Source organism: Suncus etruscus, chromosome 8 (assembly GCF_024139225.1).
Source record: "Suncus etruscus isolate mSunEtr1 chromosome 8, mSunEtr1.pri.cur, whole genome shotgun sequence".
NCBI classification, from domain to species: domain Eukaryota; kingdom Metazoa; phylum Chordata; class Mammalia; order Eulipotyphla; family Soricidae; genus Suncus; species Suncus etruscus.
In genome coordinates this window covers 24,072,560-24,174,219 of record NC_064855.1, presented here as the reverse complement: position 1 = coordinate 24,174,219, position 101,660 = coordinate 24,072,560, and the positions used below count along the sequence as shown (strand labels likewise).

Genomic DNA, 101,660 nt, shown 5'->3' with positions numbered 1-101,660 from the left:
TTGGTATGCAGAAAAGGACGGTGGTTCGAATCCTGGCATCCCATATGGTCCCCTGAGCCTGCCAGGAGGGATTTTTGAGCGTGGAGCCAGGAGTGACCCCCAAACCAAAAAATATATATATAAGTATATATAAATATAATACATATAAATATAATATAATAAATAAAATAAAAATAAAAAATATATAAATAAAATATATAATAAAAATAAATATAAATAAAATAATAAGAAAAGAAAGACATAGCCGGGGAGGGTGGCAGCGCGCGGGCCCACCAGCAGGTGGCGCGCGCCTCCCTCCTGGCGGCTTTGCCCGCTCGCTCCCGAGCGCGCCCCCGCCCGCCCGCAGCCGCCGCGTCACGTGACGGGCCACCGCGACCCTCGGGAGGCAGCCGGGCGGGCCTTAGCCCCGCTGAGTCGCTGCGGGGTGGCCGCGGCCCCGAAGGGCCGGGTCCGCTCGGCTCCGCGCTCGGAGCGTGTTGCATGAGCCGCGGCGTGCAGGGCGGGGCGGCGTGCGTGCGGGAGGGAGTGAGGGCGGACGAGGTCGCCCAGCACGCCCGCAGAGCGAGCGGCCCGGGCCGGCGAGCCGGGGTGGTCCGTCCCGCGGCGGCCGGCTCCGGCCTCTGGCGGCGGTGGGGAGGGCAGGGGGGAAGAGACCGGCCGGGCCCCGAGCGCCGCGAGATCTCGCGCCGTCTCGCGAGAGTTCAAGTTGCGGGAACATGGCGGCGTCGAATCTGTTAAAGGTAAGCCCGAGCCTCCGCCGAGCTTCAGTGGGGCGGCCGAGCCTCGCCCCGTCGCCCGCGGCCCCTTCGCTGTCGCGGCCTTGAACTCCTGGACTCTGCGGGCTCCTGGGGTCGCCCGGGGCGCCTCTTCCTCCCGCAGATCGCCGTTGCGGGCCCGGCCCGGCGAAGGAAGCTAGCTCGGCTGCCAGGCTGCCCCGCTGCTGCCCGGCCTAGTAGGACTCTAGCACGGGGTGAATGGGGCGGCCCTGCCCGGCCTCATCGCCAACCCCTGGGGGTGTCTCGGCTGCTTCTCTAGGAAGCCCCCACTCTCCACCTCCGGCCTGGTTGTCTCCCAGGTATCCCTGCTGCCTCAGTTTCCCCTTCTCGTTCTGGGCCCCATGCAAATGCCAAGCCAGGCTCAGGGCATTGCACACCCGACCTGGCCTGGGCTTGCATTGCATTGCATTTGCATTGAATTCTTCACCCCGTCGCGCATCTGTGGGTCTTCCTTGGATCTTAGGGGTGCTAAGGAACAGCCCTCCCCCCAAGCGGTCCCTCCTAGGGCGCTTTACCCAGTGGGGGTGCGGATTCCCGGCAGCCAGTAAGTGTCACCTCACTCCCAAAGTTTGGGGCGGATGAGGAAGGCCTAGCTCCGCTCCCCTGTGCTCCCCGGTGCTCCCCAGTATGTTTACAGGCATGCCGCACCTTTGCCTCCCAGCGGACAGTGATTGCTGAGACGGGGCCGGGACCTAAACACCAGGTGTCAATTTATTTTTGGGGGGAGTGGGGAAACCACACCTGGCAGTGCTCACTCAGGCCTTGATCACTTCTGATCCAGTGGGGCTGGAGGGATCATATATTTGGCTATGCCTCTCTTCCAGTGCCCGCGTTCGCTCCCCCAAACCTCTGCTCGAGCCCCAACAGTTAGTTTGTCTGGTTCCTGGGCGCATTTTGTCCTTTGCTTTTTTAGAAAGAGGCCAGGGGGCTTAGAACTAGACTGAATTTTCTGTCCCTGAGGCGCCTTGTGGCTTTGGGGCACCTATCTACCTTCATTTCTCTGTCGGGCTTTCTTCACCTGTGAAGTGGCATGATCAAGGTCAGGTTATCGATTTCTATAACCTGTTAAAGTGTGTAAAAAGTTTAAAACAGGTAATGGATTGATTAGTTAGTGCCCAATACTTAAAATTACTACTTCCTTAGTACTACAAAACTTTCTTTTTTTTTTTTTGTTTTTTGGGGCCACATCTGTCTGTTAACAGGCTCTGCACTCAGGAATCATAACTGGGGGGTTCAGGGGACCATATGGAATGCTGGGGAGCAAACCCTGTACGTCCTGTGCAAGGCAAGTGCCCTCCCAGCTGTTCTATTGCTCTGGCCCCAGCACTACAAAATTTTCGAGCAACTATATATATCTCTATGACCCCTGTCATTTTTATTTATTTATTTATTTATTTTTTTGGTCTTATTTTGTTTTGGAGCCACCCTTTCGATGCTCAGGAGTTACTCTTGGCTTGATGTTCAGAAATGACCACACTCACTACACTCCTGGTAGTGTAGTGTTCTGGGCACCATATGTGATACGGGATATCTGGGATCTAAAGTAGTTCTGCTGTGGGCAAGTCAAGCGCCCTCTGGGCCTACTGTCTGGGTCCCCTTATCTTTTGCTTGCTTTCTTCTTTAGGACTTGGCAAAACGTTTCCTTCTTTTGTTTCAATCTCTCTTTCACTCTTCATTATTATGTTTCAATCTTTTTCCAGTAGGTTTGGTTATTTCGTTTCAATCTCTTTCCTTTTTCTTTAACAATTAAGAAAGTTAGTGTCACTTTGGTCTTAACACTTACTCTGTTTGGGCCTCAGACCTTTCTTTGCCCTTTCATTTTTCACTCTGTTCCCGTGGCCTCAGCTGGCCTTTCTTGCTGCCTTTTACATTTCTTCATCTTCCGTTAGCCTGCCGGGATATGACGCTCCTGCTCTGCCACCCCCAACGTCCCATATTGAATCTGTCATTTGCTAGTGACCTACTTGTCAACAGGGGAAGTTTGGAGATTCTCTCTCTCTCTCTCTCTCTCTCTCTCTCTCTCTCTCTCTCTCTCTCTCATTGTTGATCTGTGAGTACTTCTGCTTCCCCTTTGGTCTTAGAACAGCTCTTCCAATCCTGTCTCTATCATTTTTTTTTTTTACATTGGTCTCCCTCCTCTCCAATATGATTATTTCTCAGGATTAATCTTGAGCTCTTTTTAATTTTTTGTGGGGGGAACTACACCTGGCAGTGCTCAGGGATCACTTCTGAGTGGGGCTGGAGGGACCATATACGATGCTGGGGATTGAACCCATGTTAGTTGCATGCATGGCAAGTACCTTACCCATTGTACTATCTCCCTCCCCCCCCCCCCCTTTTGTGTCTTGGTCATGTTTTTAGATGGGGCAGACTTTAATGGTTCTACTAGCTCTCTCTCAGCTCATCTGCACTCCAGACCAGAACATGGCTCTGACCATATTATTTTTCCCTGTTCAGACACTTGTTTAGATTCTTTGGTATCATTCAGTCTTTGTCTCTTTCTGTCTCTCTTTGTCTCTGTATCTCTCTCTCTCTCTCTTTCTCTCTCTCTCTCTCTCTCTCTCACACACACACACACACACACACACACACACACACACACACACACACACACACACACACACACAAATAATATACCAGATTGTCTTTAAGACTCCTCTGTTTGCTGTTTCTTCTGTCAGAAATGTCCTCCTCTCTCAATATTCACCTAGAAGAGTCCTCGACCCAAATGCCTCCTTTCCTCAGTGTGTCATTCTAAGTCATTGTTGGCCCTCATAGAAGTGGATCTAGACCAGCTTCTCCCTGAACGGTGCCCTATGCCTTCCTTACAGCACAGGTTACTGTACTGCCTAAGGCAGGGATTACTCATCTGTTGAATTTTCAAGTTGTTTTGGAAAACTACACGGGGGGGGGGGGGGGGGGGGGGAGGGTTGTACTCAAAGGACACCAGTATCATTTGGAGTGGTAGGGCATTGAACCAAGGGCTTCACAGATGCAGGGCATGTGCTCTACACTTAAGCTGAACTCTTGACCCCTATTTTCTTATTTTCTTTGCCTTTTTGTTTTTTATGCCAGACCCAGTGGAGCTCAGGGTTTGTCCTTGTCTCTGTGCTCAAGAGGGTCCCTTGGCTGTGCTTGAGGGTCCTTTGTGATGCCAGGGACTTGAACAGGGCTTGGCGCAGGATACAGGGCAAGTGCCTCAATCCCTATCTACCTCCTTGGCCCCCTTAGATGCAAAGTTAAACATAAATGAGGGTCTTATTTTAAAATCTTTATATAAAAAAAAACCTTACTTTGTTGTGCTGGAAATTCTGCTTTTTTTAAAAATAACAAAAGCGCAAAGATTAATCCCCTTCCTTTCCCATCCCTTTCGTTTTTTGCTGCTGTTGTGATGGGGTTCACGTGTGCTTGCCTATGGTGCTTACACTGGCACTCACTCCCTGGGGATCTCGATTGGTGGTTGTGCCCATGGGGGTCACACACATTTGTAATGGTGCCCACACGTGTGCTTGCCAGACCTTTTATGCACTCTGACCAGTGCTTATGTACCCTCTTCCAGTGGGAACAGTCAAGGAAAGTGTCTGGGTTTTATTTAGCACCATATGTTGAGCCCCTTTACTGTTTACCAGCACCCCTCCTCCTTTTACGCCTGGTAAATACCACTTAGCTGTCAGAATTTTATTGTCAATCGTAGTTCTGTTTTGTTTGCTTATCTTCAACATTTAAGTGAAATCATACAATTTTTTGTTTGTGTTGCTTTGGGGTCATATCCAGCTGTGCTCAAGGCTTACTCCTGACTGTGCTCAGGGGTCATTCCTATCAGACTTAGGGAAATATAAGCAGAGATGAAGCAGGTTCAGCCACTTGCAAGGCAAGCACTCTACCTGCTGTATTATCTCTTTGAAACCATGTTTTTTTCCCCTTCATTTTGTTATTGAACACTTGCCCATGCCAGGCGATCCATGTTGTCCAAAATGACACACTTTCATCTTTTTTTGTTTTAATAGGTATTGATGAATAATAAGATGAGGGCAGTAAGAAAGCACTAGACGTGCGGCTGGTGGGTACTGAAGGGCAGGAATTTTGTATTCGATGGGATCATCAAGAACTGGTTGTGTTACAGAAAGCCAGCTGGCCTGGCAGTGGTGCTGACCGCCAGCTTTGTGGTTTGTCCTCTCTTGAATTTAAGCCCTCCGGTTCCGACCCCAAACACTGGCGAGACGGGTCTAAATTCGGAGGGCGCTCTGCAGAATAATCAGACACCCACTTAGAGAAAGAAAAGACTTGTAAAGATTCCTCACGTTTCCCTCACTTCCACTCCGCAGACCTCCACTCCAAGCAGCCAGCTTTGAAGCTCCAGAAACGAAAAGTGCCACTCCTCTACCGTCCTAGCCTTTTATAGAGATGGAGAAACGTCACACCTATGAGGTGGGATCATCCGGTTTCACTACCAATCAGAGGGATTGCATTCAGAGAATGACATCCAATGAAACCATTTGGATGTTGATTGACAGAGAGACAGCCAAATCCTGTAATCCCACTGTGCACTCTCTGTTGTGGCGCACAGGTGTTTGCTTGCCTCCCTGCTCTTAGAGGGGCCACAGAGTGTGGTTGTGATGCTCACTAGAGCTGCCTCATTGCTCCTTCACATGTTCTCCAGGAGTCGCACTTCCTGTCTGTGTCACATCTTTGTAGCTGTAGTGATTGGGGTCACACCCGTTTATGGTGTTCACACACCTGACTGCACTGCTCAGCAGCACAGACAGCAGAACTGCTAGGCTTGTGTCCATACGTGGGACATCAGGGATGTGGGCTCATGATCAGACCCTTGCAGGTAGGTGTAGTTCCTATTGGTCCTAAACAAAACTTCCCCCGAATTTGTTTTATTTGGGGGCTATATCGGTGGTGTTCAGGGCTTACTCCTGGCATTGTGCTCAGGGATCACTCTTGGCACTATTCAGGGATCTAGATGGGGTGCTGGGGTGCGAACCTGGCTTGGCTCTGTATAAGGCAGGCATCTAACCCACTGTACTGTCTGTGACACCCCTAATATTTCTCTCAGCTATGTTATGCTACAGTTTCTTGATGACATTTCAGCCAGATTCCACAGCTCTGGCCCTGATGCCTACAAACCCTGTGGCTTATCAAAGCAAGTCTCCTGACATGTCAAACCTTGGTTCTGCTTCTGCACGATGGAACACTGTGGGAAGTGTTGCTTCATAGGTTGGTTTGGGAAGACGTCTTTGGGAGGTGCCATTGATTCTGAGACCTGGATGACCTGCCTTCTAGGAAAGAGCTTGAGGCACACTGGGGAGTGTGGCATCATTGAGAAACACCCATAAAAGGTGCTGTGGCTGACGGGAGAACTGCCAGTACTCCAAGTCCCCTGTAGCTCTGTGGTTCTTCTGGTTAATGGCCATCAGAATTGGTTTTAAAAATCACACTACTGGGAGCACGATGACTCATTGGCAGTCGGGGCACCCACACGTTCAGAGAGCTCCACCTCCTAATTTATCCAAAACTTGACAAATACACAAGCTGGGCTCTTTTGCTGAAATTACTAGAAGACCCCCTTGGACATGTTCTGTGACCCATAGGCCCAGGTACTCACTGGTGGAAAAGTTCGAGTCTTATAACAGCTGACACAGATCTGGCCAGTCTGGGATGGGCGATGCCGCTGGCCATCTTGGCTGGCCTTTGACTTGTCCTTCCACACTTGTCTTGAACTTGAGTCATTGTGAGGAAGGTGTAGCAAGAAGAGATTCTGTTCTTGCAGCAGGAACTCTGTTGGCTTTTTAAAAATGTGGCACAAGCAGTCGGGCATTTGCCTTGCATACACTGACCTAGGATGGACCACAGTTCGATCCCCCAGTGTCTCAGATGGTCCCCCAAGCCAGGAGCGATTTCTGAGTGCATTGCCAGGAGTAACCCCTGAGCATCACTGGGTGTGGCCCAAAAATCAAAAAGAAGAAAAATGTATTTGCGGCCTTCTGGGATATGGCAAGTGGGGGAGGTGGTTCACAGGCTGGGGACTCCTGGCTGCAGCACCTGTTTTGTGCACCCTGTACTGGATGATGAGCTCAAGTGCTAAGGTGTGGCTCCAAAGCTAGACTACACTCCAGTGCTGTTCCTGTGTGATAGGGTATGTTGTGTTCCAGATGTAATATAGGGATTTCTGGATATTCTTAGGGCAAATACAGGAGAAAATTTGTTGTCCAAGAAAAGGTCATTTGAAATAAATTAATTGGGGACAGAGCTGTAGTATGGCAAGTAAGGTGCTTGCCTTCCATGCATCTGACCCAGGTTAGATCCCTGGCATCCCATGTGGCCCCCTGTGGACTCCTTCTAGGAGTAATTACTAAGCTCGGAGCCAGGAAGAAGGCCTGAGCACAGCTGGGTGCAACCCAAAGCCCAAATAAATTAAAAAAATTAATTTTATAATATTTTTGTTTACTTTATGTGCACACTTAATTCTATTTTATAAAATATACCAGATTTTTTATTTATTTATTTTTGAACCCGATTTTTTATTTGCTCACAATCTGTTGTTTTGTGAGGTCACACCCATTGGTGCTCAGGGCTTATTGCTGGGTCTGTGTACCACTCAATATGAGGTGCTGCATATTGAACCCAGGCCTGCTGCTTGAAAATGTGCTTTTTAATTTCGGTGAGACATGTGCAGTCTGCTTATCATCAGAGGTACACTTCAAGACCCTCTGCACAGGCTTGAAAACAAAGTACAATTTCTCGAAAAACTTATTTCCTGTAAATATGTATATTTCTAGTACAATACAATTTACATGCTTAATAGACATGGTGACTGATTATATTGAATGCTATCTTTTGGTTGGCACACCACCTGGTGACGCTAAGGAGTTATTCTTGGTCATACACTCTGAAATCGCTCCAGGGGCCAGAGAGACAGCATGGAGATAAGGTGTTTGCCTTGCAATCAGAAGGTCCGTGGTTCGAATTCCGGCATCTTATATGGTCCCCTGAGCCTGCCAGGAGCAATTTCTGAGCATAGAAATCGCTCCTGACTTAGGCACCATATGGGTCTGTCCTGGGCAGCCATGTGCAAGGCAAACGCCCTACCTCTGTGCTATCGCTCCGGCCCCATGAATGCCATCTTTTTAAATAAAGCTTCCCCCGTTGAGATTGTGTTGACGGCTCTCAGGCTTTGGCTGTGGTGCCCGCACATTTGGTGTGCTTGTGGGGTTGCATGTAGGTGGCAATCTGATGCTCTGTAGTGCTCCCTGGGGCTTGCATTCCAGTGGTGGTGCACTCCTGGCTGGCTCTAGAATAGGTACATTTTTGACAGTTTTTTTTTTTTTCATTTTTGTTTAAGTCAGTTGTTTGTTTGTTTGCTGTTTTTTGTTGTTGTTATCTTTGGGCCAAACACCTGACAGTGCTTAGGGCTTACTCCTGTCTCTGTACTCAGGGCTTACTTCTAGTGGGACTCAGGGATATGCTGTGCTGGGGATTCAGCTAGGGTTGACGGTGTTCAAGTTCCAATACCTTACCCCATGCACCACTCTCTGACTCTTTATAAGAGCTGCCCCAGCAGTGCCTGAGCCCAGTGCCATCACTGTAATACTCTGCTACACTCCAATATCCTGCTCCATTACTCTATGCTTAGAGGCTACCAAGACTGAGTCTAGTGATGCTTGGAGAGCCCTGCCATGCGGGGCAAGGAACCAGGCCCTGTATATGCTTCTCTACTATTTAAGCTACTTCCCAGCCCTAGTAAATAAGTTTTTATCTTATTTAAAACAGAGGAAGGGGGCCGGAGCGAATGCACAACAGTCGGGCATTTGCCTTGTATGCAGCCAACCCCAGATGGACTCTGGTTCGATTCCTGGCATTCCATATGATCCCTAAGTCTGCCAGGAATGACTTCTGAGTGCAGAGCCAGGAGTAACCCCTGAGCACCACCAGGCGACCACCCCCATCCCCCCCTGCAATAAATAAAACAGGAAGGGAGAGAGAATATAGGATAATTGGAAGAAATGCCAAGGCTAAAACAGGAACATTTGCTTTTATCAGGCAGTGCATTCAAAACTGAACTCTCATTGCTAAACCATCCAGCTCCCAAGCTTCCCTTTCCAGGCATTTCTTCTGTGGTCAGTGACAGTCATTCTTTGGGTCAGAAATCTCAGCACTGTTTGTTCTATTACCCAGCAGGCATGATAAATGTGTTTAGATACTCCCTGCCCAGCCCTCAGAGGAAAAAGAGGGGAAAAAACGTGTTATTTGATAGTTTGTTTTTTTTGTTTTTTTTCATTTTTTCCTTTCTTGCCACTCCCAGGATGCTCAGACCATTCCTGGAGCTGTGCTTGATAGCCTCTCCCCACCATGTCAGGACTGTACGATGCCACTTCGCTTATGATGGTAAATACTAATGCTGGGAGGAACAGTACAGCTATGAGAAACTTCTCGGCATCCTCAGTTCCTTTCGGCCTTCTATCTCTCACAAGATCCTGTCATCGTTGGTCTAGAACGCAGTAGTAGTTCTCCTTGTTAATGGTATCCTAAGAACAACTGACAGTGTTTGTTAGCCACTGTTGGGAACATTTTGCGATTCTCTTTTTTTTTATTTTTAATTTTTTTTTGTTTTTTTGGGCCACACCCAGTGGTGCTCAGGGGTTACTCCTGGCTGTCTGCTCAGAAATAGCTCCTGGCAGGCCCGGGGGACCATATGGGACACTGGGATTCGAACCAACCACCTTTGGTCCTGGATCGGCTGCTTGCAAGGCAAATGCCTCTGTGCTATCTCTCTGGGCCACATTTTGCGATTCTCATTATGCTGGTAACAATTCTGTCAGGAAGCTAGTTTGTCAGACCTCTTACAAAGATGAAACTGAAGCCTGGTGAGTTTAAGTAATTTATCAAGGTCACAGGATTGCCAAGTAGCCATGGCATAATCCTCTTCTCTCAGTTGTCTTCAACGTGGGGACGTAGTTCACAGCCGATTGCTTGCCTGGCTTGTGAGGCTCACAGAACATCAGTAGGGAAAATAAAAGTCATCTTTGTGAGCATCTCACCTCTATTCCTTTGTGCAAGGTCTCTCACTTACTGCTCCTAGGGACAGTTGCAGCGGTTTCTCCAGAGCTACAACCCTCAGGAATTTGTAGCTGGTCTTGTTGGAATAACATATTGTCATATGATTTGGTGGTCATGTACTTGCCTATCCTATCGTGTATGAGGCAGAGTTTGGTACCCACAACCACCGAGTACACTCACCAGCTCTGTCATTGTGATCTGTGACATGTGACCCCTGCACACCACAGTCAGGTTCATAATTACTGCCACAGGTGTGCCGGCCCTGGGCACTACCAGCAAGAGGGAAAAGATACACCTGTATACATATAGTCTAATCATGTCATTGGTCAGTACCCCTTCGTTCAAAGAATTACTTTTTCTTTGGGGGAGGGAGGTGATGCTCAGGGGTTACCCTGGCAGGCTCGAGAGACCATATAAAGTGCCAGAGATTGAACCCAGTTTGGCTCTGTGCAAGGTAAGTGCCTTCCCTTCTGTACTATCACTCCAGCCCTGAATTATTTAACTTAATCTAATAAATGTATTGGACTAGGAAGTTAATGCAGTGGACGAGAGTGTATGCTTTTTATGCTAGAGCTGTGGGTTGGATCCCCAGTTCCACATGGTTCCTTTCGCACCACCAAGAGTCACCCGAAGACTGATTGAGTAGCCCCCCCCCCCAAACACATCTGGGCATAATCCTAAAACAAAAACTGTTGATTTATTTAGGAGGGCTGTTCCCCCGTGGTGCTCAGGGTGCCATTCCTAGTAATACTTGAACAACTGAACCAGCAGTTCATCCAAGGAAGGATTCGGTGCTGTTCGGTCTTGCAATGTTCAGAATCCCCAGGGCCACCCTGCAAATCTCTGGATGCAGGGTTGGGAGGAGGTGAAACCCAATTCAGCTGTGTGTGGGGCATGGGCCTAACTATTGGACCATATGCCCCCAATTGAAAAAAAAAAAAAACAAACCACCATACAGATTTGACTATTAAATACTTGTAACACTAAAAACTCAAGATTGAAACGAACGATTTAGAAAGTAAACTTTAGGGCCAAGGATGTAATTCACTAGTGGAGCATTTTCTTGCACGTGTGAGGTCCTGGGTTCAATCCCTGACATATTATGTGTAGTGTATTTGTGTAAATGTATCACGAATATGCCACAAATGATCAGTCTTACTACTGATGAATATTTAGGCTGTTTCTAGTTCTAGTTAGGGGAAGGGGTTGAGCCATACCTGGCAGTGCTCAGAGACTATTCCTGTCTCTGTGATCCAGGGTTCACACCAGGTCTCCTGCATGGAAAGCCTGTCTGTGCTCAGTCAGCCCTTTGAGCTATCTCTCTGACCTTCTTATTAGGGGGTCATAAAATCCTGTACTTTTTTTTGTGGTGTTGAGATAAAGCTAGGTCTCAGTCATGCCATGCAATGCTCTTTACCACAGAGCCCACGCTGGCTTGGATGCTGTACTGTCTTACATATATGTGTGACTTTGAGTAGGTAGAAGCGTATTTTCCCTCACATGGGTCTGTTGGTTGTGTAGCCTGGTTAGCTTTCATAATTACTGGTAAATCATTTCCTAAGCTTATTTTTATCCATTTATACTCAACCAACATGAGTATTGGATTTCTCTAAGTTCTTCAAACACTTGGCCTTTGTCATTCTTTTCTTTCTTTTTTTTTTCTTTTGGTATTTGGGTCACACCCGGCAGCGCTCAGGGGTTCCTCCTGGCTCTATGCTCAGAAATCGCTCCTGGCAGGCTCGGGGGACCATATGGGATGCCGGGATTAGAACCACCGTCCTTCTGCATCAAAGGCAATCGCCTTACCTCCAATCTATCTCTCCGGCCCCCTTTGTCATTCTTTTCTACTGGTATTGTATGACTTTTCATTGTGCTTTATTACTTTTTGAGTTTTTTGTGGTTTTTTTTTTTGGGGGGGGGAGGGGTCCTACTCTATAATGCTCAGTGCTTAGTTATTCTTGGTTCTCAGAGTAATTCTGAGTAAGAGCTAGGTGTAACTCCTGAGCATGGCCAGGGAATTTGCTCAGGAATCATCCTGGCAGTTTTTTGGTGAATGCTGGGGGTTGAACCTGAGTCAGCTTCATGCAAGGCAAGTGCCCTACCCACTGTACTTAATCTCTTCAGCACCCTGCTGAGTAGTTTTTTGTTTGGAAGTTACAGAGTGTGAATTTGAGGCTTGTGTGTGGGTTCTTTCAAGTTTTCTTGAGGTGTTCCTGCATTTGGTTGTGGTATTTAAGTCACCTCCTGTGACGGCTGTGTGTATGCTGCCTAGAATGTAAGCAGCAATCAGTGCCCTGCTTGGCCTCCCTGCATATGGCAGATCTTTCTGAGGATTCTACCTGGCCATTCCTTACTCACCTCTCACAGGGTTGGTTTTTTCACTCACCTGTGGCATTGAGAGGCTTGAGAACCCTCCACACATCTCCAGAACCTCCCCTGCTGCAGCTTTCTGCTTCCCCCTCCTCCTGAAATCTCTGCCTCCTTGTCTTTGGTCTCCCCCAACTCTGAGTACCTGTTTTGTGAATTCGATTGAAACTGCCAGACTTTGGGGTTGTACTGAAACCTGGACCTGTCTCTAAGTAGCACGTGTAGGGTTCCACCCAGTTGTTTCCTCTTGCAGGAACCACTGACCTATGCTGCACTTAGTTGGGGAAGGGTCTTGTTCCTGGTCTTGAGTCCTAGTTAGAAGCACAGGTCAGTCTGTCTGTCTTGTCACCCATCTTCACTGGGAGTGTGAGAGAAAAAGGGAGTCTTTGTCATCACTCCTTCTAAAGCACTTGGCCCCCGTTCTCTTTCCTTCCACTTGTGAACATCACAGCCTTCATAAATCCATCTCTATTTTTTAGTGTCAGCACCCATGCAGCTGAATATTGCAGAAAAAAGGGACATATTCATGGTATTTTTTGCCTTAAATTCTGACTGTGGAGTATAAGTGAGCCAGTCACTCTGCCTCCATTGTGAGTAATTTTTGCTCTCATTGTATTGTCTATTGTCACAGGTGCCACCAGGGCTCCCCTGGTTGTGCTCAGGGCTCGTTGGTGCTGGGGACCAAACTCGGCTTCCCATACAAGGCTCATGCTGCCCGCTCCAGCCACATCCTTGGCTCTGTGGTTTATTCCTCTCTCCACCAAGTCTCTTCACACCTAGCTGTTGGGATTCCAGACTGACTTCTACTTTCTTTTGGTGGGGGGTACACCCAGTTATGCTCAGGACTTATTCCTGGTTTTGTACTTAGGTATCATTCCTGGCAGTGTTCGGGGGACCATATGTGATGCCAGGAAAAGAACCCAGGTCTGCCATGTGCAAGGCAGATTTCCTGCTAGCTGTCCTATAACTCCAGACACACCTTGTCTTTTTTATTGTTTCTATTTATTAATTTTTTGGAGGAGCATACTTGGTGATGCTCAGGACTTACTCCTGACTTTGTACTTAGGGATCACTTCTGATGGTCCTTGGGGGACCATATGGGTGCCAGAAACCAACTCCAGTTCAGCCGTGTGCAAGGCAGCGCCCTGCATGCTGCACTATCTCTCTGGCCTTTCATTGATTTTCTTCTGTTTGTTTGCCTCCCTTAGAGACATGGAGGCAATTTCTCCCCAAGTGTATCTCCAAGGCCAGTTCTCCATTGGCTTCCCTGTGGCTTGCTGGCCTGCTTGGGTAAAGTCCCTGCTAGGGACTTAGGGGTGGTAGGTTTGGGCTGTGATAGTTGTTAATTCTCTTGTGAAAAAGAGCAAGTGAGGGGCCGGAGCAGTGGTATGGAGTGGTAAGGCGACTGCCTTGCCAGTGCTAGCCCAGGACTGACCACAGTTTGATCCCCTGGTGTCCCATATGGTCCCCCAAGCCAGGAGCGATTTCTAAGCCTATAGCCAGGAGTAACCCCTGAGTGTCACTGGGTGTGGCCCAAAAAAACAATAACAACAAAAAGAGCAAGTGGATGAGGTAATCCAAGATTACTCGCAATTATTGGATTTGGTTTCTTGCTTTTATGAGTAATAATTTAAAAATTAGAGAGGAGACCTTGCAGCAAGCAATAGAGTTGAATTAGCCTTCATTTAGTCAAAAGATTTATTCTTAAATCAAGGTTCATGATTGGATGGTGCCTCCATTTATTAATAATTATGATAAAATTATTAATAAGGCATTCTTTATGGTAGATAGCAAGTTTGGAACCCTGCTGCTGTTATGATTTAATGATTCTCACTCCAGGTTACAGAGAGTAGGTCACTTAACTGTTTGAACATCACTTTTGAATCAATCATATAAGTTTAATGGAAAGTGGTCAATTATTAAATTCCTCCTTTAATTGAGTTTTGGGGGCAGTACTTCTGTAGTTAACCTTGAATATTTCATCACACAGAAAAACCAAAAAATATATCCTGTTATTTGGTCATAAATTTCAGAGCCTAACGAGTATTTAAGTTACTTTTAAAAACCTGTTTAATTTGCTTTCTTTTGATATTTTTAACTGCAGGATTTATATGTTTAATTCTATAAGTGGTCAAAATCTTAGAGGAGGCCGGAGATATAGCATGAAGGTAAGGCATTTGCCTTGCGTGCAGAAGGTCGGTGGTTCGAATCCTGGCAGCCCATATGGTCCCCCGGGCCTGCTAGGAGCGATTTCTGAGCATAGAGCCAGGAGGAACCTCTGAGCGCTGCCGGGTGTGACCCAAAAACAAAACAAACAAACAAAAAAATCTTTTATAGAAATTAATTGTATTGGGAGGTTAGGTAGTTTTGAAAATCTGTATGTATGTATGTATATATATATATTTTTGTTTGTTTGTTTTTTGGCCACACCCAGCGGTGCTCAGGGGTTACTCCTGGCTGTCTGCTCAGAAATAGCTCCTGGCAGGCACGGGGGACCATATGGGACACCGGGATTCGACCAACCACCTTAGGTCCTGTATTGGCTGATTGCAAGGCAAACACCGCTGTGCTATCTCTCTGGGCCTTTATGTATATATTTTAAAAATCTACCACACTTGGTGACTAGATGCAGGTCTCATTGGACTGTTTAGAAACTGCTTCTACTGGTTTCTAACTTATAGGGACCTTACTTTATACAAGCAAGCATCATTCTCCATAATGGGCATTAGTGAAGACATAATTATGAGTTTTATGGGGGTTGATATTTAGAAGATTAGCTTTTGCTGAATATGCTCATCTGAATTAATGTGAAATTACTAATCTTGAAAAGTATTAGTACTGGGCTAGAGTGATAGAATAACAGGTGGGGTTTTGCCTTGCATACAGCCGACCAGGTTCATTTCATTTGGTCCCCTGCAGCAGCCAGGAGTGATTTCTGAGCCTCAGAGCTAGGCGTAACCTTTGAGTGCTGCCAGGTGTGGCCAAATAACAAACAACAAAATAACAGAAAAAAAGTAATAGTACTAATGACAACACATTATGAAGTTTCTTCTTTCTCTCTTTCACATTGTAATAAGTTGGTGATAAGTTGTTGCTCTCTCCCATATTAAAGCACCTTTGCTTTTCTGATATATAAACCATGCATACATGGTATCATTCTTCTGAAATGTTATTTCTTTAATGGGCTGATACTGGATGATTTTTGAGGGCCAGAGCGATAGCATAGTGGTAGGACATTTGCCTTGCACATAAATTGCCAGCCGACCCTGGATAGACCTGGGTTTGATCCTTGGCATCCCATATGGTCCCCCGAGCCTGCCAAGAGCGATTTCTGAGTTCAGCGCCAGGAGTAACCCATGAGCAATACCAGGTATGGCCCATAAAAGCCATATATATATATATGTATATATACATATACATATATATATGTATATATACATATACATATATATATGTATATATACATATATATATATATATATGATATTTTGCATCTACGTTCTGTTGTTAGAGTGCCTAGATAGTCTATGTATCCTGGGATTCCTAGGCAAACCAGACTTCTGTCAGCAGACATGCCACAGATCTGGCAGAGACCAGAGCCAAGGCCACACCTTACCTTTAGGTAAGACCAGTCTTCATGAGGCATTTTGTACAGTTAACTTTCTCTTCTATGTTTTTCACCCTATAATTTCTCTATAGCTGATTAACTTGTAGCTTTATGGAAAATGAATCTTTTAAATTTCACCATGTATTTCTCTATCTCTTAAAATAAGAAAATAATGATGGATGCTTTTAATTTAACTTCAGTAAAGTTTAAACTATTTTTTTTTTTTTTTAGAATAAAGGTTCCCTTCAATTTGAAGACAAATGGGATTTCATGCGTCCAATTGTTTTGAAGCTTTTACGCCAGGAATCTGTTACTAAACAGCAGTGGTTTGATCTGTTTTCGTAAGTAATCCATTAACTTTGACTTCGCTAACACAAAGAAAAGTTTATTGGTGCATGCCTTTCTCTGTTATAAATTTTCTTGGTTCAACATTACTTGTAATGCTATAGTTTTCAGGAACATGGTTTTATACCTTTATATTGCAATATGCCCCACTGTGCCCACCCAAAAAGTCTTTGGAGCATGACTCTGCAGAGGATGCAGATGTAAGCCTCCACAGTCTTGGGCCTGAGTCCTACACATTAGACATTTGCAGGCTTGTGCTGAGAGTGAAACAGCTCAACAGCAATGTCAGGTGTTAGCTTTGAGTTTATCCAGGCAGTTGAGTTTTGTGAATTGGGATTCCTAACAGCCAGCAACCAACCTTTCTTCAGCAGCAGCAAAACCAAGACCAGTCTTGTTCCAAGCAGAAACAAGAATTTTTCTATCATTCCCTCACTCCTCCACTCCCACCCCCCATTCGAAAAAAGACTTACTTATTTCTAAGGTGGGACTGAAAAGAGTAGAATTAGGGACTGGAGAGATAGCATGGAGGTAAGGCATTTGCCTTTCATGCAGAAGGTCGATGGTTCGAATCTAGGCATCCCATATGGTCCCCTGAGCATTTCTGAGCGATTTCTGAGCATAGAGCCAGGAGTAACCCCTGAGCGCTGCCAGGTGTGACCCAAAAACAAACAAAAAAGAAAAGAGTAGAATTAGGGAGGTATACATAGAGGCTTTTTAAGAGCAGTGTCAAAATACTGAAATTAACAATTCTTAGGTATGTTAGATAGAATATGTTCTTCAAAATGCCTGTAAAAATTGCCCAGGACTCATGCATATTGTTATATGGTGGTGAGCAGCAGTGTTTTGAATAAGAAATAGGGATATTTTTCTCTAATGCAAAACATCACAGTTACCTGGAGTTTGAGAAAAGGGAACTGAGATTTAGATCAGGTGTCATAACAGATCCAGCTATGTTAAGCACAAGTTAAGTTTGATTTTTGGAGATTCTAGAGAAGGACTTAACCCCCTTACTCTTTGCCACACTGTCTCCCATGTTGGCATGTCCCCTTATTGGCATAGGCTCTTAATATTAATTTATGGACATTTTTTCTAGTTGTGATTTGAGGATGGGTGGTAGGGATACTAAAGGTGGTCATTGTTGACTTTTATAATTAATTTATGAGGGGCCAGAGAGATAGCACAGTGGTAGGGTGTTTTTGCTTTGCATGTGCCCGACCCAGGAGGGACCTGATTTGATTCTAGGCTTCCCATATGGTCCCCCAGTCTGCCAGGGGTGATTTCTGAGTATAGAGCCAGGAGTGACCCCTGGAGTGCCATTTAGTGTGGCCCAAAAACCAATTAATCAATAAACGCCCTACCACTGCTCTGTTGCTTCGGCCCAATTTATGAACTTTTTAAAGAAAGGAGACAATAACATTGGTAATTGAAATAGAAGTGTTGAAAATAGAAGTCATTAAGAGGATTTAAATGACTATTTCTTTTTGTGAAAGGTTTGTGAGGGTTTATACCCGGTGGTGCTCAGGTTTCTCCCAGTTGTGGTCAAACCCAGACTTGCTGCATGCAAAGCATGAGCTTAAGTGGTTTATTTATGTTCTGTTAAATAATTAAAATAATTCCCACCTGTCCTTACAGAAGATTCTAGTATAGTTAACTTTAGGGAATGGGATGCTTATATCATTTAAAACACTTTATGTAGTAATGAACAGTAATTGAAGGAGAAACAATGAAAAGAAAATTAAATTACAAACATAAATGGGTGAGGCTTCTTACAAAGAATGCTGGGTTCTTAAAATGGATTCAAACAGGTTTAGCTTAGTCTAGCATGGTTTTGGGAAGTCTCTGATACAGAACTCACGGTAGGTATGTATTTGTACATGTTTCAGTGTTAATGTGTATTGCTTCATTCTTACAGGGATGTACATGCAGTCTGTCTCTGGGATGATAAAGGCCCAGCAAAAATTCATCAAGCTTTAAAAGAAGATATTCTAGAGTTTATTAAGCAAGCACAGGCAGTAAGTACCACACTATTTTATTTTATTTTATTTTATTTTATTTTTTTGGCTTTTTGGCCCACACCCGTTACACTCAGAGGTTAATGGGACACTGGGGGATCGAACCACGTTCTGTCCTAGGTTAGTGCATGCAAAGCAAATGCCCTATCGTTTGCACCACCCCTCTGGCCCCAAGTACCTCATCTTTATACTAAGTTTAAGAATTTACTCGGGGGCCGGGCGGTGGCGCTGGAGGTAAGGTGCCTGCCTTGCCTGCGCTAGCCTAGGACGGACTGCGGTTCGATCCCCCGGTGTCCCATATGGTCCCCCAAGAAGCCAGGAGCAACTTCTGAGCGCATAGCCAGGAGTAACCCCTGAGCGGCACAGGGTGTGGCCCAAAAACCAAAAAAAAAAAAAAAAAAAAAAAGAATTTACTCGGGACCGGAGCAGGACTGTTCGATCCCCCGGCATACCATATGGTCCCCCAAGCCAGTAGCGATTTCTGAGTGCATAGCCAGGAGTAACCCCTGAGCGTCACCGGGTGTGGGCCCCCCTCCCAAAATAAGAACGTACTCAGATGGGGCCGGAGTGATAGCCCAGTAGGTAGGGTATTTGCCTTGCATACAGCCAGTTTGGGTTCAATTTCTATTCCATGTGGGCCCCTGAGCCCTGCAAGGAGAAATTACTGAGTGCAGAGTCAGGAGTAATTCCTGAGTGCCATGGGTGTAATCAAAAAACAAAAACAAGTTGGAAATGAGAATTCTAAAGTTTTTTTTTTACCTAAGTTGCCTACTTAAGTATAACTTTGTTATACTAATAACTGCTTAGCAATTAAAAAAATTGGGGGGGGGGGCCACATCCAGCAGTGCTCAGGGATTACTCCTGGCTCTGTTTAGAAATTACTCCTGGGGGCCCGGAGAGATAGCTCAGCGGCGTTTGCCTTGCAAGCAGCCGATCAAGGACCAAAGGTGGTTGGTTCAAATCCCGGTGTCCCATATGGTCCCCCGTGCCTTCCAGGAGCTATTTCTGAGCAGACAGCCAGGAGTAACCCCTGAGCACCGCCGGGTGTGACCCAAAAACCAAAAATAAATAAATAAATAAATAAATAAATAAATAAATAAATAAAATAAAATAAACTGTAAAAAAAAAAAAAAAGAAAAGAAATTACTCCTGGGGGCCAGAATGATAGCACAATGGTAGGTTGTTTGCTTTGCACGTAGCCAAGCTGGGATGGGCCTGGGTTCGATTCTTGGCATCCCATATGGTCCCCTGAGCCTGCCAGAAGTGATTCCCAGAACCAGGAGTAACCCCTGAGCACTGCTGGGTGTGGCCCAAAAACAAAAACCAAGACAAAATAAAATAAAGGAAATTACTCTTGGTAGACTTGGGGGACCATATGGGATGCTGGGGATCAAACATGAGTTTGGCTACGTGCAAGACAAATGCCCTACCCCACTGTGCTTTCACTCCAGTTCCCAAATTTAAAACTAAAAATTGCTTTTCTATGTATGAATTAAAAGAAGACATTGAACTTGATGATCTGATTGATACATATTTAATTCTGCTTGTAATCACTGCCACATGAAGTAAGAGTAGAATCATATTGCATCTTATGAAATGAAATGTTTTGTTAACATTAATTCTTCCATCATGATTAATGATTTCAAAAATTGAGCTTTACGGGAAGTTTTTTTTTGTTTTTGTTTTTGTTTTTTGTTTTTTGTTTTTGGGCCACACCCGGCGGTGCTCAGGGGTTACTCCTGGCTGTCTGCTCAGAAATAGCTCCTGGCAGGCATGGGGGACCATATGGGACACTGGGATTCGAACCAACCACCTTTGGTCTGGATCGGCTGCTTGCAAGGCAAACACCGCTGGGCTATCTCTACGGGCCCCGGAAGTTATTTTTAATGTTAATGACTCTTACTTTCAGGCAAGTTTGCCAAATCTTATTACCCCAGTAACAGTCTGTTAGGGCTCTGTAGAGACTGTATGATCCAAGAGATCTAGAACCACATACCTGGGGTTTGCTGCTCACCTTCATCTAGGTCTTCATATCTCCTATGACTGCTTCTTTTTGTTTTGTTTTGGGGCCAGACCCAGCCATGTCCAGGGATTATTCCTTGTTCTGCTTTCAGAAATTGTTCCTGATAGGCTCGGGGGACCATATGGGATGCCGGGATTTGAACTACCATCTGTCCTGGGTGGGCTGCGTGCAAGGCAAATGCCCTACCATTGTGTTCTCACTCCTGCCCCTCTATGATTGCTATTTATTTATTTATTTGTTTGTTTGTTTATTTATTTGTTTATTTATTTTGATTTTTGGGCCACATCCAGTGATGCTCAGGGATTACTCCTGGCTATGTGCTCAGAAATCACTCTTGGCTCAGGGGACCATCTGGGATGCTGGGAGATCAAACCGTGATCTGTCTTAGGTTAACACATCCTACCGCTTGTGCCACTGCTCCGGCCCTATGATTGCTTTTTTTAAGGAAACACTAGGCTTTGGTATAACAGTGGAATCTATAAACCCTCTTTTGGTCTTGACATGAAATTCCCTCAGTGCACATTTGCTGCATTCTGTTGGCCAAAGCAAGTCACAGGCCAGCCCAAATTCCAGGATGAAAAACTAGACTCCACTGTCATAAAAATATGAGGTATTTACATGTCAGAAAATTCTCTTCAAGTTGCTCAATGGCCTTTAATATTCATGAAGTTGTACAGCCATGTAGAACAACAATTCTAGAACATTTTCATTACTCAAGAAAAAAATTGTGAGGCTGGAGAGATAGCACAGCAGTAGGGCATTTGCCTTGCACGTGGCAGACCCAGGACAGACCTGTGTTTGATTCCCAGCATCCCATAAGGTCCCTTGAGTGCTGCTGGATGCAGCCCAAAAACAAAACAAAACAAAACAAAAATTGCTACCCTTATGTAGCTCTCCTAACACCATCTTCCAAACCTTGGCATTCACTAATCTGCAAGATCCTGTGAATTTGTTTATCTTAGACATTTCCTATACATGGCTATGTGGCCTTGTGTTTCTTGGAGGGTGACAGAAGGCAAACTTGGTGCTCAGGAATCATTCCTTGGAGGGGTTCAAGAGACTATACTGGGTCTTGGAGATTAAACCCAGGTTGGCTGTATGCAAGCCAAGCTCCCTTCTTACTACTGTACAATTCTCCATCTTCTTAGGACTCTTATTTAGGATATTTTTTTTTTATTATTTGGGGGGCCTGGTCACAATAGAGAGGTGCTTGCCTTTCATGCAACCAACCGAGTTCAATCCCCAGTATCTCCTATTGTCCCCTGAGCCCACCAGACATGGATCCGGAGCACTGCCTGGAATGACCTCAGCAGAGTCAGGAGTAAACCCTGAACACCAATGGGTATAGCCTCAAAATAAACAAACAAAAAGCAAAATGATGATAAATTCAAAATATAGGTATTCTTTGAAAACTACCCTAAGTAGGGTCAGGGAGATAATACAAGGGGGTAAACACTTGCCTGTGGCCAATTCTAATTCAGTCCTCAGCACCACATATAGTCCCTTGAGCATGGAGCCTGGAGTAAGCCTGACTTGCTTGCTTACTTATACACCACTGATGTGACCACCTCCCCCCCCCCCCCCCGAATAATAATAAAATCGTCCTAACTAAAAGAGTCATAAGAGGATGGAGAGGGCATACAGCAAAAAGGGTGCTTGCTTGCCTGCAGCCAACCTGAATTTAATCTCCAAGACCCAGTATAGTCCCCTGAGCCCCTCCAAGGAGTGATCCCTGAGCACCCTTTAAAAAAATGCTTTCATTTAACTTGATTGTAGTCTATTTGTATAATACGTATTTTAGATTAATGGTGCAAATATTATTTAAATCGTTATTATTTGTTAAAATATCTGGAATTTTTTTTGGGGGGGTCACACCGGCAGTGCTCTGGGGTTACTCCTGGCTCTATACCCAGAAATTGCTCCTGGCAGGCTCGGGGGGACTATATGGGATGCTGAGAGTTGAACCACAGTTCTTGTGCATGCAAGGCAAACATCCTACCTCCATGCTATCTCTTCGGCCCTACATCTGTGATTTTTAAAATGTTGTTTGATTTTTTTTTTTTCAGCGAGTACTGAGCCATCAGGATGATACAGCTTTGCTGAAAGCATATATTGTTGAGTGGCGAAAATTCTTTACACAATGTGATATTTTACCGAAGCCTTTTTGTCAACTAGAGATTACCTTAATGGGTAAACAGGGCAGCAATAAAAAATCAAATGTAGAAGACAGTATTGTTCGAAAGGTAAGTCAGTTCTTCCCTGTATATTGGACAAAAGGAGGGTTATTTGAAGACTTTATTTTTTTTATTATTTTATTTTTTTTGGTTTTTGGGTCACACCCGGCAGCACTCAGGGTTTACTCCTGGCTCTACACTCAGAAATTGCTCCTTTCAGGCACAGGGGACCATATGGGATGCCGGGATTCGAACCACTGTCCCTCTGCATGAAAGGCAAATGCCTTACCTCCATGCTGTCTCTCCGGCCCCTATTTGAAAACTTTTGCAAGTAATTTACTCTTAGTGGGCTTTTTATATTTTAAATATTTAAACACATTTTCTCCACTCGACTGAATTTTGTTTTGTTTATTTGTTTTGGCCACATCCAGCAGTGCTCAAGGCTTGATCTGCACTGAGATCACACTTGAAAGTATTTAGGGATGACAGGAGGTGTCTTGATTGGAAGTTAAGCTAGCTTCATGTACGGAAAATACCTTAACTCTGTTATCTCCCAACCCCTCTGGCTTTTTTTTTTTTTTTTTTGGTTTTTGGGCCACACCCGGCGTTGCTCTGGGGTAACTCCTGGCTGTCTGCTCAGAAATAGCTCCTGGCAGGCACGGGGGACCATATGGGACACCGGGATTTGAACCAACCACCTTTGGTTCTGGATCGGCTGCTTGCAAGGCAAACACCACTGTGCTATCTCTCTGGGCCCCCCCTCTGGCTTTTTTTTTTAGCTGTTTGACTTAATGGAAGGCAGGCAGTTTACTGCACATGCGTTGCCTGAACCCGAAACCTTTTGAATCTCTGGTAACCACTGGGCTACTTCTCCAGCCCCAAATATTGTATTAACAGCATAAGTTCTGGGTTGACAGTTGTTGGGAGTCAAGTTTCTGTATTGGCACTTATTAGCTATTTAAGTGTGAAAAATTCAGTATTTGTTGTTGTAGTTGTTTTGTTTTTGTTTTCGGGTTATACCTGGTGGTTCTGTGCTCAGAAGTCACTCCTGGCAGGCTTGGGGGACCATATGGGATGCCAGGATTTGAACCAGGGTCGTCCTGCTGTGCCCCCAGAAAAAGTCAGTTTTTGTTTTTGTTTTTTTCATTTTTGGGCCACACTCAGTGACACTCAGGGGATACTCCTGGCTATGTGCTTAGAAATCCCCCCTGGCTTGGGGGACTATGTGGGATGCCTGGGGATTGAAACACGAATCCAATCGCAGTCTATCCTAGGTTAGCATATGCAAGGCAAATGCCTTACCACTTGTGCCAGTGCTCCAGCCCCCCAAAGTCAGTTGTTTTTTTGTTTTGTTTTGTTTTGTTTTTTTGTTTTTGGGTCACACCTGGCAGTGCTCAGGGGTCACTCCTGGCTCCACGCTCAGAAATCGCTCCTGGCAGGCTTGGGGGACCATATGGGATGCTGGGATTTGAACCACCGACCTTCAGTATGAAAGGCAAATGCCTTACCTCCATGCTAGCTCTCCGGCCTCCCAAAGTCAGTTTTTACTGTGTTCCAGAGTACCTGTATCTAGGATGAGAAGATTAAATGACTTTTATGCAGATAATTCTAAGAGTGATGCTAGTATACGACCATGTGACTGTTGTTAGGATCTGCTGCTGCTTGTATTTCCTTTATCTGATAGTTATCTGGGGTGCTACACACTCACACATGTGTATATATCATTTCCATCATTTAGATGGAACTTACAGGACCAGGGAGATTGTAAAGGGGATAAAGCACATGCTGTGCTTACGTCTCTACCCACTTCAATCCGCAGCACCAAATAGCCCCTCTGAGCACTGCTGACTGTAGCCCTGGACACTCCTGTGCACCCTGGGGTGGACCTGGCGATCCCTAGCTCCACATGGTGTGAGCAGCCCCTCATTCTTGCAGCCTTCACTTACCTGGTAGACTGATGGGTTCAGAGTTGCTCGAGTTGGCTCTGGGTTCTCACTGCCACATTGGGGGTGTGCTCCTTCCCACAATGAATGATCTATTTATTTTTGTATATTTTTATTAAATCATAATAAATTTTAATACTTTGAATACATTTTTGGTCATTTACTTTTGTATATTTTAAACAAAGTTTGTTTGATTATTTTTTGAGTCTTGAAGTAGGATTTTGGATCTGTTAGACCAGACATTTATGTGAGCATTCTGATTATACTACTATTTCTGAAGTTTACCTTTGGAAAGAACATTTTCCATTTATAGTTTTTTTTTTTTTTTGGTTTTTGGGCCACACCTGGCAGTACTCAGGGGTCACTCCTGGCTGCCTGCTCAGAAATAGCTCCTGGCAGGCACCGGGGACCATATGGGACCCCGGGTTTCGAACCAACCACCTTAGGTCCTGGATCGGCTGCTTACAAGGTAAACACCGCTGGGCTATCTCTCCGGGCCCCCATTTATAGTTTTTACAGTAATTCCTTGAAAGTTGTACTATTGTTTTTTCTACATTCATAAATGGGAAAACAAGTAGTAAATAATAGTCAAAATTCAAATCCAGTTATGTTCACTTCGAAACCTAAGTTCTTTATTATTTTCACTGTGTGTCATTTACAAACTTGTTATTTACAAACTTTAAATTCACTGTTTTCTAAGTGAATGCAAACCACAAATTTGGGTTGTTTTTTTTTTTTCATTATTTGTATTTAAGAAATTTGGGGGGGTCAAAATTGGGTAAAGTGGTTACCTTACAGGTGGTTGACATAGATTTGATCCTGCACTACATATATATGGTCTTCCAAGCACTGCCAGGAGTGCTCCCAGAGCACGAATCAGGACTCAGCCTTGAGTGACCCAAACAAAAATTTCATTGTGTGTATGGTACTTGATGTAGTCTTTAATCATTCAAATGATTACATATTTTGTCCTTTTTTTCTCCCAGCTCATGCTTGATACATGGAATGAATCAATCTTCTCAAATATTAAAAACAGACTCCAAGATAGTGCAATGAAGCTCGTACATGCTGAAAGATTGGGGGAAGCTTTTGATTCTCAGTTGGTCATTGGCGTGAGAGAGTCCTATGGTATGTTCAGAATTTTAATGATTTATTTTTTTGTAAAATTTTCAAGATGGGGGGCCGGAGAGATAGAATGGAAGTAAAGCGTTTGCTTTGCATGCAGAAGGTCAGTGGTTCAAATCCCAGCATCCCATCTGGTCCCCCGAGCCTGCCAGGAGCGATTTCTGAGCATAGAGTCAGGAGTAACCCCTGAGTGCTGCCAAGTGTGACCCAAAATCCAAAAAAAAAAAAAAAAAAAAAAAATTCAAGATGGGCTGAAGAGACAGCACAGCAGTAGGATGGACTGTGATTTGAATCCCGGCATCCCACATGGGGAACTATATGGGGGAGGCCAAAGATTGAACCTGGCTCAGCCTCTTACCAGGCAAATGCCCTCCCGGCCGTCCTATTGCAGTGGTCCTATCAGCATTATGCTTATTGGCACCGTCACATGTAGTTTGAGAACCAGCTGCCTTTACAAGTCAGTTTTTTTTTTCAAATTAGTTTTTGTTTGGGGACCACACCTGATTGTTCAAGGATCATTCCTGGTGGAGTGCTATGGACCATATGTGGTGTCAAAGATTTGACTGGGTGGACCTCAGGCAAGGCAAGTGCTCTGCCCACTTTGCTATCTCTAGCACCCTTTTAATTACGTTTTAAGGGGCTGGAAAGATAGGACAGCCTTTAGACCCTTGCCTTGAAGGTGACCAACCCTGCTTGCCTGGGGTCACTGGACTACAGGGCTGACTCCTGATTGCAGAGCCAGGAATAGCCCCCTGAGCACTGTGGATGTTGTCCAAGATCCTCTCCTCCAACTAGAATAATTGAGCTTTAAGTAAACTTGTCAAAATTCTTCTGCTCTGGAGAGAAACTGGGGCACATGCATGAGGGAGCTTTGGGGTTGATTCCTGGTACTGCATTGTCTCTCCAGTGCTACCAGAATAACCCCTGATCACTGCATTGTGTGACCCAAAACAAAATGCGAATTCACACATGTTCCCATTTGTTTTCACCATCTCATTATTGAGCTAAATTAGAGAAATGTAGATTTAAATCTGTATGTCATATGACAAATCTTTTTGTTTTTTGTTTTGGAGGTCACACTCAGTAGTTCTCAAGATCATTCCTCAAGATTATATAGGGTGATGGGGATCAAACCCATACAAAGCAGGTAGCCTACTGTACTTCCACTGCAGCTCCCCACATACAATAATTTTTCTTTTTTTTAATTTTTTTTTTTTGTTTTGCTTTGTTTTGGGGCCACACCTGGCATGCTCAGGGGTTACTCCTGGCTATCTGCTCAGAGGTAGCTCCTGGCAGGCACGGGGGACCATATGGGACACTGGGATTCAAACCAACCACCTTAGGTCTTGGATCGGCTGCTTGCAAGGCAAACGCCGCTGTGCTATCTCTCCAGGCCCATAAAATGATTATTACTTAAATGTTTACAAAGCAAGTTAATTCTATGTATACATTTGTTTCTCCTTCTTTTTTGATTTTGGACCATGATATTCTTGTTTGTTCTTGGAATCAGATACACTTTCCTTTCAGTAGAATGAACATTATTTCTCTCTTTCTGTCTTCTGGCCCATCCTCATTCCTCATAGAGGCTCTCCTCAGATCATGTGGGTCATCTTACTTAGTTCTTCATAATTCCTATAACAATACTCTATTTAATTAATTGAATTGTTGAAATTAACATTTCTTGGAGTTGGGGACACACACCTGACTAGATGCTCGGGGGTGATTCCTGGCTGTGCTGACAGCAGTATATGGCTCCAGTGATCAACCCCAGGCCTCCTACATGCATAGCTTGTGTTCAGCATATTGAGCTTCTCTCTAGCCCTCCAACTGCATTTCTGCCGACCTTAGGATGCTCAGGCCAAAGTGACTATCCATAGGGATTTCTATGTTGATGACCCTCTTCATCCCTGAAATGCATCAATTTTATTTCAGCTGCTACCAATTTACACCTTTCTAAATTCCGATTTTGCCCCATTTTTTAGTGAAGCCAGATAATATTTTTTGAAAGAAATTTGCTTTAGAAAGATGTGATGAGAAAGAGAGAAACATGGGGCCTGATAGAACTTAAATTCTGCATATTTGTATATTAATATGAAATTCAAATTTTAGGGCTGGAGAGATAGCATGAAGGTAAGGCATTTGCCTTGCATGCAGAATGTCAGTGGTTCAAATCCCGGCATCCCATATGGTCCCCTGAGCCTGCCAAGACCGATTCTGAGCATAGAGCCAGGAGTAACCCCTGAGTGCTGCCGGGTGTGTCCCAAAAACCAAAAAAAAAAAAAAAAAAAAAGAAATTTAGATTTTAGAGGCTGAGCAAAGGATAGAAAGGATAGTGGGTAGAGCATTTGCCTTGCAGCTGCTCGACTAGGTTTGATCCCTGGCATCCTATATGGTTCCCCGAGCCTGCTAGGAGTAATTTCTGAATGCAGAGCTTGGAGTAACACCTCATAGCTGCCAAGCATGAACCCATATTTCTCCAATTTAATATATATAATTATTATATTTAAACTAATATATTGATAACATAACTATATTATTTATTACAATATTTAATATATTGTTACATATTACACACACACATATATATATATATTTAAGACTAACTTCTAAAAGCTAAAATTCAAGAGACAACATGGTATGGACAAAGCCTAAATTCTTTTTTTTTTTGGTTTTCTGGGCCACACCCGGCAGTGCTCAGGGTTACACCTGGCTGTCTGCTCAGAAATAGCTCCTGGCAGGCATGGGGGACCATATGGGACACCAGGATTCAAACCAACCACCTTTGGTCCTGGATCGGCTGCTTGCAAGGCAAACGCTGCTGTGCTATCTCTCCGGGCCCAAATTCTTTTTTTTTTTTTTTTTTTTTTTTTTTTTTGTGTGTGTGTGTGTGTATGGGTGGTTTGGGCCATACCTGGCAGTGCTCAGGGATTATTCCTGGGTCTATACTTCAGAATCACTCCTGGTTGGTGCTCAGGTACCTAAAGAATGCCTGGGATTAAACTTGGGTTGGCCATGTTCAAGGCAGATGCCCTACTGGCTGTGTTTATCGCTCTGGCTGTTAAATTCTGATTCTTGACTTTTGAAACAAAGTTAATTTTCCCAAGGGTAGCTGAGGAAGCCTGGTGGGGCCCCCTGTGATTCTCAGCCAACCAGACCAGGAATTCAAGAGGGACCCAAGGATGCTGTCTATGTTCAGGGTATGAGACTGCTAGGGCTATAGTGATGATGTTCAAGGGACCACATGGTACCCTGGTACCGTCTTCCCCTGAAACATCCTTTTCATCAGTCTTTCTAATGTTTATTGCTCTCTTCTTACTAAAGTTTTTGGGGAAGGAGTCAAACATGACAGTCGGTAATTCCTGGCTCTGCACTCAGGAATTAATCCTGGCAGTGCAAGTGTGGCTGGCTATATGGGATGATGGAGATCAGCCCTTCCTGCTGTACCTGACTCATGAGTTTTACAGTCACCTTCTGCTGCCATCTTTTAGTCACATGCTTGCTACAACTATAGTTCTCAGCAGTGCTGTGATAGAACCTACAGCCGAACTACAGCAGAACCCTCCATCTGACCCACAGCCACAGCCCCTGAAATGGCTGTTTTGTTGGCTTTATCTTACCCGGTTAGTGATATACTGTGCTGAATCAGGTGACTGAGCCTGAGACTGCAGGTTTCCCACAACCACTAATTTATCAGTAAGCATATGATTTGGAAGCAGATTCCTCAGGTAATCTCATCACTTGGCATTATGTTTTTGTACTTCTGAACATTTACTTGTTTTCTATCTGTATAAATCCTACTTTATTCCTTAGGATTCAGTTAGATCCCATCTTCCATTCCCTAGTCACAAATACCCTGTGTGTTAGTTTGGGAAAAAGCCCTGCTATAGAACCACCTTCATACAAGCTTGGGGGACGGTAGGCATTTCCCATCTTGGAGGTTTGTCTGCATCTCACCCTAAGAAGTGCATTCTCGACTCTGTCTCTCTCATATTTCTCTCAATCTATTTTACTTTCCTTTTCTTCTGTAAATCATTCCTTTAGATTCTTTGAGGTAAAAACTAAGTTATTCAGTATTGGTGTTTTTTTTTGAGGGGAGGGTCACACCTGGCAGCACTCAGGGGTTACTCCTGCCTCTGTGCTTAGAAATTGCTCCTGGCAGGCACGGGGGACCAAGTTATTTAAGTATTATCCTATTAAAACAAAAACAATCTTGGGCCGGAGCAGTGCTACAAGTGGTAAGACGTCTGCCTTGCCCGAGCTAGCCTAGGACGGACCGTGGTTTGATCCCCTGACATCCCATATGTTCTCCCAAGCCAGGAGTAATTTCTGAGTAACCCCTGAGTGTCACCAGGTGTGCCTCCCCCCCCCCCCCCCCAAGGAAACCAAAACAGTCTGGGTCCAGAACAATGGCACAGTGGGTCGGGTATTTGCCTTGCACACGGCCAACCTAGTTTTGATCCCAGCATGCCGTATGTTCTCCTGAGCTCTGCCAGGAGTAATTCCTGAGTGCAGAGCCAGGAGTAACCACTGAGCATCTGCCAGTGTGGTCCCAAAACCAAAACCAAAATTTAATTAAAAATAAAAGTTTATGTTATCATTGGTCAGTTTGCTGCTTTGTTTTACAACCATTAGTTTTTCTGGTGGAGGAATCTGTCTAATATGATTTTTTATTCTCTTGAACTCTTGTTTATTCCTGTACCTATAATGGCCCTTGTCTGTTTATTTAGTTTTTGTAATAATACTGAGCTGAATCATTAGAGTGGAATTTTATTTTCTGTTTTTCAGTGAACCTTTGTTCTAATCCTGAGGATAAGCTTCAAATTTACCGGGACAATTTTGAGAAGGCATACTTGGATTCAACGGAGAGGTTTTATAGAACACAGGCGCCTTCCTATTTACAACAGAATGGCGTTCAGAATTACATGAAATATGTAAGTCAGAACTTCGACTGTGTGATGAGTTGAGCTTACTTTTAATACCCTTAAAGTGATTGCTATTTTACTTCTGGACAGGCAGATGCCAAATTAAAAGAAGAAGAAAAACGAGCACTCCGTTATTTAGAAACCAGACGAGAATGTAACTCTGTTGAAGCAGTAAGTAACTTATAACTGTATGCTGTGTGAAGTGCAGGGCTCAAGGGAAACAATCGCATGACACAGTTACAGTTACTCACCTCTCTGAAGGGTCAGACCTCGTCACTGACCCCATGTGGTGCAGTGCTCCTTCCAGGGGCCCCAGCACAGTTTTAAAGGAAACTTGTATGCAATAAAATCTATCCTCCCTAGTCTTAGACTTATTCTCAGTCTACTGTTTTAATTTTTTTTTTTTTTTTTAGCTATTTTTTATGTGCTTTTTCAGTGGTGCTCGGGGCTTACTTCTGGGACTCCACTCAGGAATCACTCCTGGTCTTGCTCAGGGGACCATCTGGGATGCTGGGGATTGAATTCAAGTTGGCCTCTTGCAAGGCTGATACTATCATTCCGGCCCCTATACTTACTTAACATTTTTAACTAATCTTCTTTTAGGATGATTTATACATATCTACAGTTTAGCCACTTTAGTGACTTTTTAATACAACAACAGCCACTTTAGTGACTTTTTTTTTTTTTTTTTTTTTTGGTTTTTGGGTCACACCCGGCATTGCTCAGGGGTTACTCCTGGCTCCATGCTAGAAATTGCTCCTGGCAGGCACGGGGGACCATATGGGACGCTGGGATTCAAACCGATGACCTCCTGCATGAAAGGCAAACGCCTTACCTCCATGCTATATCTCCAGCCCCCTTTAGTGACTTTTTAATACAACAACGTATCCCCTGAAGATAAAGTTGATTCTCATTTTTTAAGTTAATTACGTTCTGTAAAGTAGCTGCAGAACAGTGAATTAGTCCCAGACCACGATTCTTGGACTACATGTGTTCATACATAGTCATGGTATGAAATATTAGTTAAGAGAAGATATGTATATATCCAACTTTATAAGTTGCCTTATTGACATTGTATAAAAGCACTTTAGAGGGTGCAGAGATGTGGCTCAGTGGTAGAATATGTGTCTTGCAGGTTTTGGTGAGGCTTAGGCTTGATTCCTGGCACTGCAGACTCACAGCAAAATCAGAGGTAGGAGCCCTGTTGCATATCCATGCTGAGTATGTTCTTTAATCTGGAAAATTTGCCTAGAGAGCAAAGTAAGGATCACACCTGAGAGCGATATTTTCTCAATGTTCTTTTAGTCTTTGGAGACTAGGAACTAGATGTTTATTTACATTTAGAGATGCCATACCCACATTCCCTTTCACCAAACATCTTTTAATCGCTAGTGGTTTATTATATTGTTTCATTAAAAAATTTTTCAGGGGGACCGAAGAGATAGCATGGAGGTAAGGCATTTGCCTTTCATGCAGAAGGTCGGTGGTTCGAATCCCGGCATCCCATATGGTCCCCCGAGCCTGCCACGAGTGATTTCTGAGCATGGAGCACTGCCAGGTGTGACTCAAAAACCAAAAAAGGGACCAGAGTGAGCCATAACATTTACCTATACACAGCTGACCTGGGTTCAATCTCCAGCATCCCATGTAGTCCCCCAAGCCTTCAAGGAGTGATTTCTGAGTGCAGAGCCAGGAGTAACCCCTGAGCACCACTGGGTGTGGCTCAGAAAAAAACAAAAAATTCTGTTCTCTGGCTTCATCTTGAGTAATAGTTTTGTTTATTCTTTGTTTAGAAATCAGTTTGAGGGGCTGGAGAGAGAGCATGGAGGTAAAGCATTTGCCTTGAGTGCAGAAAGATGGTGATTCGAACCCCAGCATTCCATATGGTCCCCTGAGCCTGCCAGGAGTGATTTCTGAGCGTAGAGTCAGGAGGAGCCCCTGAGCGATGCCGGGTGTGACCCTAAAACCAAAATAAAAACTAAAAACAAACAAAATAAGAAATAAGATTGAGTTAGAATTCTTTTCCCTCTAGTTTTCTGTGTTTGTTTGCTTTTTATATATATTTCCCCTTTATTGTTTAAATGATTTTGATATTATTCAGGTAAGAGGGCTGAGTTATTGATTATATTTAGAAGTTCTCTAGAGAAATGTACAACAACCAGGCTTTAACTTCCTTCAAAAAGGCAGGGAAGGGGCCGGAGAGATAGCATGGAGGTAAAGCATTTGCCTTTCATGCAGAAGGTCATCAGTTCACATTCCGGCATCCCATATGGTCTCCTGTGCCTGCCAGGAGCGATTTCTGAGCGTGGAGTCAGGAGTGACCCCTGAGCACTGCCGGGTGTGACCCAGAAACCAGAAAAAACAAAAGTCAGGGAAGACTACTGAATGTGTTTTAGTGAGTTTATTATGCTCATAATTAGCTCTCAGGAAGACTAGTGATACAGATATTAACTATAGTGAGGGAAGAGCTAGAAATGAGGAAAAAAAAATACTGCAATGATTTAAGCCAGGTATTTAGACTTTCTAATGGGAGTATAGCAGTGGGAAGGTGAAGGACCAGGGCAGAGCAGAAAGTTTCCCATAGGATAGCACAGTGTTAAGGGACCGGTGGATTAGATCAGGGAGAATGTCAGGGATGTGACTGAGGTTTGGACTTGAGTGACTTGTGCTTCTCCAGGGTCTAAAGAAGTCGTAATAATGGAGGGAAATAGTAGCTTGAGGGAAGTTTGAGTTGATTGATAAGCCAGCAGTATCTGGTGAACATGCTGTGATTTTCTTTGTTTGTTTTTTTGTTTTTTTTGTTTTTGTTTTTGTTTTTGGGTCACACCAGGCAGCGCTCAGGGGCCACTAGTCCTCAGAAATTGCCCCTGGCAGGCACAGGGGACCATATGGGATGCCGGGATTCGAACCACCGTCCTTCTGGACGCAAGGGAAACATCTTACCTCCATGCTATCTCTCCGGTCTTATGCTGTGATTTTCTTTTTTTTTTTTTCTTTTTGGTTTTTGGGCCACACCCGGTAACGCTCAGGGGTTACTCCTGGCTATGCGCTCAGAAGTTGCTCCTGGCTTGGGGGACCATATGGGACACCGGGGGATCGAACCGCGGTCCGTCCAAGGATAGCGCAGGCAAGGCAGGCACCTTACCTTTAGCGCCACCGCCCGGCCCTATGCTGTGATTTTCTAAGAATTATTCTGTTCATCTATTTTAGTATGTATAGCTTAGTTATATCATAGCCATATTAAACTTATGGAACTTCAACTAGAAAGCTAATTCATGAGAACGAGAACAGTCTAGATGAATAAAGACAAATGACAGTTCATATAGAACTGTTAATATATCTCCTCTACTTTTGTAGGGGTGGATTGTGGGCTGCACTTCAGGACTTACTCCTGTGTTCACAGAGATCACTCTGTGGTGCTTAGGGGACCCTTTAATGGTTTTGGGGCTAAATCAGTGTTGTCAGTGTAAGGCAAGTGCCTTAACTCCTGTACCATCTCTCTGGCCTCCCTTTCAGCTTTAAAGTGAGCATATACACTAGGAATAAAACTTTTAGACATATATTTTTGCTTAGCAATCCACAAGCTGAATTATTCTAGAGTTTAAAGATCAAAAGAGACCCTAAACCACGCTTCCAAAGTACTTTACGGGGGAAATGTAAGAAACAGGTCTGTTCATGGCGAGTGTTTCCCTTTTAATTTTTTTATTTAAACTGTTTTGATTGTAGTATAGTATTCCCTGAGAAAAATACACAGAAACCTCAAGTATATAGTAATGAAAAAATGAACATATGTGAAATAGCCAACTATTCAACATCCTCCCCTTAAATTATTATTGCCCTCTATTTCTTCAAGTTTTTCCTAACTTTTGGATCTGGGGCCATACCTAGAAGCTCAGGGCTTGCTTCTATCTCTGTAGTGAGGGATCATTCCTGGCAGTGCTGTGGGAGTTGGGGGAAGGTATATGTGACTCCTGGGATCAAACTAGGGTCTCCTGCATGTAAGGCAAGCACTTTAACCCCTAGGCTCATTTTTTGGTCTCACTTTCCTAACTTGGAACAATAGAAAAATTTTTTTTGTGGTTTTTGGGTCACACCCGGCAGTGCTCGGGTTACTCCTGGCTCTATGCTCAGAAATCGCTCCTGGCAGGCTCGGGGGACCATATAGGTTGTCGGGATTCAAACCACCATCCTTCTGCATGAAAGATAAACACCTTACCTCCATGCTATCTCTCCTGCCTGCCGAGGTTTGGAGAATCTTATAGGGTGCCGGCAATTGAACCTGGGTTGGCTACTGTGCCAGGCAAACACCACTCACTGTGCTATCGCTCTATTCCCTAAACTTAGATTTTATTTTCAAAAAGAATTGATTTATACTGCTAACTAAGTCCTGGGTTCTAAGTTATTTTCTCTATGTTGTTGTGGAGCCTTTCTTGATGGTGATTATTTGGGGGATCTCGTGATTCTCAGGCTCAACCCAGGGCCCTGCACTTGCAATTTCTGTTCTACCACTTGGTCCATAGCCTATCTCCCTGGGTCTAATTCAGTGTCAGCCGTGTCTGAACAGTGTTACTGGAGTGGGAGGACAAAGTCACTTATCATACTAAGGGTTATTTAAAACAGACTTACTGTCGGAGCTTTTTAGAGGAATTTTCAACCGTCAGCACATGCTCTGTCTTTATGTTTCATTCATATTAGTTTTAATCTATACTTACATTATGTTTTCTTATTAATGGAGCAATTTAAAATTAGGGAAGAGATAATCGGATTTGAGGCACTTGCTTCACATGCATGCAGCCAGCCAGTTCTGGTTCTATCTCTTGCACTGCATTAGTCCTCGAGCATCCCTGAATGTGGCCCAGCACGTGCCTTTTCCCTCCAAGCAGGGAGAATGTGTTTTATTTGGATCATTTTAAATGAGGCTTTATAATAATGGACACCAGGATTTAAAATGAGCACATACGGGGCTGGAGAGATAGCACAGCGTTAGGGCATTTGCCTTGCAAGCGCTGACCCAGGACCAAGGTGGTTTGAATCTCGGCATCCCATATGGTCCTCCATGCCTGCCAGGAGTGATTTCTGAGCAGAGAGCCAGGTGTAACCCCTGAGCGCCGCATGGTGTGGCCCCAAACTCAAAATAAATAAAATAAAATGAGCACATATAATTTTGACACTTGTATTTTTATAAAAATGAGAAAATTATTATATTTTTAAAATCATTTCTTCTGAACTTCATTGAAGTGAGCCTGTTTTGAGTACCTGAGTGTCTGTGGCCTGTTTTTGTTGGTTTTGTGCCAAGACTGGAGACAGCTCTTCCTGATGTTGCTGGGCTTAGGTGACTTTAGGTTTTCCAAATCACTAATCAGGGAGGTGCAAATCAAAACAACAATGAGGTATCATCTCACAGCACAGAGAATGGCACACATCATAAAGAACAAGAGTAAGTAGTGCTGGAGAGGATGTGGGGAGAAAGGGACACTCGTTCACTGCTGGTGGGAATGCTGTCTAGTCCAGCGTTTCTGGAAAACAATGTATGGATATTCCTCAAAAAAAATTTTTTTTTTGTTTTTGGGCCACACCTAGTGACTTTCAGGGGTTACTTCTGGCTATGTGCTCAGAAATCATTGCTCCTGGCTTGGGGGACCATATGGGATGCTGGGGATCGAACCCAGGTCCGTCCGGGGTCAGCAGCATGCAAGGCAAACACCCTCCCACTACGCTATCGCGCCAGTCCTTAGAATTCTTGAAATTGAGCTTCCATATGATCCAGCAATACCACTCCTAGGAATATACTACCTTAGGAACTCAAAACTATCATGCAAAAAATGCCTTCTGCATTCCTAGGTTCATTGCAACAGAATCTGGAAACAACTCATGTGCCCGAGAACAGAAAAGTAGCAAAAGAAATTTGATTTCTTTATTTCTCTTATTGTGGTAAATCTGCACAATGGAATACAATGCAGCAGTTAGGAAAAAATGAAGTAATGAAGTTTGCTTATACATGGATGGGTACAGAGATTTATGATGAGTGAAATGAGTCGGGGTGACGGATAAACACAAAATAGTCTCACTCATCTGCGGGATAGAAGGATAAAAAAAAATAGGATGGTAATAACCGGAGACAATAGAGATGAGGGCCAGGAACCAGTCTATAGCAGGAAGTTTGCCACAGACAGTGGAGCCGTCCGATTAGAAGAGAGAAGGGAGCCGGCCCGAGCTGCAGCAACATTAACTAGACGCCGCCTACGCCGCTGCCCACGCCGTCGCCGCAGGCGGGCAACCTGGTTGGTGTTCGCCAAGATGACGGGCCACCCAAACTGGCCAGTCCGGCTCGATGAACTCCCAGAAGGCGCTGTGAAACCTCCAGCCAACAAGTACCCCATCTTCTTCTTTGGCACCCATGAAACCGCATTTCTAGGTCCCAAAAGACCATTTCCCAAAGGAGGAATACAAAGACAAATTTGGAAAGTCCAACAAGTGGAACGGATTTGGGTCTGGAGAGATAGCATAGAGGTGGGGCATTTTGCCTTGCATGCAGGACGATGGTTTGAATCCCAGTATCCCATACGGTCCCCCGAGCCTGCCAGGAGCGATTTCTGAGCTTAGAGCCAGGAGGAACCCCTGGGCGCTGCCTGGTGTGACCCAAAAACAAAACAAAAACCAAGTGGAACGGATTTAACGGAGGATCATGGGAAATAGAAAATAACCCGGGAGTGAAGTTTACCGGGTATCGAGCAGTTGAGCAACAAAGCTCTTCAAGAGACCGAGGGTGAAGGTGGACATGCTGCCGATGCAAGCAGTGAAGAGCAAGGTGACAGGGCGGACAGCCAAGGCCAGAGAAAGAACGAAAAGGGGGAAAAGGGCCCACGTGTCCAAGAAATCCTCTATAAACAATTCCTCAAATTTCTGGGAGATGAGGATGACACGGACTGCAAAGAGGAGGGGAACAAGGCCAGCTCCGAGGGTGGCGATGCCGGCAACGACCCACAAAACACCACTTATGACGCACAGAAGAGCAGCGAAGGGACCGAACTATTGGAATAGCTGCTGGATCCTCAGAAACCGCAGGAAGGTCAACGCCCTGGTTGGTTGTCTGATATTCTTGGATATGAACCAACGCAGTCCTTGTTGTCTGGAACCGAAGCCCCGGTTGTATACACATTCTTCACATTCCTTTCTATTGTGTTTTCGAGAAAAAGATATTTTAGCCCTTCTGGAGGTTCTTGACTTAATTTCATGTTGTTTGGTTGCAATGAAGTTGCTCTTAATAACTAAGGGTTGTCAAGATTTTCACACAGACTTCCTCATCTAGGATCCTTTCGATTGAAGCAGTTAATTCTGTTTCTTCATTCTCCAGCCTTTTCTCCGGGGCCGCCAAACACTCAGTTCAGTAGAAATTGGCATTTGTTTACTGACTTCTCAGCGTCACATTGAAGAGATGGCCCCTCAGCACCTAGGAACCAGACCCTAGACCCCTAGTGTCGGCACATGGAAGGCGGAATGAAAATGGCTCTTCAGTTTTGAAGCCATCGAAAGTTGAATCATTGTAAAATATCTATCTATTCAATATTAGGAACAGCTAGGTGACAGCTTATCCTCCCCCGGGTCCACAGTGTTCCGTCTGCAAGCCCAGTTTCTGTATGTGAGGTCAGTATATCTCTGTGTTATGTACAAATACAGGCAATGATTGATTTTAATTTTTGTCTTTAAATTGAGATTTTTGAAGCAAACCCTGTTTTCTTTTGGAAATAGATGTAGCATAGTTGATATTCATCCACGAGCCATTATTATGTGTACATTATTGTTGCTTTTGTGGTAATAGAGGATTTTATTTTTTTTTTATGCCAGCTTCAATTGTGAGAACACCCTTAGTCAGTTTGGGTTTTAGCAATCCTGTTATGCTTGTCCTTAGAACCTCTTGCATACTCAAGGTTTGTAATTGGAAAGTTTACTGTAAAAAAAATCAAAAACAAAATGTATTGTTTACAAAATACATTTATTGGAATGTGTAAAAAGAAAAAGAATAGAGAAGGGAGCACTGTGATAAATAATAGTTGGAACTGATCACTCTGGACAAAAACTGGATGCTGAAAGGACATAAAGTGATATGCACGATACCCCTTCATTAACAGTAGTGCAAATCACAGAGTCTAAAAGAAAGGGAAAAAAAAGGAAGACAGAGAAAAATAAAATGCCTGCCTTAGAGACAGGCATGGGGTGGGTGGAAGAGAAATTGGGGATATTGGTGGCAGGAAATGTGTACTAGTGAGGGTGATGTACATTGTAAGACTGAAACTTAATCATGAATAATTTTGTCACCTGGGTGTTTAAATAAAAGGGGAGGGAAAAGTAACAGGTGTTGGAGAGATAGCATAGCTGTAGGGTGTTTGCTCTGCACGAGGCTGACCTGGGATGGACCTAGGTTTTATCCCATTATGGTTTGTTGAGCTTGCCAGGAGTGACTTCTGAGCACAGACCAGGAGTGACCCCTGAGCATCGCTGGGTGTGCCTCCCCCCCCCCCCGAAAATTCACAGAACTAAATGTGAACACATCTGGGTATGTATTGTGGACTCCCTCCTTACTTACCTCCTCATCATTATAAAAACAGAGGGAAGGGGAGGGAGAAGATAAAGGAATAAAAGTAAAAGTGAGGCTGGAGCTATAGCACAGCAGGTGGGACATTTACCTTGCATTCAGTTGACCCAGGTTTAATCTCCAACATCCCTTATCATCCCCCAAGCATGCTAGGAGTGATTTCTTTTCTTTTAGTTTTGGATTTTGGGTCATTCCCGGCAACGCTCAGGAGTTACTCCTTGCTCTATGCTCAAAAATCGCTCCTGGCAGGCTCGGGGGACCATATGGGATGCCGGGATTCGAACCACTGTCCTGCATGCAAGGCAAATGCCTTACCTCCATGCTATCTCTCTGGCCCCAGCTAGGAGTGATTTCTGAGTGCAGAGCCAGGAGTAACCTCTGAGTGCCGCTGGGTGTGGCCCCAAAGTAAATAAAAAGTAAAAGCAAAAGCCCACTTAACATCTAGGAAAAGGGGGCTAAAGAGATAACAGTGGTAGGGCATTTGCCTTGCATGCGATCTACTGGGAGAGATCTGGTTTATCCCTCAACCTGCCAGGGGTGATTTCTGAGTGTAGTGCCAGGAGTAACCAGCTGGGATTGGCCCAAATCCAATCAATCAATCAATTAATCATTAAATATAAAGTTTTTAAAAAAATGTTTTTACCCCACTCTAACCTTAGAAAAATTGAGGAACTGAAAGAATAGAGATGTGTGGGGCTGGAGAGATAGCACAGTAGCAGGGCATTTGCCTTGCAAGCAGCTGACCCACAGTGGTTTGAATCCCGGCATCCCATATGGTCCCCTGAGTCTGCCAGTAGCGATTTCTGAGTGCTGCCGGTGTGACTCCCAAAACAAACAAAAAGGATAGAGATGTGATAGGAAAAAATTGAGAAAAGATATGGTAGCAACTAATTCGTTTCTAATATTGGCCAAAAAGCAAGAAATGTTTAAACAGAAATAAATTCAAGAAGTAGGGGTCCGGAGAGACAGCATGGAGGTAAGGCATTTGCCTTTCATGCAGAAGGTTGATGGTTCGAATCCCAGCATCTCGTATGGTCCCCTGAGCCTGCCAGGAGCGATTTCTGAGCATAAAGCCAGGAGTAACCCCTGAGTGCTGCCAGGTGTGACCCAAAAAAAAAATAAATAAATTCAAGAAGAAGCAGACAATTACTCTTACGCAAGTATTATAGTAATAGTTTCTGGCAAGCCACATCAATGTCTACTAAAATTAATGGCCAAAAATGTGAGATAGGATATTGTTTTAAAGTACCATACTCAAGGATGCTTAGAAGTAAATCCTGGTTCTGTGATCAGGGATCACTCCTGGCAATACTTGGGGCCACATGGGATGCCTGGGATTGAACGTGGATCAGTCTTGCATGCAATTGAACCTGCATGTAAGACGAATGTACTACCCACTGTATTATCTCCCCAGTGAATTAATTTGAGGGGGAGGCATACCTAGCAGCGCTTAGGGTTTATTACTGGCTCTGTGCTCAGGAATTGCAACTGGCAGGCTCAGGGGACCATATGGAATGCTGGGGATTGAACCTCGGTCCATCCCGGGTCAGTCGTGGGTCAGCTTCGTGCAAGGCAAATGCCCTACTGCTGTGCTATTGCTTCAGCCCCCCAGTGAATTAATTCTTTTTGGGGGGGCATACATTAATTTATCATTGTATGACTAAAGACTTGATGAAAATAAGTAGAATCGTGTAGAAGTGTAAAAAGTGTAGAAGCCTAATTCAACTCTTATTTTACACTGAGACAAAGTGAAATATTACTTATGCATAAGGAAAAGTTGATAAGGAAAGTCAGAACTGTTTTTTGTTGCTTTTCACTAAATTTTAGTCAAGTGGAGTTAATGAAGCAGGTTGGATACCACTAAAGACAATTAGCATCCCACCACTTAACCTGCCCAGCCCACACTATCTGTTGAGCAAATGCTAGGTGTTCTGGAGCTGTCTGACAAGTTTCTGTCTTTGACACATTTATAGTTTTGCTGTAGAGAAAGGTAACATATTAAGCACATTGATAGTTTAAGTGTTTCACCTTGCAGACCTCTGGGGACAAATTGCTATGGATTTAGAAGTTGTGCTCATCTCAGGCAAAATACAGGCGTTGATGGCAAATGGCAAAAAGGTTTTTTCTTCACGGAAGCTAGCAAAAGGAGACAGAAAGGGGAGAATACAAGGTGAGAGAGATGGTTTATCACTAACCTTTCCATTAAAAATTATCTTTCAAATCACAAGCATATACTTAGGGTTTTCTGTGCATGTAGTTCTTTGGTAAAAGATGGACAGTAATACAGAAGAGAAATAAAATCTCTGCCATTGGGGCACTATTCTGTTCAGACAAGAACTGAAATAAGGAATTCTGTTTTCCTTCCTCCTCTTTACCTACATAAAATCATTTTCTTTCCTTTTTTTTGGGGGGGGGGTGTCACACCCAGTGATGCTCAGCAGTTTCTCCTGGCGCTGCTCTCAGTAAACTCTGGTGGTGCTCAGAGTACCATATGGAATGCTGAGGATTGAACCTGAATCAGCCATGTGCCAGGCATATGCCTTACTACCTACTGTACTATGGTCCCCATAAAATAGTATTCTAAAGGATTTTTTATGTTAAGGTGTATATTATCTTTATTTTAAAAAAGTTTTATGAAGGGCCTGGAGAGATAGCACAGCGGCGTTTATCTTACAAGCAGCCGATCCAGGACCTAAGGTGGTTGGTTCGAATCCTGGTGTCCCATATGGTCCCCCATGCCTGCCAGGAGCTATTTCTGAGCAGACAGCCAGGAGTAACCCCTGAGCAATGCCGGGTGTGGCCCCCCAAAAAGTAAAAGTTTTATGAAGAAATTTTCACACAAGTAGAGAAGATAGTACAGGAAGCACCCCTAATACAGAGACCTCAGATTCTATAAGTAATTTGGGGGGGGGCACACCTAGCTGAGCTCAGGGGTTACTCTTGGCTCTGTACTTAGAAATTACTTCTGGCAGGCTTGAGGGACCATATGGGATGCAAGGGACAAACCTGGATTGGCCATGAGTAAGGAAAACACCCTACCCACTGTGCTATATCACTCTGACCCCAATAGTAATTTTTCCCCCTTTTTTGGTGGGGGGTCACACCCAGCAGCGCTCAGGGGTTACTCCTGGCTCCACGCTCAGAAATCACTCCTGGCAGGCTCAGGGGACCATATGGGATGCCCGGATTCGAACTACCATCCTTGCAAGGCAAACACCCTATCTCCATGCTATCTCTCCGGCCCTAATTTTTCTTTTTTGTCATACTTCTTGGTCAAGTTCTTTCTTTTTTTGTTTTTAAGGCTGCATGTATATTATAGTACAGATGTACTTAATCCTTAGAATGGGCATACTCATGTTTTTGTTGTTAATATTATAGGTTTTAGAAATAGTACTTCCTGGAAGATTATATGCCCCCCCCCCCCAATATCCTTCTTGGGGGTTGGCGTTTGCTATGGGGTGAGCTCAGACCTCACACACACACATACAAGATGGTTGCTCTACCATAGGTCACATTCCTGACCTCTTACTATCTTTCTGTAGGTATCTTTCTCACAGGTCACATTGTCTTGGAATGTAGTTTTCTAGAAGCAAGATAGCTCAATCCATAGCAGTGCACCTTTCAGGGCTAGAGAGTTAGATCCTTGGGCCAAGTGTCTCATCACATGGTGCCCTAAACACATCTTGCATTGACCGCAAACACAGAGCTAGCACAGGGAGTAGCCCCTGATATGGGTGTGACCCAGATACCAAAAATAAAAGTAAAACATGTACCTTTTCTATTTTATTTTATTTTATTTTATTTTATTTTATTTTATTTTATTTTTTTGGGCCACACCCTGTGACGCTCAGGGGTTACTCCTGGCTATGCACTCAGAAGTTGCTCCTGGCTTCTTGGGGGACCATATGGGATGCGGGGGGATCGAACCGCGGTCCGTCCTAGGCTAGCGCAGGCAAGGCAGGCACCTTACCTCCAGCGCCACCGCCCGGCCCTATTTTATTTTATTTTTAAATTTGGGCCACACCAGTGATATTCAGTAGTTATTTCTACTTTTTTTGGGGGGGAGGGTCACACCCGGCAGCGCTCAGGAGTTACTCCTGGCTCTCTGCTCAGAAATCGTTCCTGGCAGACTGGGGGGACCATATAGGATGCCAGGATTCGAACCACTGTCCTGCACGCAAGGCAAATGCCCTACCTCCATACTATCTCTCCGGCCCCGTTATTCCTACTTTTATTCCTACTGAGCATCCTGGCTCTGCACTCAATTAATTATGATTTTGCTCAGGGGACCATACATGGTGCTGGGGATAGAATCTAGATTGGCTGTGTGCAAGGCAAGTGCTCCTCCTGCTCTACTATTGGATCCATCACTCAGAATCTATCCATTTAGACTTAACATATGGCTCTTTATCTTTTCTAATTTTTGTTTTTAGTAATATCACAATATTTATAGTCCATCTCCTAGTACCATTAAACAATTTTTTTTTTTTTTTTTTATGAACCATACTTGGTGGGTTTTGCTCAGGGCTTGCTCCTGGCTCTGTGTTCAAAGATCACTCCTGGTGGACTTTGGGGACCACATGGGATGCTAGAGATTGAACCCAGGTCAGCCACATAAAAAGCAAGCATCCTGTGTGTTTTACTATTATTCTGGCCCCCTGTATCATTAATATCCTTGGGGCCGGCGAGGTGGCGCTAGAGGTAAGGTATCTGCATTGCAAGCGCTAGCCAAGGAAAGATCGCGACCACGGTTCGATCCCCCGGCGTCCCATATGGTCCCCCCAAGCCAGGGGCAATTTCTGAGCGCTTAGCCAGGAGTAACCCCTGAGCATCAAACGGGTGTGGCCCAAAAAACCAAAAAAAAAAAAAAAATTGAATATCCTTTATCTGCAGTTAAAAATTATTAATAATGTTGGGTGCCCTTAGTCTTAATGTTAACCATTAGAATTTCTTCATGAGTGCAGATTTATCTTCATAAATTTTGCTTTCATTATGGGGTCAATATGGTTATTCAAAAGCCATAGTTTTAAAATCATAATAAATAAATAAATAAATAAATAAATAACGTAGTCTCATAATTTTTTGTATCTGATTTTCAGGAACCTTCATACTTCTTTTTTTCTCTTTGGGATTTATTTTTAGACAATATTTTACCTGATATTTGAATTTTCATTCTATCTACTTATTAAAATCTTTTGATATAGTAGGAACTTATAGGCTACTTCCTTGTTATTTATCCAACAAATGTGTGAGGCTGTGAATATGGTATGATGGAAAAACACTGCCCTGTGATATTTAGTGTGCTGTAATAATGCGCTTATTCGTCCCTTTTGCTTATTGGTGAGATTGATTTTTTTCACAGAGAACTTTGTAGATATGAACTATACTGCAGTTCAGTTATAGATCCTCACCTGCATTGTTAGATCACTAAAAGTATGAATCATGCATATGTCTCTATTGCTCGGTCAGATTTAACTTTTGAGTTCTGATCATATAGAAATGGCTGTGTTCTGATCATATAGTCATTACTAAGTATACCCTTATTCTGTTAATGTTGTGACAAACCATATAGATTGAAACCCTGGGGCTGGAGAGATAGCACGGAGGTAGGGTGTTTGCCTTGCATGCAGGACAGTGGTTCGAATGCCCGGCATCCCATAATGGGTCCCAGGAGTCTGCTAGGCGCAACTTCTGACTGCAGAGCCAAGAGTAACCCCTGAACACCATCAAATGTGACCCAAAAACCAAAAAAAAGATTGAAACTTCGTCCTTGATCTGTGAACTTGTTCTGCTGCTCATCTTCTCCAGCTTGTTTCTTTTTTTTGCTAGATATCTGAGGTTTACAGCTGTGAACGTTAGAAAGGTGGAACAGTCTTGTTTGTTTGTTATTGTTGTTTATGTTGTTTTGGGCCACACCTGGCAATGCTTAGGGGTTACTCCTGGTTCTGCACTCAGAAATTGCTCTTGGCAGTCTCGGGGGGACCATATGGGATGCTGGAAATTGAATCCCGGTCTGTCCTGGGTCGGCTGTGTGCAAGGCAACGCCCTACCACTGTGCTATCACTCCAGTCCCCTGCAACAGTATTTTTAAGGTTTCCTTGAAAATGATAATGGATGTAAAGAACCTAGCACAGTGTTCAGTATAGAGTTAACAGAATGCACTTGCCATTATATTTCATCTCTCAAGCTAGAAGCTGCTTCAACAGCCTTTTGCTTCTCTGCTCACTTTCCTCTACTCATTATCAAATTCTGTTTAGTTTTCTTCAATGTTTTTGTAATTCTAACTTTTTAATACTCATTGTAATAGAATGTAAGAGGAACACTTTATTTTAAGGAAAAACATTTTCTATTGTGATTTAGTATATGCTTGTTTACTTGTATATATTTGAAATAGAGGTTCTTCTGGTGTGTGTGTTTTGCTGGAGATTCAACCTCAGGCTTCACACATGCGTGTGCTTTACATTGGGACACATCCCCTGCACCAACAAAAATTGTTTTTATATATAAGATGATGTTCTTTTTTTTTTTTTTTTTTTTTGGTTTTTGGGCCACACCCGTTTGATGCTCAGGGGTTACTCCTGGCTATGTGCTCAGAAATCGCCCCTGGCTTGGGGGGACCATATGGGACACCGGGGGATCGAACCGCGGTCCTTCCTTGGCTAGCGCTTGCAAGGCAGACACCTTACCTCTAGCGCCACCTACCCGGCCCCAGATGATGTTCTTTGTTAATATACCTGATGCACTCTGATACTATCTATTCTGTTCTTTTATTACCTTTTAAAAAGCTGGTCAAATCACTGGAACTGATTTTGGGGCTGGAGAGATAATACAAAGGTTAACGCACTTGCCTTACATGTGGCCACCCCAGTTTAGCCCCATATGGTTCCCTGAGCTCAGAAATCATCCCTGAACACTGCTGAGTGTGGTCTAATCTCCAGCCCCCCAAAATGAAAGCAAAAATTGATAACAAGTAGTTTATTTATATTATTTGGTGGTTGGGCCACATTTGGTGATGCTCAGGGGTTACTCCTGGCTCTCTAATCAGGAATTATTCCTTGCAAACTCAGTACCATATGGGATGCTGGGATAAAACTCAGTTGGCCATGTGCAAAGCAAATGCCTTTCCTATTGTATTATTATTGCTCTGGACTCAAATTTACTTTAAATTTTTTTTTGTTTTTAAATTTGAGCCATATCCAGTGATGCTCAAAGGTTACTTCTGGCTCTGTACTCAATAATTATTCCTTGCAGTTCTCGGGACCATGTGGAATGCAGAATTGAACCAGGATTGGCTGTGTACAACTGTGCTATCTCTCTAGTTCCTCCCCCCCCCTTTCTTTTGCTTTTGGGTCATACCCGGTGATGCTCAGGAGTTACTCCTGGCTATGTGCTCAGAAATCGCTCGGGGGACCTTATGGGACCCACCGTTGCACCACCGCTGTAGCCCCAGAGTTCTATTCCTTTTTTTTTTTTTTTTTTTTTTTTGGTTTTTGGGTCACATCTGGCAGTACTCAGGGGTTACTCCTGGCTCTATGCTCAGAAATCGCTCCTGGCAGGATCAGGGCCATATGGGATGCCTGGATTTGAACCACCGACCTTCTGCATGAAAGGCAAATGCCTTACCTCCATGCTATCTCTCCGGCCCCAAGAGTTCTATTTCTTAATCTCTATCAGAGGTCTTTTTAAAAAGACTAGACATGGGCCAGAGCAATAGACCAGCAGTAGGGCGTTTGCCTTGCACGCGGCTGACCCAGGACGGACCTCTGTTCAATCTCTGGGTTCTCATATGGTCCCCCAGCCAAGAGTGATTTCTAAGTGCATTGCCTGGAGTAACCCCTGAGGATCACTGGGTGTGGTCCCAGTCCCCCCCCCAAGAAAGAAGAAGAAGAGAAGAAAGAAAGAAGAAGAAGGATAAGAAAGAAGAAACCCCCCCCCCACAAAAACAGACATCTTGTGAGCCTTAGAAGACTTGCTTTCTTACTCTCAGTTTACTCAGTACCTGCAGGAGGAAAAAAATCTGCAGGATATTAGGGTACAGAGATGAGCCGGAAATCTGCCTCTTGGAGGAGATTCACCAGACCTTCTCCTGGAATACCTACGCTCTTTCAGCAGCTTTCCTGACACCCCTCCACATTTCCAACTTGCATCATTAATCTGATCTTTAAAAATGACCGGGAGGGGCTGGAGCCATAGCACAAGCAGTAGGGTGTTTGCATGTGGCTGACCCAGGACAGACCTCGTTTGATCCCCGGCATTCCTTATGGTCCAACGAGCCTGCCAGGAGTGATTTCTGAGTGCAGAGCTAGGAGTAACCCCTGAGCACTGCCAGGTGTGGCCCCCCCAAAAAACAAATAAAAACACAACAAAACACACATAAAAATGATCATGGAGTGAAAGCATTTATCCTCTGTTGAAAGCCATCTTTTCTTCTTTTTCTGCCCAGAGACTGAAATACCAGGCCTAACTTCTAGGAATATTTCATCCATAATTGGACCCCAGCACCACCTTTCTAGCTTTTTCTTTTACTCTCTTTTCTGCCATATTTAGTTGCTATTTATTTATTTGCTTCTTTTTGGGGGGTTGTGGGGGGAGCCAAATTGTGCTCAGGGCTAACTCCTGAGCTAGCTCTCAGGGATCACTCCTGGAAGTGCTCAGGTGTTGGAGATCGAACCAGGGTTAGCTGTTTGCAAGGCAGATCCCCTAACTTCTGTTACGTCTATTTAGCCCATTTGCTTGTTCTATCTAGAATACTTTCTTTTTTTTAGTATTCAGTGTAGAATGAGACATCCTTGTGAATGAGACAATTCAGCTATTCTAGAAGTAGTTCTTTCTCTGCTTTCTTTGGTTTTTGATGTAGGTGTTTATATATGTTTAATTTTTGCTATCTGAGTTAAACTTACAAGTTTATCTTCCTATCAACTCTCTCTCTCCAGTTTGGGTTTTTATTATACTCTTCATGTTCCCACCTACTTCTTGGCACTCTGAGATAGATGAATGAATGAGCAGGTTCTTTCCACATAAGAAAAGCTCATTTTTGATTTTTCATTTAGTATATTTTTCCTCCTATCCTTGGAGATTTTTATTAAATGTCTAAAGAGTACCTAAGTGCTATAACTCTTCTTATGTGGGAAAATATACTTTGATAAATTTCTATCGATTTTGAACAGTCCTGTGGTTAAGGGTAAGTAAAATATTTTCAACATACTAAATTTTTTTATTGCTGTTAAACAATATGATTTTTAGGGAGCTATAAAACAAACTGGGATGGGATATATTTCTGGTGGTTTGTAGTAGCCTTGACTAGTTTTTTAATGTGTTTCAGCTCATGGAATGCTGTGGTAAATGCCCTGGTGACATCCTTTAAAGAAACTATCTTAGCAGAATGCCAAAGGCATGATCAAGCGAAATGAAACTGAAAGTAGGTAAAACATCACTTAAAGATCTTACAATTTGTCAAGGGGGTATCTTGACAAAATTTTTTTAATATGTAGATATATTTGTTTCACTGAACTTAATACTTACATGATTAAATGCTTTGTACGATTGGAAGCACTCAAGTTTTATAAACATACTTTAAGCCTTCCCACCTTAGATATTTATGTGTTAAGTGCTTCAGAATTTTTTTGTGGGTGTGTCACATTAGTTGTGTTTAAGGGCTTCTCCCAGCTCAAGGGTTATTCCTGGTTGTACACAGGGCAGGGGGAAGGGGCCTCCCACATGCAAAGCCCATTGATTTCTCACTAGCACTGTCTTAAAGCAGGACTCTGGGGGCCAGAGGCTCAGATTTGATCCTTGCACTTCTTGGTCTCTGAGTACCTCTTGTGTGTGGTCCCAAACCCAACAATAAAAAAAAGTAGGGGCCTGGTTTTTCTTTTTCTCTTTTCTTTCTTTTTTTTTTTTTTTTGGTTTTTGGTTTTTGGGCCACACCCGGCAACGCTCAGGGGTTACTCCTGGCTATGCGCTCAGAAGTGCTCCTGGCTTGGGGGACCATAGGGACACCGGGGGATCGAACCGCTTTTTCTCTTTTCTTCATTTCATTTTTTTCTTTTCCTTTTTCTTTTCCAACATTATCTAAAAATAGAGTACTTTTGTAAACTAAAAAGCTCCACAAAAATAGTTCCACATGTTCTCTAATAAGCTTATTTTGTTTTTTGTGTTGAGGCCACACACAGCAATGCTCAGGGGTTACTCCTGGCTCTACACTCAGGAATCAATCCTGGTGGTGCTCAGTGGACCATATGGGTTGCTGAGGATTGAATCAGGGTTGGTGGCCAAGTGCAAGGCAAGTGACCTATCCCTGTAATATCTCTTCAGTCCCTCTAATATACTTTTATAATCTTTAGTCAGTCTGATGATACATCTTTTTTCTCCTTAATGATTTGGTTGTGTATTTGATATTGTGAATTGAAGAAATTAAATTTTTTCCTCCTTCTTCCCTCCCTTTCTGTCTCCTCCCATCTTGAGGACCAAGAAAATTGCTTATTGGGCTGACATGCACTTTGCTTTTATGAGCTCCGAATTCAGTTTTTGGCACCACACAATTTCTCAAGCACTGTAGGGTATAGTCTAGAAACAAAACAGATTACTACTCAGTTATAAGAAAAGATCAAATCTTGCCTTTTGCTACAACAAAGATGAAATTAGAGGTGCTCTGGTTAGGCTAAATACGGCAGAGGGAAAAGAAAAACTAGATAATCTCACCTTTGTGTGATACATCAAAAGCAAGGGAGCAGATAGTACCCAGACAATAGACATTTGGCTTTGGACTATAAAATTGAGGCTTCTGAGTGCTTGCGAGCAGGAAGAGCTGAATTAGACTGAAAATACTTAAGTGGGACTGTAGCAACTTTATTACTGAAAACATGAATAGTAGAACTCTTCTAATCATTTTGCCTCAATTACAATAGTTTTTGTCAAATTGAGGCAGTGAATCAGAAAATTACAGTACTTATAAAAACTACTAAACTATTTGCATCCACAGAATGCAGTTAATGTCAACTTCTATTGAATAATGCCTCTAGATTTGCTGTATATGCATTCTATTCTCTTTTTATTTATTTATTTTTTTGGATTTTTTGGGGTCACACCCAGCGATGCTCAGGGGGGTTACTCCTTACTCCTAACTCTGTGCTCAGAAATTGCTCCTGGCAGGCATGGGGGACCATATGGAATGCCAGGAATTGAACCAGGAGTTGGAAATGCCCTACCACTGGCTCTGGCCCCTATTCCATTCTATTCTATTCATTTATTTATTTATTTATTTATTTATTTATTTATTTATTTATTTATTTTGCAGTTTCCAGGGCTGGAGCTCAGGGCTTCACAGTCCACTTGGCTTGACCCATGTCCTGGACATTCTAGATCCAAGATATAAATTCAAGAAGAAATATGTCCTTGTGGATGAATAATATGGCTACATGAGTGTGTTTTATTCTTTCAGAATTACACTTAATGTTTTCACTGATGGATAAAGTTCCGAATGGGATAGAGCCAATGTTGAAAGACCTAGAGGAGCACATCATCAGCGCTGGCCTGGCAGATATGGTAGCAGCTGCTGAAACTATTACTACTGTGAGTTTTCGTACATGGCAATGACAGATATCTCTTGCTGTTACTTTGCAAATGTGGAATTGGAGATGTTAGGTAGTAATAGCAAGACAATAATACTGGTACATCTTTTTTAATAGGGTAAAACTTTTTCCAAATTTTAAAGCTCTAGTGTTTTGTTAAAATTAGCTCTGTATTTTCTCTTGTTGCTATTTTTTTTTTTTTATAAAGTTCAATTTTATAGAAGGCCTTTTGTTTTTTAGGACTCTGAGAAATATGTTGAACAGTTACTTACACTATTTAATAGATTTAGTAAACTCGTCAAAGAAGCTTTTCAAGATGATCCTCGATTTCTCACTGCAAGAGATAAGGTATTATGTTTTTATCTATTAGCACATGCTTAAAGTCATGTTTGTAGTTGATTCCCAGTGAGCAGGATCCCTCCCCTCCCCACACACACACACACACACACACGCTACTCTGAACACTGCTGTGGGAAATGCCAGGATTCTAACCCTGTGCTCTACCACTGAGCTTCATTCCTAGCACTTTTAATTAACTTTTAGTAAAAACTTGGGATATTGTGCTGCTAAATTACAAGCTAAGAACTTGACAAATCTTATGTTTTGTATTGATTGAGAACAATTATTATATTTGCTTAGATATAGGTTTTTTTGAAAACCTTGGGTATTAGATGAGCTACAATTTAATTAGAAACGTACTTTCTTACTCAGTTCCCTCAGAATCTAATATTATTGATTAATCTCTGCCATCCTTTCAGTATAATTCAGAGTACAAATCTGGAGCTTCCCTGATCCTGGCTGCAGCCAGTTTGAGTCTTTTGTTGAGTTTCCATCCTCTGTTCCTTTGTAGATTTTTCCATGAAGCTTTCATTTATATTTACCCTTGCTTCCCATACTTTTCCTGGTTTGGGGGGTTTTTTGATTGAGGGGGTATGTATGGGGTCCACATTCAGCAGTGCTCAGGGGTCACTTCTGGTAGTGCTTGCAGGATCAAAGTATCCAGCTTGGGCTTCCTGAATATGAACAGTTCACAATAACCCTTTCTGTTATCTCACTGGTCTTTTAAAATGTTATACATCTAGGGTTAGAGCCAAGGTACATGCTCTCGACCTGGATTAGGTCCCCAGCATCACATATGGTATCCTGACCTTGTTTGGAGTGATCCCAGAGCACTCCAAGGTGTGTCCCAAAAACCAAATTTAAAAATAGAAAATCACGAACCTTTCACTAGAAATTATCTTATTTCCCCTCCTCTTCAAGTTTTATTAATTAGTTCCCTGTTTAGTTTTTTTCTGTGACCATATTGAGATTAACAGTGTTTTGCAGTAAGTTTATTTTTTCATTTTATTTAGAAAGAAAGAAAAGAGGAAATAGGAATATAGAGGTAGTGAGGTGATTGAAACATTAAATGGAGCCGCTTTGCAAAAAGGCTTCATTGAAGTAACATTTGAATCAAGATTGAAGGGGATGAAGGAATAAGTTTTGTGGCTATTTTGAGGGAAGAATATTTTTAGCCAGAGGAGAGAGGAGCTGCAGAGACTCAGCAGAAATCTGCCTTTTAGGGGCCAGAAACAGAGAACGTGTAGTGGGGCCAGCCAGTGATGCTCAGGGTGCTGTGCTCTGTGTTCAGGGTTCACTCCTGGCAATGCTTTGGCTACTCTATGGTGCCAAAGATCAAATCCACGTTGACCATGTGTGAGGCAAATGCTCTACCCATTATACTATCACTCCAGCCCAGTTTTTAAAGGAAATACATATGTTTTAATGGTTGTATGCTGAGACTACAGAAATAATAGGGAGGGGAGTTTTCTGCAAATTTTTTCAGTGAAACATGAAAACACAATGTCAACAAGTATATACATAAGGGAGGAAGTTGTAGGCTTGACCTGATGAGATGAAGATGTTTCTAGGAGAAAATATGCATGGGAATAAATGGTCAGTTGTAAAGAGTAGCAGGGAAGCTGCCCTTGAGGAACTAGCGGTGTAGCACAGGGTCAAGCATTTGCTTCCCAAGTGTGAGTTTGAAGTTCCCTCCAACATCCAAAACCAAAACTCCAGCACTTGAGAATAGTGATAGCCATGCTTGACCAAAAAGTTGTGAAAGTCATTGAATTTTTTTTTTTGTTTTGTTTTTTTGGGTCACACTTAGTGGTGCTCAGGGTTTATTCCTGGCTGTCTGCTCAGAAATACCTCCTGGGGCCCAGAGAGATAGCACAGCGGTGTTTGCCTTGCAAGCAGCCGATCCAGGACCAAAGGTGGTTGGTTCAAATCCCGGTGTCCCATATGGTCCCCCGTGCCTGCCAGGAGCTATTTCTGAGCAGACAGCCAGGAGGAACCCCTGAGAACCGCCGGGTGTGGCCCAAAAACAAAACAAAACAAAACAAAACAACAACAGAAAAAAGAAGTAGCTCCTGGCAGGCACAGGGGACCACATGGGACACCGGGATTCGAACCAACCACCTTTGGTCCTGGATCGGCTGCTTGCAAGGCAAATGCCGCTGTGCTATCTCTCTGGGCCCAAGTCATTGAATTTTAATAAAAAGCTCATTTCTCTCTTGTTTTGTTTTGTTTTGTTTTGTTTATATCAACCCCTGCAGTATTCCCAGCTCTTTGCTTAGGAGTTCTGGAATCACTTGGCTGGACTACATGTGGGCAAAACCTGGGATCAAACCTGGGTGTCCCACAGGGTAAAGCATGCGCTCAACCTGTTAAGTTGTATTTCCCTGGTCCTAATGCATTTGTTAAATGTATTCTTGGAATTATAACAATTGAATTTTGTTTAATTAGAAATGATGTTCATATTTCATAATTTTATTACTTGCAGGCATATAAAGCAGTTGTTAATGATGCTACTATATTTAAACTTGAATTACCTTTGAAGCAGAAAGGGTAAGTTTTAAAAATATATGTTTAAAAATATTAAATTTGGGACAGGGTTTGAACCACACCCAGTGACGCTTAGGGCTTTGCACTTCTGGCTTTGCACTCAGAAATCACTTCTGGCTTGGGAGACCATATGAGACACCAGGGGATCAAACTGTGGTTCATCCTAGGTCAGCATGGGCAAGGCAAACGCCCTACCACTTGTGCCATTGCTCCAGCCCCCAAAATATTAAATTTTTTGAAGCACATTTCATTCCTGGTTATGCAAGATGCTCTTAACCCTGACCCTAGTAGATTTGCTTTTTTAAAAAATTTACCTCAGGGGCCAGAGAGATAGCATGGAGGTAAGGCATTTACCTTTCATGCAGAATGTCATTGGTTCGAATCCCGGCATCCCATATGGTCTCCTGAGCCTGCCAGGAGTGATTTCTGAGTGTGGAGCCAGGAGTAACCCCTCAGCGATGCCAGGTGTGACCCAAAACAAAAACAAAAACAAAAAAATTTACCTCAGGGGCCGGAGAGATAGCATGGAGGTAAGGCATTTGCCTTGCTTGTAGAAGGTCGGTGGTTCGAATCCTGGCATCCCATACGATTCCCTGAGCCTGCCAGAAGCGATTTCTGAGCATAGAGCTAGGAGAAACCTCTGAGTGCTGCCTGGTGTGACCCAAAAACCAAAATAAAATAAATAAATAAATAAATAAGTTACCTCATTTTAATGACCAAAAAATATTGAGCTCATTTTTATTGGGAGGGTGGGTTTGGACCACAACCTAGTGGCACTCGGAAATTACTCCTGGCAGGTTTGACCATTTAGGAGCAGGTGATCAAAACCGGGTCTGCTGCATGCAAGCCAAGCACCCTCCCTATGCTAGTTTTGTCTCCTGAATTCATTTTTTTTTAATTTAATTTTAATTTTAATTTTTTTATTTTTTGTGTGTGCGTGGTTTTTGGGTCACACCTGGCAGTGCTCAGGGGTTATTCCTGGCTCCAGGCTCAGAAATTGCTCCTGGCAGGCACGGGGGACCATATGGGACACCGGGATTCGAAGCGATGACCTCTTGCATGAAAGGCAAACACCTTACCTCCATGCTATCTCTCCAGCCCCTAAATTTTATTTTGACCAAAGTGGATTACAAATCTTTTACAGTAATATTCTGAATTCTATTTTTTTTTTTTAATTTTTGGGTCACACCCGGCAGTGCTCAGGGGTTCCTCCTGGCTCTACGCTCAGAAATTGCTCCTGGCAGGCTCAGGGGACCATATGGAATGCCAGGATTTGAACCACTGTCCTTCTGTATACAAAGCAAACGCTTTATCTCCATGCTATCTCACTGGTCCCGTGAATTCATTTTTTAAATAAGTTATTTTTGTTCTTTTTTTTAGGGGGATGGGGTCATACCCGGCAATGCTTAGGGGGTTTCTCCTGGCTTTATGCCCAGAAACCACCCCTGGCAGGCTCAGGGACCATATGGGCTGCCTGGACTTGAACTACCATTCGTCAAGTGTTGGTTGCCTGCAAGGAAAATGCCTTACTGCTGTGTTATCACTCTGGCCCCTATTTTTGTTCTTAATCTTTGATAATTTCCTTTTTTTCTTCTTATTGTCCTTTTGTTTTGGGAGCCACACCCAGTGACGCTCAGGGGTTACTCTTGTCTATGCGCTCAGACATTGCTCCTGGCTCAGGGAACCATATGGGACGCCTGGGATCGAACTCAGGTCCTTCCTGGGTCAGCTGCATGCAAGGCAAACGCCCTACTGCTATGGTATCACTTCGGCTCCTTTTTTCCTCCTTTATTCACTAAGATTACTTCACTATTTATAAAAGTTGGATATGAATCAGTTCATCGTAGTGAGTTAACCAAGTCAAAATGAATGTAAATTTTTGTACTATCTTCAGAAATGGACTTTTCCTTGGTAAGAAGAATTTACTTGTGCCAAATACTTTTAGAAATATGGATTAAATTTTAATGAACTATCAATAAATTTGAGTTATTTTTGAAATACTGCCACATAGTACAAAAAGTTCAAAATCTGTACTTTTGTAACTGAGTGTTGTATTTTATACTGCAAAGAGATTTGAAGTGAATGTTTCTAAATAAGGAGATGTAGATGTTCAACTGAAAATGTTTATTCTGATAATTTTTAGTTTGTCGCTTTTGAACTGTTTTCTGCCACACAGAATGCAACTGGTCAGCAGCACAAGGGAAGGGCATTTAGTGAGTTTTTCTGTGTATTTTTTTGTTTGTTTTTGTTTTGGGGCCATACCTGGCAGTGCTCAGGGGTTACTCCTGGCTCTGCGCTCTGAAATTGCTCCTGGCAGGCTTTTGAGACCATATGGGATGCCAGGATTCGAACCATTGTCTGTCCTGGATTGGCTGGGTGCAAGGCAAACACCCTACTGCTGCACTATCTCTCTAGCCCCTGTGTTTTTTCTTTTGTTTTCTTTTCTTTTTTGGGCCACACCCAGCCAGTGCACAAGTGTTACTCCTGGCTCTGCACTCCTGAAATTACTCCTGGCAGGCAGAGGACCATATGGGGTGTGGGGGAATAACCCGGATCAGCTGTGTGCAAGGCAAACCGCCCTACTCATTGTGTTATCATTCCAGCCCTGTTTTTTTTTTTTTTTTTTTTTTTTGGTTTTTCAGGCCACACCCATTTGATGCTCAGGGGTTACTCCTGGCTAAGCGCTTAGAAATTGCCCCTGACTTGGGGAGACCATATGGGACGCCTGGGGATCGAACTGCGGTCCTTCCCTTGGCTAGCGCTTGCAAGACATACACCTTACCTCTAGCGCCACCTCGCCGGCGGCCCTGTATTTTTTGTTTTAAACTGTGACTGGAATGAAGCAGTAGAAAGAAGTCTTTGTCTTCCTCTGCTGTCAGAAAAGTCATTCTTCCTTTACCAACTATGTTCCTGTTTTCCATTTGCTTTTTAAATGTATTTCAAAAGAGAGTACTTTTGGAGTTAGACACCTCATGCAAGGCAAATGTTCTCCTGCTGAACTTCATCCCTGGCCTCTACATGCCTTTTCTTCCCAGTTTCCCAGGTGAAACTTCTGGTAATAAATTGGTACTGACTTTTATTAAATGCCTCTAGGTTAGGGCCAGAGGAATGGTGCAGTGGTAGGGCGTTTGACTTGCACGCGGCTGACCTAGGACAGACCATGGTTCAATCCCCTGCAACCCATAGGATCCCCCAAGCCAGGAGCGATTTTTGAGTGCATAGCTAGGAGTAACCCCTAAGTGTTATCGGGTATGACCCTCCAAAAAAGTGCTTCTAGGTTGTTTTTTTGTGGAGGCACTCCAAACTGTGCTCAGAGCTTACTCCCAGCTTTGTTCTCAGGATCCTGCTGGGCTTGGAGGACCATATGGGGTAGTTGGGATGGAATCTGGGTTGGCCACTTGCAAAGCAAAAGACAGTATGTCTCTCTAGTCCATGAATGCCTTTTAGATATTGAAATTACCATAACTTCATTTCTTTTCATGTGGTAAAATACAGTTTTGTACAGAAAATGCCACTCAGGGCAAGAGCAATGGCCCCAATAGCTGAGTGCCTGCTCTGAATGCCATAGACACAGTTTTGATGAAAAATAAAAGCAATTCTTGGGATAGAGTCTCAATTGGCCAGATATGCTTGTGTATGATTGGATTCAGTTTACAAATGTTAAAAAATATTTCTCCCCTAAATGTTCAGCAGAATTCAATAGCAATTCAGTGGAATTATTTGGGATGGTTGACCACATCCATTGGTGCTCAGGAGACAATTTCTAGATCTATGCAAGAGTACCTGGCCGGGGCCGGAGATAACATAGAGATGAGTTTGCCTTGCATGCAGAAAGTATCCTGGCATCCCATATGGTTCCCCCAAGCCTGCCTGGGGCGATTTCTGTAGACACAGGAGTAACACCTGAGCGCTGCAGGGTGTGACCCAAAATCAAAAAAAAAAAAAAAAGAGTACCTGGCCCTGCCCAGGACACACTGCTTGGAATCAAGGTCTCTGGCCTCCTACATTATCTCTCCAATCTCTGGCGAGGCAATTTTCTTTATGGAGAGAAGGTTTTGTTTTTTGGTTTTTGGTTTTTGGTTTTTGGGCCACACCCAGTGATGCTCCGGGGTTCCTCCTGGCTGTCTGCTCAGAAATAGCTCCTGGCAGGCACGGGGGACCATATGGGACACCGGGATTCGAACCAACCACCTTTAGTCCTGGATCGGCTGCTTGCAAGGCAAACACCGCTGTGCTATCTCTCCGGGCCCGAGAAGGTTTTTTTTTTTAATCACAAGTTCAATTTGTGATTTAATCACAAGTTCAAATTATTTGCTGTTTATTTTTATTTTATTATTATTATTATTATTATTATTATTATTATTATATAATCACTGATGCAATGGGGTTATTCTAGTAGTTCACGTGAGAGCTGGGAAGTGGGGCTAAATGAGATTCTTGTGAAGTAACCTAGTGTCAGTCTCTGCCCATAGAGCATGTCTCCTAGGGTGTAAACTGGCTCTCCCTTAAAGGAAAGAGATCCTTCTGGAAATCTCAGCTGCCAGGCTCGATGGAGCCCTCTGCTGGTGGGATTTTCTTTCTACATCTCACTTAATTTGGCTACTTCATCCTTTCAAGACTGTTTGTTACCTCAGAATATGAAATGCATAAATGAACTTTATTTAATTTGTGATGCTAATTTACAAGAAGTTAATATTACTGATGCGGCTTTAGATTCTTTTGAAAGTTAGATGGTTTTTGATTCTTCACTTTCAGCACAATTGATGCGTAAAATTTGGTGCATAATTAAATTCCTCTTGTTAGATTAGTATTTCTGTGGTGAAGCAAGGTAGGTTTCATTGAATGAAACTTTCCTAGAAAGATGTAAGGAAGAGAGAGAGAGAGAGAGAGAATGGATTTGTAAGAAAACATAGGCTTCTTTAGAGTAGAAAACATAAGCAAAGAGACAAATAAGAGAGGTATGTGTTCCAGGGAGATCATGGTTTGAAGAGCAATCCTAGATTAGTATGTTGTTTATCAGCAAACAACAGAGGAAGAACTCAGCAAATGAAAGTACCTTCTGAAGATTTTGATCATAAGCAAACTTCTTTCAGCCCCATCTTTTGAGTGAGTCTTCAGGCAAAAATTGTGTCTCATAAAAATATAAAGTTGGGGCCAGGGCAGTAGTATAGTGGGGTAGGGTACTTGCTTTTCATGCAGTAGACCCAGATTCAATCACCAGCATCTCATATGGTTCCCCGAGCACTACCAGGAGTGTTTCTTAAGTGAAGCATAAAAACCAAAACCAACAGGCCAGAGTGATAGCGCAGCAGTAAGGCGTTTGCCTTGCATGCGTCTGATCCAGGATGTACCTAGGTTCGATTCCCCGGCATCCCATAAGCCACAAGCCAGGAGCAATTTCTGAGCACATAGCCGGGAGTAACTCCTGAGTGTCACTGGGTTTGCCCCCACCAAAAAAAAACAAACAAAAACAAAATCTAAACCAAAGTTAAAAATAAAAAGTAGGGGCCAGAGAGATAGCACAGCAGTAGGGTTTGCCTTGCATACACAGCTGATCCAGGATGACCCTCGGTTTGATCACCCAGTGTCCCACAAGCCATAAGCCAGGAGCAATATCTGAGCACATAGACGGGAGTAACTCCTAAGCGTCACTGGGTGTGCCCCTCCCCCCCAAAAAAAGACCTAAACCAAAGTTAAAAAGTAGGGGCCAGAGAGATAGTAGGACATTTGCCTTGTACACAGCCAACCCTAGACGGACGGTGGTTCAAATCTCAGCATTCTGTATGTTCCCCCGAGCCAGCCAGAAGCAATTTCTGAGCATAGAGCCAGGAGTAACCCCTGAATGCCGCCAGGTATGACCCAAAACCAAAAACAAACAAAAAATAGAAGTGACTTTGATTCTGGGATAAAGGTTTCTCCACTAAGTTGAAACCCAGACTGCAGGCTGCAGTTCAGAGGGAGCATATGTTTGCCAGGGTATACCTAAGCTTTTAGCGGGGCTCAGCCCACCAGATGTATCCTCAGATTTTCCTGGTGGGTAGAACTAATTTAACCCCCATGGGGTTCCTCAAAAGGCCTGCTGTGGATGCATTTTTTCCCCTGCGTGGATGGTTGAGGAATTTCCAAAGAGATGCCTGGCATTACATTTTCAGCCAGCATTTGACTCTCTCTCCTTTGTATATATCAGGCAAAATATTAGCCTCTATCAAATAATTTGGCTCAGAAATTCCAGCACCAAAGATTATTTGAGAACCCTTTTTCTGGATATAGCCAGCCCTAAAAGCAAAGACATTTTTTCTCTCTTCTTCAAATATGTCCTTGTAGCTGCAGTTTCTGGTAATCAAGAACATAACCAGAATGCAGATCCTAACTATTGACCCTCCTTTAGAAATAGGGAAACTCGGGGGCCAGAGAGGTGGTGCTAGAGATAAGGTGTCTGCCTTGCAAGCACTAGCCAAGGAAGGACTGTGGTTTGATCCCCCAGTGTCCCATATGGTCCCCCCCCCCACCCAAGCCAGGGGCGATTTCTGAGCACTTAGCTAGGAGTAACCCCTGAGCATCAAACGGGTGTGCCCCCCCCCCAAAAAAAAGAAATAGGGACTCATTTTTGGGGATTTGGCTCTTCCCTTTACTTAACCTCTAAAACAATAGAGTCCAATTCAGTAAAGATCAAGTTCCTAGGTATTTTCTACTCCCTCCTAATCCTGATTTTGCATTTGAAGTAAGCTTGCAAGGAGTCCCCTTGAGTGTAACCTTCTTTCTTGTAACTTAGAGTTTGGGGGGGCCACACTCATTTGATGCTCAGGTGTTACTCCTGGCTAAGCGCCCAGAAATTGCCCCTGGCTTGGGGGGACCATATGGGACGCCTCGGTCCTTCCTTGGCTAGCGCTTGCAAGGCAGACACCTTACCTCTAGCGCTACCTCGCCGCCCGGTAACTTAGAATTTTTATAGTCACACCCATAGCTTAGGTATTGTTATCATTGTACTATGCTTTGTGATTATAATTATTCTTTATCTCTGGCTAATTTCACCCCTATAAATTCCCCTGCTCAAAAAATTAAACTTGTCGCACTCCTGCCAGAAACGTGTTGACCCCACATACTCTGTGTGGTTTCATTTATATCATATTTCATATTTGTCCGTATGCCGGTTCAGGCAACCCACTCTCCCTGAAGTGGATTCACCGAAATCGCACTGGTACTGTAAGACAGAAGCCACTTACAGCATATGTTTATGGGGCCTGGGGTTTCATCCTACATGGATAAGGGTAAAGCATTGTCAGAGATGTAGTACTGGGGCTGAGATGAGTTCCCTGCATATGTCCAGCCCCACTTTGATCCCTGACACCACAGGCCTTGGGCAGCAGCATATTGCATCAAATGGCCCAAGTCACTTGGCCAGGCAGAAATTGCCAGAGGGGCTGTGGATTCCCTGCACACACTTAGAAAGCACCTCCACAGAGAGAACAGAAACAACACCAGCCAAAGGAGCTGAACACGCATGGTCAGATTTTGTTTCTGCTTCTGCTTTTTATGCACTCCGTATAATTGTGCTTATAATACTTTGAATAACTTGATTACTAGAAAATAAAATGGAGATGCCAGTTCTTCATTGTTTAAGAAAGACGGTGGTCAGAGAGAAAGAGGGCGCAAGCTCCATAGGTTAAGTGCACATGAGGTCTTCTTCCTGGCCCAGCATTGCATGGTTCTCCAGTACCACTGGGAACAACCTCAGCATTGTTGTATACAGTGACCCCTCCACCACCTCACAACACACCACCAAAAAGAAAAATGTTTGAAGAGGCTGGAGAGATAGTGGACAAGCAGCTTGCCTTTCACACCTGGTTTTAATTCCTGTCATCCCATATGGTCCCTTGAGCATTGCCAGGAGTAATCCCTGAGTGCAGCACCAGGAGTAATCCTTTAGTATTGCCTGTGTGGCCCATAAACCCAAATAAAATAAAGTTATATACCATTATTTATGTTGGGAATTAAACCCAGGACCTCATCCATGCAATATATACACTCTACCATGTCTTCATTATTTATTTCCTAATGTCTTTATTGTTGCTCTTGGACCAGGTTGTACCAGGAATTAAACTGAGAACCTTGCATGTGTTAGGCCTTCTGTTTTTAACAGTGTGACAGACATCAGATCATTATGCAATAAGGATACATTTTGTTTAAGCAATGCCCATCAGTGCTGGGTGTTCCTTCTATGCATATCATGTTACCCCAGGGATTAAATATTAAACATATATAGTCATGCTTCAGCCCTTTAAACTACCTTCTCACGTTGCTAAGTAACTTTCATCTTTTTAAATGGTTAATTAATCAGTATACAAGAATTTACATAATGTTTACAAATATTCAAGTATCTGAAGGTTTGGTTTTTGGGGATGTTGTTTTTTGATTTGGGGAGCAAACCTGGTTTACTTCTGGCTCTGTGCCCAGGGATCACTTGATCCATGTTCTTGGGGTCTGATGCAATGTCAGGGATGAATTTATGGAAGGCAAATGTTTTCCCCTTGTATCCTCTCTCCAGCCACCTTGTCTGAATAAAATATTTTCAAAATTGTTGGCAAAGCCACCATTAGAGTGAGACAGGAAGGAGAACTAAAGTAGAACATTTATGGTTCCTCTCATCTTGCAAGAACATTTTGGAACATACCTAAGGGTGAATGTGTATCCTGGGTGCTGTCCCTCTCGCCTGAGTCTTGGTCCTCACCCTAGAAGAAATTTGTGGGAAATTTTCTTTAGAAAAAGCACTTGTAGTTGTCAATTGTTTGTCATCAAATGCTTTTAATTTTTTTTTTTTAGGGTGGGATTAAAAACTCAGCCAGAATCAAAATGCCCCGAGCTTCTTGCCAATTACTGTGATATGTTGCTAAGAAAAACACCACTAAGCAAAAAACTGACCTCTGAGGAGATTGAAGCAAAGCTCAAGGAAGTGGTACATGCATTTTTTTTCATTTCAAGTTTTCAAACTTTCCTCATTGAATTTGTGTTCTGCATATAAAACTTTTCATGGTGCCATTCATTTTTTTGTATATATTTGTCTGTATTACAAATAACCACATAATGTGAAATTTCATAGTGTCAGATTCTCTACAGGGCAGTTATTTTTATTCCTGAAGAAACATTATTTTTTGTCTATATTTCTGAAAAGTTTTATTCTATCACTTGCAGGAAGGACAATAGCAGTTAACTCTTTTCTTTTCTCAGTTCTCTTTAGCCAGTTAAATTCTAGCTCCTAATAAAAGACCAAAATAGGATTGAGGTGGGGGTGAGGGGATGTGAGCTGAAGTGTTTGAAATAGTAGTTAATTTTCTGGGAGTTGTTATTCTTTATTGTGAAATTGCAAAGTTGATAGTGTTGAGTTATGTAATTAAGGTATTAGTTTTCAATTTCTTTTTTCTTCTATTTTATATGATGCAAGCCCAGGAAAATAAAGAGATTTTAAAGAAAGATAGAGCCTTATAGAGGAGTTATCAGAAAGAAAGTTAAGAAGAACCATGATTTTCATGTAAGGCCTTTTAACTTACAACATCTGAAAAATTGATGTCACACTAAAAATTATTTGGTTACTATCTCTAAATTGCTGGCTTTTGCAGTGTTATAGGGCTGGTCATTTTCCAGCACAGGCTATACTTATAAAATTAGTATAAATTATATATAATTATAAATATATAATTTATATACATTAAAATATATAAATTATATCATGTCTATACTTATATAAATTTCTTAATGTTGACAGTTGAGGGAGAGATTTAATTGATAGATGGCTAAAATATTATATAAGAATTGAAAGTAACTTTTTTTTCTCTGTACAGCTCTTGGTACTTAAATATGTACAAAATAAAGATGTTTTTATGCGATATCACAAAGCCCACTTGACACGGCGTCTCATATTAGACATCTCTGCTGATAGTGAAATTGAGGAGAATATGGTAGAGTGGCTAAGAGTAAGTAAATTTTTTAATATAATTTTTATTTTGATCATAGTGGCTTACATATTGTTGACAATAATATTTTAGGTACATATCAACATAAAATCGGGATTCCCATCACCAAATTGTCCTCCCTACATCTTCATTCCCATCCTACCCCCCATATCCTCCTCCCTCACCCCCGGGGCTGCTAGAATACGTGGTCCATCTGTGCCTAGCTAAGTAAGTAATTTTTAAAAAATACTTGGTTCTCTTAACATAGCACTTTGTATATATGTCAGCGTAAATAATTTTTGGTGAGATTGTTAATGGTGAAGAAATAGGGAATATTTAATTGAATATTTTTGGGTTTGAGGTGACAGCCAGTGATGCTCAGAGGTCACTACTGGCTCTTCAGGAATCACTCCTTGTAGTGCTCTGGGGACCATTTAGGGTGCTGGGGATTGAACCTGGGTTGTCATGTGCAAAGCAAGTGCCTTATCCATTGTACTATCTCTCCAGCCCTGAAATAGAAAATATTTTCTGGGGCTGGAGAGATAGCAAAGCGAGAGGGCATTTGCCTTAGACACTGAAGGACGGTGGTTCAAATCCTGGCCCCCCATGTAGTCCCCTGAGCCTGCCAGGAGTCACCCCTGAGCAATGCTGGGTATGACCCAAAAACCAAAAAACGAAAATATTTTCTAAGAATATAGCATAATTATAGAATATGTTTTTCTTCTTTTTATTTGTTTAGTTTTGAGCAACACCCAGTGCTGTTCAGGGTTTCCTTCTGGCTGTATACTCAGGGATCACTCTTGGCTGTCTGGGAGACCATCTGGGATGCTGGAGATCAGACCAGAGTCAGCCATGTGCAAGGCAGACACCCTCTCACTGTACTACTATTGTTCTGGCCTCCAGAATATATTTTCTGAACAGAAATGTTATGGAAGCATATTTGCTTGCTTTATTTATTTATTTATTTATTTATTTATTGGTTTTTGGGTCACACCCGGCAGTGCTCAGGGGTTTCTCCTGATTCTACACTCAGAAATCGTTCCTGGCAGGCACGGTGGACCCTATGGGATGCCGGGATTCGAGCCACCGTCCTTCTGCATGCAAGGCAAACGCTCTACCTCCATGCTATCTCTCCGGCCTGCATATTTGCTTTATTTACTTCTGCTGTTTCACTCTTCCCTGTCTCTACTCTTATTTGAACTAATTCAGTATAATGGAAGAGCACGTTTGTTTTTTAGTGTGTTTTGAATACTAAATGCTCTAGTATAGAGGTACTTGTAAATGAATTCTTCTAACTAGTGAAATGAAATGAAAAAATAACTAGATGATAGTGAATTCCTTAGGGTAACTGATGCTAATTATGATAGGTGATCATAATATTAAACCTATTCTTTTGGTTCATCAGAACAGAATGAGTTATATTAATGGCTGTTATATTGAGGCATAGAATCACCTGCCTTATAAACAGCTGCTTCCGATTGATTATTGATTGTATAATGAATTGTTAAGTAGATGACAGATGATCGTTTAGTTTGGTTCGGTTTTGGGTCGTATCACCTGGTGAGGTTCCGGGGTTACTCCTGGCTTGGTGTCTGGGGCAGAGCCTGGGCCTTCTGCAGACAAAGGAGGTGGGTGCTCCACCTCTTGAGCCCTCGCTCAGGCCCTGATCTGTTATTGTGTGGTACTTGGTGGATTTAGGAACTAGGTGTGAACATTGGACTTCCTGTATTACACTTAATTGTTAACAGTAACAGAGTTGAAGGGTACTGTTGGATTAGTACTTAACTAAATAAACTATGGTAAATAAAGTTCATCTATGTAGGACTCTGTAAAGAAAGCCAGGTTTGCTTTACTGTTTTTAGTTTCTAAGAATAAAATCAATACTATAGACTGCTAACATTCTAATAATAAAATGTTCATGTATTTAAGACTTTTTTTTTAAATCAAGTTTTTTTCTGTGACAGATGAATTTTTTGTATTCCCTTTCTCTGTCTTTGGTTTCATAGGAGGTTGGTATGCCTGCAGATTATGTGAACAAGCTTGCTAGAATGTTTCAGGACATAAAAGTATCTGAAGATTTGAATCAAGCATTTAAGGAAATGCATAAAAATAATAAATTGGCTTTACCAGGTATGTTATGATTATGTATATGTATCTTAGACTTTTTTTTTTGGGTTCACACATGGCAGTACTTAACACTCAGGGGTCATTCCTGGCAGTGCTCTGGGAACCATATAGGATGAAGGAGGTCAAACCTGGGTCAGCCTCATGCATGGCCAACATCCTACCCACTGTGATATTGCTATGGCCCATTATCTTAGACTTATAGCACAATGAAAAGGCGGATGCCTTGCAGATGGCCAACCTAGGTTCAATCCTCAGCATCCTATCTGGTCTCCAAGCACTGCCAGGAGTAATTCCTGAGCATAGAGCCAGGACTAACTCCTGAGTACTACCAGGTATGGTGCAAAAACAAAAACACAAAACAAGGGGCTGGAGTGGTAGCACAGTGGTAGGGCATTTGCCTTGTACACAGCTGACCCAAGACAGATGTAGGTTTGATCCCCAGCATCCCATAGTCAAGAGTGATTTCTGAGCAAAGAGCCAGGAGTAATCCCTGAGCGTCACTGGGTGTGGCCCAAACAAACAAACAAACAAACCAACAATGAAAATCAAAACAACAATAAAAGGAAAAATAGAATGTCTTTGTTTTTTAGTCAGTTAAAATTAATCTTAGTTGTTTCAATCGAGTACTGCCCAAAGAATAGATATAAAGATGTTTTAACATCCACATTCTTTAAGACCATCAGGCAAAGGAGAATGTTAGATTTGCTGTTGATTTGTGTTCTTTATTTTTCATATGTGTTGGCAGGCTGGGGGAATAGGTAGATGAGGGGCCCACACTGTTCGTTGTGCTGTGAGTATATAGACAACTGGTGAGGCGATGGCCTTGAGCTACCCCCAGCAGTGGGCATGTACTTGAGGGTCCAGCTCAAGACTTAGTACATGCTAAACATATATGTGCTCAATCACTGAATTATCTCCCCACCCCAGAAGGACATTTTCTTCAAGATCCGTAGAATCTTGTTTATTTTTTACCAAAGTTTTCTATGTTTTTATAATTTTGAATTTTATCCATTGTCAAGATTTTTTTCTCTCTGATATTCTTACCTATAGCTGATTCCGTTAATATAAAAATTCTGAATGCTGGTGCCTGGTCCAGAAGCTCAGAGAAAGTCTTTGTCTCACTTCCTACGGAATTGGAGGATTTGATACCTGAAGTAGAAGAATTTTACAAAAAAAATCATAGTGGTCGAAAATTACATTGGCATCATCTCATGTCAAATGGAATTGTAAGTAGCTGGTGTGTTTGCTGCAGGGGTCCTCAAACTTTTATTTTTTTTATTTTTATTTTTTTTTTTTGGTTTTTCGGGCCACACCCATCTGATGCTCAGGGGTTACTCCTGGCTAAGGGCTCAGAAATTGCCCCTGGCTTGGGGGGACCATATGGGACACCGGGGGATCGGATCGAACCGCGGTGGCGATCTTTACTTGGCTAGCGCTTACAAGGCAGATACCTTACCTCAAGCGCCACCTCACCGGCCCCCCTCAAACTTTTTAAACAGGGGGCCAGTTCACTGTCCCTCAGACCATTGGAGGGTCTGACTATAGTAAAAACAAAACTTATGAACGAATTCTTATGCACACTGCATATATCTTATTTTGCAATGAAGAAACAAAACAGATACAAATACAATATGTGGCCCGCGGGCCATAGTTTGAGGACCACTGGCTTAGAGATTAACTTGGCAGGACTTCAGGTGAGAGGTGTTGGTGTTTGCCTCCCTTTAGCAGTGTGGCTATCAGGCAGCTTTGGGTTCTGTCACCTGAGGGCTCTGACCTTGTCTACAAGATCCATGTCTTCCTGCCCTAGAGGGTTGAGTGAGTACACTTATGATCAATTTCTAGGTGTTTTCCCATTATTTCCACTCATATTTTATCTCAGTCACAGTTTCATTTTGCTCCAAGGAGAGCTAGAAGATGATTCTTTGTTTGGGCAGTCATTAAGATTTGCTAAATATTTTACTACTGTTTGAGAAAGCATAACTGTAGAGGCCAGGGAAATAGTACAGTGGGTACAGCTTGCCTTGCACACAGGCGACCTGGGCTATATCAGCCAAACACTTGTGGTTCCTTAAGCGATGATCTCTTGAGGGCAGAACCAGGAGTTAGCCCAATGCATTGCTGGATATTACCCTAAAAACAAGAAAAACTGGGATGGGAGAGATAGCACAGCGTGTTTGCCTTGCAGGCAGCTGACCCAGGACCTAATGTGGTTGGTTCAAATCCCAGTGTCCCATATGGTCCCCCGTTCCTGCCCTGGGCTATTTCTGAGCAGATAGCCAGGAGTAACCCATGAGCACTGCTGGGTGAGGCCCAAAAACAAAAAAAAAAAAGAAAAAAAAAAACAAAAACTAAAAAAAGTCCATTAATATTCTAAAATTGAAATGATATAGAGATTAGCATGTCCCCTGCACAAGGATGGCATGCAGAATAGAGAGGCATTTCTTTTTCTTTCTTTTTTTTATCTTGGTTTTTGGTTATTGGGTCACATCTGACAGTGCTCAGAGGTTACTCCTGGCTCTCAAAATTTGCCCCGGCAGGCTCCAGGGATTATATGGGATGCTGGGATTTGAACCACCATCTGTCCTGGGTCTGCTATGTGCAAGGCAAATGCCCTACTGCTGTTCCCCCCTTTTTTCTTCATATTTTTATTAAAATTTTAAAAAGAAAATTCTTTCATATATGTCATGTAAGAAATATAGATAGGGGCCGGAATGGTGGCACAAGCAGTAGGGCATTTGCTCTGCATGCACTAACCAAGGACAGACCTCGGTTCCCCCAAGCCAGGGGCGATTTCTGAGCTCATAGCCAGGAGTAACCCCTGAGCATCACCGGTTGTGGGCCAAAAAAAAAAGATCATCTGAAAATACTTTAAAATAATTATTTTATCTGTTCTAGATAACATTTAAGAATGAAGTAGGTCAGTATGATTTGGAAGTGACGACGTTTCAGCTGGCTGTATTGTTTGCATGGAACCAAAGACCCAGAGAGAAAATCAGCTTTGAAAATCTGAAACTTGCAACAGAACTCCCAGATGCTGAGCTCAGGAGGACTTTATGGGTTGGTTTATTTGATTTTTGTTTGGTTGTTTGTATTGTATATGAACGATTTATCAACTCCCCAAATGGCCATTGACCAAGAAAAACACAGTTATAAGGTACTTATGGAAGATGAGAGAAGATGGAGAAAGACCAAAAAAGAATGTGGCACAGATTAAATTAGTGTTGATTGATCGAGGGTGATGCTTTGGAGCAGCCATACTTGGGCTGAACCACAGGCCCCACACATGAAGGCCTCTCACATGTACTTTACCACTTGACCTACCATCTCTGAGTTCTGAGTTATTCCTTAAATGTCACCTTCTTGATAAGGAGGTTGGGTCCATGTGTCAGACCACACCAGTCTGTGCTCAGGATTTACTTCTGGCTTGACCAAAGGTTTTATACTGAGGATACGTTCGGTGATGTTTATGACCAGAATCTAAGAATCAGGAAACTTTGGTCCTTTTGAAGTTTGTAAAATGTACCAAGCTCATAGCTAGACTTTACTCTCTTTCTTAGACACCTTAGGCTTAGAGTCTTCTGAAATACATGATTTGATGCACGGAACGAGGGCTTTAGCCCAAACACCTCCTGAACTACTGAGCATCACTGTATGTGACCAAAAACAAACAAACCCCTAAAACAAGTTCCATGGAGCCAGAGAGATAGTAAAGGAGTTAAGGCACTTGCCTCACATGCCACTGACAGGTTAGAATCCTAAGTGCTACATCGATCCCTCTGAGCACTGCAAAGGGTCCCTTCTGAGTACTGCCAGATGTGGCCCTGACACAAAACAAAATAGTCCCAGTGGAAAAGATTACCGAGAAGAATGCTGATCTGTCACTGGTAGTTGGTATTTGGTGTGGCCATCGATGACTGGTCTCACTCTTATCTAAGTGGGAGTCAAGCTTCTGTTGCTTTCTTAGACCGAACTTTCTCGTCTCTCTCTCACAGCCCGCTGTCACAGTCCTGTCTGATCCAACTAGGTAACTGATAAAGCTGGAGTCTTACACACTTCCTGGGAGCCCCATCCAGAGCCCCTGGTTGTGTGGGAGCTGCTCTGTGTGTTCCTGTCTCTTGGCAGATGCTAATGAATTTTCTACTCTTCAGTCTTTAGTGGCTTTCCCGAAACTCAAACGGCAAGTGTTGCTGTATGAACCTCAAGTCAATTCACCCAAAGACTTTACCGAAGGCACCCTCTTCTCCGTGAACCAGGAGTTCAGTTTGATGTAAGGGTTATGTCAGTCCATTTCAAACTAAGAAGTCCTGTGTGAATTTTAGTGCTTTATAGCAAAATGATGCTTTTCCTTACAGAGGATTCAAGGTATCTGCATACTGTCCTCACTCTAGATTCATACCATTTAGTTATTTGTTATAAACATTAATAAACTGATAATGTTTATATATTTTTCATTGATACACTTTTTTGGTATCTGTCTTACTACTTTTTATATTGTAGTTATCTCAATTAGCTGATTACTTTTATGGTAGCATAAACTAAATTGACTTTGTTACTATGGATAGTATGGTCACTCAGTTTATTAACAATATTCATCTTGAGAAAGATTTAGGAACTTATTAAAAATAAAGCTATATGGGGGGCTGGAGCGATAGTACTATGTGTAGGCATTTGCCGTGCATGCAGCTATCCTGGATTCAAAACCCAACATTCCATATGGTCCCCCAAGCTGTCCAGGAGAATGTCCAGGAGTCATTCATGAGTATAGAGCCAGGAGTAACTTCTGGCATGTCTGAGTGTGACCAAAAATTAAATAAAAAAGTAACTATAAGTCTTCCCTTTAAATAGTCTTGATAAGAATTTTTATACTTTTTCTTAGTGGTACCATAATACTGGATATTTAAAATATTTGATTCCATTTTTAATAGAAAAAATGCAAAAGTTCAGAAAAGAGGTAAAATCAACTTGATTGGACGCTTGCAGCTTACTACCGAAAGAATGAGGGAAGAGGAGAATGAAGGAATAGTCCAACTAAGAATACTTAGAACCCAGGTTTGTAATGTTGAGACAAAATATTTAAGTTTTGTGTCTTTTTCTATTTTTATTTTCAATCATATTTTTCAAAGTTTAATAATATCCTTATTTAAGCACTGTGATTAAAACATAATTGTAGTTGGATTTCAGTTATAAAAAAATGAACAAACCCCTTCACTAGTACAACATTCCCACCAACAATGCCCTCCCCCCACCTTCCTCCTCCTCCTCCACCCCTTGCCTGTATTCGAGGCATACTACTTCTCTTAGTCACTACCATTGTCATGATAGTTGTTAGTGTTGTTATTTCACTAACTGCACTCAACACTCTCTGTGGTAAGCTGCATATCATGGTCTGACCTTCCTTTTAGCCCTCATCTCTATTGTCTCTGGGTGTTATTACAATAATGTCTTTTATTTTTCTTAAAACCCATAGATGAGTGACACTATTCTATGTCTGTCTCTCTCCCTCTGACTTACTTCACTCAGCATAATAGTTTCAATGTCCATTTATATATAGGAAAATTTCATGATTTTAATTTTTTTCTGACAACTGCATAGTATTCCATTGTGTATATGTACCACAGTTTCTTTAGCCACTCATCTGTTGCTAGGCATCTGCGTTGTTTCCAGATTCTGGCTATTGTAAATAGCACTGCAATGAATATAGGTGTGCAGGGGGCATTTTTGTATTGTTTTTGTGTTCCTCGGGTACATCCCTAGGAGTGGTATACCTGGATCACATGGGAGCTCGATTTCCATTTTTTTTTTTTTAAATATGGAATGCTTCACGAATTTGCGTGTCATCCTTGCGCAGGGGCCATGCTAATCTTCTCTGTATCGTTCCAATTTTAGTATATGTGCTGCCGAAGCGAGCACGATTTCCATTTTTTTGAGGAATCTCCATATTGTTTTCTATAAAGGCTGGACTAGACCAGCATTCCCACCAGCAGTGAATGAGAGTTCCTTTCTCCCTACATCCCCGCCAGCACTGATTGTTCTTGTTCTTTGTGATATGTGCCAGTCTCTGTGGCATGAGATGCTACCTCATTGTTTTGATTTGCATCTTTCTGATGATTAGTGATGTTTTGTGTCTTTTTTTGTTTGTTTCTGTTTTTATTTGAAAACATATCCAAATTTTCTCTAAGAAATAGCTTTGTTGTTGTTATTGTTTTGGGGCTATACCTGGTGGTGCTCAGGGTTACTCCTGGCGCTGTACTCAGAAATCACTCCTGGCAGGCTCAGGGGACCATATGTGATGCCAGGGATCAAATCTGAGTCAGCTTTGTGCTGACCACTATCCACTCAGGTCCCAAGGAGGTAATTTTTGTTTTATTGGAATATAAATATAAAAATTACATTTTAAAATTTTCTCTTAGTGGGGCCAGAGAGATAGCATGAAGTTAGTGTATTTGCCTTGCATGCAGAAGGACGGTGGTTCGAATTCTGGCATCGCATGTGGTCCCCTAAGCCTGCCAGGAGTGATTTCTGAGCCTAGAGCCAGGAGTAACCCTTGAGCGTCGCCGGATATAACCCCAAAACAAACAAACAAACAAAATTCTATTAGTGGTGGGACTAGAGTAAATCCTAGAGGTAGTGCAGCATGTAGGGCACTTGCCTTGTGTGCAGCTCACCCACATTTAACTCCCAGCACCCCTAGGGTACCCCCACTGCTACCTTTCAAGGAGAGATCCTGAATGCAGAGCCAGGAGTAACCCTGATCACTGCCATGCAGGTATAGTCCCAAAACAAAGTAACAACAAAATAAAAAGGATTTATCTCCTAGAGATTTTTGATCATTTGGTTAGATGTTGCATCCTTGGTGATAAATATGGTCTTTCATTTTGTTATCATTAAAATAACAGAATATTTATCTTATTTCACTTTATTTTTTAGGAAGCCATTATACAAATAATGAAGATGAGGAAAAAAATCAGTAATGCTCAGCTTCAGACTGAATTAGTAGAAATTTTGAAAAACATGTTCTTGCCACAAAAGAAAATGATCAAAGAGCAAATAGAATGGCTAATAGAGCACAAGTACATTAGAAGAGATGAGTCTGACATCAACACTTTCATTTATATGGCGTAATTTTGAATATCACGGACAATCTTCAGAACCCAAATTTTAGAGTGCGTGGGCAGAAAGTTGTATCAGTCTGTGCTGGAGGAAGGTTTATTTGGACTTCGATTACATAAATATTAAAATCTCTGCCTTACCTGACCAAGCGACTATATTTTGCCAATCACATTAGTTAGCATGCTGGCACTCCCTTCCTTCCACTCTTAACAGCATGCTGTTTTGTGGAGAAACGTGCGTTCATGAAGAGCCCACAATGAACTTTGAAAAGTCAATTTGATGTTACCCACCAGAAGAAAGACGGTCGGGAAGGCTGAGAGCAGACTTCTGGTCCCTTCGTTCTCTCTCCTTCCCTACCTCCCTTTTCCCCACAGATCTGTACTTGCACACGGAAGGATCTTCAGATATTTGTGCACTGAAATGCTGTTATGGTTTGTTTTTTTAAATGCAATTAAAGCTAGATATAGCAATGCTGGTTTTCTTTGATCAAAAGAGCGGACTGCTCTGCACAGCAGGGGAGAAGACAGGCGGAGGGCAAGGGGTGCACAGTGGTGAAGGCCCCGCCTTATTAGTGACTGGGTTTGGTGGGACTTGGTCTTGCTAGGACAGTTTCCAGCTCCCAATACTGGCTTCCTGTAAGCAGGTGACTGCTGTTTGGGTTGATTGTTGTTGAATGGTAAGGTTTTTTTTTTTTAATGTCTTATATGGCTAGAGAATTTGTTTCGAAAAAGGGAAGCTTATTTTGTTATTTTCAGTTGTTTAAAAATAAGGTAAGGAGATATAGGTCACTGTGATTACAGAGGCAAAATTACAAAACAAGTATATTGAGTATGTTTATTTACATACTTTATATACCTGATATTTATTAAAACATGGCAGAAATCTGCTCTGTTATACACATGATTTCTTAATTTGTAGCATAGAAGAATTTTGATATTTTCAAGTTTCATGATTAGGGATTTATCACCTCAGGTTTTTAAAAGGGAAGACTTTTTTTTTTTGAAGTTACAATTATTAGTCATCCAGAAGGAAGACAAAATCCAATATTTTAAGACATGAGTAACAGCAAGGGATATGTCCAATGGTCAGGCACTTACTTGCCTTGAATGTCTGAGGCCCAGGGTTCGACTCCCAGTGCCTCATGAGAATAGAAGAGGAAAGACCTGAGTAACAGAAGCAAGATGATTGCATTCTCAACATGAGCAGTACACTTGCCAAATATATGTATATAGATATTTATATATTTTAAAATAAACATTTTTAAAACATACAGAAGGCAGCACTTGTTCCTTTCAGTCGATCCAAAGTAGCAATTTATTTTTGGCCAGCAACTGAAGGCCCATAGTAGTGGAGATTTTAGGATTTAAGAACCTGACTTAGAAGAGAAAAACGTATTCCCCACTGGGAAGGAATGGCTCAGCATGGATTGATATGGATTGATATTCAGTATGGTGCATGCATGTTTCAAATTTTCTTGCAAATTGTTTTGTTTTCTCTTGTTTAATATTAATATTTTAAATGTATGATTTTGAAGCTAGTAGAAAATAAGAGTGCTGGAGTATGAAAGGGCATACAGTATTATTAGTAGAGCACTTCTGAGAGTGTTCCATGAAGTCTGTCCCAGCCCCAAGAGATAAGCTGCCTGCTGAGAAGTAAAGCAAATTAGAAACAGTTAATGTGTTGCCAGTCATAGTCAAAAAAATGCCTCTTCCAAACTCAGAGGTAATTGGGATTTCGTTTCTAACTTATATCTTAGACATGAGCTCTAAGTATATGGCAATATTATACCAAGCATATTGTGAAGAACTAAACAGGTAGTCCTGTAAACTCTAATTAGATAACTACTAATGAGATAAATTGAAATTGATGAAGTAAATTTTATAATGACCTTGGGTGGCTCTTATATGTAACAGTTTGGTATTGGTATATTTGCTTCTTTTGAGTGCAAGAAGACCAAAGGAAGAAACCCTAGAAGGGAAAATATAGGCCTTTTTTTTTTTAAGGTTTAAGATTTTTGTTTTAAACTGGAATCGCAGGTTTTTGCAATTTCTAATCTTTTCCGTCCTTTTACTACACTTGATGTTAGCCAAAAGGCCAAGAAGCAATCTCTTTTTTCATCCTTTTAATTTAAGAATGAGAGCCATGATTTGATTTATAAAGGCAAATTTAATGTAAGTGGGTAACTAAATCCATAGCAAAGTTTTCTATTAAATTTTGTAACATTTTAATAGTGAATTATGTCCTTACTGTATTTTGGAGAATTGAATAGCAGCAAAATACTGTAGACTTACTTACAGTTTTCATTATTTATGTTACATATATTAAAACAGACTACTCTTTGATGTTTATGAAAACGACGTAGTTGAGATGCCTGTCCCATTGACTTTTCTTTAAACCTGTTTTGACATTAGATTTGCTAATTTTAAAAAGAAATTACCAGCAGTTTGCTAAAGGCACAAGATCAGTATTTCTTTACCAGGTGCCCTTTTCACTTAAAATAAGTGCTGAACAGGGATTAAAATCTGACATAATTAAGAAAAATCTAGGCTAAAAAATATAAATGTATATTTTTCCTATTATGGCAATAGATGCTAATTTAAGGTTAAATCAGAGGTTAATTTAAGCTTCAACTACTCATCTTCTACTTTAAAGATGGAACCTTCTGGAAAACATTAACCTTTGTTTCCATCTTCACTGCCAGAGTAAGTACACATCCACACAACTTCGAAGATAAAAATAGAAAGTGTTAGTGTTTGTCACAACAAAACAGAGATTAGAACATTTATTGTTCAGAGGTTTAACGAAGGTCTTGAAATGAATTCTAAAGTCTTCCAATTTTTACAATCATTGGAGGTGTCCCTGTTATCCGTCAACCTGTTTATTAAGTCTCTTATTTTGTGCATAAATATTTGTTCAAGAATTTCCAAAAATGTAATGCTAACTTTTTTTTTTTTTACTTTTTATTAAATACAAAATGTGACTGGAGTAGTTAAAAAGATTTTTTTTTTTTTTTTTGCATTATCTACAGTAGAATGTCATTAGCTCTCCTCAAAGGGCCAATTTAAAAAATTCAAATTTGGGGGAAAGATTTGCTAGGTTTTGAGAAAGGTTTGCTATCTAAAGCTGGTTTTTTCTATTTTCACGTAAATGACTGGGATGCTACCTTATGGACACTTCCAAGGTCCTGTTTGTGAAATAAACTTTATATGAGCGCTTTCCTGTCATCCATACTATATACGTCGTCTGGAGTGTTAAACTGAATTCCTAAATTGTAATCTCTTCGTATGGTATAGACGATTTGGAATGTGTGCTACTACATACTGAGATGATAATGCTGTACAGTTTTAATGGTAGCAGTTTCTGTATGCAGTAGGCTGAACTATTTTGATGAATTGCTTAATTTTTGGATTTTATTTTTTAAGTTGTATAATTTATTTTCTTGCAAAATAAAAAAATGTGATATAAAAGCTTTCACTTATCCAGAAAATGTTGATGTTATAGTTTCTGGGTTTAATTATAATTTTTGTAGTAGGTGTATTTAGATTTTTTTTTAGGTTTTCTAATTTTATTTCCCCAGGAAAGCTGTCAGGAAAGGCACTTTTCCATAATGATTTGCCTCTTGCTATCTATCATGCTTTAAAGGTCTAATGAGTTTCGAGCTGTGCTTTCTACCCCTTAGTTTAATGGCCATCCTCTAGCCAGAACTCAAACTACTTCACATAGACTTACATAGGAAATAAGTGCTTGTGTGTCTTGTTTAAGAGAGCAGTAAAATGTTTAAAACAGCTAAATAGTATTTGGTGATGGGTGCTCTCTCCCTCCCTGACTTTACTCTCTTCCCCTTCTTCCTCTCTTAGCTATGGAGACAGGAAATGTGAAACTGGAGCCAGCCTGGGGCTTTGGGGGAGAAACCTTCACATCATGTCTCTGGTTGCAGACGTCTCAGCAGATCCTTATGAGGTGGAAAGGGACCTAGAGTCCACTTGGTCTTTTCAGTGAGCCTTCATTCACTTCTTTCTTCTTTCTTCCTCCTCCTCCTCCTCCTCCTCCTCCTCCTCCTTCTTCTTCTTCCTCCTCCTCCTTCTTCCTTCTTTCTTCTTCTTCTTCTTCTTCTTCTTCTTCTTCTTCTTCTTCTTCTTCTTCTTCTTCTTCTTCTTCTTCTTCTTCTTCTTCTTCTTCTTCTTCTTCTTCTCCTTCTTCCTCCTCCTCCTCCCTTCTTCCTTCTTCTTCTTCTTCTTCTTCTTCTTCCTCCTCCTCCTCCTCCTCCTCCTCCTCCTCCTCCTTCTTCTTCTCCTTCTTCTTCTTCTTCTTCTTCTTCTTCTTCTTCTTCTTCTTCTTCTTCTTCTTCTTCTTCTTCTTCTTCTTCTTCTTCTTCTTCTTCTTCTTCTTCTTCTTCTTCTTCTCCTCCTCCTCCTCCTTCTCCTTCTCCTCCTCCTTCTCCTCTCCTCCTTCTCTTCCTTCTCCTCTTCCTCCTCCTCCTCCTCCTTTTTTTTTTGTCATTCACTTCTTGAAAGTTCCATTCTCAGGACCTAGCTACATGTCAGCCCTACTACTTGAGAAAGCTTCTAGGAAAAAATAGTTTGAGTGCTACACACAACAGTCCTTGCTCAGGGTTTATTCCTAGCTCTGTGGTGCTCAGGGAACCTTAGGGTTGCTAGGGATCAAACCTGCGGTCTGCCATGTGTAACAATCAATTGTTGGTCCACCCCTGAAAAATATTTGGGGGGACCACACCCAGCAATGCTTAGGGCATACTCTTGGCTTTGCACACAGAAATTACTCCTGGGGGTGCTTGGGGGACCAAATAGGGTGCTGGGGATGAAACCTGGGTTAGTTGCAGGTAAGGGAAATGCCTTAGCCATTGTATTATCATTCTAGCCCCTGAAATATTTTGAAACCCAAGTAATGTAATTGAAGAAGCAAATGCCATTAGGATCTTAGGAAAGATTTTGAAGAAAAAAATGTTAACATTTCTAGATGCCCTGAAAAATCACCAGATTATCAACATGACACACAAATTCTAAGTCAAAGGCTTCACCACAACCTTGTGAGGCAGCCACTCAACACTCGCAGTGCCTCTGCATGGGGCCCTTGATCCCTGCAGGATCTCCTTTGAAAGCGTCTCTTCTGCATTTCTCTTGAGAGTGCAAGCAGCTGCACTTCTGCACAAAGCAGAATAGTGGACTGTGGGGCCTCTGTTTCCTGGAACAGAGATTCTACAGCCCAATTCTTGCCATGACCTTGGTGCTTGGAGAGATTTTAGTGTCTTTAATTTTTAATTTTTTGGGGGGGTGGAACCTCTCCACCACTGCCCCAGGGGACTAGGTGGTGCCAAGTGAGGGGACTGAAGAGTGTTAGCAGCACAGCATCTTTCCTGCAGGATTCTGAATACCGGGTTCTTCTCACCGACCAGCATCATTCCTACTGAGTGATGTTCCACACACATCAGTACTGTTAGCCAGGATCATCATCCGTACCAAACAGTGGTTGGCTGGGAATACAGTGAGGGGGTCCTCTGGGAAGCAAAATGAATGAAACCCCGGTGTTGGCAGATGGAGAATTAGAACCCGAGAATTAGATGAGTGGTCCAATAGTTTGTGCTGGGGGTACACACTAAAAGGCTGAAACCCAGTGTCACAGATATAGTACAGTGAGGTAAGGATAACCCAGGTTCAATCCATGACACCCCATATACTGAGCATACCACAAGTTATTCATTTTTCTGAACACAGCTGGGAGTAGCCCAAAATTAAAAAAAGTTGCAAACCACTGGTCTGGCTTCTCAGGAGTGTGGTCTATGCTTCTTTGCTCCTGGTGATGGGTGGAAATCCTTGTTTGCTATGTTTTAATTGAATGGGGAGCTTCGGGGCCATGTTCAGAGATGTTCAGGGGCCATTCCTGGTGGTGAAGAACCTCTTGTGTTGTGATCAAACGTGCAAGGGATCCAGTTTGCATGCAAACTACCCAGAACAGACCCGGTTCAATCCCTCGTATCCCATATGGTCCCCAGAGCCTGCCCGGAGCGATTTCTGAGCACAGAGCCTGGAGAAACCCTTGAGCGCCATAGTGTTGCCCAAAAACCAAAACCAACCAACCAAACAACCCCACCACCACCAACCTAGTGTTTCTGGTTTAGAGATAGTCTCTGACATTGCCTCAACCCTGTCTGTGTCTTTTCTTGTAAGGAAATAAGTTAGGCCCTCCCCTAAACCAGTATACCTTATCTGAATTGGGTTGCATCTGAAAAAAATAATTTCCAATAATGTCACATACACGGGAATGGAGATTAGGGCATTTGGTGACTGGTCACTCCAGCTAATGTGAATTCACAACCTTGTTGATTCTGAGTCTCCAAACCAGCTGGACCAAAGCACAAAAACCAAAAAGATTATATTTAGTTATACTCAATTTTACAATTTGACATCTGCCAAATTGTTCTCTGCAATAAAAATATTGTTCTGGAACAAACGTTTATTTCCAGAAACCAGCCCGGGACTAATGATTAAGGGCTGGGCCTGTCAGTCCTTAAGAAGGGAGCTGCGGGCCGGGCGGTGGCGCTGGAGGTAAGGTGCCTGCCTTGCCTGTGCTAGCCTAGGACGGGACCGCGGTTCGATCCCCCGGCGCCCCATATGGTCCCCCAAGAAGCCAGGAGCAACTTCTGAGCGCATAGCCAGGAGTAACCCCTGAGCGTCACAGGGTGTGGCCCAAAAACAAAAAACAACAACAACAACAACAAAAAAAAAAACAAGAAGGGAGCTGCCTGGGGCGGGAGAGTTAGCAGTCATAGGGCGTTTGCCTTGCACATTGCTGACCCAGGACTAGACCTCGGTTCAATCCGAGGCATCCTATATGGTCCCCGAGCCAGGTGCGATTTCTGAGCGCATAGCCAGGAGTAACCCCTGAGCTTCACCGGGTGTGAAACAAAAACAAAACAAAAAAACAAAAACAAAACAAAAAAAGGAAGGGAGCTTCCTTTCCAAGAAGCTGGTCTCACTTTTAGCTACTGGGTGGCGCTATTGGCTCACGAGCTAAGAAATGGGGCCAGAGCTATAGTGCAGCCTTGGGGCGGTTTCCTTTCACAAGGCTGACCCAAGATGGAACTCTGTTTAATCCCCAGCGTCCCATATGGTCCCCCAAGTCAGGAGCAATTTCTGAGCGCATAGCCAGGAATAACCCCTGAGTGTCACCAGGTGTGACTCAAAAACAAAAACAAAAAAGAGATTATAGATAGAAAATTAGATGCCCAAATGGATGCTTTAGAAGACACAGTCATTTGGCTTGGAAATGAAGTACAGAATGTCAAATTTCAAATATCCACTCATTGCCATGCAGAATATAAATACAAATATATACATATATAAATATAAATATATATATGTCATCCCCTTGTTCATATAATAAATCTGAACCTTGGGACAAGGTTAAACCCATTTGCTAGGCTAATGGCAACATAATGATCTTTAAACATAAAAAGAACATCAAGAACATCATGAATGGGAAGAAATAACCATTTTAAGCAAATATAAGTTAAATATTGCTTACAAACATTGGCAAATTGGTTATAGATTTATGGTCAGATGTTAAAACTTAACCATTTGATTTGGTCTTACTGGGTAGCTACTGCCAGATTTGGTCTTTTGATTTTAATTATTGGCATTATACTGTCTCGCTTATTATTGTCTGCCATTAAAAATGGACGTGTGGGCCCGGAGAGACAGCACTGCGGCGTTTGCCTTGCAAGCAGCCGATCCAGGACCAAAGGTGGTTGGTTCGAATCCCGGTGTCCCATATGGGCCCCCGTGCCTGCCAGGAGCTATTTCTGAGCAGACAGCCAGAAGTAACCCCTGAGCACTGCCGGGTGTGGCCCAAAAACCAAAAAAATGGACGTGTGGAATTAGCCACTATTTGCCTTAAAAACAAAACAAAACAGAGGGAAATGCTACTTCCCTCATATTAACAAATCCTGAGACCTAGGAAGGCACCAAGTTTAAATAGACCCAAACTGCCTAAGGGAGGATTTTTTAAAAGCTGTTTGCTATTACAGGAAATTTTCTAAAGCAGTCTGAACTCACAGGATCTTTGAAAAAGTAGCACCTGTAAAAAAAGATCCTTGAAAAAAATAGCCTTTACTCATAGGTATTATGGCCCTAAAAAGCCTTAGTTGCCTGTCCATGAGGCATTCGGGAAATATAGGGATGTAGCATAAATACTAGTTGAGACATAATTTTAGCTGACATTTTAAAGAATACTTAGATATATTAAACACACCCTATGAGGAACATTTGCATAGATTCAAGTATTTTTATGGAGTCTTATAGAAATATTACTCATCCTCGAATCTAACTTCGCTCTTAGCCTACATGCAGTCGTATCATAGTAAGGGTTAACATTCCAGGCCCCAGTTCAGTATGCATAAAACCAAAACAATTCTGAACTGACCTCGCTACTGAGAAACTTCTGATAGCAAAAAGCGGCTTCAAAAGGAAAGCGGCTCTGTGTCAGAATATATTTAGAACAATTTCCCCCTGCGCTTTTTATTTATTTATTTTTGGTAAAATTACTTTTGTCTGAATAACTTTGAAAACGACTTGTCAAAGAAACGGAGTTGAGGGGCCGGAGATAGAGCACAGCAGCCTTTGCCTTGCAAGCAGCCGATGCAGGACCAAAGGTGGTTGGTTCGAATCCCGGTGTCCCATATGGTCCCCTGTGCCTGCCAGGAGCTATTTCTGAGCAGATAGCCAGGAGTAACTCCTGAGCACTGCTGGGTGTGGTCCAAAAACCAAAACAAAACAAAACAAAAACCGGAGAAGTATTCCACCTTTTGCCTTTCGAATCCAACTTGAGTCCTTGAGGCCTGTGTCTCCCACAGCCACCCCTGCACACACCTTCACACCCTTGAAAGGGAGCCCCAAAGGTTCTGTAGTGTCAGGACCAATCGGGTCTGTGACAGTGTGTGCTTTTACTTGGGGTGGAGGCTGCTTCCTACTTGAGGGGGGTAGAGAGAGAGGGGAGACAGGAGAGGGAGAGGAGAGAGAAAAGGAGAGAGGAGAGAGAGAGGAGAGAAGGGAGAGAGGAGAGAGGAAGAGAGAGAGAAGAAGGAGAGAGGAGAGGAGAGAGAGGGGAGAGAAGAGAGAGGAGAGAGAGAACCTCAAGGTTGGCCTGGGAGGAGAAGGAGGGAGGAGGAGGAGGAGGAGGAGGAGGAGGAGGAAGGAAGAAGGAGGAAGAAGGGGGAAGAAAGAAGAAGAAGCGAGGAAAGACAGAGGAAGAGAAAGAAAACCTCAAGGTTAGCCTATGACCTCGAAGGTCAGAAATACTGGAAACTGGAACTTGCGGCCTGTCAGGTGCTGGCTGCTCCAAGAGGCTTGCCAGTAGTTAATCAACTTTGTAGCTGCTTTAAGTGCTGGGACGTCCGGGCGCCAAGCTCCGCTCTCTGCTGGCGGCGGGCCAATAAGGACAAACAGCCGCGGCTGTCAGAAGCTCCCATTGGTGGCGGAGGGAACCGCCCCCTTGGCTGGGAGCCAATAGCGGCGTGTTTTCGCCTTCCGAGCGCAGCCATTGGAGGAGACGGGCCGCGGCCACGTGGTGAGAGGCTGCGCGAGTGACGTGCACGGCGGGTCCGGGCTCTGGAACCCCGCTGGCTCAGCGCTGGGAGACCAACCATGGCGGTGCAGGCGGCACTTCTGCGCGGCGGCGGCGGCTGCGTCCATGGGCGCGGCGCCCTCCTCCGGAGACTGATGCAGGTGAAAAGTCCTGGAGCCCGGCTGCGGTTCCTCCTGTCCGGCCCCCGCGCCACTCGGGCCCGCAGAGCCCCCCAGGCGCTCCCCCCAGGGGCGTCCACCCGACGGGGCGCGCCCAAGGCCCTGTGCGGTCGGCCGCAACGGTGCGTGGCCCAAATCGAGCAGCTTGGGGGCCCCGCAACTCCCACAGGGCAGCTGGGGGTCCCTGGACCTTTCAGGGGGGCAGAGCTTTCCTCCCCTCCCCAGGTCCTTTTGGCAGCTTTTGTGCATCCCAAACTCGTTTCCGTCGATAAACTTTGCTTTCTCGAGTTTTCTGGGACTTGCTGGAGCTTCTCCCCTGGAGGGCTGGAACCTTGAGAGTTCCTCAGATGATATTGGACCCCTCATGCGGGCCCTCCAAGGCTGCTTTCCCCTTTGCTTGCTGGTTTTTTTTGGGTTTGTTTTGGCTTTGGTTTTGGAGGTCACACCCGGCAGCGCTCAGGTTTTCCTCCTGGCTCTGCACTCACAGATCGCTCCTGGAAGGCTCATTCCGGGGACCATATGGGTTGCCGGGATTCGAACCACCGTCCTTCTGCATGCAAGGCAAATGCCCCTCACCTCCATGCTATCTCTCCTGCCCCAGAGTAGTGGCTTTGAGAGGCTTCAGGAAGTTCCTGGGTAGAGCAGATGGAGATGGGGCCTATCCTTGAGCCTCCTTCTTCATCCTCCTTCTTCCTTGACTAGAGGAAGAGTGGTCCTCAAACTATGGCCCGCGGGCCACATATTGTATTTGTATCTGCTTTGTTTCTTCATTGCAAAATAAGACATATGCAGTGTGCATAGGAATTCGTTCGTAAGTTTTGTTTTTACTATAGTCAGACCCTCCAATGGTCTGAGGGACAGTGAACTGGCCTCCTGTTTAAAAAGTTTGAGGACCCCTGGGTGGAGAAGCCGGCTGGCTAGGGCAGAACCTGGGTCTAGGGCCTAAGGGGGTGGGGGGTCCACAGACGCTCAGCAAAGTCAGCAAAGAAAGGAAGCTGGAGGATCGCTGCAGGAAGCCAGAGGATCACCTTGGCCCAATACAGTGGGACTGAAGGACCGGCCTGGACAGTTTGCACCCTGCTGGGCTTCTCCCTGACTGGGTCAGCCAGTCAGTCAGTGCAAGTCCTTTTAGTTTGTTTTGTTTTTGGGTCACACCCGGCAGCGCTCAGGGATTTCTCCTGGTTCTGCACTCAGAAATCGCTTCCTTGTAGACTCCTGGGGATCATATGGGATGCCGGGATTTGAACCACCCTCCTTCTGCATGAAAGGCAAACACCCTACCTCCATGCTATCTCTCCGGCCCTGCTTGCTGGTTTTGAGGTGCCTCTGGAGCAGCAGCTTTGGAAGGGAAATACATTTTCCTTTCTTTCTTCGAATAAGCAAACTTTCAGAGTTCCCCACCAGCCAGGCAAAGTTGAGTGTTGATGAATGACAGGGCTCCTGGAGCCTGGCCCTGGGCTGAAGGAGCTAGGGTGCATGCCTGAGGGCTCTGCAATTCCCTGCGGCCTCTTTTCAGCGCCCAGGTTTGGCCTGAAACAGCGTTCTTGGACTTTCTTGCTGGCTTGCTGAGCTGCCAAACTGGTCCACTGAGGCAGAGCGACCAGCTGCTTGTTTCCAAGCTTTCTAAACTTGCCTTCTGGAACTGGAGCGGTAGGGTGTTTGCTTTGCACACGACTGACCCAGGACGGACCTAGGTTCCATTCCCTGCATCCTATATGGTTCCCTGAGCCTGCCAGGAGTGATTTCTGAGTGCAGAACCAGGAGGAAACCACTGAGGGACACAGGTGTGACCAAAAAACTCCCCCCATATAAATACAAGTAAAAAATACAAAAAACAAAAAACAACCCTGCCTCCTGCACTGCGTTGTGCTTCCTTGACTGAGCACTTGAACTCTGGCCTAAACAAGAAAAGCGAATAGGGACATGCAGGTGTATGAGGTGACTGGGCTGGAAATAAACTTGGCAGTTCAGGGTAGTAAGAATCCAGTTATGTGGCAGCAGTGCTCGATTTGTCTTACTTGTAGGTCAGGGAGTCTTGAAAGTGGAGAAAACCATCTCCAGGGCTTGCTGGAAACGGGGGCCTGAGGAAGCATCAGGAAAATACCAGGATTCTGGCCAGGAGGGAGCAGTGAGTAGGGAGGGTGCTTGAGAGTTCAGACCTAATGGTGGCAGATTGAGAAAATGGAAGTGGGAGTAGGTTGAGGAAAGGGGCTTCCCTTCCACCCCGTTGTCCCGCTCTGGTTTGAATTGGGTTCCTGGAATACAAAGTTTGAACCCCTGGACCTTGTGCTGTCTTGCCTGAACAAGGTGGTGGTGAACTTTCTGTTTTGTTTTGTCTGTGGGGCTACTCCCAGCTCTGTGCCCAGACCATAGGGTGCTCAAACTGCTGTATCAAGGGAAGGGTTTTAACTCCTGGATTTCTCCCCCCCCCATCTCTAACCCCCGTGAGTTCTCCTTTGGTTTCATGGTAGAGGAAATCATTAACATGAGTAATTCGCTTAAACGGATTTTTACAGTGCTGTTTAGGTGACCTTGCTTTAAAAAAAAAAAAAGTGTATGGAGATGTGGAGTCAGAGCAAAAGCAAAGTGGTAGGGCTGTTGCCTTTCACAAGACTGATCTGGGGGTTCGATTCTCAGCATCCCATATGGTCCCCCAGCCTGCCAGAAGTGATTACTGAATGCAGAGCCAGGAGTAACCTCTGTGTGTCGCCAAGTATGGCCCAAAAAAACAAACCAAAGAAAGTGCAGGGGGCAGTCAATGCAAGGGTTCAAGCCCTTGCCTTGTACATAGCATACTTAGTTCGTTCCTTCCCAGCATGGAGTACCCAGAACACTTACTGGAGTGACCCTTCAGCCCCACCAGATGGGACCCAGAAATGCAAAAATAAAATTAGTTTTTTTTTTTTTTACTGCTTTTTGTTCCTTATTTGGTTTTTTGGGCCACCATACCCAGTCATGCTCAGGGGTTATTCCTGGTTCTACACTCAGGGATCACTCCTGTCATTGCTTGGAGGTGGCGAGGCACTGGAGCTCAGTCCTGGCTCGGTCATATGCAAGGCAGGCACCTTTTCTATATTCTGGCTCATAAAATTAAAGTTTTTTGGGTTTGGTTTTGTTTTTTGTTTTTTTGGGCCACACCTGGTGATGCTCAGGGGTTACTCCTGGCGATCCGTTCAGAAATTGCTCCTGGCTTGGGGACCATATGAGACACCAGGGATCAAACCTAGGTCCATCCTGGGCTAGCTGCATGCAAGGCAAATGCCCTACCGCTGCACTATTGCTCTGTCCCCTTGTTAACAATTTTTTTTTTTGGTCACACCTGGCAGCACTCGGGTTATTCTTGGTTCTACGCTCAGAAATTGCTCCTGGCAGGCTCAGGGAACCATATGGGATGCCGGGATTTGAACCAATAACCTTCTGCATGCAAGGCAAACACCTTACCTCCATGCTATCTCTCCGGTCCCTGGTTAACAATTTTTAATCAGCATTTTTTTTTTTTTCCGTTTTTGGGTCATACCCGGCAGCACTCAGGGGTTACTCCTGGCAGGCTCGGGGGAACATATGGGATGCTGAGATTTGAACTACTGTCCTTCTGCATGCAAGGCAAATGCTCTACCTCCATGCTATCTCTCTGGCCCTTAATCAGCATTTTTTTAAAACAATTTTTGATTTTTAGCAGAATCATGAAAATAATGTCTTTTATAAGAATCATAGGTTGTAAAATTTAAAACCCTTTTAATTTATATAATGTTCTGGCTCATTAAAATCAGTCTCACAAAGTTGTTATAATTAACAATCACAAAACATTAAAGGCAACAATTTCATATTACAGCTGTTTTTGTTTGCTTTTTTTTGTTTGTTTTTGGGCCATACCCAATGGTGTTCAGAAGTTACTTGTGGCTCTGTGCTCAGAATTTGCTCCTGGCAGGCTTGGACCACATGGGATGCTAGGAATGGAACTCGGGTCCACCCAGGTTGTTGGCGTGCAAGGCAAACACCCGACTGCTGCTCTTGCCTATGTTTGCATTTTAATCACACACAAAAAGAACACAAATCACTGGTTTTCACATTTTTTTAATATTTCTAACTTTACATATATCAAACCTAATTTTTGTTGTTGTTGTTTTTGGGTCACACCTGGTAGCGCTCAGGGGTTACTCCTGGCTCTATGCTCAGAAATCGCCCCTGGCAGGCACGGGGACCGTATGGGATGTCAGGATTCAAACCACCGTCCTTCTGCATGGAAGGCAAACGCTTTACCTCCATGCTATCTCGCCAGCCCCTAATTTATTATAAAGCATTTTTCTATAGAAAGACTAATATACGGGGCCAGAGAGATAGCATGGAAGTAAGGCGTTTGCCTTGCATGCAGAACAAGAGTGGTTCGAATCCCAGTATCCCATATGGTCCCCCCAAGCCTTCCAGGAGCGATTTCTGAGTGTAGAGCCAGGAGTAACCACCCAGTGGCGTTCAGGAGTTACTCCTGGCTATGCTCAGAGGTCGCTTCTGGCAGGCTCAGGGACAATATGGGAGGCCTGGATTTGAATCAGCATCTGTCCTGAATCGGCTGCATGCAAGGCAAATGCTCTACTGGTGTGCTATCTCTAAGGCCCCAATTGTTAGTTTCTTTTCTTTTTTGGGCCACACCCGGTAACGCTCAGGGGTTACTCCTGGCTATGCGCTCAGAAATTGCTCCTGGCTTGGAGGACCATATGGGATGCTGGGGGATCGAACCACAGTCTGTCCAAGGCTAGCGCAGGCAAGGCAGGCACCTTACCTCTAGTGCCACCGCCCGGCCCCAATTGTTAGCTTCTTAAGCAATATCTGTATTGTTTTCCAAAAAGACTGGACTCGTCGACATTCTCACCAGCAGTGAATAAGTCTCTTTCTCCAGCATTTGCACCATTTACACTGGTTCTTTGGTGTGTGCCAGTCTCTGTGGTGCGAGATGGCATCTAATTGTTGTTTTGAATTATAGTTGCCTGATGATTACTGACTGAGGTGGCACATTTTTCATGTTCCTTTTGACCATCTGATTTTTTTCTTCTGTTCATTTTTTCTTTCCATTTTTGGATGGGGTTGTTGGGTTACTGATCCTACCCTAATCAATAATTGTACTCCACCGTAGGGTGTGATCTGGTGATAGTATATTGGATTATCCCTTACTTGGTATTCTGCTCCCACCCTAGGATGGTACCTGATTCTTGTCAACAAAAGCAAGGGTCTGAGGAAGGCAGGGGCTCATTCTTCTGTCTTCTTCCACTGAGCTGTGCTCCATCTTAGCAGAAAGCTTGGGTGGTTTGAATTCCTTGCTTGAACACTGGATTTCCTGAACCCATTCTTGTACCTCTTCACTGTGTGAATTATTTCCTGCGGATTTCTACAACTTTGTTCCCCCTGTCCTAATCGGGCAGGGGAATGGGAACTGCCTTTCCTGTCTGAGAGCTTGGTGGGAATCAAACCTCAACCAATCTCCTAGAGAATGTGACTCTTCATGGGGTTAGATGTTTTTTTTCCTTGCTAAGCTCAGTGACTAGAATAGTTTTCCCCATTCCATGGGTGGTCTTTGTAATCCAGAATTGCTTTATTAATACTCAGGCCTTATTTTTTTTTTCTTTCTTCATTTTATTTTGGGCGGGAGGGCACACCCATCTGTGTTCAGAATTTATTTCTGTCTCTATACTCAGGGATCACTCTTGGCAGGTTTGGGGGACCATATGGTGTGCCAGGCACAAGTGCCCAACCTGTTGCATTATAACTTCAGTCCCTAAATACTCCGAACAAAGCACCCTGTGGTGGTTGCGGTGGCAGAATCTGGCCCCCTGGCCCTGATTGTTCCTGAGAGCTGTGGTAGTGGGGGAGCTGGTAACCCCACCAGGAGTGATCCAACAAAGAAAAAAAAATGTTTTACTGAGAGATCATGGGGGTGATCACTTATTTGTGGAGAGATACACATCAGCTCATTACAGGATGTTCTAAGCAGCGAGAAACCAGTATAAGAATGGATAGGCCGGGCCTGGAGAGATAGCACAGCGGCGTTTGCAGCCGATCCAGGACCAAAGGTGGTTGGTTCGAATCCCGGTGTCCCATATGGTCCCCCGTGCCTGCCAGGAGCTATTTCTGAGCAGACAGCCAGGAGGAACCCCTGAGCACCGCCGGGTGTGACCCAAAAATCAAAAAAAAAAAAAAAAATGGATAGGCCTGGAGACAATACAGTTGGCTGGCATGCAGCTGGTCCGGATTTGTCCCCAGCACCCCATTTGGTGCCCAACACCACCTAATGAGGCCCAAACCCTACACCACCCTTAAAAGGACCTTTTTTTGTTTCTGATTCACACCTAGCGGTGCCTCAAGCTACCAGCTGAGTGTTCAGAGTTTGGCCCTGTCACCCCAGAGTTCCGCTGACAGAAGCGTAGGAGGCGGTGGAGGCCATGGAACGGGCAGGAAGGGCTGCACTTTCACCAGCTTCCTAACCAGTAACTTCTGTTTTGCTTTCTCTGTTTTGTGGCCGCAGCCAGTGTTGCAGGGGTTCACTCCTTCCTCTGCATTCCTGGGTCTGCTGCGTACAAGGCAAATGTCCCTCCGCTCTACTATCACCCTGGCTCATGGGTTACTTTGTGAAGGGAGGTTCTCACGTGGTGCTCAGGGCTTGTGGGGATTCTGGACCAATCTGGCCATTGACTCAGAGAAAAGTGAAGGCTGCAGTGCTGGGCATTGTTGGGACTGGCTGGTGGCCAAACGCTTGCCCAAACGCTTCTCCTGTCTTTTGGCGCTGCCCCTTCTCCCTTCAGCTCTGCCTCCTGCTCCAGCCACTCTGCCTGCCAGCTCCAAGGCAGCTGAGTTTCTGAGACTCCTCATTGCTTCTTCCTGGGCTCCTTCCCAGTGCCTCTGGACACTGGCCCACTTTGCTTACCTCTTGTATTGACTTTCCCTGAAGGGCATAAAGAACAGTTTTTGCTCAAATATTTGTTCTGTCTAATGCTACCACAGGGCAGTAAACAAACATGTATCTTGGAACTGACAGTCACACAGAGACAGTGCAGATAAGTGAGAGAGGGTGTAGGCATCCCTCTCTGCAGTGGCCACTGAGGGATCCGAGCCTGCCCTTTGCTCCTGAAGCTGCTGTGGGCACTGGTGCTGCCAGGAGCGGGGCAAAGCCTCAAGTGGCTCTGCTGAGGGCCACCTGCCAGCCCCCGAGTTGGTGCTTAGAACTGGAGGAAGTTGGGGGTAGGGTAGGAGTCCAGGCAGGATGCTGACGGGAAGGGGGGGTTTTGCCTTGGGGCTGCACCAAGCTGCAAGCCAGTAGTCTAGGTGGCTTTGGGCTGAGGAGCTTTTGGTCTACACCCTTATGCACCACCAAAGTCCCAGAAACTGCTTTAGAGGATGCATTGGGATCTGCTGAGCTTTTGCCTGAGCACCTGGTAAACTGCTGTCTCAATTCCGACTGCTGTAGCTGGTACCACTGGGAGGTGTTGTGGGATCAGAGCACCACTGGACGCCCCCAAGACCAACAATCACTTAAAGCTGAGCTGGCTGATGCTGGAGGCTTGTTTGGTAGCCTGAACTGAAAATTCTCAGCACTCAAAAGCCTTTAAGAGCCCAATAGGTTCAGAATTGCCAGAGGTAACCCTGCACTCCCTGAGAACCACTTGGGAGAACCTCCTGCCCCAAATGTTAATAAAAGAGTTTCTTAGGTGTTGGAGCCCTAACATAGCAGGTCCGGCTCTTGCCTTGCATGCTTCTGACCTGTGTAGGGTAAACTGGTCAGGAGTCAAACATTAGTTTGTGTTGGGGATTTTCTGGAACTGGAACCCAAGACCTAGGATGTTTATGTGCCATCATCAAGCTGGAAGGCCTGGAACATTCCTTTCTACCGAGAGAGGCCTGCCTCAAGTAGCACTGGCTATGGCCTGAGGCCCATCTCACTGCTGGTCTGAAGCAGCTGCCTGCAGGCATAGGCAAGTGCTTGGGAGTTTCTGGAGGGGAATGGAGTAGCTGCTTCCACATGGGTACCTCTGGCTCAGCCCCAGCACCACTCCAAAGCCAAGTTCATTACAGCATAATAAATTGTCTTAGCTTTGATTTTTGGACCAGTGTTCAGGGACTAGACCAAGTGAGGTATTTGAGGGACCACATGGTGATAGGGGCAACTTCCTGCCTGCTGTATGTCCTTAAGCTACCATCCTATGGCATACATGGTGGAAAACCTGGAAGTATAAATTAAGAAGAAATCAGAACTCATTGGGATGTATTAAGATGATGTCAACATTTTTTTTACATTGTAACAATTTACATTTCTATTACAGGAAATAAGACATGTAGAGCGAAGTTATGCTTCAAAACCCACTTTGAATGTAAGTACAAATTATGCTTTACAGTTTGTTGTTGTCATTGCAGGCTTAGAAATAGCTAGTTGCGGGGCGGGAGAGATAGCATGGAGGTAAGGCATTTGCCTTTCATGCAGAAGGTTGGTGGTTCGAATCCGGCATCCCATATGGTCCCCTGAGCCTGCGAGGAGCAATTTCTGAGCGTAGAGCCAGGAGTAACCCCTGAGCGCTGCCGGGTGTGACCCAAAAACCAAAAAAAAAAAAAAAAAAAAAAATAATAAAATAAAAAAAATAAAGCTAGTTGCAGCTTCTTCTCTCTGGGACTGGAAGCCTTGGCAGCATGGGGAATAGTATGGCTCCAGGTCAAAGGCCCATTGGCCAAGCTTAGGGGAGACTATGGGGCTCCACCAACAGCCTTCCCTCTCCTTCCCGGATCTCCAGGGCTTCCTTGGGCCCCAGGCCAGGGAGCCAGCGAGGTGGGTGCCGGGGAGCGGTTTAAAGGGGACCCCAGACTTTCCCGAAGCCCCACCCTGCACAAGTAGTGCTGTTTGGGAAAGTTGCTCACAACTTTCATCCCATCATTGTCCATTCCCAAACTGTGCGGGGGCGCTAAGTATAGATAGTTTAATAGGATCCCATAGGGTTTCATTTATGTTTACAATATACATAATGTCTATGTGTATACTTTCCTTCCCCCATTGGCTCATCACATTGGCTCATTTATAGTCCTTTAACTCTCACCCCACTGCCTATTACCCCACATTTAATCATTTTTACCCTCAGTTCTTTGCTCCTTATGAAGCAGATCATTATCCTCACTCAAGCCAGCTTCCAAAGTAAAAAAATAGACTCTCACCCTGAGAATAAATCAATACTCTGTTCCTATTAATCTACTCCCAGCGACCTCCTGTCTTCCATCTTCCTTCACTATGCACCTATGCTTGCTACCTTACTTAGTTTCTGAGAAGCCTCCACTCAAAGACAATTCCTGATATGGGACTGCTGGAAGTCTTTTGCAGCCTCCAGGTGGCCAAATCACAGACCAACACCCAGACTCAACACCCTCCCCACCCCGACTATCTCTAAAGACATCAAAGGAACTTGTATATCTTAGATGTATTCTCTTGCTTGACTTCTATAATTCTTTTTGAATATCCTCTGTGGTTTTTTTGTTTGTTTGCTTGTTTTGGTTTTTGGGTCACACCTGGTGGCGCTTAGGGGTTACTCCTGGCTCTATGCTCAGGAATGCCTTACTGCTTGCGCCACCGCTCTGGTCCCTCTCCCTGCTGTATTATCTTCCCAACCCCATTGATTAATTTATTTTATTTATTTTTAATTTATTTTTATTTTTTGGTTTATTTTCTTGGGTCACACCTGACAGCGCTCAGGAGTTACTCCTGGCTCTACGCTCAGAAATTGCTCCTGGCAGACTTAGGGGACCATATGGGATGCTGGGATTCGAACCACCGACCTTTTACATGAAAGGCAAATGCCTTACCTCCATGCTATCTCTCCGGCCCCTTTATTTATTTATTTATTTATTTATTTATTTGTTTGTTTGTTTGTTTTTTGGTCACACCCTGCTAGTGCTCAGGGGTTACTCCTGGCTCTTTGCTCAGAAATTGCTCCTGCCTGGCTCGAGGGACCATATGGGATGCCGGAATTAAAACCACCATCTGTCTGTATGCAAGGCAAATGCCCTACCTCTCGTGCTATCTCTCCGGCTCCTCATTGATCAAACTCTTAAACAATGATTTTCTGCCATTTTCTGCCTCAACAGGAAGTGGTCATCGTGAGTGCCACAAGAACGCCTATTGGCTCTTTCCTAGGTAGCCTCGCCTCTTTGCCGGCCACAAAGCTGGGTGCCATTGCCGTGAGGGCAGCGATTGAGAAGGCAGGTCAGTGATGTCAGACAGGGCAGAGCCTTTTCTGTGGTGGGCCATCACCTAATCAGGTAGTCAGGCATCAGTATGCTAAGTAAAGATATCTTCTTTATGTTTTAAAAACAGGGATTCCAAAAGAGGAAATTAAAGAAGCCTACATGGGAAATGTTTTACAAGGAGGCGAAGGACAAGCCCCCACGAGGCAAGCTGTGCTGGGAGCAGGTATCATCAACATGTTACTGCCCCGTCCCACACCTGGTGATGCTCATGGGATGCTCAGGATTGAACTCAGGTTGGCCATGTACTCTACCTGCTGAATTACTGCTCTGGCCATAGATCCTGCTTTTCTACTTTGAATATTTGGCACGTGGGGGCAGAGGGGCTAACCCAAGGGTAAGGAACTAACCCAAGGGTACTGGGGCATGTAGGAATACTGGGATCGACTTCCCCAACACTGCAGGATGTGGTTGAAAAAGAAAAACTTGATGGGAGAACACTTCAGCTTAAATAAAGTGTTAAGTGTTAGGACAAAGCACATGAGAATGCCATCCCAAATCAAATATTAGGTAATATTTATAGTAGCTGAAAAAAAATTGCAGGCTCATTTGCCAAACTCTCATTTTTAGTTCTCTAGTGTCTTTACAGTCTGCCCAATTTCTGTTGGTTTTAGGTTTGCCTATTTCTACTCCTTGCACAACCGTCAATAAAGTTTGCGCTTCTGGAATGAAGGCCATCATGATGGCCTCTCAGAATCTCATGTGTGGACATCAGGTGAGCACATTGCTCCTTCTTTCCCACTAATGAACATTTCCCATGCTCAGACACCCTTTAGGAATAGTCAGCTTCTGAGTAAGATTCTTACATTTCAGTTTTTTTTTTTTTTTGGTTTTTTTTTTGGTTTTTTTTTTGGGTCACACCCGGCGGTGCTCAGGGGTTACTCCTGGCTGTCTGCTCAGAAATAGCTCCTGGCAGGCTCAGGGGACCATATGGGACACCGGGATTCGAACCAACCACCTTTGGTCCTGGATCGGCTGCTTGCAAGGCAAACACCGCTGTGCTATCTCTCCGGGCCCTTACATTTCAGTTTCAGACACTCAGCTCGCATGTACTTGCTGTGCCATTCAAATTGATGTTAACCATTAACATAATGGTTTTGCAGCTAGGATATTTTTTTTTTTTTTTTTTTTTGGTTTTTGGGCCACACCCTGTGAGGCTCAGGGGTTACTCCTGACTATGCGCTCAGAAGTTGCTCCTGGCTTCTTGGGGGACCATATGGGACACCGGGGGATCGAACCGCGGTCCGTCCTAGGCTAGCGCAGGCAAGGCAGGCACCTTACCTCCAGCGCCACCGCCCGGCCCCGCAGCTAGGATATTTTAGGACATTTAGGACAGATAATGCTCTAACCTAAGAATTGATCAGGTCCAAGCCTTTTTTTGTTTTTTTGGGCCACACACATTTGACGCTCAGGGGTTACTCCTGGCTATGTGCTCAGAAATTGCCCCTGGCTTGGGGGGACCATATGGGATGCCGGGGGATTGAACCGAGGTCCATCCTAGGCTAGCACCTGCAAAGCAGACGCCTTACCTCTAGCGCCACCTCTCCGGCCCCACCAAGCCTTTTTTTTTGTTTTTGGCCCACACCCTACAATGCTTAGGGGTTACTCCTGGCTCTGCACTCAGAAATCACTTCTGGTGGGCGCAGGGGACCATATGGGATGCCAGGGAATTGAACCCAGGTCAGAGCATGCAAGACAAACACCCTACTCACTGTGCTATATCACTTTGTCCCCAGCTCCAAGCCATTTTTTTGTTTTTTGTTTTTTGGGTCACACCCGGCAGTGCTCAGGGGTTACTCCTGGCTCTAGGCTCAGAAATCGCTCCTGGCAGGGTTGGGGGACCATATGGGATGCCGGGATTCAAACCACTGTCCTTCTGCATGCAAATCTTACCTCTATGCTATCTCTCTGACCCCACAAGCCATTTAATTTTATTTGCTTATGGCTGATCTGGATTCAGTCCATGATATCACATACAGTCCCCAAACACTGCTGTGTGTGATCTCCCAGCTATAGAACTGAAATGAAAAAAATAAACATCTTTCTTGATCTAGTGCATTCCAGTTATGGTTTGTAACACATGAGTGAAAATCAGTTGTGATGTATTTGCATATTGTTAAAAATCATGATTTTGAGTACTTTCTCATAAGTATCTGAGCTAACATAATCAATATGTAGTAAAAACTATAAAGGCACAGAAAAGAATGAAAATATGTATTATTAGTTCACAATGCTGGGTAGTTTCATATACGCCTCTTCAAGCCACACCCTCTGTCCACTTCATTATATTCCACTATTGAAATAATCTCACATTTCAAGACTAGGTTCCTGTGGTGGTGAAGTTTTGATTGAAAGCTGTGAGTAAACAGTGATGTTTCACTTACTGCCTTGTAAAGTAAAGCCAGATCATGGATTAATACTGATTAAAATACCTATATACGAGGTACTAGCAACACTAAACATAGTATCAATGCCAGATAACACTTAAAGACATATCTAGGGACAGGTCAGAAATTAAATGTGGGATTTTGGGAGAGGCAGAAGAAACAAGTGTGTCTGTTTCTGATTTACTGTTGAGCAGGATGTGATGGTGGCGGGAGGCATGGAGAGCATGTCCAACGTCCCCTATGTCATGAGCAGAGGAGCAACACCCTATGGTGGGGTCAAGCTGGAAGACTTGATCGTCAAGGATGGCCTGACTGATGTCTACAATAAAATTCATATGGTAATGGAGAAATTCACCACTGTGCAGTAGACTGAGTGATTCACTTGGGGGTGTGTGTGGATGAATTCAGCCCAGAGCCTCAGACCTGCAAGTATGTTCTCTAGTACTGAACTACACCCCCTATCTGTAGCTAACCTTTGATTCTTTGGCTTTAAAATGACAACTTTGGATTAGTTAAGGCAATTCAACTGTTCACCACAGTATTATGATACTACCCACCCCCTTTCCTCAGGGCAACTGTGCTGAGAACACAGCTAAGAAAATGAACATTGCCCGAGACGAGCAGGATGCGTACGCCATTAACTCTTACACCAGAAGCAAGAAAGCGTGGGAAGCTGGTGTGTTTGCAAACGAAGTGACTCCGGTCACAATTACAACAAAAGGTTAGCTTACACAAGCATTTCTGGCCACACCCAGCAGTGTTCAGGGAACCATATTGGGGTGCCAAGGATGCAACCTGGTTGGCAGCAAGTGCCCTGCCTGCTACTCTAGCTCCGCCTCTTTTTTTTTTTTTTGGGCCACACCCGGTGACGCTCAGGGGTTACTCCTGGCTATGTGCTCAGAAGTCGCTCCTGGCTTGGGGGACCATATGGGATGCCGGGGGATCGAACCGCGGTCCGTCCAAGGCTAGCGCAGGTAAGGCAGGCACCTTACCTCTAGCGCCACCGCCCGGCCCCTAGCTCCGCCTCTAATAACCTGTTTGGTTTTTTTTTTTTTTGGTTTTTGGGCCACACCCGGCGATGCTCAGGGGTTACTCCTGGCTGTCTGCTCAGAAATAGCTCCTGGCAGGTACGGGGGACCATATGGGACACCGGGATTTGAACCAACCACCTTTGGTCCTGGATCAGCTGCTTGCAAGGCAAACGCCCTCTCTGGGTCCAATCTGTCTGTTTTAAATTAGTATTTAGTCTTCATTTCAGTTGGATACTTATGGCTAATAAAGTTGCCAACTACATAATTAACCCAAATGTTATTTCCTCTAAGGCTAAGCATATTACTTTTTTTTTAAAATTTTTCTTATTTTTCGCATATTACTTTTTTAAAATTTTGTTTTTGAGCCACACCGTTGACGCTCACGGGTTACTCCTGGCTATGTGCTCAGAAATCACTCCTGGCTCGGGGGACCATATGGGATGCTGGGGATTGAACCCAGGCCTGTCCTGGGTCAGCTGCATGCAAAGCAAATGTCCTGCCACTGTGCTAGCTCTGGCCCCTAAGCATATTACTTTTAATCTGTTGAATATATTTAAGACTCAAATATAGGGCCAGATAGGTTAGCACAGGTTTGATCCCTGAGCATAGCCAGGTGAGGTCCCAAGACAACAAAAAAAAGATTCTAATATAAATTATTGAAAAGGGATTTAAGTGTGCTAATAAGGGGCTGGAGTGATAGTACAGCAGTAGGCTGTTTGCCTTGCACGTGGCAGAGCCAGGAGTAACCCCTGAGCACTGCCAGGTGTGACCCCAAAACAAAACAACAAAATGTTGCTAATAAATAGCCCCAAAAAGTACAGCACTTGAACCAAGTCATCAGGACTTCTCAGTAAGGTCTCTGCAGTACCTGCTCCTTTCTCAACTGACAGTTCTCCCACAGGACATTAGAGCTTATTTATCTGACATTGACTTCCAGAGCAATAAGGATGGGACCAAACTGTTCAAGATATAGATGGTGATGGTTACTTTTTTCACTGGATGATTACTAACATTTTTTTCTTTTAGGTAAACCAGATGTAGTGGTAAAAGAAGATGAAGAATATAAACGTGTTGACTTCAGCAAAGTTCCGAAACTAAAGACAGTCTTCCAAAAGGAAAATGGTTAGTATAATAAAATGAACTACAATAAATAGTAAAAAAGAAAAACTTTATAATGCGTATCAAAAAAATCTTGGAAGAGATTACAGAATATAGTTGTTTTTGGATCACACCAGTGCAGAACCATATGGGCTGCGGGGGATTGAAACCATCCGGGCATATGCCTTACTGATTGAACATTACTCCAGCATTTATATTAGATGAATGTTTTTAATTCTTTTTTTGTTTGTTTGTTTTTGGGCCACACCTGGTGATGCTCAGGGGTTACTCTTGACTATACGCTCAGAAATCACTCTTGGCTTCAGGGGGATTGAACGCTGTCCGTCCTAGGCTAGCGCTTGTGCCACTGTTCCGGCACCAATTTTTTTTTTTAATTCTTTAAGAAAAATATCTGGGGCAAGAGCGATAGCATAGTGGTAAGGGTGTTTGTCTTACATGTGACTGACCCAGGATGGACCTGGGTTCAATCCCCGACATCCCATCTGGTCCCCCAAGCCAGGAGCAATTTCTGAGTGCATAGCCAGAATAACCCCTCAGCGCCAGTAGGTGTGCCCCCCCTCCACGAAAAAACAAAACAAGGGGCCGGGCGGTGGCGCTAAAGGTAAGGTGCGCCTGCCTTGCCTGCGCTAGCCTTGGACGGACCTCGGTTCAATCCCCCGGTGTCCCATATGGTCCCCTAAGCCAGGAGCAACTTCTGAGCGCATAGCCAGGAGTAACCCCTGAGCATTACCGGGTGTGGCCCCAAAACCAAAAATAAATAAATAAATAAATAAAACAAAACAAAAAACAACAACAACAAAAAACTAAAAACCAAAGAAAAGAAAACTATCTAATGTGTGATTGCCAACATGGGCCACTAAGGCTTACACTAACTAGTGCTGGTATTAAGCAACAGTCTGTTTATGGAATCTTCTCTAATGTAGTTAAAAAGCCAACATAAATGCTACACTATAGAGGTCTATTTAAAACACACAGTTAAGGGGGCAGAGAGCTGGTTAAGGCAATTGTCTTGCATGTGTGTGCTCCTGGGTTCATTCCAAACACTGGATCAAAAACCAAAGATTTTGTAGATAGGGCATTTGCCTTGCCCTCAACAGACACGGATTTGATCCCCGGCATCCCAGATGGTCCCTGAGCCCACCAGGAGTGATTTTTGAGCACAAAGTGTGGAGTAACCCCCGAGTACAGGCTGGTATGGACCCAAAACAAAAGAACAAAGAACACACAAAAGAGATTTGAGCAAACTTGCTACCATAAAGCATTGAGTTATATTGTAGTTCCAGAACCGCCTGTAATTTCTGAACGTCCTACTTGCTGATGCAGGCACAGTGACAGCTGCCAATGCCAGCACATTAAACGACGGTGCTGCTGCCCTGGTGCTGATGACAGCAGACGCGGCCAAGAGGCTCAATGTGAAAGCGCTCGCCAGAGTAGCAGGTAGGAGACCCTCCCTGAGGTGCCGGCAGCACTGAGAGAGCAGCTTCACATATGTAACAGATCAAAGTTTTCTGAGCTGGCAACTCACAAACATCATCTAGATTGTGGGGGTTGAGAACTTTCATGTTGTAGTATCCTCATACTTAATTTTTTCATGTTAAAAGCTGCCCTGAGAATAAGGATTTCTTAGGGGGCTATAGCAAGAGCACAGCAGGTAGGGCACTGGCCTTGCATGCAGTCAATCCAGATTCAATTCCCGGCATCCCATACGGTCCCCACAGCCTGCCTGGAGTGATTGGGCCACAAGTAAACCCTAAGCACTGCTGGACGTGGCCCAAAAAAACAAAACAAACAAAAGGGAAAAGAACTTTTGGCTAGCATAGGAGGGACTGTGGTTTGATCCCCTGGCATCACATATGGCCCCTGAAGCCAGGAGCGATTTCTAAGCATATAGCCTGGAGTAACCCCTGAGCGTCAGTCACTGAGTATGCCCCTCCCCTCCCCCCCCAATCGCTCCAGTAGGCACAGGGGACCATATTGATGCTAGGATTCAAATCACTCTTCGTCCTGATTGGTTGCAGACAAGGCAAATGCCCTATCGTGCTATCTCTCTGGTCCCCAGAAAAGAAGTTAGTTTAGAAAGAAGCTTGTAAAGCAGTGCTGGTCTCGATATTCTCAGCTGATCAGGTATCAGGTATCAGATGGTTCCCCTTTTCAGAAAAAATTACTAAGCACCCTCCCCAGGGACAATAGAAACTGTTTAAATGATCGATGACATAAGCAAATACAAGGTAATATGCACCCAAAGTAGCATCTAACAGCTGTTCCAAGATCTAGTTTTTGGGGCTTGTTGATGGGAGGCTTGTCAGCACCCTCCAGACAGTTCTCTCTCAAGCCTTTTAGATTTTAATGACTTGTTTCTAATAAAGCATTTGCAGATGCTGCAGTAGAACCTATTGATTTTCCGATTGCTCCTGCATATGCTGTGCCCAAGGTAAGAATAAAGTTAATATGCTAACTTGTGGTTTGTGTATTCCTAAGGTGGCAGGTCTCGGATTCTAGTATCTTGCATTCTTCCTTGTATCTTGATAGAAGGAAATAGAGGAAGGTTGGGAAGAGTTCAATAGGCTGAGCACACTTGGGCCCAACCAACTCTGCTCCAATTAATAATATACAGTTTTTGCTTTTTTGTATTTGAATTACTTAACTAGTCTTAGCTTACATGCCTGATATGGGAAGCACAAGGTTAGAGGTTAGTGAAGCAGAGAAAAATGGGCAGTAGTGAAGGTCCTGATTCTAGAATTCAGAGCAAACACTTCAGTGTGAGAATAACACAAAATTGATACATCTTTGAAGGAAAAAGTGACTTCCATTGTTTTACTTTTGTGTTTCCAGGGACCAAATCCAGAGTCCCCCATTGCAGGACCAGGAGTTCTTTCCCAACTCTACCAAGTCTCTAGAAGATCATGTCATGAGTGCTATTTTAGACAGACAAACCACACCACTAGTTCTCAGCATGGTAACTGAGCTATTAAAACAGTCATACTAAAAAAACAATAGCTTTGAAGATCTGGCCCAAATATTCCACAGTAGTTTTAACTACTGAAAGCCAAGGAAAGTCAAACAGTAAATAAACCTCTTTCATTGAATCAGTGAAGTACATATCCTTAGTGAATATATATTCTTAGTAGTTGTAGCTTATTCATGAAAATCAAGCTCGCTCTCTCCACAGTAGGAAAATATAAGCAAATGCCTTAAGTCTATATTTAAATTTTATAATACAATACAAACTAGAATTAAAAAAATCTGTATCAGGGCCCGGAGAGATAGCACAGTGGCGTTTGCCTTGCAAGCAGCCGATCCAGGACCAAAGGTGGTTGGTTCGAATCCCGGTGTCCCAAAGGTGGTTGGTTCGAATCCCGGTGTCCCACATGGTCCCCCGTGCCTGCCAGGAGCTATTTCTGAGCAGACAGCCAGGAGTAACCCCTGAGCACCGCCGGGTGCGACCCCAAAAAAAAAAATCTATCAAAATTTTTTAGGTTCTTAAAGATGCCGGATTAAAAAAGGAAGATATTACAATGTGGGAAGTAAATGAAGCTTTCAGTTTGGTTGTATTAGCAAACATGAAAATGCTGGATATTGACCCCCAAAAAGTGAATATCAATGGAGGAGCTGTTTCTCTGGGACATCCAATTGGGTAGGTAAAAATGGTATGAAGCATCTAACTTAATGTCTGCCTTTGCATTTTTCTCTAAATTTAAATTATTGCTTCAGAGCAGTTTTTTATTTTTGTTGTAATAACTTAAGGAAGTACTTATGACAGACTTGAGTTCTGATATTTGTTTCATGTCAAAGGAGGCAATTTAAAGTTTGATCAAAACTCTGCAGACAGTTAATTTGGAGCAGATGCATATTAGTCAGTCACGGATTATTTAATTCACCAAAGTAGTTGAAATGCGGTTTTGATTCTAGGATGTCGGGAGCTCGGATTGTTGTTCATATGGTCCATAATCTGAAGCAGGGACAATATGGTCTCGCCAGCATTTGCAATGGAGGCGGCGGCGCTTCTGCCATCCTAATCCAGAAGCTGTAGATAAACATCGCTGTGTGGCTACTGTAACCTGTCTGCATACTCTGGAGCAGCTGATACCCAATAATTGGTACTGTTTTTGGTTTTTTGTTACTGTCTAGCCTTAAAAAAAAATCAAATCTCCAAACCTTTTGCAATTACAAATAAACTCTTCTGCTTTTTATTTCTTGTAGTCTTTTTACTGCATTACCAAAGTGACATAGGCTATTTTTGGCAGTGTGGCTAAAAAATTAGGATAGGTCCAAACATATTAAACCAGAAGAATGTAGACATTTCACAAAGAAATATTTAACATTCTCCAAAATAGGTCATCTGAGATTATCTTTTATTTTTTGTATCATATACAATTTTATTTTTAAATATATTTTTTTAAGTACCATGGCTACAAATTTGTTCATGAGATTGATCTTTTATGATGAAAATGCCTATATTAGAAAAGATCTGAAGTCAAGAACTTACTTTTCCCCCAAAGATAAAAACTG

General features: G+C 43.5%; 2 protein-coding genes, 1 non-coding gene and 2 pseudogenes across 3 annotated transcripts; 4 read left to right on the top strand and 1 right to left on the bottom strand.

Moving 5' to 3' along the window:
- Window positions 1-546: 546 nt before the first annotated feature.
- Window positions 547-73,060, top strand: CUL5 (cullin 5). The gene is given in 22 exon segments (XM_049778961.1): window positions 547-740; window positions 5,102-5,204; window positions 16,045-16,154; window positions 18,071-18,170; window positions 22,260-22,436; window positions 25,297-25,438; window positions 30,221-30,366; window positions 30,448-30,528; window positions 48,273-48,287; window positions 48,289-48,339; window positions 48,341-48,368; window positions 50,391-50,521; window positions 50,761-50,868; window positions 53,345-53,409; window positions 62,227-62,359; window positions 63,243-63,374; window positions 65,360-65,483; window positions 66,531-66,706; window positions 68,376-68,537; window positions 69,629-69,747; window positions 70,406-70,529; window positions 72,408-73,060. Coding segments are annotated over 21 exon segments (2,343 nt in total). The 5' UTR covers window positions 547-740; window positions 5,102-5,180; the 3' UTR covers window positions 72,603-73,060.
- Window positions 36,460-37,398, top strand: LOC126016379 (hepatoma-derived growth factor-related protein 3-like; annotated as a pseudogene).
- Window positions 67,830-67,930, top strand: LOC126017140 (uncharacterized; annotated as a pseudogene).
- On the bottom strand, window positions 71,284-71,390 carry LOC126016895 (U6 spliceosomal RNA). The gene has a single exon (XR_007498580.1). It is a non-coding gene; the product is annotated as a U6 spliceosomal RNA (small nuclear RNA).
- A 9,131-nt stretch (window positions 73,061-82,191) lies between the features above and the next one.
- On the top strand, window positions 82,192-101,341 carry ACAT1 (acetyl-CoA acetyltransferase 1). Its single transcript, XM_049779032.1, has 12 exons — window positions 82,192-82,330; window positions 90,655-90,702; window positions 92,456-92,573; window positions 92,685-92,780; window positions 93,229-93,329; window positions 95,196-95,339; window positions 95,572-95,722; window positions 97,059-97,154; window positions 98,475-98,588; window positions 99,518-99,582; window positions 100,628-100,785; window positions 101,061-101,341. Exons 1-12 carry the CDS (start codon window positions 82,250-82,252, stop codon window positions 101,179-101,181), a joined length of 1,293 nt encoding a protein of 430 aa, XP_049634989.1. The 5' UTR covers window positions 82,192-82,249; the 3' UTR covers window positions 101,182-101,341.
- The last annotated feature ends 319 nt before the right edge of the window (window positions 101,342-101,660 follow it).

What these genes read in the sequence shown, in the direction of transcription:
- ACAT1 (XM_049779032.1), top strand. Translation starts at nt 82,250, where the DNA reads ATGGCGGTGCAGGCGGCACTTCTGCGCGGCGGCGGCGGCTGCGTCCAT. An exon ending in GGCAGCGATTGAGAAGGCAG is followed by an intron (nt 92,574 to 92,684) that starts GTCAGTGATGTC and finishes TTTTAAAAACAG; the next exon opens with GGATTCCAAAAGAGGAAATT. An exon ending in AGTCTTCCAAAAGGAAAATG is followed by an intron (nt 97,155 to 98,474) that starts GTTAGTATAATA and finishes TTGCTGATGCAG; the next exon opens with GCACAGTGACAGCTGCCAAT.